The sequence below is a fragment of the Ovis aries genome, chromosome 1 (assembly GCF_016772045.2).
Source record: "Ovis aries strain OAR_USU_Benz2616 breed Rambouillet chromosome 1, ARS-UI_Ramb_v3.0, whole genome shotgun sequence".
NCBI lineage: Eukaryota > Metazoa > Chordata > Mammalia > Artiodactyla > Bovidae > Ovis > Ovis aries.
The window spans coordinates 83,722,548-83,866,726 of NC_056054.1; positions in this window are offsets into that span (position 1 = coordinate 83,722,548).

The following is a 144,179-nucleotide window of genomic DNA, read 5'->3' on the forward strand; positions in this document are numbered from 1 at the left end:
ACTGTCTCCCCCCTTTAAGAAAATAATTCCTAAAATTCCTCTCCACTATGAATATGTATTTTCCATTCTGCCACAAATCTATGGTTTACAAACTTCTAAGGAATGAAAAATACTTTTTCAAGTATTTTCCAAGTTCTAAGAATCTTTTCTTCTCTCTCTTTCTCTCCCTCTCTTTGTCTCCCTCCCTTTTTTGCTTTCAAATATGGAAGCTGTAAAACATTTAGAAATGTATTATATGTGCTTGTTTCACATTTTATTTTTTTAAATTCTGGAACTTTTTCCATTTTCCTGAATGAAAAAGAACTCTGAATAGAAATGAAGAGAATAAAATAGTATATAACATATGGCACCTGGTAGGCAAAACTACTACGTCACTCTGATGCCTTCCAATCCTAAACCACATGTCTTTTTCTGGCTCTGCTCTCTACTGTGTCCAGCACCTCCTATCTTTTCCCTTTTGTCTTAAAGATTTCCATTGCCAATCCACCCAGATAGCTCTCCCAAGGAACATATACATATATACTACAAATGAGTTGGAATGGTCGTTAAATCACCTTAGGTATAAGTTACCAGATTATGACTTTTCATGTAGTTTCTGTGTTGAAGTAAAATAAATGACACATGCAGTATGGACCCAATAGCTGATCTTTGAGTGCTTTAGCCTAAACTTTCTTCTAGCTTTATGGCAGCAATTTTATCCTATGAAGGCAAATATCATAAAAACTGTGCTACTGCTTGCGTGTACCCTGGTTTACCATACTGTATTCTTTGACATATTGTATGTACATATTTAACACTGAACTTAAAATGGCACATCTAACCAAGATATGTAATAATCTCTTACATATATCTTTAAAAGTCAACATGCAGAACTGCTCAACCTTGGCTATGCTTCAGAAGATGTAAAGAAGTCACTGTTAATTCAGATGTTGTCAGCAACAACTGCAAGATTTTGCCTGTAAAATTCTGGGGCATGTGTTTCTATTTTGGAGACAATTGCAAAACTCTATGTATACATTGATTATACTGAATTTCTCACTTAAATTTTCTATCAGACTATTACATTTTATTGACCTAAGATGAACCTGCATTTGAGCTATCGGTGTACAATTACTAGTATTAGTCAATAGGTTTTTCTTGCATATATAATTTCAGTTAGGGAGGTTATCAGCATAATGTAATTTCAATCATTACTAGGTGTTCCATGCATTGGTAGTGTGGCTTTTTTAATCCTGAAAAGTATTTCATTATGTAGCTATAATAGAAGTTAGTTATCCATTCTTCTGTTGATGAAATGATTGTGTCTGGATTTTGGTTTTCGTGATTAAAACTACTATGAACATTCTAAGTATAGGCTTTGAGCAGACATATGTTTTGCTCTAGTAGTGCTTAAGTGCCTTTAACTTTATTTGAAACAATTTCCTTAGATTCTCTTGTGACAGCTGTCATATCAGTGTGGATTTGAAAAAAAAATCAAAATTGGTGAATTTTTCTGTAGCCATTTTAATATTGAAGATTAAAGGAAAAACAACATTTTAGGCATATTATGCCTAAAATAATAAATAATAAATATTTCAAGAAAGGTGATGAATGCAACTGAAGTGCAAAAAAGATTTGTGCAGTGTATGGAGAAGGTGTTGTGACTGATTAAATGTGTCAAAAATAGTTTGTGAAATTTCCTGCTTGAGATTTTTTCACTGGGTGATGTTCCATGGTCAGGTAGACCAATTGAAGATGATAGTGATCAAATTGTGGCATTAATTGAGAACAATCAATGTTATACCATGTGGGAGACAGCCAACATACTAAAATATCCAAATCAAGTACTGAAAATCATTTGCACCAGCATGGTGCTATTAATCCCTTTGATGTTTGGGTTCCACACAAAGGGAGTGAAAAATACATTCTTGACCATATTTCCACATTTCCACATGGGACTTTCTACTTGAAAGTAATGAAAACATTTCATTTTTAAAACAAATTTTGACAGCAATGAAAAGTGTATACTGTACAATTATATGGAATGGAAGAGATCATGGGGCAAGGAAAATAAACCACCAACAACTACACTAAAGACAGGTCTTCATCCAAAGAAAGTGGTGCTGTGTATATGGCGGGATTAGAAGGAAGTCCTCTATTATGAACTTCTTCTGGAAAACAAAACAATCAGTTCCAACAAGTACTGTTCACAGTGAGACCACCTGAAAGCAGCACTAGATGAAAAGTGTCCAGAATTCGTCAACATAAGATACATAATACCCCACTAAAATAACACAAGTCCAGATATCTTTGATGACTAGGCAAAGACTCTTACAACTTAGTTAGAAAATTCCGATTTATTCACCATAGTTGCCAGACACTGAAACTTCAAACTTTTTTTTTTTTTTGGACCTTACAAAATTCTCTTAATGGAAAAAAATTCAATTTCCTGGAAGATTGTAAAAGGCACCTGAAACAGTTCTTTGCTCAAGAAGATAGAAAGTTTTGGGAAAATGGAATTGTGAAATTGCCTGGGAAATGGCAGAAGGTAGTGGGAAAAAACAGTGAATATGTTGTTCAATAAAGTTATTAGTGAAAATGAAAAATGTCTTTTTACATTAAAAACCAAAGGAATTCTTTGGTTGACCCAATATTTCTGTGTTTGCAATTAGTATGTTTATTATCGCTATTTTGAAATGAACTGGTAAGCAAATGAGCTTTAATTTCCTGAATTTTCATTTCCAGTAGGCTCAATTTGGTAGATTTAAACTGCATAAACAAAATCTTGTTCAATTACCTAATAATATTGAAGGGTGTAAGGAAAATCTGAGACCAAACTGTTTGAGAACCATTGGTATAGATAATGAAATAAATATTCTTCACTTATTACAAACCAGAATTATTTTGGACTTACTTCAAGTAAAATGTAGGAAACTTCCATTTTTTCCTATGTTTAGTGCTAATGTTGTCATATATAGTACAGATATAAATGTTATAAACCTAACAATATAATGTTTACATTTTTCTTTAATAGCATACTCTAATAGATATGCTAAAGAATTAAAAAATAATAAGGCAACACTTTATGGATCTTGTATGTGCATGCCAAGTCACATCAGTCATGTCTGACTCTTTGCAATTGTATGGAATATACCGTGAGAGGCCCCTCTGTCCGTGGGGATTCTCAAGGCAAGAATACTGGAGTGGGTTGCTGTGTCCTCTTCCAGGGGATCTTCCCGACCCAGGGATCAAACCTGTGTTTCCTACATTGTCTCCTGCATTGCAAGCGGATTCTTTACTGCTGAACCACCTGGGAATCTCATATAGATACTGTAGACATCTGTTTTTTTGAGATGAAATTCATATAACATAAAATCATTTTTAAAATGAACAATTCAGCGAAATTTAGTAACTTCATAATACTGGGAAACCACCAACTCTATCTATTCCGAGTATTTTCATCATGCCCAAAGGAAATCTCATACCCATTAGGCAGGTGCTCCTCATTCGTTGTCCCCAAAAGCTATTGGCGATCACTAATCTGCATTCTGTCTCTATGGATGTACTTATTCTGGCTATATCATTTAATGGAAACATACATGAAATTTATGACCTTTTGTGCCTGACTTCTTTCATCTAGTATATTTTTGAAGTTCATCCATACTGTATCATGTATCAGTACTACACTCATTTTTATTTATGAATTAGCATCCCATTGTATGTATATACTACAATTTGTTTATCCACTCATACAGTGATGAATATTTGTTTGTTTTTTTTTTTCTACCTTTGGCTATTGTGAGTAGTGCTGCTATGAACATAGGTACATATGTATTTTTATGAGTAATTGTTTTTAATTCTTTGAGGTGCATATCTAGTAGAATACTGGGTTATATGGTAATTCTATGTTTAACTTTCTGAGGAACCATCATTCTTCCTATTTTTTTTTTTGCTCATATATTTAACATTTCTGGTATTTTTTCATTCCTTCCTGGAAATATGGGTTGCTATATGTTCCCAGCTCCCTTGAATCTGAAGAATTCCTTTATCACTTCAAAGGTCCCTCTCCAACACTTATTCACCATTTCTGTTTATCTGAAAATGCCTTATGTCCAGCTTATTTTGAAGAATAATTTTTCTTGATATAGAATTTTGGGATAACAGGCTTTCTCTTCATCACCACTATCTTAAAGATGCTGTTCTAATATCTTCTGATCTCCAATGATTCCAAACAGAAGTCACTTACTAAACATATTATCATCCCCGTGTTATGTAAAATGTTTTTTTTTAATCTTCTTTCAAGAGTGGGTCTCACTATCTTTGCTTTCAGAAGTTTAACTCTGATGTACTTGGGAAAGTTTTGGTTTTATTGATATTGGTAAGGGTTCATTGGATTTCTGGGTACTATAAATTAGTATTTTCAATCTTATTTGTCAAATTTCCATTTATTATCTCTGCTTTTTCTTTTTTTTTTTTCTTTTTTGCCTTATGCTCACTCTCCTCTCTTCTTAGGACCCCTAGTACATGTATATAATACTGTTAATTTTTACTCTTCAGATTTCTGTGGCTCCATCCACTTTTCACCAATCTTTCTCTCTCCATTCTTTGGATTGGGTAATTTTGATTTCTCTAATTTTAACTTCGCTGATTCTGATGACTCCTGTCCACTGCTAAGATCATTCTATACATTTTTATTTAAGTTATTATACTTTTCATCTTTAAAAAATTCATTTTTAAAATTGTTTAAATTCCTCTGTTAAGATTTACTATCTGTTTCATTATTATAGCCACATAAAAATTTTCAAACATAGTAACTGATTTAAAGTAATAGGAATAACAATTTTAGGGTCTTTTGTGGTGGGAGGATTGTCTAATAATTCTTGACAGAAAACTGGATGTTTCAGGTAAATAATAACTATATATCCTGCAGTGTTTTTTAGAGAAGACTTGACTTTTTATTTGTATAATTCCAGTGGTGATTAATTCACATAGACTCAAACTGTAAACTTCCTTGCACAGTGTGTGGTAGCTGATATATCTGCTCAGTTATTCAGCTGCAGATTTATATTATCTACCCTAGGCCCTTGGTAAACTCCCCTTCAGTTCAGTTCAGTTCAGTCGCTCAATCATGTCTGACACTTTGCAACCCTGTGGACTGCAGCACACCAGGTTTCCCTGTCCATCACCAACTCCCAGTGCTTGCTCAAACTCATGTACATCGAGTTGGTGATGCCATCCAAACATCTCATCCTCTATTGTCCCCTTCTTCTTCTGCCTTCAATCTTTCCCAGCCTCAGGGTCTTTTCAAATGAGTCAGTTGTTCGCATCAGGTGGCAAAAGTATTGGAGTTTCAGCTTCAGCATCAGTCCTTCCAATGAATATTCAGGACTGATTTCCTTTAGGATGGACTGATTGGATCTCCTTGCATTTCAAGGGACTCTCAGGAGTCTTTTCCAACACCACAGTTCAAAAGAATCAATTCTTCAGTGCTCAGCTTTCTTTATAGTCCAACTCTCACATCCATATATGACTACTGGAAAAACCAAAGCTTTGTGATGGGCCTTTGTTGGCAAAAACTCCCCTTAGGTGCATAATTTGTGGTCCATGAAGGTTATGGGTAGATTATATATTTAAATTTCAGGTCTCAACATGTCTGTGATTTTTTTACTTCTTGGAAATCTGCTCTAATGGTCTGGTTCCTCTGCTAGCCTTCACTTTTGTCTTCCTGGACTTTAAACCATTTCAACTTCAACTTTCTTCTGACCAAGTTGCAAATAGCTGGGGAATATATTCAGTTAAAAAGAAAAATAGATGAAACAGGAAAATAATGAAACAATTTACTAATTTCAACTGATATCCTTTCAATCTCTTCCTGTTTTGTTGTGTGAGTGTGTGTGTGTGTGTGTGTGTGTGTGTTTTCCTGTTATTGTTGCTCATTTGTTTTTGCTCAATTCCCAGCAGTGTGTGGGAATTATTTCTTGTGTGCATAGTGTATCAGTCATTCAGGTATTTGGGTGGAAGTATTTTCAATTTGGGGTCTCAGCTATTTGGCAGCTCTCATATTCAAAATATCTTTCTTAATTTTCTACCTGTTTTTTCAACCTAAAAATTCATTTCTTCCATTTCAAGTAAATGAATCTGCAGTTTTATCCTCTGTAAACACCAGGGTTGGAGGATGCACTTGAAAAAGAAAGTCACAAACTTGCATTATGTTTCTTGTTATCTTCCTCTTATCCTTTCTTGTTGAAGTTTCAGATGTATACCCTGTTCTGGCTTCTGTATGCTTTCAAATACTTCCTCATATCTATATGCAATTGTCTTAAACATTCTATCTTTCTCAAGATTTTATCTGTTATCTGTGGGAGGGCTGACTTATCCTCTTTATTACAGTACCTTACTATTGCAGGCTACTCGGCTTTGGCTTTTTTTTTTTTTAATATATGAATGAAGTTATTTTCTCTTTTGTTTAACCTACAGTTACTTTGAGTTTCTGTCACTCATAGATGAGAGGATTAAATGAATTGATACTTGTAGCATGTTTAGAACAGTGTCTAATGCATAGTTGGAGAAGGGCATGGCAACCCACTCCAGTATTCTTGCCTGAAGAATCTCATGGACAGAGGAGCTTAGTGGGCTATAGTCATGGGGTCACAAAGAGTCAGACATGACTGAGACACTTAGCATGCACATGAGCATATAGTAACTATTGATTATGTTATCCACTATTATCTTTAATATTATTGTCATTTATCTACTCTCATGTATGACTCCTGCTCTATCTTAACAGGTATTAAGAAAATAAGAAAAGAGAAAATCTGCCTGCCTGCAGTTAGGTTACAGACTGGGTTTCTTTTTTAAAAATCTATAAATGAAAATTATATAAAATCTATATCTTATAAGATAGCTGATAAAATGAAGGTACATTAAAAGGGCAAACAATCTGCCTAGGCTATTATGAGGACGTTTCTTACAAAAGATAACATTTGATCTGAAATGTGAAGGATTAAAGGACTTTCCATTATGGACAGAGACATTGTCAGATTCAGTATCTTCTTTTTATCATACCCATCTACCTCAATGGACAACTAAATATTCAAAGTTTTCTTTTTATACTTTCTAAAAATAATTCCCACTATGGGGGTTATAACTAACTTTGTTAGATTTTTTTCAACTTTAAAACTTTTTCATTTGCCCCAAACACTTTGTTAGGGTTTCAGAAATCCCAAATATACTTGGTTTTTATGGACTGGTGAATTGAACAGTAATACTCTAAAAAGGTGACATGGTTTCTATATTCTGATACTATTTATATATTAAAACCTATCATAATGTTATCTTCCTTCAGTCTAATGTACACTACTTTCTACTCTTTTGATTCCAAAAATCCATACAATAAAAATATTTGTAAAATTAAAATACAACCTTCAAGTGTCTATTCTTCAAATATCACTACCTCTTGTCATTTTGGCTTGATCTTAAGAGTCCTATGCATCTAATTCCAAATAAAGTTTTTTGGGGGCCAAGATTAATTTTTTCCATTCTCCTTCCTCATATTCCACAGTACAATTTAGGCAAACATTTCTGGGTCACACTCAGTGAGTGCATTCCAGTTTTCCTTCAAAGCAAACACAAACCTTAAGAAGTATTTCTCAAGTTACCTTTGACTAAGAATTATTATTCTATTGTAGTCTCCAGACTTATGTAGAATCCTGCGCATTCCAACCCTTCGATTAAATGCTGGAAAATTAGTAGAAAAAAATATGCAGTTATATAGTGTAACAATATCAAACTGTTATGAAGGTTTCTAAATGCTGGCACTAAATGCTAGTATTATATTGGTCTGTGATGCACAGGTTAGGTGTCACTTGTTTTGTATATGCCCACAGAAACTGGGTCCAAAAGAGTAGGAAGAAAACTTTCATTCAGTGAGTGCGCCACACTATGTGCCATGCAGTGAACGCAGTTTCTAAGATAGCTTTTATCTGGTATCCTGTCATATGGTCTCACTGTAATCAGAATTGTCATCATTGAATGTGTTGCTCTCCAACTGACACAGATAATTGCAAATCAATCCAAATTCATCTTATAATTAGACTGACCTTTGAGACTTGTGTTGATTTGAGCATTTGCGGAATCTGTGGGAAATACTCGTATTCTTTTCAAGATCAATATGTAGAGTAGTCTGGATTGGCTAGCCTACTTATTAAGTGCAGAGTGGTATTTTGTGGGGATGTTTTATGATCACAGTATGAGAAACATTTCATTAAGCTATATTTGCATTAATTTAGTGGTTAATGGCATCTAAAATCAAGAGAGCTGGATGGGCTGAGATCTCAGAGGTCTTTTTTTTTCCCCCGTTAGCAATGACATCTCCATTTTCTTGCTATAAAAATTCACTATAGGAAAGCATGTTCTCATTAAAGTAAATATATCTTTCCATTGGTTTCTGAGTTGGGATGCAGAGGCCTATGAAAATAATCAATTTAGAAGAATTCCCATAGTTCCTTTTACCACTGTATACTGTTAAAGGAAATAAAATCCTCTTGTCTGTAATGTGCAACTTCAAGCGAAAATGGGTAGATATTCGCTCCTATGGCCGCCTCATACGTGATAGCGACAAATACCTTATACAAATATCTCTCGTTTTTATTGCCCTTTTCAGATACTGTGGGTTTTTTGCAAATTGAAAATTTGTGGCCTCCCTGCATAAAGTAAACCCATAGATGCCATTTTTTACAACAGCATTATTTTTCAAGTATATACATGGCTTTTTATATATAATGATATTGCACAGTTAATAGACTACAGTACAGTGTAAACATTTATATGCACTGGGAAACCAAAAAGTTTGTATGACTCATATTATAATGATATTCACTTTTTTTTCAGTGGTCTGGAACTGAAACCCAAATATCTCAGTCATGCATGTAGTTAAATTCAAAGTCCAAACACAGCTCAGAAGAAAACAGGGATTTTCAGCTATGACCAACTCACCTGGGCTAAACCCAGAATAAATTTTTCATTTTCAGTCCTGGATTTCCCTGGTGGCTCAGTTGTAAAGATTACACCTGACAATGCAGAAGATGCAGGAAATGTGAATTCAGTCCCTCGGTTGGGAAGACGCCCTGGAGAAGGGAATGGCAACCCACTCCAGTATTCTTGTCTGGAGAATTCTATGGACAGAGGAGTCTGGCAGGCTATAGTCCATGGGATCACAAAGAATCTGGACACAACTGAGCAACTGAGCACAGACACAGCAAACTGTTTAGAGAGGAATTGCTTTTGTCACATCTGAATGCATTTTAAGCATTTGCTTGATGTTTCAGAGACTTGTTATTGTTGTTCAGCCACCCAGTAGTGTCCGACTCTTTGCAGCCATATGGACTGCAGTACACCAGGCCTCCCTATCCCTTACCATCTCCCAGAGTTTGCCTAAGTTCATGTTCATTGCATCAGTGATGCTGTCCAGCCATTTCATCCTCTGATTCACTTTTCTCCTTCTGCCCTCGATCTTCCCCAGCATCAGGGACTTTTCCAATGAGTCCTCTGTTCACAACAGATGACCAAAATACTGGAACGTCAGCTTCACCATCAGTCCTTCCTGTGATTATTCAGGATTAACCTCCTTTAAGATTGACTGGTTTGATCTCCTTCCCATCCAAAGACTTTCGGAACTCTTCTCCAGCAGCACAGTTCAAAGGCATAAATTCTTTGACATTCTGCCTTCTTTATAGTCCAGTTCTCACAGCCCTACATGACCACTGGGAAAACCATAGCCTTGACTACACATACCTTTGTCAGCAGAGACACAGTGTGCTTTCCACACACTGTCTAGGTTTGTCATCACTTTCCTGCCAAGAAGCAATTGTTTTCTGATTTCATGACTGCAGTCACAGTCCGCAGTGATTTTGAAGCCCAAGAAGAGGAAATCTGTCACTACTTCCACCTTTTCCCCTTCTATTTGCATTGCAGTGATGGGGCCAGATGCCATGATCTTAGTTTTTGTAATATCTAATCTTAAGCCAGCTCTTTCACTCTCCTCCTTCACCCTCATCAAGAGGCTCTTTAGTTCCTCTTCACTTTCTGCCATTAAAGTGCTATCATCTCTGTATCTGAGGTTGTTGAAGTTTCTCCCACCTATCTTGATTCTGGCTTGTAATATATCCAGCCTGGCATTTCTCATGATATGTTCAGCATATAGGTTAAACAAACAGGGTGACAGCAGACAGCCCTGTTGTACTCCTTTCATGATCTTGAACTAATCAGTTGTTCCATACAGGCTTCTAACTGTTGTTTCTTGACCCACATACAGGTTTCTCAGGAAACAGGTTAGATGTCTGGTATTCCCATATCTCTGAGCTTTCTATAATTCCTCATGATCTTCCCAGTCAAAGGCTTTAGCACAGTTGGTGAAACATAGGTGCTTCTCTGAAAGCTCCTTTCCTTCTCTATAATCCAGCAAATGTTGGCAATTTGATCTCTAGTTCCTCTTTACTAAATCCAGCTTGGACATCTGGAAGTTCTTGGATCGTGTAATGCTGAAGTCTAGTATGCAAGATTTTAAGCATATCCTTACTAGCATGGGATATGAGTATGATTGTCTGATGGTTAGCACATTATTTGGTACTACTCTTCTTAGGAATTGGGATGAGGATTGACCTTTTCCAGTCTTGTGACCACTGCTTTGTCTTCAAGATTTGCTGACATAATGAATGCAAAATCTTGATTGCATCTGTCTTTAGGGATTTAAATAGTTCTGCTGAAATTTTATCACATCCACTAGCTTCAATAACAACAGTGTTTCTTAAGGCCCACTTGCAAAAAGACTTAGCAAAGTAAAATTTACTTCTGTATCTCTAAGTCCCAAAATATAAGAAATACTCAAAATTTCAGGCCCTAACCAAAAAGGAATGACTTGGGTTCTTTTATGATTTTTCTTTTCCAAGGACTTGTGCTGTGTGAATCCTAAATACTGTCAGAATTGGTAAGTGGACATTAAATTTGAAGATCTGAGAGAGGAGGGCTGTGTTTTGATTGGCTGCCTGGGATTGTTGATCTGACTCTAGTACAGTTCATCTTCATGTGACTTGCTGCTTTGATGTATCCTTTCCAGTATGGACAAGCTCAACTGAATCTCCTAGAGAGTTTCATTCTTTCAATGAATATTTCTTGAGCGCCTAACATCTAACAGGAGGTGGAGAAGTTGCTCAGTAGTATCCAACTCTTTGCAACACTATGAACTGCAGCCCGCCAGGCTCTTCTGTCCATGAGATTCTCCAGGCAAGAATACTGGAGTGGGTTTCTATGCGCTCCTCCAGAGGATCTTCCTGACCCAGGAATCGAACCCGCTTCTCTTATAGTCTCCTGCATTGGCAGGTGGGTTCTTTATCACTAGTGCCACCTGGGAAGCCCACTAAAAGACTGGAGATAGAGAAGTAGAAACAAAAATAGGAACAAACAACACATGGACCTCTACCCATGGCTTGTGGAGCATATGTTCTAGGACAGGCTAGTAGACAACAAACGAAGCAGTATGTGCTATGGAGAAAATAATGCAAGGAGGGAGAATTAGGCGCTCCAAGTGTGATGGACTATTTGGACCCTAAACTTTTGCAACTTTTGAGATTCTCTTTACCTTTCCTTCTTACTAATAGCCTAGCTCCAACTCATCCCTTCTCTTGAGTCTTGGATTGAGCTTCATATCTCAGGACAGGAGTCTGGTTTTCTGAGCAACAACCTAAAGGAATTGTTGGTACCATTCCAAAATGCTGGGGTAGTAGAGAGCTCTTAGAGAATAATTTGACCAGTGGGAAATGGGAAAAAGCTGGGCATATAAACCCCCTCTTTTTTTCATTCTTATAAACTACTCTGATAGATACTTTCTCCCTCAAACCTTTCCAGACGAGCCTTCCAACTCAAATGGATTTGTCTCTTCTACACTTATAGTGAACATATTAGAAACATATTAGAAAGCAAACAGATAAACAAATAAGACCTCTGCATACTCTATGCATTTCTCTATCCCCGTATTTCTAATCTTTTACTTTAGAACAAGTTTACCCAAACATACATTACACATTAAGAATTTGTTATTTCCCTTCTTTTTTTTAAATATAAATTTATTTATTTTAATTGGAGGTTAATTACTATACAATATTGTATTGGTTTTGCCATATATCAACCTGAATCCACCACAGGTATACATGTGTTCCCCATCCTGAACCCCCGCCCTCCTCCCTCCCCATACCACCCCTCTGTGTCGTCCCTTCTGTCCTGAATCCACTCTGATCATAGTTTTACCTCCACAACTCCATGAAACCACCCTTGTCAAAATCACGAGTAGAGCAGAAAAACTGATGATGTAGGAGAGAGAGGAGTTAATTGTTGAGATTCATAGAATCTCCTTCTCTAAACAGCTCTAAAAAATTAGATACATTCTAAACATCATGTGTTAGTTTAGGCATGAGTCTCTGTAAAGACTAATGGTGGAATATGTGAGCTTTTCTATTCTTTTGTATAAAATGGACCATGACACAAATGAAGAAAAACTATTTCCATAATCATTTAATTCACACACCATTTATAGACCCAACTTCAAGGATCATCCAAGCCCCATATTCCATTACTTATAATACTTGTAAAGGAAGGAACATACACCTGAAGTATTAAGCCAGTAAGGCAGTAAAATGTCATTTTCTGAGTTCTAAGCAGATAGTCAAATAAAATGTGTAAAGGAACAAAGGATAATAAATCAGTAATAATAGTAGTAATATTAATAGCAATTATAATAATTATAGTATAATAGTTTTACAGTCAATCTTTATTATGTCATATACATATCCTGGAATATATACTATATTAATATATAATTATGTAGATAATTATATGTATATAATTTATATTCGTGATAAAATCTTTCATGGATGAACACCATTTTACACATCAGGACATTGAGGCCTAGAAAATACACAGCCATTAAGAGACATAATTTGTAAATTTATTGATATGTTTCCTCTCATAAGTTTCCATTTAGATTTAGCAATTCTGAAGTACATAAAAGTATTTTCCAATATTATGCATTAACAGCTATTAAGTGGAATGGAGAACTTCCATCTCTTGCTAATTGAGAACTGTGCAATAGAATAAATTTAATCCATTTCAAAAGAAATGTTGCATGTTAAAATCTAGTTATTATGTGCACATTTAGATTTGTTAATATTTTTATTACAACTTTTATAACTTGGCCTAGCTCTATACTAATTGTTTTAATCATTGCAACTTCAAGTTATATGAACTACTTGGCTGTAATTAAGCAATACCACATGACAAGAAGTCCCTTTCAGGATGATTAGGGGATATTATAATTTCATGATAAACTTCAATGATGTTATATCTTAATTATACATATTAGTAGATTCTGTACACATTGAATTATCTGCTACATTGATATTCTCGTAACTTTTAAACAGTTCTGCTTGAATATATCTAGTGCTTAAACATAGATTCACTAATGGAGCATGACGAACAAGTTATCACTGTACTTTAGGATGGAAACCACCCGTTGGTGTATGTGATTTTTCATAGTTATAAAGGTATAAAATTAAGTAATTATATCTTACAGTTACATAAATACATGCATCTATATATTAAGATTTAAAAGAATGTCTCTTCTCCTTCAGCAGTCTGGCAGATAATGAAGTAAGATTGCAAGCAAAATAACCTTATATAAATATTAAAATATGCTTTTTTTTGCACTTTTCAGAGAATGGACTATTTAATGTATAATAAAGCCTAGTTTTAAGGAGCTCATTAAATAGTAGAAGAGATGTGTCTTAAAAATTTCAACTATGTAAAGTTTAAAAAAATTATGTTACATTCCTTTTTAATTAATGTAAATTCTTCACAGAGACAAATCCCCTCCAAAACATCTCTAGCAATTTGTTTTAGATTCCCAAATTTTCTCTGTTTGGTGTATTAAAAGGTAAACTTTGGTCTTACTAATTTTTTTTTTTCAAAATTTGTATACTAGATCTCTCTCTTTTTAAAATCATTTCCCTACCCTCTCCTATTCCAAGTATTCATGAGTACTATCCACTTTCCTTGTTAATAAGTTGAAAATAATCAGCCTTGTTTTACACCCCCTCTTATTTTTACTGACACATTACTAGTTTGAATTTTTTTAAAATCTTTTTACAGGTAATTGTGTGCATTAGCCTCCTAGAACTAGTGACCCCTTTCTTACAACTTTCAAGTTTATTAGCTCCACTGAAGTCTTTTTGACGCAACCCAGGTTTGTGTTCTATGTATCCCATTCTTCCCCCGACATGTCCCTCCTTACACTCTCTCTCCTATAAACACTAAATATATGTACATATAGGAAATGGCAACCCCCTCCAGTATTCTTGCCTGGAAAATTCCATGGACAAAGGAGCCTGACGGGCTGTACAGTCCATGGGGTCACAAAGAGTCAAACATGACAAAGCAACTGAGCACACATATATTTATTAGTTGACATTGTACTGTAAGGAAAAGCTTTCCTACTTTATTTATTTATGTTTATTGGTTGATTGACTACTACCAGAATGGACTTCCAGATTCCATTCCACAAAGTTTGTACTGATTTTCATGGCTACCAGAAATTATATGAAAATTCCTGCTTTCCCACAGACTTGCCTAACAGAAATGTTGCTATTCTTTTAAATTTGCAGCAATTCGATAGGTTAGACATGATATTACAGTTTTTTTAAAATTTGCATTTCTCTGATTACAAGTGAAGTTTTATGTATTTTCCTATACTTCAGGTACTTTTTCATATCTATTTTTTAAATTGTGTTTTTATCTATTTCTAAACTTTTGATTCTGTTCTAACACAAAGTTTGCCCATTCATATGCTTAGTACCACAATGTTTTAAGTATAGCATTTTTACTGTATTTTAATGCCTGAGAAGAATATATTCCCTCATGGGCTTTTTTTTCCCCTCAATGTTTCCCTATCTTTTCTTGCAAGTTTGCTTTGCTTCATAATTTGTTTAGCTCCACAAAAAATAACTTGTTTATATTTTTGGAGGGTTATTGTGTAAAATTTATGTTAACTTAATCAGAACACAAATGCTTTTGTATTTGCTGTATATAATATTTCAACCTCATTATTTTGTATGTGGATATTCAGTTTTCCCAATACTACTTGTTGTAAGGGTATCCTGTCCCTACTGAATGTCTTTGGCACTTGACTATATGTGAAGGGCTTATTTCAGGGCTGTATATTCTATTTCGTTGGTCTGTGTATCTGTCTTCATGCTGCTACCACACCATTTGCATTACTGGAGCTCTGAGGTGGCCCCAGCGGTAACGGCAATGAAGCCGCCTGCTAGTGCAGGAGGCATAAGAGACACGAGCTCGATCCCTGGGTCAGGAAGATCCCCTGGAGAACAGCGTGGCAACACACTCCAATAATCTTGCCTGGAGAGTCCCCATGGACAGAGGAGCCTGGCAACTACAGTGCATAGGGTCACAAAGAGTCTGACATGACTAGCAGCAACAGCAGTAGTAAGTTTTAAAATTAGAAACTAAGAGACAGCCACTTTTGTTCCTTATCAAGATTATCTTGGCTTTTGGGGTTCCCTTATGATTTCACATGAATTTTAGGAAGGGTTTCTTTTTCTACTAAAAACATTATTAGAGTTTCAATAGGTATTTCATTGAATCTGTTAGACAGCTTTGAGGAGTATCAATAACTTATGTCTTTCACCTCATGAGTATGGGGATATTTCTTATGGTATCTCCTGGATCTTCTATACATAAGATCATGTTATCTGTAAACATAGATAATTTTACTTTTTTCTGCTCAGTTTGAATGCCTGGAATCAATAATGTCTTTTAGCAGATATATTACTTTTTAATCTTTTCATTAATTCTGTAGTAACAACTGTTTAATCATCACAAAAATGGACAATATGGAATGCAAGTTAAAATATGCACATTTTTTAAACCCATTAGACCAGGATGCAAACATTTTAAATGTCTAGTTGGCTATCTCATTAAAATTTAATTACCATTTTAGAGTCAGCAACATCACGCTTCTCACATTAAATAAACTCATTCAGAATCCTGGGTGTATAGTAATGGCAGGAAACATTGATAACAATTGTAACAAGGCATCGTTTCCTTTAAAGCATAGCTTTCATGTTGACTGATATGATAAGAAGAGATGGTCCCCTGCTACTTAAAAAAAAAAAATTCTGGAGAAATTAAAGCAGCAGAGAAAGTTCTTAAATATCAGTTTTTATGTCAAATACACTCTGGCACTAGGTAATATGTTTCCTATTTTAAGAATTTTTTTCCAATGATAGATCTTTCAGAATTTGCAAAATTATGGAAAAACTTCCAAATCTAGTCAGACCCTATGTTTTGTTAGTATTGTGTGGCTAGGTCATGGAGTACCTGAAAGGAAAAACCTTAATCCTGAAACTTAATTGGCATAAGTAAAGTTGTTATTAAATTATAAAGTCTTCATTTTTAGTCCTGTTTTATTTTTTCACAATTCTCACGAATTTGTGCTCTATTATATGCAAACAAAATATTAGATATAAGGGAACCTGACCAAGAGAAATAATAGCACACATAATGGAAATTCATAAGTAAGATATTAAATGTTAGCAGTTTTAAGTAACAGGTCAAAATGCAATACAGTTCTCCACAAATTGAAGGATTGAAGGGCTGAGATGATGAGTTCAAATGGAATAATGAGAGTGGAGGAGATTGATTTCAGAAATGTTTGAAAGGTTATTGAATTATTTGGCTTCACGTAATTTTAAATTCCTGCTATGATAACTATGTACATCATCAACTTAGTTAAGTGCAACTACATTGTCTGGTTTTTCCTTTCCAGGCTTAGGTTTGGCCACAAGAGAGATGTCTGTGAGATACGCAGAGCTGAAATGAAGCAGCAGCCATCACTCTCTCAAGGCAAGTGGGGCTCATGCTCATTGTCACTGATCTTCTGTAAGACAGAAGAGGGTGTGGGGCGACAGCTAGAACTGAAGAGATTCTAGGTCCCAGTGTGTCAGGTGAAGAACATCAGGTAAAACTCCTCAGCTTTCTTCAAACTGTGGGCCAGGTAAGAGCATCAGCCTCTTTTGCATATCAGTACATCATCAAGATGAGAAGCCATGAGCGGATAGTTGGTTTTCATGAGTTACAGTTGTCTTTTTCTTTCCTCTACGTCGTGCCTCACTTTTCGTCTTGACTGCTGATCCTCCTGATCTACAGTAACTTATGTTCTCATCAGATACTTTCCACAGTAGCCACGGCTTCCTACAGTGTTCTCCTTATAACTGATCCTCTGTTGCGTCACTTAGAGTTGTTCTTCTGCCCTAAGTGAACCTTAAATGATAGAGAAATCCATACCAGATAGGGATCTAGGGAGGAAGAACCATATGAAATTACTCTTTGAAATGGCTCTGAGCTTTCTAGAATTGGTCATTTGATCTAATTGTACTTCAAGACATTGAGTAGACATGGCAAAGTGGTTACTTAAAATATCACCTGGGGACATCTGTAATCAAATGTCTGTAGATGGAATTGGGTGATCATGTAATTTTTGAAGCAGAATAGTTTATAAAAATAAAGAGTACAATAAGGTTGGCTGGTTGCTTCTAAGAAGCCTTCTTTAAGAAGGCTTGGGAGAAGTACACATGAGTTCCAAGTTTTAATTTTTCAGTCAAGAATAAGAGAGGTGAACACTTCCAAATCTGTCCTAAATAAATCTTTATCTTCTATAGCTATAGGACTGAAATTCCTGAAAAAAACAGTCCCAAAGTCTAAAACTTTTCTTTGGCTAATTAGAAATCAGATTACATTTATAACTTCAAATAATCTCTCATATTAAAGTTAGGACATTCATTAGGAAGAAGTTTTATCTGAAAATATGGATGGAATTTTATCAAACAGATTCTAATGAAGCTGAGGAGCTTGATACCTAAATACTTCTGAGTCTCCCTTGCCTGTAGAAGCAGATTTTTTTTTCCTTGTTCAAAAAAATTAGTCTCATCCTACCTAAGGAAACCATAATGGAAAATCCTGAAATAGTTGAATTACTGGGAACTGCTAATCCTCTTCATAACATACCCCATAACCTCCCATTGCTCCTAGATTTAAAATCAGACTGTAGCCACAGAGCCCAGGACTTTAGATATGGCTTATAAGAAGGAGGAAGCCACATTGAAATGACTGCTGCTACTGCTGCTCCTGCTAAGTCACTTCAGTCGTGTCCGACTCTTAGCGACCCCATGGACTGCAGCCCACCAGGCTCCTCCATCCATGGGATTTTCCAGGCAAGAGTACTGGAGTGGGGTGCCGTTATTATTTGACATATATTTATTATTTAACATATCACCATTACTTGACATATCTTATTGCATGCTACTTGATTTTGTAGTTATCTCAGTTCTAAAGAATACATGAATAAATGATTTAATACAAGCTTCAATGCCAGTTCTTTAAATTATTTCTATAGATAAATGCATCTAACATGAAGTCATTTTGATACAAAACCCATGTAGGCAGAGGCTAAAGTAAATCTATTTTAAGAGGAATTCTGGTCTATAGAGAATGTGTTACATTGAAGTTACTATGCATTTTTAATTAAAAATAATTTTCAAATTTTATGATATCCTTAGGGTGCTATAAAATCAGGATTTGTAATCACCATGATAGACAATGTACCATATGTTTCCACATAGCATTATGGCTTTGTAAGTAACAGATTTAACTTTAAGTAAATGTTTTTCAAATATACTGAAAGGACATTATGTGCTTTTTCAGGTTTAAAGAAAGGAAAAACATGTTAATCCAACACTGTTACATATCTATATCTGTTTCTTGTAATCTCTGATCCTCATTAATGGAACGCCCTAAGGGACACTTAAGTGCAACTAAGCGTCTCTTGAAAAATGCATTATGAGTTTATTTTCTTCCCAGAAAAAAAAAAAAAAAGACTCCCTCCATTTTCATCCTTATAAATTAAAAACTGCTGCTGCTCGTCACTGAGGTTTTAACTGTACCACCAAAGCAGAGTTCTCAGCTTGCTGGGTATTAGTAATGGCTCTGCCTGTCTGCCCTTCAGCTGAGACATTAAACTGAGCTCTCATAATGCTTGCCTCTAGGGGCTGCTGTAGTGGAGTGAAAGATCTCGTTATGCTTTTCTGAAAGAGGAGGGGCAACCTCAAAATCTTGACTTTCATTTTCAAAACATGTAACACACAAGGCCAGGGGTAAGTCATTGCTTCATAACTGAAGCTGCCAACTTGATTTCCAAGAGCTGTGGAATCTTCAGAATCAGAACAATGAATTCAAATTTCACTTTATAATATTTTGAAATTAAAAGACATCATACAATCTCTTTTTATTCTGTTTTCTAATGCTGTAAGAGGAAGAGGCATATCACTAATTTGATGAGAAAAAACTTTTCCATTACAGCTTGACTTTAATTGTCTACCAGGATGCCTTTCAACTGAAGCATGCATATTACCATATGTGAAATAGATGACCAGTCCAAGTTCAATGCATGAAGCAGGGCATTCAAAGCTGATGCACTGGGGCAACCCAGTGGGATGGGATGGGGAAAGAAATGGGAATGGGATTCAGGACAGGGAGACACATGTACACCTGTGGCTGATTCATGTCAATGTATGGCAAAAACCACCACAATATTGCAAAGTTATTAGTCTCCTATTAAAATAAATAAATTAGAAAAAGAAAAACACAAAAAAGAACCCATTACCTAAGTAACTTAGGATATTATAAGAAAGAGGCATGTAAATTATCATGTGTGAAATGAATCTCCAGTCCAGGTTCAATGCATGATACAGGGTGCACGGGGCTGGTGCGCTGCGATAACCCAGAGGGATGAGATGGGGAAGAAGGTGGGAGGGGGGTTCAGGATGAGGAACACATGTACACCCATGGCAGAGTCAAGTCAATGTATGGCAAAACCAATACAATATTGTAAAGTTAAATAAATAAATAAACAGGAAAAAAAAATTTTTTTTAAAGAAAGAGGCATGGTAGTCCCCACTGGTTAAAGCACCAAGTCTATATTTCTTACACCACATTATATTACAAGCCTTGAAAGAAGATAAAATAGTCCATGATACATTACAAGGAACATTCCTATCTGATTTCAAATGAATTTTGATTATTTGCATACTACTTAAAGCAAGTAAATGTACTGAAATTTTACTTGCGTATATAGCACTGTTCATTATAAGAGTAACTATAGTCTTTCCCATTCTGTTCTTTTCCTCTATTTCTTTGCATTGATCACTGAAGAAGGCTTTCTTATCTCTTCTTGCTATTCTTTGGAACTCTGCATTCAGATGCTTATATCTTTCCTTTGCTCCTTTGCTTTCCACCTCTCTTCTTTTCACAGCTATTTGTAAGGCCTCCCCAGGCAGCCATTTTCCTTTTTTGCTCTTTTTCCTTGGGGATGGTCTTGATCCCTGTCTCCTATACAATGTCACGAACCTCATTCCATAGTTCATCAGGCACTCTATTTATCAGATCTAGGCCCTTAAATCTATTTCTCACTTCCACTGTATAATCATAAGGGATTTGATTTAGGTCATACCTGAATGGTTAGTGGTTTTCCCTACTTTCTTCAATTTGAGTCTGAATTTGATAATAAGGAGTTCATGATCTGAGCCACAGTCAGCTCCTGGTCTTGTTTTTGTTGACTGTATAGAGCTTCTCCATCTTTGGCTGCAAAGAATATAATCAGTCTGATTTTGGTGTTGACCATCTGGTGACGTCCATGTGTAGAGTCTTCTCTTGTGTTGTTGGAAGAGGGTTTTTGCTATGACCAGTGCATTTTCTTGGTAAAACTCTATTAGTCTTTGCCCCACTTCATTCCGCATTCCAAGCCAAATTTGTCTGTTACTCCAGGTGTTTCCTGACTTCCTACTTTTGCATTCCAGTCCCCTATAATGAAAAGGACATCTCTTTTGGGTGTTAGTTCTAAAAGGTCTTGTAGGTCTTCATAAAACCGTTCAACTTCAGTTTCTTCAGTGTTACTGGTTGGGGCACTGACTTGGAATACTGTGATATTGAATGGTTTGCCTTGCAGATGAACACAGATCATTCTGTCGTTTTGAGATTGCATCTAAGTACTGCATTTCGGACTCTTTTGTTGACCATGATGGCTACTCCATTTCTTCTGAGGGATTCCTGCCCACAATAGTAGATATAATAGTAATCTGAGTTAAATTCACACATTCCAGTCCATTTTAGTTCCCTGATTCTTAGAATGTTGACTTTCACTCTTGCCATCTCTTGTTTGACCACTTCCAATTTGCCTTGATTCATGGACCTGACATTTCAAGTTCCTATGCAATATTGCTCTTTACAGCATTGGATCTTACTTCTATCACCAGTCACATCCACAGCTGGGTATTGTTTTTGCTTTGGCTGCATCCCTTCATTCTTTCTGGAGTTATTTCTCCACTGATCTCCAGTAGCATATTGGGTACCTACTGACCTGGGGAGTTCCTCTTTCAGTATCCTATCATTTTGCCTTTTCATACTGTTTATGGGGTTCCCAAGGCAAGAATACTGAAGTGGCTTGCCATTCCCTTCTCCAGTGGACCACATTCTGTCAGACCTCTCCATCATGACCTGCCCATCCTGGGTTGCCCCGCAGGCATGGCTTGGTTTCATTGAGTTAGACAAGGCTGTGGTCCTAGTGTGATTAGATTGACTAGATTTCTCTGAGTATGGTTTCAGTGTGTCTGCCCTCTGATGCCTTCTTGCAACACCTACCATCTTACTTGGGTTTCTCTTACCTTGGGCGTGGGGTATCTCTTCACGCCTGCTCCAGCAAAGCACAGCCGCTGCTCCTTACAAAGCTAGTGGAGGTGATGAATTTCCAGTTGAGCTGTTCCAAATCCTGAAAGATGATGCCGTGAAAGTGCTGCACTTAATATGCCAGCAAGTTTGGAAAACACAGCAGTGGCCACAGGACTGGAAAAGGTCAGTTTTCATTCCAATTCCAAAGAAAGGCAATACCAAAGAATGCTCAAACTACCGCACAATTGCACTCATCTCACACGCTAGTAAAGTAATGCTCAAAATTCTCCAAGCCAGGCTTCAGCAGTATGTGAATGTGACTCCCTGATGTTCAAGCTGGTTTTAGAAAAGGCAGAGGAACCAGAGATCAAATTGCCAACATCTGCTGGATCATGGAAAAAGCAAGAGAGTTCCAGAAAAACATTTATTTCTGCTTTATTGACTATGCCAAAGCCTTTGACTGTGTGGATCACATTAAACTGTGGAAAATTCTGAAAGAGATGGGAATACCAGACCACCTAACTGGCCTCTTGAGAAATCTGTATGCAGGTTAGGAAGCAACAGTTAGAACTGGACATGGAACAACAGACTGGTTCCAAATAGGAAAAGGAGTACATCAAGGCTGTATATTGTCATCCTGCTTATTTAACTTATATGCAGAGTATATCATGAGAAACACTGGACTGGAAGAAACACAAGCTGGAATCAAGATTGCTGGGAGAAATATCAATAACCTCAGATATGCAGATGACACCACCCTTATGGCAGAAAGTGAAGAGAAGCTAAAAGCCTCTTGATGAAAGTGAAAGAGGAGAGCAAAAAAGTTGGCTTAAAGCTCAACATTCAGAAAACAAAGATAATGGCATCCAGTCCCATCACTTCATGGGAAATAGATGGGGAAACAGTAGAAGCAGTGTCAGACTTTATTTTTTTGGGCTCCAAAATCACTGCAGATGGTGATTGCAGCCATGAAATTAAAAGACGCTTACTTCTTGGAAGAAAAGTGATGACCAACCTAGATAGTGTATTCAAAAGCAGAGACATTACTTTGCCGACTAAGGTCCGTCTAGTCAAGGCTATGGTTTTTCCTGTGGTCATGTATGGATATGAGAGTTGGACTGTGAAGAAGACTGAGCACTGAAGAATTGATGCTTTTGAAGTGTGGTATTGGAGAAGACTCTTGAGAGTCCCTTGGACTGCAAGGAGATCCAACCATTCCATTCTGAAGGAGATCAACCCTGGGATTTCTTTGGAAGGAATGATGCTATAGCTGAAGCTCCAGTACTTTGGCCACCTCATGCAAAGAGTTGACTCATTGGAAAAGACCCTAATGCTGGGAGGGATTGGGGGTAGGAGGAGAAGGGGACGACCAAGTGTGAGATGACTGGATGGCATCACGGACTTGATGGACATGAGTCTGAGTGAACTCCGGGGGATGGTGATGGAAAGGGAGGCCTGGCGTGCTGCGATTCATGGGGTCGCACAGAGTCAGTCATGACTGAGCTACTGAACTGAACTGAACTGAACTGAATTAGCAGGCAGATTCTTTACCACTGAGTCACCAAGGAAGGCTGGTAATGGTTGTATAACATTGTAAATATTAAATGGCACTAAATTGTGCCTTTAAAAATGGTTGACGTAGTAAATGTCAAGAGTTTTTTTCACAATAAAAATTTGTTAATGTGGGGTTAAAAAACTAATGAACTGACAATTTGCATTTTAAAACTGGGATGAAAGAAGAATTGCCCAGGTAATGCAAGACATACTCATTTGGATTCCATGAAGAGAACTGTATCTTCCCAGAATATGAATGTGTTAACTTCCTTGAAGATTGAAAGAAAGTAAAAGTTATCACATGACTGTATGACATGACACAGAAAAATGAAAGTGATCACTATCTAGATCTTGCTTGAAACTTAATAGTCGTAGGTAAATACTTTGAAAGCAGGTTCTTTCCATTTCAAGTTATTTCCCCCAGTCCCTGACAAAGTTCCTGCCACATATTGCTTAAGCAAAAAATATTAAATGTACAGAAATGAATGATATAGAAATGTCATCATTTTAAAAAGAACACATCTGTAATTTTAAAGAGGCCTCTTTTAAGTAAAACTCCAAAGATGCAGAATCATAAAATCAAAGAAAGATAGATTTCCTCAAATACTTATTATTTCAGTAAAGGCATCCTGGCTGACTCTTTGAGGTATCTCAGGAGAAAGCCCTGAGGCTATCTCATCAATTGTAGACCACCTCCTTTAGGCATCTATAATAAGAGGAATATCCCTTGTAACTTATCCATATCAAATAATATACTACAGTTTGCCTTGTCATCCAATACAGCAAGAAATGTAAAACATTGTTTTCAACTTTATAGAACAACTCATTTCAGAAACCACTGAAGGAAGTTTATGTTTTAAGAATTACTTCCTTATCACCACTCTCCCTACCATGACTTAATAAAGAAGCCAACCAGTTTAAATTTATGACTCCTATAGACTTGTAGGCCACTTCATTAAACCCTATTATGCTACTACCATGCAAGAAATAGATCTCACTGGAACTTTGGACTTGAAAGGAATGAAAAGTTGGCTGAAATAATTCAAAGACAATAGACACAAGAGGAAGACAGAGATAAAAGTTACTATCTCTAGTTTCCTCTAGATATGTGCAATATTTAATTGGAAACTGTGAATCAGATTGAATTCTTTCAGCTTCTGTGTTAAGATTTTGTAATCATATGTTCAGTAACATGTCCTCTTCTCGAAGGACTAAACCAGGGTGACTCTGAGTTGTGAGGAGGAAACACTTACCAAACATTTTTAGAAAAATTTCCTTTAGGGGAAGGAGGAGAAAAAGGATATGAGAGGACCACCTCTGTGAAATTTGGGTTTAGCTTCTGAAATTGAAGTGATAACTTTGACAGCCAAATAGCTATTTCTAGTACAACACAGTTCTTCATAAAACTCCCTGTGTTCAAGGTGAGAGGCTGAATGAAAAAGCTATAATAGAAATAAAGCTGGAAGAAGGGAAGAAATTTTCTGCACAAACACATTTTAAGTGCAATTATTAGGATAAAATAATTTTTACTGTAAATATTTCATGCTGAGTCAGATCTTTCCAATATATGATATCCTATCTGGAAATAAATTAAGAATTTTTGAAAGCTGCATGAATATTTTCAAAGCACTGTCAGGAAAAAATGTGTTAATGGTACTTCAAGAGGCTGGATGATAAACAATTTCCAAAAATGTCCAACTTGGGCTATTTGAATAAACTGCCAACATCAACCAGTCAACTCAATTATAAGGTTAAAAAAAAATATCAATTATATTTCTGAAGCACAATTCAAAAAATAAAATCAATTACTTGGTATTTTATAGCCAAATGACTGGCAAATTGATGAAATTCCATGTTTTCCTTACTTTAAAAGACTGTGAAAAATATCACAGAAATGTGGCTTTACCCATGTTATATATAAATACAAAAATGTAAATATATATACATTTACACTAATATGGTAAAAATCATCTAAGAGTTATATAGAAATATGAAAACCATGGTGACACAAAGTTAACTAATAAAAGAATAAAGAATAAAGAGTGCCTTTTCTAGAACACTACTATTATGAGATGACATAAGATGCTAAGCACTTTATTTTCTTTGAATATTTGATGGTAAGAGTAATAGCCAGTGTTTTTTGCTTGTGGTCATGCATGTGAGAGTTGGACAGTGAAGAAAGCTGAGGGCCGAAGAATTGATGCTTTTGAACTGTGGTGTTGGAGAAGACTCTTAAGAGTCCTTGGACTACAAGGAGCTCCAACCAGTCTATCCTAAAGGAAATCAGTCCTAGGTGTTCATTGGAAGGACTGATGCTGAAGCTGAAATTCCAATACTTTGCCACCTCATGCAAAGAGTTGACACATTGGAAAAGACTCTGATGCTGAGAGGGATTGGGGGCAGGAGGAGAAGGGGACAACAGAGGATGAGATGGCTGAATGGCACCACCAACTCAATGGACATGAGTTTGGGTAAACTCCAGGAGTTGGTGATGGACAGGGAGGCCTGGCTTGCTGCGATTCATGGGGTTGCAAAGAGTCAGACACGACTGAGCAACTGAGCTTAACTGAACTGAAGACCCAGAGACATCAGTTGTATTGCTGGAAGTCAAAAATCTGCTGCTAAGTCACTTCAGTCGTGTCCGACTCTGTGCGACCCCATAGATGGCAGACCGTCAGGCTCCCCCGTCCCTGGGATTCTCCAGGCAAGAACACTGGAGTGGGTTGCCATTTCCTTCTCCAATGCATGAAAGTGAAAAGTGAAAGTGAAGTCACTCAGTCGTGTCCAACTCTTAGCGACCCCATGGACTGCAGCCTACCAGGCTCCTCCATCCATAGGATTTTCCAGGCAAGAGTACTGGAGTGGGGTGCCATTGCCTTCTCCAGTCAAAAATCTAGTAACTGACAGAACATGGATTTGAACTTTTGTCATCTGAGTGCAGAGCCAGTGCTCTGAGCATTTATTCTGTCCCTATAAGAGAGCTCTAAAAATATGAAGTTTGATGTGTAAAAAACTTGTATTACATTTAACTCACTTTTCTAATTGATCTAAAGTGACGGGACTGCTTATAAAAATATTTTACTTTTCATATTTTCCAGGTCCTTACCTTAAACAGTTGTTAATCTAAATATGCAATGTAGGAAACCAGCTTTCAAATGTTTAGTGGTTGAGGATATTAAGCCTCAGTCTCAGATGAATCAGGAACCATTTCTATTCAAATTCTAAAATGAAGATAAAAACATTTTAGCTCATTTTAAAAGTTACACTAAGAAGTAATATGAGATGAGAATTCTGTGATGCTCCGATGTTTAGGACTCCATGCTTCCATTTCAGGGGGCATGGGTTCAATCCCTGGACCCCTGGCTAGGAATGAAGATAGAGCTTACATGCTTCACAGTGGAGAGGCCAAAAGGAAAACAAACAAACAAAGAAAAAAATAGAAGTAACATGAGAAATGGTCTTGAAGGGAACAAAACCTCTCCTGCTCCCCGGGATGCAGAAATGTCATGTGATTAGAAATTTTATATTATATTCATTCCAGATCAGCTTTCTTTTTGCTCTTCATTTCCTCCCCTCTCCATTGCCTTATTATTTCCCAGGTCCTCCAGCCCAAGGGAAGTCAGTAAAAAAACAGAGTTTGAGGTCTACATCCTGAAGAGTAATATAGTGGGAAGGGAATTGGTTCTAGAAATCAAAACCCTAAGTGTTGTTCTTGATTTCACCACCATCTATCTAGCTTTACTACCTTGGGAAATCATTGAATTTCTCGGAGACTCTCTCTTCATTTGTAAAATGACTGTAATTACACCTGCTCTGAGTTTCTGTGAGGATAAAATGAGAAAATATGTGCAAAAATGCCTTGTGGAGTGTCCAAACACTAAGTCGTTCTTTTGGGTGAACAAGATAATTTTATAATAAAGCTCTTCTCAGTAGGATTATATATCCAAAAGTCATAGAAGTTTTTTTTTTTAAATAATGTATTTTGGCGTCCTTGATCTTATTATCAGCCTAAAAAATTTGTGAACCATAGTGATAGTCATCAAAGAGACAGATGCAGATGCCAGGATTTGGCTCCAGTATTGGGAGAACCATGCCTCAATTCAGAGGAGGATTAGTGAAGACAAAATACCCCATGAATGCTGAGGCAGCAGGTCTGGGTGGCATGCTAGCACTTTTCAAATAGACAGAAATGCCATTTCATCAGGTTTTAAAGAGTTCTTAATTTCTGATATTTGAGATATATACATAATTATGCCATTCAAAGATAAATTTGAATGACTTGAGTAGGTCAACCACTCTTACACTGTTCATATCTATTATAATGAATAAATATCAATGTGCTAAAAAATTTTTCTTCTATAGCAATTGTTCAAATGGGTCATTTTATTTCTCTATGTACATAAATAAACTTCTCAGATACACACTGCTCACATTAACAATAATTTTTTTTAATTCAGAGTTTATTTGACATTGATAACTTGTTGATTCCTCTATAAATTTCTTTGCCTCAAAAAGCTGTATGCCCCTAAAACATATATGTGTAAAAACATGAGAAAACAGAAAACAGTAAAATTATCTCAAACAAAAATTTATCCAGCGACTATATTCAACATTCTTGTAAGAACTGTGAATAAGAAAAATTGGAAAAAGTTCTAACTTTTAAAATGGCTTAAATGTGAATATTTGTTTCCCTCTTAACAACAAGTAATGATCTGACTCCTGTGTTATTATTAGAAAAAGACAAAATACTTCATACCTAGATTTAAGAAAGGAACGAAATGAAGAAAATATATAGCAGTTAAAGAAAGCGCAGGAGAATTGAAACTGTGATTCCATATTTCATTTTCAAAAAAAGATGACCGAGTATCCTTTCAAATTTTGTTCCCCTAGAGCCTCCAAAATAGAACACTGTATTGAAATCAGCAGGTCATGCACAAGAAGATGGTTTAACTGCTAATTAACACTAGATGATATACTGAGAATTACATGCTAATTAATTCTCTGTAGGTCTAAATGCCCTTACTTCTATGTCATTTTCAATGAGCTTATTAATGTGAAGGCTAAGGTAGCATGTTTGCCAAATGAATTAGTAATCAATGAAAATTGTGCATCAAAAATTTGACAGAAATTTTTAAAAAATAAAAATGATTAAAGTGAAGAAAACTACTTACTTGTAAAAACTCACAGATATCCATATAAATGTCAATGTGGATATTTTTGAAAAACACAAAAAGCATTGCCACAAGAGAAGGCAAGAGAGTGAGAAAGAAACTCAAAATCTAAAGGGCACCTTCTTGTAAACCCTTCAACAGTTGGACATATCTACAGTCAAAGAGCACTGTGTCAGTGTGACCCAACTCCATCCTGATAAGTGGTTTCGTAGAATCCCTTTAAGAGTGCTTCTTCCAGCCATCCTTTCAGGAGCCTCTTCAGGTTGCAGACAGTGATGAGCAGAAAATATGTGATTGTTCAAGAACATGATTTCCCTTGGGAGAAGGCATGCCCACAGATAAGTTGGGCTTTGGGGCATGGCCAGATTGAGTAATTTCACTATATGTTCCTTCCAGAAAGCTCAATATTTATAATTGTGGTCACCAGGTCTCACTGGTTTGCTAATACCCTTCATCACTCCTTCCTCTGTACTCTTCTGAGGGCAGAGGTTCATCTGTTTAATAATCTCTCCACCACAAATAAAAACCATCAAACGGATTTTAAAACCTCTGTGGTCGATCCTTTTGTAAAAGCCCCACTATCTGTTGGTCTTTAGATGTGATTTGTCTGCTTATTTATTTATTGCTTTCATGCATTATTCTATTTGGTCTCCAACATTTAAAAAATACCTAAATATTTTACAATCACTAAAGCTGGCTGGAGAGCTTTAAAAAGACATTGTTGCAAAAGAGTTTTTAGCAAAAGACTCCATTTTGGTGCTGGTAAGCTTGAAATGTGACTGAATATAACAATGACAATTTTTCACTTGCAAAATAATTCATCTCTTGAGTAAACATTAGCTGTGCATACATTTTTTAATAAGGAGAAAATATGCATAGAAATCAGAAATGTTAATGTGCACCCAATAAGGCATATCACACAAGGGAACATCATGGTTTTATTTTGTATTGACAAGTTTTTTAATAGCAGTTTCATTTTGAAAGGCCAAAGTAAAGTCCCACGAATGAATGTACATTGTGTTTTAACTAAGAGAATTGGTTCATACTAAAAATCAAAATGAATTTTAATTGGTGATATTTATGAAAAAGGTCAAGGTACATAGTAATAAAGAAACTTAAAGTTTGAAAGAGCAGAGTTTGATGCCTAACACTCCAATGAATTGCTTTGTAATCATGCACACAATTGCAATCATTTCACATGCTCAAGGTCATATTCAAAATCCTCCAAGCTAGGCTTCAACAGTATGTGAACTGAGAACTTCCAGATGGTGAAGCTGGATTTAGAAAAGGCGGAGAAATCAGAAATCAAATTGACAACATCCACTGGATCACAGAAAAAGCCAGAGAATTCCAGAGGGGGTGGGAGCGGAAACTGCTTCGTTGACTACACTAAAGCCTTTGACTGTGTGGATCACAACAAACTGTGGAACATTCTTAAAGAGATGGGACTACAACACCACTTTACCTGCCTCCTGGAAACCTGGATGCAAATCAAGAAGCAGCATTCAGAACCAAATGTGGAATAGACTGGTTCAAAATTGGGTACGTCAAGGCTGTCTACTGTGACTCTGTTTATTTAATTTATATGCAGAGTACATCATGCAAAATGCCAGGCTGGATGAAGCACAAGCTGGAATCAAGATTGCTGGGAGAAATATCAATAACCTCAGATATGGAGATGACACCATCCTTATTGCAGAAAGTGAAGAGGAACTAAAGAGCCTCTTGATGAAGGCAAAAGAGGAGAGTGAAAAAGCTGGCTTAAAACTCAACATGCAAAAAACAAAGATCCAGTCCCATCACTTCATGGCATATAGATGGGGAAACAATGGGGAACAGTAAAAGATTTCATTTTCTTGGGCTCCAAAATCACTGAGGATGGGGATGCCGCCATGAAATTAAAAAACAAACAAACAAACAAACAAACAAACAAAAAAAAAAAACTTGCTCCTTGGAAGAAAAGCTATGACAAACCTAGACGGTGTGTTAAAAATCAGAGGCATCACTTTGCCAACAAAGGACCGTAGAGTCAGAGCTATGGTTTTTCCAGTAATCATGTATGGATGGAAGAGTCAGACCATAAAGAAGGCTGAGCACCTTGACCATGTTTCCTTCTTATCTTGACCACCTCTTTCACTCTCGAATTGGATATTCGTGCCTTAGGGGGAAAAGAGGACAGCTCAGCAAAATCTGGGGACAGATATTAATAAGAGACAAAAGAGCAATGCTTGGGAAAACTTGCCAGTAACATGGTATCAGTAATGGTGAGTATGAATTTAATAAATAGTTAAGCTTTTTCTTAACAGTGACTGCTCAGGTCATGGAATTTTATGTTAGTAGCCATTGGCATCAGGATTCTTATTACATTTTGCACTCCTCTCCACTCACTTCATCCATTCTGATAAGACATCATCTTATTTTCTTACAATTTGTCCTCCTTGGTGGCCCGTTTCTCTTCCTTTGCTCCAGTACATTTTGATATATGTCAGATTATATCACTCACTGTCCCCAGAACAAAGGTCCCAATCCATGCCCCTATGAAATCTTTATCAACTAGTTTATAAAAAGAAGAAAAAATAGTGGAAGATTTTACTATTCTAATCATCTATTACCTAGCAACATGAGCCCAAGATTCTAATTACATGTCTTTTATATACTTTGTTATACACTAAGTCATTTTACCTTCAGGAAGTATACACATTAGCATTAAAAATATACAAACTTTGAAAACATATGTTGATTTTTTAACATTTATCTCTACTCTCTCCTAAAATTCCACTAAGCTAAGAGGAAAGACAATATTAAATTGGTAAACAAATCAATTCATAAAATAAATTAAAGAGAATAGGGACATATACACATTGCTGTATTTTAAATGGATAACCAACAAGGACCTACTGTATTACACAGGGAACTCAGCTCAGAATTGCTTAACAACCTAAATGGGAAAATAATTTGAAAAAGAATAGATTCATATATATGTATAACTGAATCACTATGGTACACCTGGAACTAGCACAACATTGTTAATCAATTATATTCCAGTATAAAATAAAAGTTTTTAAAAAGGAGAGAGAAAAGAGGAATAAAAATGTATAAAGGAGTCCAAAAAAAAAGAAAAAAACACCTTCATGGGTTAGGAAAATGCCTTACTATAGAGGAGGAAGAAGGAAATTGCATCCCATTCCAGTACTCTTGCCTAGAGAATCTCGTGGCCAGAGGAGCCTGATGGGCTGCTGTCCACGGAGTCGCAGAGAGTCGGACATGACTGAAGCGACTTAGAATGCATGCATGCACTGGAGAAGGAAATGGCAACCCACCCCAGTGTTCTTGCCTGGAGAATCCCAGGGACGGCGGTGCCTGGTGGGCTGCCATCTATGGGGTCGCAGAGTCGGACACGACTGAAGCGACTTAGCAGCAGCAGCAGTATTGAACAGGGGAATCTTCAGAATGTCTATCCTTTATCCTAACTACCAGAACATTTGCTTCAAGGTTTAGAACCCCAAACGGGAGACTGAAGAATTCTTACCTTGAAATACTCAATTACTCCAAATAGCAACACTGTAAGTTCCCCCCTTAGGTCATTCATGGTAACAGTCAACAAGCTCTGATCATTTGAGTTAAGATTTCCGCCTAAAAAAAACAAAAGACAAAGCACACAATAGAAAAAAGTAACTATGGGGATACAGAAACAAAGTAGCGAGCAGGAAACCTAAATGTCTACTTTGTATCCTAAAAGAAAGAGGAAGATAATCCATCAATGAAACAAGGTGTTTTTAAATAAAAGGAATAACCAGGAAACAGGAGATAACTCTTACATATTAAAAACAGGATCAATGAAATTAAGTACTACTACTACTAACAATAATGAAAATGGAAATGTTGGATCATTCACTGAATTTCCTGAAAAGCAGTATAAAGCTATTATTTAATGTTTAAAGTAAAATAAAATATTTAAATTGGAGATTTAATTGACAGTATTCAAAATCCAATGAATAGAAAAAAGAAATCAGAGAAAACCAATCATGCAACTGTTTCCCATAACTGAAGGTTTTCTCCAAACTGAAAGTCCAAGTATTCATTTCAGAACACATGAAAAAGAAAGGTAGAGTGCTTATTCATGTGGAGTCTAGAACTAGACGGCCTGGAAGCACCATCCCCCTATTCGTCAGATGTGTGACTTTGGACAGTTCACTTGGTATCTTAGTGCTCCGTTTCCTCATCAGCAAAGTGTGATTGATACTGATAATATGTATCACATATGGCCATTGTGAGGATTAAGTTATTATTAAAAGGCACACAAAGTTCATGAAGTACTATCTTAGAGTAAGTAACCAAAATCAATTATTATTACAATTATCATAAGAGATTTGGTGGTGGGATGGGAAGAGTTTATATATAAAGTGTCAAGAACTGGAATGGCATCAGATTTTATAAACACAGTAGGAAAAAAAAAAGATAAAACAACGCTTTCATAAATTTGAGGGAAAAATATTAACAGAATATTTTAGAAGCCAACTCAATAGACATTACTCATTCAAGGGACATGAATTTGAGAAAGCTCCAGGAGTTGAGTGAGCTCTGAGAGTTGGTGATGGACAGGGAAGCCTGGCATGCTGCAATCCATGGGGTCGCAAAGAGTCCGACATGACTGAGCGACTGAACTGAACTGATTTTAGAAGCTAAACTAACATTTAAGTATGTGGGTAGAATGAAAGTATTTATAGAACTTAAGAATTGTAGCATTTTTATTGTTTGTTTAGCTAAACATCCACACATTCTTATTTAGGAAATTCCAGGAAGACATGCCTGTGTACATGTGTGCTAAGTCCCTTCAGTCATGTTTGACTCTTTGCAACCTCATGAACTGTAGCCAGTCAGGTTTCTCTGCCCATGGAATTCTCTAGGCAAGAATACTGGAGTGGGTTGTCATGCCCTCCTCCAGGAGATCTTCTCAACCCAAGGATCAAACCTTGCCGGTGCTATACTACTAGCCCCACCTGGGAAGCCCTCCTTGAAGACATGCTACCTCGACGCAAGAATATAAGTGAAAGAAGACTTTGGGACCAGAATCAAGAGCGCAAACAGAGGATAGTAGTGAAAGAAGTCTCAGGATAATAGCTGTGCAGCAGGCCTAGAAACCACTGTAAATTCATGAGTCCATCAATGTCTATACAAAAACAAATTGTTAGAAAAATAAAAGGAACTGAAGAATTATTTCATGTATTGGACCATTTGGAAAATATTATCGATATAGGTATAACCCATGAGTCTGAGCATTATGGATGATTCACTGTAAATAAAAAGTAAGTGATTTTTTTAACACAAATATTAGTTGGCAGAAAAAACATGCATAAGAAAATAGAACATACTGTATTACTTGATTCAGAAATGAATTCCATTTACAAAATCATAGTATTTAACTAAATCCCTAGCTATGGGGCAGGTGGTAAGGAAAATCGTTAGTTTCCATAAAAGGCTGTAGTTGGCTAATGTCTAACAAGAGCTAAGAAGGAAGTAAAATTTAGTATTAATATTTAGAAATAGAGTACTAAATAACAGAAGAAAACACGAAACAAGTTAAAATCTGTTGATGGGTAATATGACAGAGGTCAGGGAGAATGGCAATTTATTCTTACTAGGTTTTATAGAATGACTTGAAAATTTTAATTATGTATCTGTATTAAATAAATAAAATTATAGGTTAATTATAAAATAGTATTTCACTGAAACCTTCTCACTCTCTGATGTAAGTCTCCCTCAACTCTGGAACCCTTTCAACTTAGTTAAATTTTTCATATCCTAGTTTTAACACTTATCCTTTGGCCAGCTTTTTAGACTTCATATTCTCTTTTAAATTTCCCTTTTTCTTATTTCAGGACCTGCCAAAGACCCTGTGGGTTATAACAGCAGGTCTTTCCCATTAATGCTACTGGCAGAGATGCCCAAAATATTCCTGATTGATTGAGGCTTGGTTTGCTAGTTCCTCACTTTTGGGAACACTAAATTCCTTTGCAAATTAAAAACAAACACAGCTGAACTATCTTATGTTTAATTTGGCCTAGCCCAGATTAATGAAACTTCAGGCAGTTTAGAACCCTTAGGAACTTTTCTGGGATAATTATAAGAACGTACATATTGGCACCAGATTCCCTCCTTTAAATCATTATTTTAAACACCACAGTTTTTTCATTCTATGATCCTAGATTTTCACAGTGGGTTTAAGTGTTTGTGGGAGACATTAATAGCATAGAAATAAAGAGTAGATGATAAGTAAAATGAATTATTATCATAAAGAAGCCCCTCTTTAAAAATTACATCAGATTTGCTCACAAATTTTTGTCATAAATAATTAGTAATTACTAACAGATAGATCAGTATATGTATATTAGATATGTGTAAATGTATATATTTTTATATCATTTGGTGCAACTGAAGTGACTATCCCTGCCTGCCCTCCCCCCCCCAATTACTGTAATACAAACATATAAAGGCTTTCCTCTGGTTCTAAAGTTACAGCTGCAGTGTTCAATTTGTTTCTTGGTTCTGGCTTAGTATAATCTGACCCCCCTGCCTTTGCACAAAAAGAAAGCAAACAAAAAAATAAAAACAGAGGCAAAAATCCTCACCATGTTTTATCAAGCTTATAGAAACATAGTCTTGGGAGCTATTACAGTTGCAGACAGTTCATGCCTGTGTCACAGAACGCTTTTATAATATTTTGCTGGTTCTATTTTTCAGAGGTTTTTTTTTTTTAATACTAACTCTCTTTGCTGTGGCTATTAGGGTCTCCTGCTGCAACTTATTCCTGAATCCTGCCCAGTGGAAGTGTAACCATAAGTATTTACTCTAAAATTACCGTATTCTAGGTTCTCCATCGTTTCTAAGGTTTCCATCTGTCCTCATTTGTCTAAGATTGTCCAGTATATATATTTTCCAACAAAATGGCCTTCCCTGGTGGCTCAGATGGTAAAGAATCCGCTTGCAATGAAGGCAACTGTGGTTCGATCCCTGAGTCAGGAAGATCCTCTGGAGAAGGAAATGGCAACCCACTCCAGTATTCCTGCCTGGAGAATTCCATGGACAAGGGAGTCTGATGGGCTACAGTCCATAGAATCTCAGAGTTGGGCACAACTGAGCAACTGACACTTTCACTTTTTTCTTTCAGCAAAAGGAAAATTATCAGTTTCGCTAACCAAACCGCCTGATTCAGGTTTTTAGATGTTGCATGTTTAAGGAGGCAATGGATCCAAATTAGGTCCTTAGTTTTTAAAGGGTGAATAATGCAAATATTCTAGATCTCTGCAAAAGAAAACCGTCTAGAGTTGAGAAAAGTAAAAAGAAACAAGCATTTGAGGTGGAAGATAAGTAAACACATTTCTAGAACAGAGTTTAGAGAATCTTTTGAATCAAATGGATCAACGGGAAACATACTAACAAACTGAATCCTGACATCAGATACACACACACACACACACACACACACACACACACACACACACACACACACATGCTTTAGCCTGGTTTGAGATTCTTAGCTTGCAGTGGGAGATATCTTGTGACTGAGAACATCAGACCTACTGTGATGCCTACATTTTGATTAAACAGAGTTAGGAATCTTCCTTCGCGAGGTATCTTATGTAAGAACCACAAAGAGCTGGCAAACTGTAAACACTCAGACCTCGGCTCTGAGCAGTTTACTTGTAGACATTTTGGGACCACATTCCATTTCACCACACACAAAACACTGTATAGAAATAGAGAGGAAGGAGCAGGTCATTCTTACTAGAATGGAACCTAGTCATAAGGAAAAGTTTCTGAGGGAGCAACCATTTTATTTAAAAATCTCAAGATGGGTTGAAGTTTGCCACATCAGGGAAGAAGTAAAAGGCTATTTCAGACTCATCTTAGTCCAGACTGTGGATTAAATGCAGTACCTGCCAGGCTCATCAACCCAGGCCCAGGAAACACAAATATTAGGATCTTAATTTCACAGGCGAAATTTTATTTGTCCCAAAAACCATTACACCACACTTCAGTAACAGAAGCTTCAGGTTATACTCTCTACATACATTTTCTCCTTGTTTTTTCATTAAAAATGATAATAACTATCTAGGCACATGGCTTTCCTGTTTCAATCCCCACCCTCCTTTGTCACTGGTTATAACTCCATGAATTGGTAACATAAATGGGAGGGTTACATTGTTAATGCTTCTGTGAGATGCTTACTTTCAAAGATAAGGTGTATATCCTTTTATCTTCCACTTCCATTTCTGCATCTGCCACATGGAGTGTGGATGGGAGACTGGGGTTCTAGCAGATAATTTGAGCCACAAAAACAGGAGCCGCGAAAGGGATAGTGGAGTAATTGAGCTGGAGATTACTGGGAACCATTCTCTCAGTCTTGAATTTTCTGTCTCTGTGTTTTAATCATCAGGAAGAAAAAAAAAAAGACACATCTCATTCTTCATTAGCCAAACCTAATCTTCACTGATAAGCCTTCTTAAGAATTACCATCAATTTAGGGAGATCATATATGTAAATGTCTGGCCTTACATCATCGCATCAGTTCCAGCCCATCTCTGAAAACTGTACCTGAAAATTGAGTCATATTGAACTAAAAATACTTTAACTATGTTTTCTGCTAAACACTTGAATTTTAAAGCACATCCCTCCCCATTTTTAAGACAAGCTGAATATTCAGCTGTTTATGAGTACATTTTAGGGAAAAATCATTTAAAAGCTTTTGTGTTTAATGATACAAAGAAATAGCAATCACTTTTTAGAGATGTTGTGAGAGCCTAGATTTTAAATCAGAACAATGCCATTTCGAGCTGTGATGGACAAGCCTCAGAAGGATTAGGATTTGGGTTCTAATTTGCAAACGGGGCTTGTGTTTGGATTAGGATTTGACCTCAATTTCTCTTTATGGATTTAGGTAAAGCTTTTATTAATCACTCATCCTAAAGAGTGGCTTGAGTCTGTATGGGATGGGACAATAGATATGTTTTTATTTAATAAACTCAAAACAGATAAAAACTCTATGAGTGATCCTGGTTGTTACACCTGAATTTCTGCTTCTTAGATGCAAGTGGTTTTTTAAGAAAGCATGTTTTCGGCATCCATGATTCAATTATTAGAATTCATTTGGAGTCATTATTGCAAATGTCCATGTTGAAATTATTTGGAAGAATTTTTTTAACACATTTCTTAAATGTGTGTATGTCCACACACACACACATATATATGATTATACTATATATTTTTTATATTTTCATATTTGAATATAGATATGAAATAAGCATTTGAAGAATTTTAGGCAAGCAAAATTCTCTATAGTTATAATAAAACTACAGTGATACTCTAAGATAACACATATGTGTTAATACAAGTTTTCATATAACTGGTAATTCAGATATGAGGTCATAGACAGTTGGTGCCTAATTGCCTCCCAGCCCACTTTCTCAAATGGAGACATATTTAACTTACCTTCTGTGTGTGGTGAGAGGGTAGAGATGGACAGATTAGGCATGAAGGTGGAAAGGGTAGGAAACTCTGTTTTGAGAAGCTGGAATTGGAAAATGGTAGAACCTGGTTTCTCACAAATCCTTCTAGCCTAAATCTTCCTGAGTGAGACTTAAGTTTCCACTCCATGGAAATGTCTAATGTCAGCTAATGACTAGGACTCCCAACCAGCCCAGAACCTGGATCATTCCTACAATTACGGCAACACCCACAAGAAACACTAGAAGGCACTGGATAGCCAGCAATAGAATAAAACTTAAAGTACTATAAATGGAACTCAGGAATTTCAGCAGGCCAGCTTGAGAGCCAATGGCTGACAGTCATTTTATTAACCTCATAATAAGTGTTTGACTCTTTCAACCACATTTATTGTATTATGATGGAGCTGTACTGTACTGAGAAGAAAGGCAAGCCTCTTGTGAGTTATACATCATCCATAATCTTCTGTAAGTTGCTGTAACTTACATACAGATTAGTGTGTCTTAATGGGGTCCATGGTCTTCCCAGGTGCGTTAGTGGTAAAGAATCTACCTGCAGGCAAGAGACAGGGGATGGATCCCTGAGTTGAGAAGATCGCTTTAAAGAGGAAATGGCAACCAGTTCCGTTTTCTCGCCTGAGAAATCCCATGGACAGAGGAGCCTGGCAGGCTGCAGCCCATAGGATTGCAAGAGAGTTGAATATGACTTAGTGACTGAAAAATAACAACAACAATAGGGACCATGTGTGTGCATTTCTGCATTAAGAACCTCCCCAATAATCCTGATGCTTATCCATATTTAGAACCAAAAGTGTAGATTATTGCTCTCTGGCTAATCTTATCTTCTCAATACGATGGAAAATCTCATAAAGTTTTAAGACTTGCCCCTATATTTCTTTTGTTTGCTCAATAGCAACTAAGCGGTGCTAAGCAAACAGCACCACTTTAATAATATGAAATAATAATACTATTTAGTAGCTCTATCTTTATCTTATGAGTATTTCTTTTCCAACACTGTCTTCTATCCCTGAGTACCTCTCTCTCCTGGAATAAAAAAGACTGTGGTAGAATTTAAATATAAATACAATATATTGGTCATATGCTATATTATAGGTATGCTGCTGCGGCTAAGTCACTTCAGTTGTGTCTGACTCTGTGCGACCCTACAGACAGCAGCCCACCAGGTTCCCCAGTCCCTGGGATTCACCAAGCAAGAACACTGGAGTAGGTTGCCATTTCCTTCTTCAATGCATGAAAGTAAAAAGTGAAAGTGAAGTCACTCAGTCATGTCCGACTCTTAGCGACCCCATGGACTGCAGCCTACCAGGCTCCTCTGTCCATGGGATTTTCCAGGCAAGAGTACTAGAGTGAGGTGCCATTGCCTTTTCCTATATTATAGGTATAACTATAATACCTATAGTTATACCTATATAGGTATATATAGGTATTATATATAATAATATATATAATATTATATTTAAGAGTTGGACACAACTGAGCGAACAAGCTCACTAAGCATATATATATATATACATATATATGTATACACACACACACACACACACACACACACACATATACATCTAAGAGAACTGGACACAGAAAAGATGATTTTCTACCAGCAAGGAGGAGAATGAGAGGAATGAGAAGACTTGCTCCCCCAAGGTGTCCTTGCAGAGAAAGCAATGTCTCATGATCCAAATGGTGATGAACATAGAAGGTGGCAAGGAATTCATGGATCATATGGAGAATGGTTGTGCAGATTGCTCAGCAAATTGTAAAAACAGTGTCCTGAAATGAGCAGAAAGATAGCAGCTTATTAAGCAATTGCCACAGCACAAGCACAAGAAATGAAAAGGGCAGGCAAAGGCTCTGAGCAGAAGTGGTGCAACCTCCCTCCTTGGGGACTGCTGGAGAGATGTGGGCTATTAATCTTGTGGTCCTAGAGGAAAACTGAACAGTGACCTTGCCTGTGACCACACAACTGTTGAAGTCTAAGGAATGTCAGACTATATACACAAAAGTAATTGGGGACTCATAAGTATTGACAAAGCATAACTCCTAAAATGATGGGTATTTGCTATTTACCCAAGATGTGTTGCTGAGAATTGAGAAATAGGAAATAATATAAATGTGACTATGAATGTATTCAATAGTTAAAAATATCTCTTACATTTAGTGATATAATTAGTATTGTTTTTTCCTAAACAGAAATGTGGAATAAAATTTGTTTCCTCTTTTTGTTTGGTTGTACCCCGTGGCATGTATGATCCTTGTTCGCTGACCAGGGATCAAACCCAGGCCCCTTGCACTGGAAGCACAAAGTTCTAAACCACTGAACTGCCAAGGAGCTCCCTGTTTGTTTCCTTTTTATCATGCTTTGTATTAAAAAGGAACCATAAGATTAAAAATAATATTACACAGACACAAAGCAACTTTATTTTGTGTAAGAGTATTTGTTCATTGAGCTGTTGTGCTTTGAAATATTAGTCTGTACTGATAAGAAACTAAATACAACATAGTGAGTCACACAGCATCTTTCAGTGCGCTGATTATTTTAACTGAACAAAGGGCCCAATAAGAGTCTATTTAAATATATTCCTTCTCTATCACATGGAACAGATTTCATTCATTGTGTTTTCTTTCCAGTCAACATAAAAAGCTTAGGATACTCCCACTTTCTGTCCTTTCATTATTGTTGAATTACTGAGTCTATCACTAAACAACTGACTCTAAGTTTTTGTTACATGCAAAGCATGTAATAACGTTTATTTTGTAAGAAATAATGTAAGATTCCTATACACCTTCTATTATTCACTTTAATTTCAAATGATATTGAAGGAGGAAACAGAACAGGCTCTATCTTGAAAGCAGGACTCCATCTTGGGCCAGACTGTGGAATTTGAGCTGTATGCCCAGTATCTATGGAAACTACATACCAACTGGAAAACCAGGCCCCCAGAAGGAAAAGCCCCAAGGCTGTCTGTTGCCTAAAAGAATACCCTAATTATCTGTGTAACCAAACAGAATCATACATTATATTATGCTTATTGGGGTATGACCACAGGCCTATTGATAATTGTCCACTGTTAACTACCTAGGCTTAAGGCATATGATCACAGGTTAACTTTGATTGTATCTTTCTTTTTCTTTTGTTCAGACTAGTTTCAGGGATGTATATAAGGTTTTCACAAAAAACTGGTCGGGGGCCTTGGCTAAGAGGAGACTCTGCCTTGGGCCTGCCAGTGTAATAAACTGCACTCCACTATCTGCATTGTCCTTCTGAGTGAGATTGTTTCCTGGAATGCGTGGCTACAACATTTGGTGCATTGGCCGGGAAACTTCTCACTTTGAGGAGACAAGTCCCATTTGGAACTATTCTGAGGCCTTGCAGCTTGAATCTTCTAGAGGGGAGAAGGCGCCTCGCCCTTCTGGAAGGATTCTGCTTCTCGATGCCCGAACCTTTCACATTAGCAGGTAGTGGACGGGAGCACGGGATCTGAGTGCTCAGGTGAGGAGGAACTCACCTGGCAGGGTGGAAGAGGGGGTGTGATCACCCCCCTGGGAGGGACCAGAAGGAGGGGGCACCCACAGGAGCCTAGAATAGGCAGGTGGCAATTGCTTGGTACACAGGTCAATGAGTGTGCTAGGGCTTAAGAAGGAAATTTGTGAAGGTCATTTAGGAGGTGTGTCCACGCCATCTTGGGGAAAATTATTACCAAGCAATCACCAGGGGATTTTTAGGAGAAGAAACTTGGTACCTGTGTGCTTGTATTCTACCCTCCCCTAAAAGGTGTCTTGTCTGCTGTGAAATTCTTGACCCCCTTAGAATTGTCAGGCTAGAAGGAGGGGGATACATCTGCTGCTGCTACTGCTAAGTCGCTTCAGTTGTGTCCGACTCTGTGCGATCCCGTAGATGGCAGCCCACCAGGCTCCCCCATCCCTGGGATTGTCTAGGCAAGAATACTGGAGTGGGTTGCCATTTCCTTCTCCAATGCCGCTGCTGCTGCTGCTGCTGCTGTCGCTTCAGTCGTGTCCGACTCTATGCGACCCCATAGACAGCAGCCCACCAGGCTCCCCCGTCCCTGAGATTCTCCAGGCAAGAACACTGGAGTGGGTTGCCACTTCCTTCTCCAATGCATGAAAGTGAAAAGTCAAAGTGAAGTCGCTCAGTCATGTCCGACTCTTTGAGACCCCATGGACTGCAGCCCACCAGGCTCCTCCGTCCATGGGATTTGTCAGGCAAGAGTACTGGAGTGGGGTGCCGTTGCCTTTTCCGGTGGATACATCAGTGAGTATGAATTGGCTTTTCCAGAGACGGCCTGGGACATGGGATAATTAACCCGTCTGTGTTTTCATCTGCACCTGATCAAGCCCATCAAGGCAGAACAGACTTTAAGGGAGAAACAGTCTTGGACCATGTGGTGTTCTGGTTTGACCGTGCTGACCTGCAGGTGAAGACATGCTGATCCCCCTTCTTTCTCTGGGATCTGGCAGGATTTGGAGAAGGATAACCTGCCCCTCCCCCATACCGGATGATGACGCACGCCCCCCCCCCGCCCCCCGGGTGAAGGTGACTGGAGGCCACCTTAATGCCCAATCCAGGGCCAGGTGAAGTTCCTGCAGCAGCTGCTGCTCCTCCGCCAGCTCTTCCAGAGGTCGTAGAGCTGCCACCCTCACAGGCTCCGATCCTGGTGGCAGAAGCCTCTGGCCAACACTTCCAGAATCCAGCTCCAGCTGAACTGCCCAAGCTATACCCGCCTCTCCCGGTGAGTACTGACAGGAAGGGGAAAGGAGACACCAGAATCAAACAGAGGCCGCGCCCCACTAAGGAGCCAGAGGAACGGGCCCTGGTAAAATGCCCCACAGAGAGTTACAGCAGCCTCCAGTTCAGGGGACAGATGGCCACTACCATCAGCCCCCTGTAGCCTATTATTACCAGATCAGGCTAATGGAGACTATTTTTCAAACCCACTGCCCTACATGGGATAATATAATCCAACTACTAGTCTCCTTCAGCACTGAGGAAAGTCACAGGATCCTAACTGAGGCCAGAAAATGGTTAAGAGAAATGGCACCTGAGGGTACTGCAAACCTGTAGCGGTGGGCAGAACTAGTAGCCACCCCTGATGAGAGGCCCAATTAGGACTGTAACACAGGAAGGGAGGGGCCACCTGGAGAGATATCTGGTAGCTATTTTACAAGACCTCAAAGTGGGGGCCAAACACCTCTGATATGGCAAAACCCTCCAAACCGATTCTAAGGGAAAGTGAATCACCCTCTGAGTTCTACGAAAGACTGTGTGATGCCTATAGACTTTATACATCCATAGATCCAGAGGCTGCTGGGTCTCAGATGGTGATAAATTGAGCCTTTGTGTCTCAAGCCTACCCCAAAAATGTCAGATGTGGGGGGCACCAAGTGACATGAATTTTTTATATATCCCTAAATGCCCAGTACCTTTGTTGGGAAGAGACTTGCTGTCTAAATTGGGGGCACAAGTGACCTTTCCCCCCACGAAAGACCCACTTTTAAAGTGGGCTCAACCACCTATTACTCTTTCTCTCGGTAACTCCTCAAGATGAATGGAGGTTGCATGATCTCCTGCCAGAACTTGCTAAGCTGTTTACTCTTTATGTAACTGAAAAGGACAAGGTGGCTATGGGAGTGTTGTTCCAGACTATGGGTTCATGGGACAGACCCATGGCTTATCTCCCAAAACAGCTGGACAGTGTTGCCACTGGATGGCCAGGATGCTTACGGACAGTTACTGTGGTTGCCTTACTGGTCCAGGAGACAACCAAACTGAATTTGGGCCAAGATTTTATCATAAAAGTCCCACATGAGATCAACACTCTCCTGCAATGGGACCCCCATAAATGGCTGTTGACATCCCAGATTATTCAATGTCAAGGGCTGCTATGTGAGAACCCTAACCTCCGTATTGAGACTTGCCAGGCTTTAAACCCAGGCACGCTCCTGTAGGTGGGAGAGGGTGGACCTTCTCATGCCTGTGGAGAAATCTTGGAAGAGGTCTATGCTAGCAGACCCGACCTCCGAGACCAACTGATTCCAGACCCTGATTGGGTCCTATATACGGGTGGCACTAGCCTATTAAAACAAGGACAACGGCTGTCAGATTATGCCACAGTCACAGAAAAGACTATCATCAAATTTGGCTCCTTGCCACAACACTGGTCTGCTCAACGAACTGAGTTATGGGCCTTGATTCCAGCACTCCAGCTGTCAAAAGGCAAGAGAGTAAACATCCTACACTGACTCCAGGTATGCTTTTGCCACACTACATGTACGCAGGGCTCTGTATAAGGAAAGAGACATTTTGACAGCTAGTGGAAAAGATATTAAAAATAAAGAAGAGATTCTGACCCTATTAGATGCTGTCTGGGAACCAGAAAGGGTTGCAGTCATACACTACCAAAGACATCAAAAGGAGGGTACCCCCTGGGCTCAGGGAAACAGACTGGCAGATAAGACCACTAAACAAGCAGCCGAGGGCTTGGGGGTGACAAGCGAAGCCCCTATTAAAGCTCTCATATTGGCAGAGCTGCCTGAGCTAACGCTGGAGTCTCCAAAATACAATGAAGCCCAAAACCAACTAGCCAAAGCAGAAAGGGCCATCAAGACTGAAAAAGGATGGTGAGAATTGCCAAGTGGCAAATTATTGGTGCTGGAGGAGCTGTCACCCTCTCTGGTAAGCCAAACACACCAAGTGACCCACGTAGGCCATGATAAACTAGAAGAGCTAATTTGAAAATATTTCTTGGTTCCCCGCCTCTCTTCCCTATGCAGGACAGAATCTCAGAACTGCACTGCCTGCTCACAGGTCAATGCTGCCTCCTGGCACAGACAGAAACCTCCAGGAATTTAGCTAAAATGTACACTGCCTTTTGAACACCTGGAAGTGGACTTCACTGAAATGCAGCCTCACAGACACACTGTTACCTGCTGGTCATGGTAGGTGCTTTCTCCAGATGGGTAGAAGCTTTTCTACCCAGACTGAAAGAGCAGCAGAAGTAGCCTGGTGCCTGCTTAGAGAAATAGTTTCCAGATTTGGATTTCCTACCAGCATTGGACCAGAAACTGCAAATGGAAACTGCACACTGCATATTGGCCCCAGAGTTCCGGGATGGTGGAACGAACCGATCAGACGCTTAAAGAGACGCTCTCCAGATGGATCATAGAGACTGACTGTTCCTGGGTGGACTTGGTTCCGACGGCTCTGCTCAGACTCAGGATGACCCCACAGTCCCATGGCTATTCTCTGTACGAAACTGTGTATGGGAGGCACCCTCCCATAATAAAACAGGTGTCAACAAATTTGCCTCAGGTAGAGGGGATGAGATTTCACAGCAGATGGAACAACTGGGTAAGGTAATAAATCAGGTAACTAAGTTTGTACAAGAAAGGGTGCTGTTCCCCCTTGGGGAACAGATTCATGAGTTTACACTTGGTGCCCAAGTATAGGTCAAAGATTGGAAACATGATTTACTAGCCCCTCAGTGGAAGGGCCCTTATAGTGAAGTCTCTCAGTCATGTCCAACTCTTGGCGATCCCATGGACTGTAGTCTACCAGGCTTCTCTGTCCATGGGATTTTCCAGGCAAGAGTATTGGAGTGGGTTGCCATTTCCTTCTCCAGGGGATCTTCCTGACCCAGGGATTGAACCCAGGTCTCCTGCATTGCAGGCAGATGCTTAACCCTCTGAGCCACCAGGGAAGCCCAGAAGGGCCCTTATACTGTTATTCTAACTACCCCTACTGCAGTTAAAGTTGCAGGTAATCCCCCTTGGATCCATCACATAAAGGTGAAGAGAGCAAACTATGCAGATCCAGAAAACCCTGAGTGGACTGTGCAGAGGGACCCCACTGACCCTGGAGAGACTAAAATCATCCTTAAGAAGAAGAAGGAAAAGAAGATCCTGGAAGAACCCCTTTAATATGAAACCACATGATCAACTCCTGCTGTTTGGCCTCATCAACGTGCACATTCCTACATGGACTTCCCCAACACCTCCAACTGTTGGGTATGTGGGGCTCTGCCTCTGTCTGTGATGAATGGAATTTCCTGGTGGGTGTCACTGCTCCACCAAGGAGATTTTGAATTACTCTGCTCTGTTCTGGGATGACAAAAAGATACCTTCCTTTCTCTTGTCAATCATAATATCTCCCTGCTCTCTTGGTGTAAGCCAGACCTATAGTCAATAGACTTGGGTCATGGGGTCACATATTATATAAACACCAGTTTCATAGAAGTAACAAAAGTGGTAATTCAAAATAGAATTGTCTTGGACATGCTCACAGCTATTCAAGGAAGGACGTGTTCTATAATTAAGGTGGAATGTTGTGTATATATTCCTGATTTATCTGGCAATGTATCAGCTGCTTTCAGTTCAGTTCAGTTCAGTTGCTGAGTCATGTCTGACTCTTTGCAACCCCATGAATTGCAGCATGCCAGGCCTCCCTGTCCATCACCATCTCCTGGAGTTCACTCAGACTCACGTCCATCGAGTCCATGATGCCATCCTGCCATCTCATCCTCCGTCATCCCCTTCTCCTCCTGCCCTCAATCCCTCCCAGCATCAGAGTCTTTTCCAATGAGTCAATTCTTAGCATGAGGTGGCCAAAGTACTAGAGCTTCAGCTTTAGAATCATTCCTTCCAAAGAAATCCCAGGGTTGATCTCCTTCAGAATGGACTGGTTGGATCTCCTTCAGAATGGACTGGTTGGATCTCCTTGCAGTCCAAGGGACTCTCAACAGTCTTCTCCAACACCACAGTTCAAAAGCATCAATTCTTTGGCTCTCAGCCTTCTTCACAGTCCAACTCTCACATCCATACATGACCACAGGAAATACCATAGCCTTGACTAGACGGACCTTAGTCAGCAAAGTAATGTCTCTGCTTTTGAATATGCTATCTAGGTTGGTCATAACTTTTCTTCCAAGGAGTAAGCATCTTTTAATTTCATGGCTGCAGTCACCATCTGCAGTGATTTTGGACCCCAAAACAATAAAGTCTGACACCGTTTCCACTGTTTCCCCATCTATTTCCCATAACGTGATGGGACCAGATGCCATAATCTTTGTTTTCTGAATGCTGAGCTTTAGGCCAACTTTTTCGCTCTCCTCTTTCACTTTCATCAAGAGGCTTTTTAGTTCCTCTTAATTTTCTGCCATAAGGGTGGTGTCATCTGCATATCTGAGGTTCTTGATATTTCTCCTGGCAACCTTGATTCCAGCTAGTGTTTCTTCTAGTCCAGCGTTTCTCATGATGTACTCTGTATATAAGTTAAATAAGCAGGGTGACAATATACAGCCTTGACATACTCCTTTTCCTATTTGGAACCAGTCTGTTGTTCCATGTCCAGTTCTAACTGTTGCTTCCTGACCTGCATACAGATTTCTCAAGAGGCAGGTCAGGTGGTCTGTATTCCCATCTCTTTCAGAATTTTCCACAGTTGATTGTGATCCACACAGTCAAAGGCTTTGGCATAGTCAATAAAGCAGAAATAGATGATTTTTCTGGGATTCTCTTGTTTTTTCCATGATCCAGTGGATGTTGGCAATTTGATATCTGGTTCCTCTGCCTTTTCTAAAACCAGCTTGAACATAAGGGAGTTCACAGTTCACATATTGCTGAAGCCTGGCTTGGAGAATTTTGAGCATTACTTTACTAGCATGTGAGATGAGCGCAATTGTGTGGTAGTTTGAGCATTCTTTGGCATTGCCTTTCTTTGGAATTGGAATGAAAACTGACCTTTATCAGTTGCTTTAGATGTCATGAAAAACCATGTAAAAGCAATGTGAAATGAAAACATCCCTTTTTGGACTTTGGTACTCTCTTGAGTGAAGGGTAATTAGTGGAAAACTATATTTACCATTGTTACAGTTGCCTTGATAGTTCTTTGTGGACCCTGCATTTTACAATGTAGTATGAACTTTGTAACCCAAAGGTTGGTGTCACTGTCCCAAATTGGTGGTTGGAGAGCCAGGGTGCAATATATCCCTATGAATTATGCTCATACTATGAGTTAAGAGCATCAAGAGGAGGGAATGAAGGAGGAAACAAAACTGGCTCTATCTTAAAAGCAGGACTCCATCTTGGGCCAGACTGTGGACTTTGAGCTATATGCCCAGTATCTATGGAAACTACATACCTACTGGAAAACCAGGCCCCTGAAAGGAAGAGCCCCAGGGCTCTCCATTGCCTAAAAAAATATCCTAATCATCTGTGTAACCAAATAGAATCATATATTCTATTATGCTTATTGGGGTATGACCACAGGCCTGTTGCTAATTATCCACTGTTAACTCCCTAGGCTTAAAGCATATGATCACGGGTTAACTTTGATTGTATCTTTCTTTTTCCTTTATTCAGACTAGTTTCAGGGAACCTTATACACTTAGGGTATATAAGGTTTTCACAAAAACTGTTGGGGTCCTTGGTTAAGAGGAGACGCTCCATTGGGCCCACCAGTGTAATAAACTGCACTCCAGTATCTGCATTGTCTTGAGTGAGTTTGTTTCCCAGAACACGTGGCTGCAACAATATCACCAATGGATCATCTCTTTTTCCCCCTTTTGAAAATTTTAACCCAAGTACATATTGTAAAAACTTCCAAAAAGAGTAGAGTTGCTGTCTTAGTAGGTGGTTTTAGAGTAAAAGTGGCAATGCTGATTCTCATTTAAAATATCTACAGCCCTGTTTTCTTTGCCAGATCATGTAATCGTAGTGTACAACTTATTTTCTTCCCACTTGATAGTTGGTGAAGAAAGTTAGTGTAGTTGTTAAAAGTGTGGACTTCAGAGCCAAACTGGATTCAAATCCTAGCTTTGCCACTCAAGCTGTATGACCTTGAACAATTTGTTTTAATTTCTCTGGCCTCAGCTTTGTCATCTCTGAAGTGAAACTTTTAACGATACTCATCTTACTGGGCTGTCAGGGGGCTAAACCAAATTTGTATAGTGGTTATCGCAGTGACTGAAATAAAATGTGATCTAAATGTTTAAATAAAGCATTAAATGTTTAAATAAGGCATAAATGTGAAATAATAGAAAATAGATATATTAATCTCTGTCCCTAATTCCTGGCAAAGAGCTCCTAAACCTCCTGAAATCACGTGACTGATAGGAGTGTCTGCTGTTCTAATGAGAGCTGCAGGATAGGAGATGGTCACCAGAAAGACAGAACCATGGTTAATAGTTTGGAAGTTTCAGCCCTACCTTGTATCTTCTAAAGAGACAAGAGTAGCTGGAAATTGAGTTCATGATCTCTCATGCCTACATGATGAAAGCTCCATAAAAATCCCCAAAGTTTGGGGTTGCAAAAGCTGCCAGACTGCTGAGCACATGGACGTACTAAGAGGGTGACACACTCATGAGGGTATGAAAGCCCTGAGCCTCTTAGCCCATACTTTGCCCACTGTATTACTTCCACATGGATGTTCACCTGGATCCTTATTATGTGTGTGTGCATGTTAATTGCTTAGTCGTGTCCAATTCTTTGCAACCCCATAGACAGTAGCCCACCAGGCCCCTCTGTCCACGGGATTCTCCAGGCAAGAACGCTGGAGTGGGTTGCCATTTCCTTCTCCAAAAGGAACTATAGAAAGAAATAAAGTGAAGTCGCTCAGTTGTGTCCTACTCTTTGTGACCCCATGAACTGTAGCCTACCAGCTTCCTCAATGCATGGACTTTTCCAGGCAAGAGTACTGGAGTGGGTTGCCACTTCCTTCGCCAGGATCCTTATTATAGCCTTTTATAATAAACTGATAAAGTTATGTGTTTCCCTGAGTCATGTGAGCCATTCTAGCAAATTATCACCCCCAGGAGGAGGTTACAGAAACCCCAGTTTATAGCTGGTCAATTAGAAGTACAGGTGGCAACCTGAGACTTGTGATGGACATCTAAAGTAGAGGGGACAGTCACGTAGGATTGAGTCCTTAACCTAGGGGACAAGATTTCAGGTAGATGGTATCAAATTGAGTTAAATTGTGGGATACTCGGCTAGAGAATTACTTGGTATCTGATGTTAGAAGTATTGTGAATAAGTGAAGGAAGGAGAAACACAGAGAGTGGATTTTTCCAACACAAATATTATTCATTTTTAAATAAATGTACTTTACACAAGTTTTTCATAACACTATTTGAAACAATACATTATTTCATAGCTATAATTACTAATTTAATTCCCTAAGACTAAGGATTTCCAACATTTTGATATTGTAAGCAACAGTAGAATAATAATCAGGTCTTAAAACTTGCTCCCAAACCTCAAAGAATCCCTAGAAACATTACAAGGAACATTGTGCAACTGTAGAAAATCCAGTTTTCAGGCAACAGAGTGGAATTCAAAGACACTTATATGATCCTATTTGTAATGTTGTGTTCAGTTCTGGGATGTACACTATAAAGGAAATACTGAAATCTCAAAGAAGACACATGGGTGAAAAATGATGCAAAAGGAAGAAGAAATGGGAATGTTTATAGGCTAAAAGGAAAAACTGGGGGGATATGATACTTGTTCTCAACAATTATCATAAGTGATATCATTGGGAGAGGGATTACAGTACCTCTTCATAAAGAGTTACAACCAATGTGTAAGTCATTCTGGGCATATTGCTAGTTCATATAAAAAAGAAATTCTCCATGGTTATTTTGCATAAAATAAAAATATTTTATTGAATAGAGGTGTGTAGGGGAATAATGATAGTGTGCATGTACGTTTCTCTGTCCATGTGATTCTCCAGACAAGAATATTGGAGTGGGCTGCCATTCCCTTCTCCAGGGGATCTTCCCTACACAGGGACTGGACTTGCATCTCTTACATCTCCTGCATTACCTAGGTTCTGCGTAAATAACCTAGTAGGTTCTTTATCACTACTAGTGCCACCTGGGAAGTCCATACATCTACCTCATAAAAGTTATGCTCATCACCTAATCCAGTATCTAGTATGCAATTAATACTCAGTAAATAGCAGGTATATTATTTTATCATCTTATTTTCATCATTAACATTATTATTATTAGAGTGATGGATTTACTGCTTTGGGAAACATTAGACTTGAGAACTTTTTAAAAAGTGTTGATTGAAGAGAGAATGAGAATATTAGGTGGGAGTTTAGGCTATGTCAACATACTTCCTTCTAGATCTTGGATTCAATTATAATTACATTTCAGCTTCTATTCAATTTGATATCTTAGAAAAGTCTCATAAATTCAGCCTTTCCTAGGTCTACCTGAGGGAAATTTCTGATATGGCCCTATCACTGTTTTTTGCCACTCTTCAGAGGAAATGCTAACCCAAAGAGAAATGAAAACAAAAAGAGGAAAGAGATGAAGGAAGAAACAAAGAGATAGGATAATCCATAAACCAGTGGACTGCTTCCTGGGAAATCCAGAAATAATTCTGCTTTAGGATAGGAAAAAACAAAGATCATGTGTTACTTTGATATTTTGATATGGCTGTGAAGATATCATACTACTCCAAAAGTGTGATAATGTGTTTCTGACTATGCCAAAGCCTTTGACTGTGTGGATCACAATAAACTGTGGAAAATTCTGAAAGAGATGGGAATACCAGACCACCTGACCTGCCTCTTGAGAAATCTGTATGCAGGTCAGGAAGCAACAGTTAGAACTGGACATGGAACAACAGACTGGTTCCAAATAGGAAAAGGAGTACGTCAAGGCTGTATATGTCACCCTGCTTATTTAACTTATATGCAGAGTACATCATGAGAAACACTGGACTGGAAGAAACACTGGACTGGAAGAAACACAAGCGGGAATCAAGGTTGCCGGGAGAAATATCAAGAACCTCAGATATGCAGATGACACCACCCTTATGGCAGAAAGTGAAGAGGAACTAAAAAGCCTCTTGATGAAAGTGAAACAGGAGAGCGAAAAAGTTGGCTTAAAGCTCAGCATTCAGAAAACGAAGATCATGGCATCTTGTCCCATCACTTCATGGGAAATAGATGGGGAAACAGTGGAAACAGTGTCAGACTTTACTTTTGGGGGCTCCAAAATCATTGCAGATGGTGATTGCAGCCATGAAATTAAAAGACACTTAATCCTTGGAAGAAAAGTCATGACCAACCTAGATAGTATATTCAAAAGCAGAGACATTACTTTGTCGACTAAGGTCCGTCTAGTCAAGGCTATGGTTTTTCCTGTGGTCATATATGGATGTGAGAGTTGGACTGTGAAAGAAGGCTGAGCACCAAAGAATTGATGCTTTTGAACTGTGGTGTTGGAGAATACTGTTGAGAGTCCCTTGGACTGCAAGGAGATCCAACCCGTCCATTCTGAAGATCAGCCCTGGGATTTCTTTGGAAGGATTGATGCTAAAGCTGAAGCTCTAGTACTTTGGCCACCTCATGCAAAGAGTTGACTCATTGGAAAAGACTCTGATGCTGGGAGGTGTTGGAGGCAGGAGGAGAAGGGGACCACAGAGGATGAGATGGCTGGATGGCATCACGGACTCGATGGACATGAGTCTGAGTGAACTCTGGGAGTTGGTGATGGACAGGGAGTCCTGGCATGCTGCAATTCATGGGGTCGCAAAGAGTCGGACATGACTGAGCAACTGAACTGAACCGAATAGTCTTTCTTCAACTTTATGAAATCATCTTTCATACTTTTCAACTTCCACATTGGTGGGAAGTCACCCTAACAGCTGAGACTTGACTCTAATCAACACCTCTTGGCCCTCAATGCAATAATAAAGTCTTGAACCTTTTTCTCATCTCCTGTGATAAATACCCTGCATTTGATGGTGTACTAAAATGTAATAACCATTCTAATAAGCTCTTGTGATGCCAATCAAGTTTAATACCTTGCAACTCAAGGATCAGAGAGTTCATTTTAATAAGTCCTTTAGGTTCAGTGGTGGAATTCTTGCTTGCCACCCGGGAGGCTGCGATTCTCTTCCCAGCCAATGTAGCGCACTGTGTGTTTGGACTTCCCTGGTGGCTCAGCTGGTAAAAAATCCACCTGCAATGCAGGAGACTCCAGTTCAACTCCTGGGTTGTAGATCCCGTGGAGAAGGGATAGGCTACCACCTCCAATATTCTTGGGCTTCCTTGGTGGCTCAGATCGTAGAGAATCTGCCTGCAATGTGGGAGACCTGGGTTCGATCCCTAGATAGGGAAGATCCCCTGAAGGAGGATGTGGCAACCCATTCCATTACTCTTGCCTGGAGAATCCCCATGGGCTACAGCATGGGGTCACAAAGAGTCAGACATGACTGAACAACCAACATTTTCACTTTTTTCAATTATATATTAAAATAATTCTCAATAATGGAAACTCCAAACAAGAATGAAGACTGGTAGATAATATTGGAGGTGTGTCTTAATTATAAACATAAAATTCTTTATTAGAGGAAAGAAAATTGACTTGGGAGGCATGGCAAGTTATAAGTTAAGAATGAAACTAAATACGGTGCTCTTGGTGGACTTATGATATTGGGGAACCTCAAGATAGGTATATTTAGCATGGTATTGGCATAGGTCAGGTCTGCAGTCAGAATTTGTTTTGCTTCTCAGTGGGTGCTGGGTGTTTTTTGGTTCGTTTGTTTGTTTGTTTGTTTGTTTCCCCCAACTGTTCTAGTTCTTGTGTGGATCTTTAGCAATTCACATATTGATGCTTTTCACTTGAGGCCAAATTTGTATCAATGAGAGAATGTCATGAAGGGTCAATTCTCAACCTCATCAGTTTGACAGAGACTTTATATGACATTTGAATAATGGGAACATGTCTGGAAAAGCATTGACCCCTGAACTTTGCAGAAATCAAGACCTCAGGGCTTGGATCTTCTCAAGTGTGCCCTCTCTGGAAGTCATCTTATGTAAAGTCAAAAACTGAGGTCCAGTCAATATTTCTTTATAAAGATAGCAGATGTCTATGCTTAATTTAATGCTTTGGGGGTCAGCAAAGGATAAAGCTGTTACACATAATTGCTCACCATTTTCTGACTTAATTAATTTTACTCTAATACTAAATTCAGTACTGAGTCCCTCTCCATCAGTGATATAAATATCTCTTTTTAAACTAATTTTCTAATGCTTTAATACAGAAGTAACAATGTAGAAATGTACAACCAATTACCTAAAGTTATTCCAAAATATAATTTCACCCAAGAACAATGAAATGAGAAAAGCCTGACTAATGAATAAATATACTAGAACAAAAGATCACCATACTGAGAATTAAGTTTAATAAATTATTCCAAAAGAAAAGCCCAGGAGAATTACTAGAATAAAGCTAATTTCTTCTTAGATTGTAAAAATGAGTTACCCTAATTTTTATGCAATCAGTTGCTAAGCGTGAAAAAAAAAAGAGAAAAAAAATCAAAGGTTATTGTGTTTATAACAGAGCCCATATTCAACAGACTGATGAGCATAAGAATTTTAAGCAATTAAAGAATGTGATGGGGGAGGGTCTTTCTCTGAAAATATCAAAGCTATCTTTTTAACAGGTAATTATAATTTCTTCACAGCTGGGTAAGTTGGCAGGTGGGTTGGAAGAGTTACCATAAATTTCTTATACTGAATAGAGCAACTGCAGTCAGGTGGGGCTGAAGCACCCACTGCCACCATCCAGTCTCAGCTACATAGCTCATAACTAATCAGGACTCAAATTTTACTGAGTTTTGTGAAATAAGGATGAACTACTGAATAATTGTTATAAGATTATCTCCAAGATAAGTAGAAAAAAGAAAAAAAAAAAAAAAAACCTTTTAGTATGTGCCCTAGGATTTGTTGCCTTTTAGCCATCCCCATCCTATGGTCTGGTCTATGGTCAGATTCCTTTTCATTTTCTTTCTTTCTTCCTTCCTCCCTCCCTCCCTCTCCCTTTCTTTCTTTTTCCTTTCTTTTTAATAAATATTTAAAGCCACATCTCTGAAGTAGTATAGCAGTATGTGATTTGGCTAATTGCCCTAATTTCCTTGAGAACGTCATGCCCACCCCGCCCCCCATTTCAATCAGTTAGTGAAGCAAAGCAGACATTTAGACTCTTGCTGCATACTCTGACTGTCCTCACTCAAAAGTTCTTGTCAGAAAAAATAAGCTGCTGCACCCTATGGCTCACCTCTGATGAGGAAACTCCATGACTGCCTGAAGAATGTAAAACCCTCTTGTATCTCTGAGTTAGTGTTCAATGTTTCTATGACAAAGTAGAATGGTGGCAAGAATCACTTGATATTTTTAATAAATTACTGAAACTTGCAAATTAATTCTTTTACGATGTTGAAAGAATTCATCAGTTGGAGAGAAACACCTATCAACATTATTCAGTTGTTCTTTTACATTTAAGAACTGCTTTTTTGCCATATGTTTGACTAGAGAGATTAAGGGTAAAACATCTATTAAAGATATACTGTTATATTTACTGAAAATGTTGCCAAATATATCACACATATCCTTCTTATTTATCCAACTACTTTAAGGCATCAGTATCAAGAAAACATGTACTTTTCCTGATTTTACGATTTGTTTTATTAAGATTATGATAATTATGCTGACTTTGCCTTGGGTGGAAAATTTGAATTAAGGTTGTGGCCTCTTAAGGAAAACTTTAAAGACATGCAAGATAAACTTAATAGGGCATCACACTTCCACATATGTATCATCAAACTTCAATAATCATCCTCTTTAGTTTTTGTTTCACCTACCCCCATAGTTATCATTATAATCAAAGTTATTTTATATAAAATTTATATACTTTAAACTGCACAAACATTAAGTATGCAATTTTATTTTTTTCAGCTTTATTGAAGTAAAATTGAAAAAACTGTATATACTTAAGGTGGACAATGTGATTGGTTTCCTATAAACATACATTGTGAAATAATGACCACAATCAAACTAATTAGTATTCATTACCTCAACTTTTTGTTTCATCCCCCACCCCAGCCTTCTCCCCTCCCACAACCACCTGTTTTTTCTCTGGCTCTAGGAGTCTATTTCTGTTTTGTTATGTTTATTCATTTGTTTTGTTTTTTAGATTATACCTATAAGTGAAAATATAGCATTTGTCTCTCTCTGACTTACTTCACTTAGCATAATACCCTGTACATCCATCCATGTTGTCACAGATGGCAAATGGTCATTCATTTTAATGACTGAGTAATACTCTAAAGTGGTGTTCTTGTGTGTGTGGTATACCATGTGCTCAGTCACTCAGTTGTGTCCAACTCTGTGGCCCCATGGACTGTAGCCTGCCAGGCTCCTCTGCCCATGGAATTTTCCAGGCAAGAATACTGGAGTGGATTGCTATTTCCTGTTCCAGGGGATCTTCTTGATCCAGGGATCAAACCTGTGTTGCTTCCATCACCTACATTGTGGGCAGATTCCTTCCTGCTGAGCCACTGGGAAAGCCCATATATATGTGTAACTACTTGGTTTTTTTTGAGGAAAGTATATAAATAAATTAAAGAAAGGGGGATTTTCATTGGGTTATTTCCAAATGGATTTAAAGCTGATATATCTTTGTCAGGCGAGCATATGTTCCTCGGTTTTTTCTCGTCACAACAAAGATTTGGAGCGACAGACATTAAAGCCCTCGGCGTGTCACAGCTCTCGGGTCTTGGACTGACCGTGTTACAGCTCTCAGGTCACGGACAGACAGTGTTATAGCTCTTAGACAAGTCAGTGTTACAGCTCCCTGTTACAGCTCTATCTTATTTAGAACATAGCAGGAAAACCCATCCTTGAGGCGTGAGAGCATGCCAACCCAAAGACGCTAAGAGAAGAGCACCCCAGCTTGCGGGAGGGAGAGAGAGACCCCAGCCCTTTGGCTCCTCTTTCATATGTTTTTCTTTTCCCCCTGGGCCTGCCCTGTGTAAACTGGTCTAGCCAGGAGTGTTGTTTGTTCTACCTGAGGTCCTCACTCCAGTCCTCAGACCTTCCTTTGTTCTATTTGTGCAGGCTTTTCTCTTCCTTGTCTTTCAGCCACTGCCATTCTCGCTCAGACCTAATTTAAAAATTCTACAACCCTTATTTGTACACTGTTAATCAAGTCATTAATACAGCATAAGTTATCTGTGAAATGAGTCTTTGATCTTTCATAGAGAGAATTCTTTTTTCATTTAAAACAAATTCACATTTTTTTGTAAAAGTCACTCTTTTGAGCACATTTCTTTGAAAAATGTTGATGGTTTTGTAATTATATATTTTGTGAGATTTGTTTTGCACTGCAGTTTTTAGGATCCTTTTGGAAATAGTGTGACTACTGCATTTTGCAGCATGAATGGTAGTAAATGGTCTTACGTTTTTAACAACAAATGAATTTCTCTAAAGAGACCAAAATGGTGACTTATCCGTTTTTCTTATGCCCCCTAAAAAGTAGCTCTGCTTCAGCAGATACTTGCCAGTTTTTAATTTCTCCATGACTTCTCACCCTACCCCTCTCCCATATACCTCCTAACGTCAGCTGTCTTGTTTCATCACTTCTCTGGGGCTCAGTGTGCAGTGAGCAAGTTTCGTGTCAGGAGTCCCCTGTCATAACAAATAGACTTAACAAACTCAACTTACGTAAAGCTACCTGTGTTCTCTTCGTATATCTGTAAAAAGATGTCTCTAATTGATTACGTAGTGTAAGAATAGTTGAAGATAGACCAGAAAGACTATCTGTGAATTGGGCTTCAAAATCAGTGCAGATGGTGACTGCAGCCAAGAAATTAAAAGACGCTTACTCCTTGGAAGAAAAGTCATAACCAACCTAGATAGTATATTCAAAAGCAGAGACATTACTTTGTCGACTAAGGTCCGTCTAGTCAAGGCTATGCTTTTTCCAGTGGTCATGTATGGATGTGAGAGTTGGACTGTGAAGAAGGCTGAGCACTGAAGAATTGATGCTTTTGAAGTGTGGTGTTGGAGAAGACTCTTGAGAGTCCCTTGGACTGCAAGGAGATCCAAGCAGTCCATTCTGAAGGAGATCAGCCCTGGGTGTTCTTTGGAAGAAATGATGCTAAAGCTGAAACTCCAGTACTTTGGCCACCTCATGTGAAGAGTTGACTCGTTGGAAAAATCTCTGATGCTGGGAGGGATTGTGGGCAGGAGGAGAAGGGGACAACAGAGGATGAGATGGCTGGATGGCATCACTGACTCGATGGACATGAGTCTGAGCGAACTCCGGGAGTTAGTGATGGACAGGGAGGCCTTGCGTGCTGCGATTCATGGGGTCGCAAAGAGTTGGACACGACTGAGTGACTGAACTGAACTGAACTGAACTGATGTAGAACAGTAATTACTGAAGAAAACTGATTAGTTGTTACTAGCCAGTTTAACTTATTCAAAACCTCTGTTACTTTATTGCATACTAAACTAGTGAATTAGTTGGAGAAGGCAATGGCACCCCACTCCAGCACTCTTGCCTGGAAAATCCCTTCGACGGAGGAGCCTGGTAGGCTGCAGTCCATGGGGTTGCTAAGAGTCAGACATAACTGAACATCTTCACTTCATTTTATTCTGGGACTCCTCGGAGAAGGCAATGGCAACCCACTCCAGTACTCTTGCCTGGCAAATCCCATGGATGGAGGAGCCTGGTGGGCTGTGGTCCATGGGGTCACGAAGAGTTGGACACGACTGAGCGACTTCGCTTTCACTTTTCACTTTCATGCATTGGAGAAGGAAATGGCAACCCACTCTAGTGTTCTTGCCTGGAGAATCTCAGGGACAGGGGAGCCTTGTGGGCTGCAGTCTCTGGGGTTGCGCAGAGTTGGACACGACTGAAGTGACTTAGCAGTAGCAGCATTCTGGACTCCTGTTTCCTATTCTAACTACCTAACATCTTTAAAGAAAAAAATTTCTGAAACTACTATTAAAATTCTAAAACATAGATGAATATGTAGGAGGAATGTGGGCACATATTTTTCCAGGAAAGCTGTTAAGAATTTATCAAATTATGATGTAAAGCATATCATTACCTTCAAAATAAATTTAAACTTAATTGAATAAGCAGTTAGACCTAATTTAATGTCATTTAGAAGAAAACACATTTCTAAAATTATGTCCTTTAAGTAACCAGCATATGTTGGAATCATTTACTCTCATTTTTAGTGGTTTGCCCTTTGATCTCAAAATCTATACTTGGCATAATAGGCTCCATACTTTCATGATAAGGCTTTTTGCTTATGATTAGTTAATTTTGGCTCATTACTTTAAGATGATATGTTCATAATATAACTTTAAACAAATCTAGGTCAGAATAAAAATTACTTCTTAAAATTTGTTTTTTTGTATTATTTGCTTAATTGATTAACAAAAATCAGAGTAACCTATACGATCATTTCTATGTATCAGGCTCTAGTCTAAATGCTTCAAATATATAACTTATTAAATACTTATAGTAACTTGATCAGATATATACAATTATTAACTCCATTTTGTAGTTGAGAAACTTTTCTGTACAGCCTGGAAGTGAAGCATTTAATGGCATAGTTTTGAGCCTCAGTGCCAATACTTAAATACCCATCCATATGATTTTAGTCAGGTGACTTTGCTGTCCATGTTGTCTATGTAACTGTCAAACCTAAGTAACTTACATGAACTCTCTCGCTTTCTTTCCCCTTTTCTGTCTCTATTGTTTCTCCAGGGATTTTCCATGCAGCTTGGGCTTCGTAAAACAAGGTGATCTCAGGCTACTCACGTTTTTGTCCTTTGACAGAGATTTACATAAGCCACACAATACAACCTGTCTTTCCTGGTCATCAATATTTGGCATGATTACTATGCATCTATCATTGTCTAATCACCTTAGTTTTTGTATTTTTTAATCCACTATTTTAAGAAATCATTATTTTCTGATGAATAAACTTTCTGTTTTATTCTTTGAATGAAGATGACCTGATATTTTAATGTTCAAATGCCCAAAGTTAATATCTTTTTATATTTCCCTGATGTGTACATTTTTTGTTTTTCAGTTGCTCAGTAGTATCTGACTCTGTGACCCCATGAACTGCAGCATATTCTCTATTATTGTGTATATGTGAAAAACATGCCCAGTCACTTTAATAGTGTCTGACTGTTTACAACTCTACAGACCATAGTTCTCCAGGCTCCTCTGTCCATGGGATTCTCCAGGCAAAAATACTGGGTGGGTTGCCATGCTCTTCTCCAGGGAATCTTCCTAACCCAGGGATCAAACCTGAATTGCAGGCAGATTCTTTACTGCTGAGCTACCTGAGAAGGCCCGTAGAAATGTGTTAACTTAGAAGAAAACAAACCAGTACGTGTAAACAGCTGAAAATATGACAGCAAAATATAAAACAAATGGAAGATAAAACAACTACAGTAAAATACTAGGAAAACAATTTTATGGCGTTTTCTAAAGTAGTAAGGAACTGATCTCAGGACTGAAAAAAAAATTCAGGTTAGGTGTAGTCACCTCCATCTGGACCACAAGAAAATTATATCAGGGACTACAGAGCAGTTTTCTGGGAATCAAATATTTCCTGGACATTAAAGAGAAAAAGAAAAAATATGAAGGAGAAAACTTTTGCAGAAGCTGTAAAGAAAATGTGGGGTTATTATGATGCCCCAACAGGCCACAAGGAGACTCAGTGGATGAGTGGGGCCACCAGCCCCTAAAGGAACACTGTGTTATCACCAGGAAAAGGAAGGGTTGTCCAACTTGTGTTGGTTAACTGCACCCCACCACCACCACCAGACACATGTTTATTTTTCATTTTATAAATGCTTTTATTCCATATCTGCAAAGTCTTCTGGACTTTAGGATGAGTGGTATGGGAACCATTTTTTTTTTAAGAATTTACATTCTTTTCTCTCTCTTTTTTTATTTTTGATTGGAGGAGAATTGCTTTACAACATTGTGTTGGTTTCTGCCATACATCAACATGAATCAGCCACAGGTATACATATGTCCCCTCTTTCCTGAACCCCTCTCCCATCTCCCATCCCATCCAACCCCTCTAGGTTGTCACAGAGCACTGGGTTGAGCTCCCTGTGTCACACAATAATTCACACAATAATTTCCCACTTACTATCTGCTTTTGTACAGCAAAATAAACAATAAACAAGATTGAAATACAACCCTCAGAATGGGAGAAAATAATTGCAAATGAAATAACTGACAAAGGATTAATCTCCCAAATACATAAGCAACTCATGTATCTCAATATCAGAAAAATAAACAACCCAATCAAAAAATGGGCAAAAGACAGGAACAATTAATTTTTAAAAAACAATTTAAATGGTATATGACAGCCCTCAGCTTCTGCCTCTGGTTTACTCAAGGAAGACCTAAAAAGGCATTTGCCATCCTTTTTTTTATCTCCTTTATTCATACTGCGAAAGTCATGGCCAACTAAACTCCTCTCCTCATTTCTTTTTCTTTCTGAGAAATATTAAAGATTTGAAGAGTTTATTTAACCAAAAATCTATTTAAATTGGGCAGCACCAAACCAAAAGTGGTTAGGAGTGCTCCACAGACAGGAGCTAAGGGAAAGACTTAGATAGGGAAAGTGCAAAAGCTCAGAAAGAAAATTATGTGACTGGTTATGATCTAACCAATAACCAGTGGCTGCTTGTGATTGGTTGTCCTTGAGTTTTGATTTCATAACCTTGAGGCATTTGTAAGGCTTGGGTTCAGTTTGCTTATGTCAGTCACTACAGCTCTAGAACCATCTCAGCGTTAATGGCCTCCTTGCCTAACTAATTTAACACTGCTATATTTCTTAGATAGAAATATATAACTTTGAAGTTCCTAAAGAAATCAGTGCAATCTCACCAGAAATTTCTCATTAAAGTGTCATTTGTTTGCTGGGACTATGGAAGAAAAAGTGTGAATTTTAAGATCTTTTCAAATTTGTTAGTGCAAAAAAGTTTATTTTTTAATAGATTAACAAAAAAAGTTTCTGCTTTGGGAGTGCATAGTGAAAATGAGATACATAAAATGTAACTGCAGTGTTGTCTAATCTGCAGATGCAAATTAGGTCACAAAATGTCTAATGGCCAAACTATAGGGCTCCAAGCTCCCAAGTGTATGGTGACAAACCTCAATGTATTCTTCACCAATATACCACAAAGGGGTGTCTTCTAGGCTATCACATAAGAGTTTAAGCTGGTACTCATCACTGGCTTCTGCCACTCTGTAACCTGACCAGCATTCTTCTAAATCTCTACTTCACTCAGCTGTCTTTCGCATGCCATCTAGTCTTGTATCACTGAGTTGTATATTTCTATAGTTCCGCTGCGTTACTAAAGGCCCGCAGCATTTTGGTGGGTTCTCAGATTGTGGCAAACAGAAGATGCGTCCGTCTTTTATGTGCCCACACTCAGAGTGGGCTTGCTAGAACTAGAGCTTTCTTACTTTAGAGAGAGAGCCATATTATCTCTCCTCTGTGTCTTGTATGTAGTTAAATTTATGAGGAATTGGAGGAATTCTTGAATTAGTTGTCCTTCAGATCTCAGAACCACCCTAACTCTGTTTTGCTTGGCTTTTCTTCTTCCTTTGCAGCAAATTTTAACTTGCAGACACTATGCTGCTGCTGCTGCGGCTGCTGCTGCCTCTAAGTCGCTTCGGTCGTGTCCGACTCTGTGCGACCCCATAAACGGCAGCCCACCAGGCTCCCCCGTCCCTGGGATTCTCCAGGCAAGAACACTGGGGTGGGTTGCCATTTCCTTCTCCAGTGCATGAAAGTGAAAAGTGAAAGTGAAGTCGCTCAGTCGTGTCTGACTCCTAGCGACCCCATGGACTGCAGCCCACCAGGCTCCTCCATCCATGGGATTTACCAGGCAAGAGTACTGGAGTGGGTTGCCATTACCTTGCAAAACTTCAAATTTCATTTGATGATAGACTTTTCCCATTCCAAGTTCCCAGACAAATTTAATGTATCTAATCTTGTATTGAATAGATGGTACTACTAATATTCTCCCTTTGAAAACCATATAAAACAGTGCATGTGAACAGACACTTGGTTTTGAAAGGAGAGGTGGTAGCTAACTTCACATGCCTTTCTCAGACCCAGCTGGCCTCATTTCCATAACTACTGAAATTGTCTTTAGACATGCAGCCTTACAGATAAAAAACATGATACCTGCAGTGGACAAATGTTTAATCTTATACATATCAGTTTAATCTCATACATATCAGTTAATGACAGAGTACAGTGTCATCTTCACTTTGCTTGATCTCACTGAATTGGTAAATTCACATGAAAAATAAAGAAAGGACAAGATAGAATTGAGAAGGAGTATGTGAAAGGCCAGCAATTGATTATGAGGTTAACTTCATCTCTGCCTTAGAACATTTAAAAAGATGCCCATTAATATACAAACATCAAGGATACAAAATAGAAATCCTTAGTCTTCTTTAAACATTTTATCAGTAAATATTTGTAAGTATAAGAAAGGGGCTTCCCAGGTGGCTCAGTGGTAAAGAACCTGCCTGTCAAACAGGAGAGGCAGGAGAAGTGGGTTTGATCCCTGGATTGGAAAGATCTCCTGGAGAAGGAAATGGCAACCCACTCCAGTATTTTTGCCTGGAAAATCCTACAGTCCATGGGATCACAAAGACTCAGACATGACTTAGTGACCAAACCATCACCACAAGAAAAGAATCACTGCTACTCCAAAACATATTTTACATCAGATGATATGTAATCAAAGTATTAGTAGGGTTAAGGTCTAGGTCCCATGGTACATATGTCAAAATTTCAAGATAGAATTGAGAAGAGGGGGATAGTCCTCCGAGAATGAAAAAGGTATTCTAGACAATGCTTGATTTTGCAACATTGTTATCATGTATACCTTCTACTTTTCTCTGAGTCGGTGTCAGTTTACCAACTAAATAAGCAAATATGCTTTCAATGGTATTTCAAACTATTTCTATAGATCCATGCAAAGGAACTGACAAAAAGCATAAGATCATGGTCTCCATGCTTACCTTGATGGGAAGGTAGAAACATTACTCAAAAAATAATTTCACAGTAAATATGAGGAAAAGCAAGGCCCTGACCGACCGCATGTAACATAATCCACATTCCTGCCAATAGCAGTTGTTGAGCTCAACAGGAAAGGGATTAAGTGAGCCCTTGCTTCAAAGTGTTTTTATATAAAATTAGTGCCATCTGAGTGAAAATAGCTTTGTCACTGCCATAAAATATGAATTTGTATGGTCACTTGAAATTGTATTACTTCAAACTATTACTGGTAGGCAATATGTTCCTGTGTTATGGAGCAAAAACTAACAACAACTCATACATAAAGGTGAAGTTCTAATTTTTTTACTCCCTAATTAAACTAATTATATATTACAATTTTATGGAGTTATTATTCTTCCATCCCTCCTTTTATAATCCATAAGTAACTCATAATTCATGAAATATCTGATTTTAAAATCAACTGAAATCATTAAAGAAGGTAAAATAAATGTATAAGTCCTTATTCAGACATTATTTGCATGGATATCTATAAACATGACTGTTTATATACAGTATGCTAAATGTCTATGTACAAATATAAATGCAATAATGGATACAATTATATGGCTATCAACCAGTATAACATTCAGTGAACATTATATTTTGTGGAATATATTTTGCCTGGATGAGTTGAGACAGATTGTATAATAAAATGAACATGGCAAAAGTGGGTTTTAAGTCAGGAAACAGAACAGTAAGGCAATTTCCTGAGTTATGTAAATGCTTTCAAAGAGAAATGTCATTACATACTTGAGTTACAGTGGCATATAATTACATGAGCATCACAAATAACAGTGTCTTGAAAGAAAAACAGAAGTTATTATAGAAAAATTATTTCCCATCATAACTCTTCATTTCAAGCCCAGATAATTACACAAAAGGGGATTTGCATGTTTTGAAAACCTATTCTAGTCATTAAATCATCAATTATTGTAATTTTTTAAAGTTTGTTTCTAATTACATTTAAAAATATTTCTTAGTTTCAGTAATATTATTAAATTATTAAGCATAAAATCATACTGATTGTTTAGTGTTAAGTGTTAGTCACTCAGTTGTGCCCTACTTTTGCAACCCCACGAATGGACTGTAGCCTGCCAGGCAGGAGTCCATGGAATTCTTAGGCAAGAATACTGGAATGGGTTGCTATTTCCTCCTCCAAAGAATCTTTTTGATCTAGGCATCAAGCATCAAACTCAAACCCAGATCTCCTGTTTTGGAGGCAGATTCTTTATTGTCTGAACCATCAGGGAAGCCCCAACTAGTTGTTTACATGCAGTTAAATTAAATTCATATTTTATTTTAACATAATTATAAAGAAGGTACTAAAACTATAGATTACATTTTTAAAATTATCTACTGTTCAGTTCAGTTCAGTTGCTCAGTTGTGTCTGACTCTTTGCGACCCCATGGACTATAGCATGCCAGGCTTCCCTGTCCATCACCAACTCCCAGAGCTTTCCAAACTTATGTCCATCGCATTGGTGATGCCATCCAATCATCTCATCCTCTGTCATCCCCTTCTCCTCCTGCCTTCAATCTTTCTCAACATCAGGGTTTTTTCCAATGAGTCAGTTCGTCACATGAGGTGGCCAAAGTATTGGAGTTTCAGTTTCAACATCAGTCCTTCCAATGAATATTCAGGACTGATTTCCTTTAGGATGGACTGGTTGGATCTCGTTGCAGTCCAAAGGACTCCCAAATGTCTTCTCTAACACCACAGTTCAAAATCATCAATTCTTCAGCACTCAGCTTTCTTTCTAGTCCAACTCTCACATCCATACATGACTACTGGAAAAACCATAGCTTTAACTAGACAGACCTTTGTTGGCAAAGTAATGTTTCTGCTTTTTAATATGCTGTCTAGGTTGGTCAAGCTTTTCTTCCAAGAAGCAAGCATCTTTTAATTTAATGGCTGCAGTCACCATCTGCAGTGATTTTGGAGCCCCCAAAAATAAAATTTCTCACTGTTTCCATTGTTTCCTCATCTATTTCCCATGAAATGATGGTACTGGATGCCATGATCTTAGTTTTGTAAATGTTGAGCTTTAAGCCAACTTTTTCACTCTCCTCTTTCACTTTCATCAAGAGGCTCTTTAGTTCTTCGTTTTTGCCATAAGGGTGGTGTCATCTGCGTATCTGAGGTTATTCATATTTCTCCCAGCAATCTTGATTTCAGCTCGTGCTTCATCCAGCCCGACATTTCTCATGATGTACTCTGCATATAAGTTAAATAAGCTGGGTGACAATATACAGCCTTGACGTGCTTCTTTCCTGATTTGGAACCAGTCTGTTGTTCCATATCTGGTTATAACTGCTGCTTCTTGACCTGCATACAGATTTCTCAGGAGGCAGGTCAAGTGGTCTGGTATTCCCATCTCTTAAAGAATTTTCCACAGTTTATTGTGATCCACACAGTCAAAGGATTTGGCATAGTCAACAAAGCAAAAGTAGATGTTTTTCTGGAATCTCTTGCTTTTTCGATGATCCAGCAGATATTGGCATTTTGATCTCTGGTTCCTCTGCCTTTTTAAAATCCAGCTTGAACATCTGGAAGTTCACAGTTCACATATTATTAAAGTCTGGCTTGGGCTTCAAATTAAATATTTGCTGGAATTTTAAAAAGTCTGTTTTATAGATACAAATGAATTAGAATGTAAAAAATCACAAGTTAATATCTCTGCCCTCTCTAATGATGATTAAGACAAGATACTCTAAAAAATCATAGCTTTAAATACAAAGGGAGCTGAAGTCACAAGATAATCAGATGAAGTGACTTCTTAAGTGTAACAAGACCATCTTAGTAGAGGCAAGTAGAGACAGTCATCTTAGTATATGAACTGTTTTACCCCTTAGCAGAATATGGGAAGAATGACAAGGAGTCATAAAAGTGGATAGCATGAAAATAAATGAAACTTTACTGAATTCTTTAAGCCCACCAAAGGCCAAAGTAGCCGTTTGGAATCACTGGGAGTTCCATATTCAAAAGGAGTCAGTTACACTGAGAATAGACTTCTGGTTGCCAAAGCAGTGGGGGTTAAATAAGGATGGAGTGGGAGGTTGAGGTTAGCAGATGTAAGCTTTTATATATAGAATGGATAAACAACTATATCCTACAATATAGCACTGGGAACTATATTAAATGTCTTATGGTAAACACATAATGGAAAATAATATTAAGAAAGAATGTGTGTATTTATATATATATACATATACACACACACACATATGTATAACTGGATTACTTTGCTGTACAGCATACAGCATACAGCTTTTGACTCCCACTCTGACCATTAACCTTAGTACAGAGCTACAGGTAACAGCAACAGATAACCTTAAAAAGTCAGAGAAAGCTAAGAATGGAGAACCTCTCAAAGGAACTTGTGTACAATGCCAGCCAAAAGCTGAGAGTGGAGCACAGAGCAGATCAAGAGAGAAAGCCCTTTTTGTATAGACTATGAACAAGATAGCACAAGCTAACCACTGAAACTCCCTGTCAATAACTGAGAAACACTTAAATACAGCTAAGCTACTGATTAGATTGGTTTTGAGTTTCCCCACCCCCCACTCCCTGAAAAAAAGAAAAATGGCCTGAAATAATAAGACTCATTTACCTTTTCTGAACATAAATACTATTTACTCCTGCCTCTAATGTTTTGTCATACCCAACATGAAACATATAAAACAATAACAATAAAAACAATAATCTATTGTCAAGAGAGGAAGTAGTGAACAGAAAGAGAAACAGATATGGCTCAGAAGTTGGAGCAATCAAAAAGACACTCTAAAATGACTATGAAAAATTTGTTAAAGATTCTAATGGGAAAGGTGACCAACATGTGTGAGAAGTGGTGAATTTCAATACAGAGATGAAACAAAAAGGCTAAAAAAAAAAAAAAGAGAGAGAGAGAGAGAGAAAATAGAATGAGAAAAAGAACCACTCATGTTATTGGAGATGAAAAATCCCTGCAAGAAGCTTAAGAGTAGGTGATGTATAATAGAAAACAAGTAAAACTGAAAATAGGTCAATCTGGACTATACAAACTAAGCCAGAAGAAAGAAAAGATGAAGAAAAAAAAAAAACAAACAAACCACTAAACCCAGAAACTGGCTTTCAATATCTGTGAGATAATATCAAAGGGTCTAAAATACAAGTAGTTGGTCTCCCAGTCAGACAATAAATATGTGTGCTCAGTCGCATCTGACTTTTTGCAATCCCAAGGACTGTAGCCTGCCAGCTCCTCTGTCCATGGCATTTTCCAGATAAGAATACTGGAGTGGGTTGCCATTTCCTACTTTAGGGGATCTTCCTGACCCAGGAGTCAAACTTGTGTCTCTTGTGTTTCCTTCATTGGCAGGTGGATTCTATGCCACCTGGGGAGCCCCTAGAAGAAATACAGAACAGGCCTAAAGAAATTTTTTTAATAGATAGTGACTGAGAATTTTCCAAAATTAATTTAAAGAGAAAAGAAAAAGCCTAAATCCAAGATTCTCAGAGAAACTTGAGCAGTAAAAATACAAATAAAAACACAAATATGCTAAAACCCAATGGAAATTAAAAACCTTGAAGAGAAAAACTATTATTTGTAATGAAGTAAAGTTAACACCAACAGACATCTCATAAAGATCTAGGCGACACCTTGAATGTTGTAAAAAAAAAAAAAAGAAAAAGTAAAATCTCTAAATAATTAAAGATAAAACTATCAACCTATAACTATGTACTCAAAATAAACTTGTCAGAAATCAAGAAAAAATTAAAACTTTTTCAGAAAATGAGAAATTGAGATAGTGTGTAATAATCAGATAGGAATTACAAGAATATTTTGAGTGTTTTTCTAGCAAAAGGAATATGGTATATGGAAATATGAATCTAAACAAAGAAATTTAAAAACCTAAGGAACAATTAAAAATGTGGACAAATATAAAAAATTTTTTTCTTATTTAATATCTTTAAAAGAAAACCATATAAAGAAAAATATAACAACATACTTATGAATAACTGAAATAAGCTAAAGATGGGTGTTGAAATAGAAAGTAGTTTTTCAATGGTATAACTGAAAGGTTAGTAGTGATACTGAAAAGGAAACTGAATTTACTAAGTTGATCTCCAGTTTCAGCTCTGATATTCAGGAGCCTGGAAGTCATCACCTTTATCTTTATGACAAAATATGATGCTGGACCAACTGAAATTTAGTAACTTTACTTGTCCTCCACAGAGAACTGAGATGTCAGGGCAAACTGCCACCCCACAATCTGGAGATAAACGGTAATCCATAGAGTCACCATCAAGCTTTGCTTGTCTAGAGCAGAGTGCACTAAGACACATACATTGTAATTTTGATGAATTACTGATGGCTGAGTGTGCACTGATGGGAGAATGAGAAACTCCTGCGCTACAACCTTGGGGTCCCCACAGTTTTGTAGGTTTTATTTTCAGGATCCTCACAAGTTCTTATTGTGAAGAGCTGAGAAATATTCCCTGAGTGCTCCGATAGATGTAAGGGAAGAGCAATACTTGTGAAATAAGTCAGACAAGGAGAAAAATACTATCAATATCTAGTATTAGGAAAATAGAACTACACCTTGATGGAAAAGGAAAGAAAGGAATGTTATGAACAATTTGAATTAATACCTTTGATCTAAGTTAAATGCACAAATGTCCGGAAATTAAAAACCTATTAAAGCTCACTGAAAAAAAGAAATAGACAACCTGAGAAAATCAGTATCAGTTAAAGCACTTGAATTAACCAATTGAATTTTTAACATAAAAACTTTCCCAAAAAGAAAACCCCAATTCTAGGGCTTCCCTGATAGCTCAGTTAGTAAAGACTGTGCCTGCAGTACAAGAGGCCTGGGTTCTATTCCTAGGTCAGGAAGATCCCTGAAGAAGAGATAGGCTACCCACTTCAGTATTCTTGGTCTTCCCTTGTAGGTCAACTGGTAAAGAATCAACCTGCAATGTGGGAGACCTGGGTTAGATTTCTGGGTTGGGAAAATCCCCTGGAGTAGGGAAAGGCTACCCACTCCAGTATTCTGGCCTAGAGAATTCCATGGTCTGTATAGTCCATGGGGTTGCAAAGAGATGGACAAGACTGACCGACTTTCACTTTCATTTTTCACAGTGTATTCCACAAAATACTTAAGAAAAAAAATCTACAAAGACTATTCCAGAAAATAGAGGGATAGATAACACCTCCCAACACATTTTATGAAGCTAGTTACACCTTGAAATCAAACCCCAGGTATTACAAGAAAACATCTCTTATGAACATTGAAACAAAACTCCTAAACAAAATATTAACAAATTAATCTAGCAAGTGGAACTTATGCTAAGAATGACTGATTCAAAATTCATAAATTAATCAATGTAAATTATAATAAATAACTATGAAAAATAATCAATATAAATCATCATAATAAATAATTATGAATAATGTAACTATCAGTTCAGTTCAGTTGCTCAGTCGTGTCTAACTTTTTGTGACCCCATGAATTGCAGCACACCAGACCTCCCTGTCCATCACCAACTCCCGGAGTTCACACAAACTCATGTCCATCGAGTTGGTAATGCCATCCAGCCATCTCATCCTCTGTCGTCCCCTTCTCCCCCTGTCCCCAATCCCTCCCAGGATCAGAGTCTTTTCCAATGAATCAACTCTTCGCATGAGGTGGCCAAAGTACTGGAGTTTCAGCTTTAGCATCATTCCTTCCAAAGAACACCCAGGACTGATCTTCTTTAGAATGGACTGGTTGCATCTCCTTGCAGTCCAAGGGACTCTCAAGAGTCTTCTCCAACACCATAGTTCAAAAGCATCAATTCTTCAGTGCTCAGCTTTCTTCACAGTCCAACTCTCACATCCATATATGACCACTGGAAAAACCATAGCCTTGACTAGACAGACCTTTGTTGGCAAAGTAATGTCTCTGCTTTTCAATACACTATCTAGGTTGGTCATAACTTTCCTTCCAAGGACTAAGAGTCTTTTAATTTCATGAATGCAATCACCATCTGTAGTGATTTTGGAGCCCAAAAAAATAAAGTCTGACGCTGTTTCCACTGTTTCCACATCTATTTCCCATGAAGTGATGGGACCAGATGCCATGATCTTCGTTTTCTGAATGTTGAGCTTTAAGCCAACTTTTTCACTCTCTTCTCTCACTTTCATCAAGAGGCTTTTTAGTTCCTCTTCACTTTCTGCCATAAGGGTGGTGTCATCTGCATATCTGAGCTTATTGATATTTCTCCCGGCAATCTTGATTCCAGCTTGTGCTTCCTCCAGCCCACCATTTCTCATGATGTACTCTGCATATACATTAGATAAGCAGGGTGACAATATACAGCCTTGACGTACTCCTTTTCCTATTTGGAACCAGTCTGTTGTTCCATGTCCAGTTCTAACTCTTGCTTCCTGACCTGCATACAGGTTTCTCAAGAGGCAGGTCAGGTGTTCTGGTACTCCCATCTCTTTCGAAATTTTCCACAGTTGATTGTGATCCACAGAGTCAAAGGCTTTGGCATAGCCAATAAAGCAGAAATAGATGTTTTTCTGGAACTCTCTTGCTTTTTCCATGATCCAGCAGATGTTGGCAATTTGATCTCTGATTACTCTGCTTTTTCTAAAACCAGCTTGAACATCTGGAAGTTCATGGTTCATGTATTGTAGAAGCTTGGCTTGGAGAATTTTGAACATTACTTTCCTAGCATGTGAGATGAGTGCAATTGTGCAGTAGTTTGAGTATTCTTTGGCATTGCCTTTCTTTGGGATTGGAATGAAAACTGACCTTTTCCAGTCCTGTGGCCACTGCTGAGTTTGCCAAATTTGCTGGCATATTGAGTGCAGCACTTTCACAGCATCATCTTTCAGGATTTGAAATAGCTCAACTGGAATTTCATCACCTCCACTAGCTTTGTTCATAGTGATACTTTCTAAGCCCCACTTGACTTCACATTCCAGGATGTCAAATAACTATAATAAATAAGTATAGAATGCTTTTTATATTAAAAAGCATTTGAAAAAATTAAGCAGTCACAATAAAAAATAAAATCTCTCAGTACACTAGAAATAAGTAAAACATTTCCTGAACTTGGTACAAAACCTATAACTAACATCACAGTTGGGCTTCCCTGGTGACTCAGTAGTAAAGAATCCTCCTGCCAATGCAAGAGATGAGGGTTCGATTCCTGGGTTGGAAAGAGTCTCTAGATGAGAAAATGACAACCCAGTCCAGTATTCTTGCCTGGGAAATCCCATGCATAGAGCCTGTCATGCTATAGTCCATGAGGTCGCAAAAGAGTCAGACACAGCTTAGTGACTAAACAAGTCTCATACTTGATAGGAGATGGCTAAATTATTTCCCCCTAAGATCAGAAACAGGCTACGAATATCTTATTTTACCATACCTACTCAACATTTTACTGTAAGTCTCAGAAAGTACTATAAAGCAAGAAAAGGGGGAGCAATTTAAAAGATTAAAATAGTAGTAAAATTATCATTATTTGAAGACAACATGGTCATAACAGTAAATGATCTCAGGGAGTCTACATATAAACTACTAGAACTAATAAGTGAGTTTAGTAAGATTTTAGCATACAGTATCAATTTAAAAACTCAATTGTATTTTTATATATTAGCAATAGGCAAATTTAAATTTTACTTTTTGTGTTTTAATTTTATTTATTTTTAATTAATTGATTTATTTTAATTGGAAGATAGTTACTTAAAATCCCATTTATGACAACATCAACAATTAAGAAGTGATTTGGTATAACATTAACTAAACAGGTGCAAAATCAATACATGAAAATTTAAAATGTTGATGAGAGAAATTAATAAGGATTTAATTAAATGGGGGAGATATATCATGCTCCTGGGTTAAAAGATTCAATAGTGCTAAGATCCCAATATCCTCTGAGTTGACCTAAAGATTGGATGTAATTTAAATCACATTTGATGACCGCATTTATATAAATAGTCAAATCAATCTATATTTTTAGAAGTTTGGGTTATAAGTCAGAGTAGCAGCTATTCTGGTTATAGTGACTAAAATAGCACAGAAGGCAGACATCAAGTTTCTGGTAATTTTCTTATCTTTTTTTTTTTTCAGTCTGTTGCTCTTTTTGTGACTATATTTGTTTCATGAAAACACATCAAGTTTGTTACTTGAGATTTGCATATATTTTTCTATATATATTATACTTTTAAAAAGTCTTTCTTTAACAGTAAATGAAAAAGTGAAAGGATGTAGAAAGAGCCTGGTGGTAATTATTTCCTAAGATACTTGATTATTAATGGCAGATTGTGAAACAGAAACATTAGAGCTGAAACAGACTTTAGGCAAGACATGTTCCATCCACCTAATTCAATCTATGAGACATCAGAAATCTGCAGTGTTCAGGTAAAATCAATTAGCGGCAGATCAAAACTAAAATCTTACCTTACCAAATCCAAGTTCTTGCCATGACCGTTTTAAAAATAATATGTGATGTATCAGTGATTAGCACAAGCACATATTTGAAATTATTATAACTCTGAATATGACACAGACACATGAGCAACCTAGACAATCCTTTAAATCACTCTTTTCCTCAAGATGATGCCCCTGCGGTTGACATGTCAGAAGCATTTGAGAGGAGGGGGATCTTTTGAGACTTGATCATGTTTACAATTTTTTAGTAATCTATACATACAGTTAATGGCAGGCAGAACTTTAGTCTTTCGACATCTACACATTTGGGCAAGGATTAATGTCATGTGAAGACTGCCTTAATGCTGAAATCTGTAATAGTTAAAAATTCTGTCCCCTTCTTGTAACTTGTAACCATTATCAGCATGAGGTTTTGTTAGTTTCTTAAAATGAGTAGCTATTTTTATTTATACTTATTAAAATTAGAAGTAAGAATCTAAAAAGGAATACAAGTCCTCCAGAACTCAGAGTTCAAAACTTGGCGATGAAAGAATCCATATGAACTTCACCCTTAGTTTCAGAATCGGGAAATAATTTCCAAACATATCTTCACCTGGAGACACCATGCAATCCATTCTTGTGCCCTATCTACAGTGCGTGATGAAACTAAGATAAAGCACTGATCTTGCAGAGCTCCTCTCACACAAAGCGCACTAGAAGCTGAACCTTCAGACACTCATAGGATGTCTCAGAGAGAAGGTGTTTAGAGATGCACTCTGACTTTCCTTACACAAACACACATAGTTGTGTTTTAACTCCCATAAAATAATTATGTTAATTAACACACAGTGGCTACACAGTAAATATTTAGTGAATGTATAAATGAGTGAATGAAGAATGAATGATTTTTTAAAGATACTCTGATAATGAGTCAAATTCACATTTCCCTTCAAGTTATCTGAGGTATAATAAATTTTTAGTTGTTTCAACATGGCTTTAAGACTTTTCCTGTATTTTGGTGATTTATAACATATAAGAACAACAAATTAATTATCACTGGGATATCTATAATTAAAGTTCCACTTGAATGTTCTTGAGATAGAAGAATACTGTTTTTCAGTGTTATTTCCTTGGTGATCAAACTTATCTATCATATTGGTTGCTGCTTCTTTAGTAGAAACAAAGTTAATTCAAATTAAATGTGCATGTATCCTTGTCCATAAGGATTTTTTGTTTCTTTAGGATCATTTCCTGGAAGCACGTTATAAACAGGATAATAAAAATTTTAACTATGTTTGAAGACAGTACTTGCTAGGACTTTGAGTTTCTAATAAACTGTATGGATTTTCAGGACAGAGATTTATCTTGAACATAGCTCATCCAATGAAAAATCATCTTGGAGGACGTACTCCATTTCAAATACGGGTTGAGGCATAACAGAAAACAAGGCAAACTCTGCCTCTGACCTTATGGAACTTAAAGTCAAATTCTGAGACTCTCTTTGCACCCTCTTATTCAGAACTCTGCATCCTAACTGACTTGGACATCTGAATTTTTGACCACAGACCATATATTTCTTCTATACTTTTAAAGATTTTTTGGGTCATAGTGATTGAAACAAATTCTAAGTAAGAAAGTCTAAAAAGTCTCCCAAAATCTGTTAAAATAAAGCTGTCCACATTTTGGAAACACAAACTGGAAATAAGAGAATTCTTGATTTCTTTTTTCTGTATTCCAGTGAAGGCCACCAATCTATTATACTTAAATTCATGATATATATTTTAAAATTCAAAAACTCAGAATGAATACTATGACTATGTTTTTTTTTTACAAATGCATATCTGAATGGCTTTCAGAAATGTTTATTTACCTATATTTACTGTATTTGTTTTCAAAGTGGAAGTGTTAATATATTTTCAAATGTATATTTGAGCCCATTTACTGTTATTCTCTTTGTTTCCAAATACATATTAATTGTTTTTCATATATATTATGTCACTTGTAGATTATATTATATGCTTGTTAATATGATGGCCTCTCTTACTTGAGGATTCCAAAACAACTTCTGGAAGATTATGTGTATGTGTATAGGAATGGGTAGTTGATACCATATGTGGAAAAGAAAACATAAAACTGATATATGAGAAATTGTCATAGTTAGGTTCACTTTCTGCATAAAGAATGAGCAAAAGTCATGTTTGAAAAAGATTGTATTTTTATTTCTATAATACTCATTTTAGTCTCAGATCTCCAGAAAAACACAGAATCAAATATATGTATATAACTTGGCCTATGTGATTAATGGGACTGAGAAGTCTCATGATCTGTCACCTGCAAGCTGTAGACTGAGGAAAGTCAGTGGTATAGTTCTAGTCCAAATGCAAAGGTCTGAGAACTGGGAAAGTCAATGGTATAAGTTCCAGTCAGTTGGAAGGCAGGAGAAGACTGGCACCTCAGCTCAAGCAGACAGGCAGAGAGAACAAATTCTCCCTCTTCTGCCTTTCGGTCCTATTCTGGCCCTCAAGTTGCCTACACATGTTGGAGAGGGCAATCTCCTTAACTCAGTCTACTGATTAAAGTGCTAATCTCATCAGGAGACAGTCACAGGCACATCTAGATTATACAATGATTAGTCAAACATACGGACACTTTTTGACCCAGTCAAATTACAAGCAAAATTAACCATTACAGCACTCCTCTCCAAATCATTCAGTTCAGTTCAGTTCAGTCGCTCAGTCGTGTCCGACTCTTTGCGACCTCATGAATTGCAGCACGCCAGGCCTCCCTGTCCATCACCAACTCCGGGAGTTCACTCAAACTCACGTCCATCGAGTCCATGATGCCACCCAGCCATCTCATTCTCTGTCGTCCCCTTCTCTTCCTGCCCCCAATCCCTCCCAGCATCAGAGTCTTTTCCAATGAGTCAACTCTTCGCACGAGGTGGCCAAAGGACTGGAGTTTCAGTTTTAGCATCATTCCTTCCAAAGGACACCCAGGACTGACTTCCTTTAGAATGGACTGGTTGGATCTCCTTGCAGTCCTAGGGACTCTCACGAGTCTTCTCCAGCACCACAGTTCAAAAGCATCAATTCTTCGGTGCTCAGCTTTCTTCACAGTCCAACTCTCACATCCATACATGACCTCAGGAAAAACCATAGCTGTGACTAGACAAACCTTAGTCGGCAAAGTAATGTCTCTGCTTTCAAATATGCTCTCTAGGTTGGTCATAACTTTCCTTCCAAGGAGTAAGCATCTTTCAATTTCGTGGCTGCAATCACCATCTGCAGTGATTTTAGAGCCCCCAAAAATAAAGTATGACACTGTTTCCACTGTTTCCCTATCTATTTCCCATGAAGTGATGGGACCAGATGCCATGATCTTCATTTTCTCAATGTTGAGTTTTGTCAAGAGAATGCACTGGTCATAGCAAACACCCTCTTCCAACAACACAAGAGAAGACTCTACACATGGCCATCACCAGATGGTCAACACCAAAATCAGATTGATTATATTCTTTGCAGCCAAAAATAGAGAAGCTCTATACAGTCAGCAAAAACAAGACTGGGAGCTGACTGTGGCTCAGATCATGAACACCTTATTGCCGAATTCAGACTTAAATTGAAGAAAGTAGGAAAACAACTAGACCATTCTGGTATGACCTAAATCAAATCCTAATCATTATCTTTTTTTCATATTGCAGACAAGTTCTCATGGAGAAAGATGCGGCTACCACAAATCCAGGTGTGTATGTAGCTATGTGGAAAAGACTTTTACTTGAGTTCCTTAGTCTCCCATCCAAATATTTCAAAAAGAAACTAATTCATCCACTTTAAGTAAAGTGCTCAAAACTTACATGATCTACTGTCACCAAAATCAATCACCTTTAAAAGGATGTGAATATTCCCATAGTAACTTTGTGTGGTTCTGGTTTATTGTACATATATTTTAAAAATTATTTTATATTGGAATATAATTGATTAACAATGTTGTGTTAATTTCAGGTATACAGCAAAGTGATTCAGTTATATGTAGTAACTTTTGAAAATGGATATCTCAAATAATAAAGATAGTTAACATAAAAGGGGATATAATGTGTTAGACCTAAAATGGGTGAGAGATACCTCACATTTCTCTGGTTACATTTTCTATCTTTAGCCATAAATTAGTATTCTGTTTCCTTCCTTGCTTATATGTAAAATTAAGTCTTGCCTTCCTTTTTATTGCTCCAACCCAAACCAATCCCTTCTAAATCCCCAAGTATAACTGGAGTAACCTGAAGAACTCTCCTGAAGAACAGAGCCATCACCCATTTCTTCTCCTCTATTCTAGCTCTTCATGGTATTGTCTTCTAGTGCTTCCGCTGCTAAGATATGTTTTGTTGGTTCCATTTGAGAGAAAAAAAAATCTGCTTATTACCTGCATAAACAGATGCACTGTTTGTGATAAGGCATCAAATATTAGAGTCTGTCTTTTCATACAAACTCTCCTTAGGACCATAGGTTCTGGTTCCCACGTGGTTTTGCCACTTCATCCCTTCACCTCTTAGAACCCACCCCTGGCTCCTCCTATCCCATTTGGATTTATGGGTAGACATAATTCAAGATTCATTTTACTTAACCTTGGATCAGATTAATAAATTATTATCGTTTACTATCTGAACTTTCAAATGAAACATCTCCTAATTTCAATTCATTTATTAAAAGGCTTTTTCTTTTCTGATTCATTAGGCATTATGTAATAATTTTTAATATTATCCATATACAACATAATAGCATACAAGGGGTCCTCCAATAAAATAAGGTCAGAAAAATAAGTTTATAAAATGAGAACACATAAATAACTATAGGTGATTCATAATGATTTATGGTAAAAACCAACACAATTTTGTAAAGCAATTATCATTCAATTAAAAATACATTAAAAAAAAAGAAAACATAAAAAACAAACCAAAAAACTGTATATCAGTAAACCAGCAATTGAACTAAGAAGTTGAAAATGTCAAAAATTTAAAATTAATTATGCACCTATATAGCATGTTACAGAGGCAGATAAAATAAAGCCATGTTGTTTTAGATTTTTTTAAGAAGAAGTTGTTTTTAAATTGTAAATTAGAATCACCTAAAGAGGATTTTTAAAAGTCAAATAACCAACCATTTTATAGTCATATAACTGATGGAGGAGCCTGGTAGGCTGCAGTCCATGGGGTTGCTAAGAGTCGGACACGACTAAGCGACTTCACTTTCACGCATTGGAGAGGGAAATGGCAACCCACTCCAGTGTTCTTGCCTGGAGAATCCCAGGGACGGGACGGGGGAGCCTGGTAGGCTGCTGTCTATGGGGTCACGCAGAGTCGGACACGACTGAAGCGACTTGGCAGCAGCAGCAGCAGCAACCTTATAAGTTAAATCCCAACCCACCCTCCACCCCCCCCCATAAAAAAAAGTATTTTTAGGTGACTAAATTCCAACATCAGAATAAAGATCATCTTGTATACTTTTTTCTTTAACTTCTTTACTGGAAGTAGTCAGTTTCCTCCTGTAATCTTTAAATGAGTTCTCCTTTGAATTGTATCATGACACTTCCTGGGGAAGACACTTAGAAGATAGTTATTATTAACAAATAAAATGTAGGCCCATTATTCTCAAACAGTGTATTGTCACCTGGGAATCTTGTTAAAATGCAGATTCTGGTTCACTAGGTCTGGGTAGAACCAGAAATTCCACATGTTCAACAAACTATCAGGAGGTGCTCATGCTTCCTGCCCTTGATTACACTTTGAGTAACAAGGATAGAGAGTATAATTCACATATATATGCTTCAAAGCTTGCTTATGATATAAGCTTATTCCACTCACTGATACTAGGGTAAAACTTGCATGCTCCGTCACTTAGCTGTGTCTGACTCTTTGTGAACCTATGGACTGTAGCCCACCAAGCTTCTCTGGGCATGAGATTATCCCAACAAGAATACAGGAGTGTATTGCCATTTTCTTCTGCAGGGAATCTTCCTGGTCCAGGAATCAAACCTGTGTCTCCTGCATTGGCAGGTAGATTCTTTACCACTGAGACTCCTGGGGGGCCCAGACATGATTGTACTCTATTAAATATTTCTCACAATCTTTAAAAAATTTAATCAAATTTATATAAGGATAGATTAAAGGCATTTGCTCATCTCTTTCCCATCCAATGTATTTCAACATATTAAACTGAGTTTTTGAATATAATCTTTGGCTGGGGTTTTAATGCATTTAAGGTCTCTGAAGCTATCACAGCTTTCTTTCGATTCTTATCTACATAATATCCATGATCACCAATGTTTTCTGAGGCTTTATAATAGAAGTCAATAATAACTGACCTAGCATTTTACTGTTTATATACTTTCAACATATTGTATAATTGTATATTTATAATAGTAAGATGGAATTGGTATAATAATTTAAGGATAAGAAAACCAGACTCAGAAATGAAGTGAAATAACTATATACGATATCATTCCATGATCTGAGCTGACTGTGGCTCAGATCATGAACTCCTTATTGCCAAATTCAGACTTAAATTGAAAATAGTAGGGAAAACCGCTAGACCATTCAGGTATGACCTAAATCAAATCCCTTATGAATATACAGTGTAAGTGAGAAATAGATTTAAGGGTCTAGATCTGATAGATAGAGTGCCTGATGAACTATGGAATGAGGTTCGTGACATTGTACAGGAGACAGGGATCAAGACTATCTCCATAGAAAAGAAATGCAAAAAAGCAAAATGGCTGTCTGGGAAGGCCTTACAAATAGCTGTGAAAAGAAGAGAAGCAAAAAGCAAAAGAGAAAAGGAAAGATATACGCATCTGAATGCAGAGATACAAAGAATAGCAAGAAGAGATAAGAAGGCCTTCTTCAGTGATCAATGCAAAGAAATAGAGGAAAAGAACAAATGGGAAAGACTAGAGATCTCTTCAAGAAAATTAGAGATACCAAGGAAACATTTCATGCAAAGATGTGCTCGATAAAGGACAGAAATGGTTTGGACCTAAGAGAAGCAGAAGATATTAAGAAGAGGTGTCAAGAATACACGGAAGAACTGTACAAAAAAGATCTTCACGACCCAGATAATCATGAAGATGTGATCACTAATCTAGAGCCAGACATCCTGGAATGTGAAGTCAAGTGGGATTTATTTTTTTATTTTTTGACTTTATTTTTTTCTTTTCTATTTTTTTTAATTTTTTTTTTAACTTTCCAATACTGTATTGGTTTTGCCATACATTGACATGAATCCACCACGGGTGTACATGCAATCCAAAACATGAACCCCCCTCCCACCTCCATCCCCACAACATCCCTCTGGGTCATCCCCGTGCACCAGCCCCAAGCATGCTGTATCCTGCATTGGACATAGACTGGCGATTCGATTCTTACATGATAGTATACATGTTTCAATGCCATTCTCCAAAATCACCCCACCCTCTCCCTCTCCCTCTGAGTCCAAATGTCCGCTATACACATCTGTGTCTTTTTTGCTGTCTTGCATACAGGGTCATCATTGCCATCTTTCTAAATTCCATATATATGTATTAGTATACTGTATTGGTGTTTTTCTTTCTGGCTTACTTCACTCTGTATAATCTGCTCCAGTTTCATCCATCTCATCAGAACTGATTCAAATGTATTCTTTTTAACAGCTGAGTAATACTCCATTGTGTATATGTACCATGGCTTTCTTATCCATTCATCTGCTGATGGACATCTAGGTTGTTTCCATGTCCTGGCTATTATAAACAGTGCTGCAATGAACATTGGGGTACATGTGTCTCTTTCAATTCTGGTTTCCTCGGTGTGTATGCCCAGCAGTGGGATTGCTGGGTCATATGGCAGTTCTATTTGCAATTTTTAAAGGAATATCCACACTGTTTTCCATAGTGGTTGTACTAGTTTGCATTCCCACCAACAGTGTAGGAGGGTTCCCTTTTCTCCACACCCTCTCCAGCATTTATTGCTTGCAGATTTTTGGATCGCAGCCATTCTGACTGGTGTGAAGTGGTACCTCATTGTGGTTTTGATTTGCATTTCTCTAATAATAAGTGATGTTGAGCATCTTCTCACGTGTTTGTTAGCCATCCATATGTCTTCTTTGGAGAAATGTCTATTTAGTTCTTTGGCCCATTTTTTGATTGGGTCGTTTATTTTTCTGGAATTGAGTTGCATAACTTGCTTGTATATTTTTGAGATTAGTTGTTTGTCAGTTGTTTCATTTGCTATTATTTTCTCCCATTCAGAAGGCTGTCTTTTCACCTTGCTTATATTTTCCTTTGTTGTGCAGAAGCTTTTCATTTTAATTAGACCCCATTTGTTTGTTTTTGCTTTTATTTCCAGAATTCTGGGAGGTGGATCATAGAGGATCCTGCTGTGATTTATGTTGGAGAGTGTTTTGCCTATGTTCTCTTCTAGGAGTTTTATAGTTTCTGGTCTTACATTTAGATCTTTAATCAATTTTGAGTTTATTTTTGTGTGCGGTGTTAGAAAGTGATCTAGTTTCGTTCTTTTACAAGTGGTTGACCAGTTTTCCCAGCACCACTTGTTAAAGAGATTGTCTTTACTCCATTGTGTATTCTTGCCTCCTTTGTCAAAGATAAGGTGTGCATATGTGAGTGGATTTATCTCTGGGCTTTCTATTTTGTTCCATTGATCTATATTTCTGTCTCTATGCCAGTACCATACTGTCTTGATGACTGTGGCTTTGTAGTAGAGCCTGAAGTCAGGCAAGTTGATTCTTCCAGTTCCATTCTTCTTTCTCAAGATTGCTTTGGCTAGTCGAGGCTTTTTGTATTTCCATATAAATCTTGAAATTATTTGTTCTAGTTCTGTGAAAAATATCGCTGGTAGCTTGATAGGGATTGCATTGAATTTGTAAATTGCTTTGGGTAGTATACTCATTTTCACTATATTGATTCTTCCAGTCCATGAACATGGTATATTTCTCCATCTATTAGTGTCCTCTTTGATTTCTTTCATCAGTGTTTTATAGTTTTCTATATATAGGTCTTTAGTTTCTTTAGGTAGGTATATTCCTAAGTATTTTATTCTTTTCGTTGCAATGGTGAATGGAATTGTTTCCTTAATTTCTTTTTCTACTTTCTCATTATTCGTGTATAGGAATGCAAGGGATTTCTGTGTGTTGATTTTATATCCTGCAACTTTACTATATTCCCTGATTAGCTCTAGTAGTTTTCTGTTGGAGTCTTTAGGGTTTTCTATGTAGAGGATCGTGTCATCTGCAAACAATGAGAGTTTTACTTCTTCTTTTCCAATTTGGATTTCTTTTATTTCTTTTTCTGCTCTGATTGCTGTGGCCAAAACTTCCAGAACTATGTTGAATAGTAGTGGTGAAAGTGGGCACCCTTGTCTTGTTCCTGACTTTAGGGGAAATGCTTTCAATTTTTCACCATTGCGGATAATGTTTGCTGTGGGTTTGTCATATATAGCTTTTATTATGTTGAGGTATGTTCCTTCTATTCCTGCTTTCTGGAGAGTTTTTATCATAAATGGATGTTGAATTTTGTCAAAGGCCTTATCTGCATCTATTGAGATAATCATATGGCTTTTATTTTTCAATTTGTTAGTGTGGTGAATTACATTGATTGATTTGCGGATATTGAAGAATCCTTGCGTCCCTGGGATAAAGCCCACTTGGTTATGGTGTATGATCTTTTTAATGTGTTGTTGGATTCTGATTGCTAGAATTTTATTGAGGATTTTTGCATCTATGTTCATCAGTAATATTGGCCTGTACTTTTCCTTTTTTATAGTATCTTTGTCAGGTTTTGGTATTAGGGTGATGGTGGCCTCATAGAATGAGTTTGGAAGTTTACCTTTCTCTGCTATTTTCTAGAAGAGTTTGAGTAGAATAGGTGTTAGCTCTTCTCGAAATTTTTGGTAGAATTCAGCTGTGAAGCCATCTGGACCTGGGCTTTTGTTTGCTGGAAGATTTCTGATTACAGTATCAATTTCCGTGCTTGTGATGGGTCTGTTAAGATTTTCTATTTCTTCCTGGTTCATTTTTGGAATATTGCACTTTTCTAAGAATTTGTCCATTTCTTCCACGTTGTCCATTTAATTGGCATATAATTGCTGATAGTAGTCTCTTATGATCCTTTGTATTTCTGTGTTGTCTGTTGTGATCTCTCCATTTTCATTTCTAATTTTATTGATTTGATTTTTCTCTCTTTGCTCCTTGATGAGTCTGGCTAATGGTTTGTCAATTTTATTTATCCTTTCAAAAAACCAGCTTTTGGCTTTGTTGATTTTTGCTATGGTCTCTTTTGTTTCTTTTGCATTTATTTCTGCCCTAATTTTTAAGATTTCTTTCCTTCTACTAACTCTGGGGTTCTCCAATTCTTCCTTTTCTAGTTACTTTAGGTGTAGAGTTAGATTATTTATTTGACTTTTTTCTTGTTTCTTGAGGTACACCTGTAGTGCTATGAACTTTCCTCTTAGCACTGCTTTTATAGTGTCCCACAGGTTTTGGGTTGTTGTGTTTTCATTTTCATTAGTTTCTATAGAAAGCATCACTATGAACAAAGCTAGTGGAGGTGATGGAATTCTAGTTGAGCTGTTTCAAATCCTGAAAGATGATGCTGTGAAAGTGCTGCACTCAATATGCCACCAAATTTGGAAAACTCAGCAGTGGCCACAGGACTGGAAAAGGTCAGTTTTCATTCCAATTCCAAAGAAAGGCAATGCAAAAGAATGCTCAAACTACTGCACAATTGCACTCATCTCACATGCTAGTAAAGTGATGCTCAAAATTCTCCAAGCCAGACTTTAGCAATACGTGAACCGTGAACTTCCTGATGTTCAAGCTGGTTTCAGAAAAGGCAGAGGAACCAGAGGTCAAATCGCCAACATCTGCTGGATCATGGAAAAAGCAAGAGAGTTTCAGAAAAACATCTATTTCTGCTTTATTGACTACACCAAAGCCTTTGACTGTGTGGATCACAATAATCTGTGGGAAATTCTGAAAGAGATGGGAATACCAGACTACCTGACCTACCTCTTGAGAAATCTGTATGCAGGTCAGGAAGCAACAGTTAGAACTGGACATGGAACAACAGACTGGTTCCAAATAGGAAAAGGAGGACGTCAAGGCTGTATATTGTCACCCTGCTTATTTAACTTATATGCAGAGTACATCATGAGAAATGCTGGTCTGGAAGAAACACAAGCTGGAGTCCGGATTGCCGGGAGAAATATCAATAACCTCAGATATGCAGATGACACCACCCTTATGGAAGAAAGTGAAGAAGAGCTAAAAAGCCTCTTGATGAAAGTGAAACAGGAGAGTGAAAAAGTTGGCTTAAAGCTCAACATTCAGAAAACGAAGATCATGGCATCTGGTCCCATCACTTCATGGGAAATAAATGGGGAAACAGTAGAAACAGGGTCAGACTTTATTTTGGGGGGCTCCAAAATCACTGCAGATGGTGACTGGAGCCATGAAATTAAAAGACGCTTACTCCTTGGAAGAAAAGTAATGACCAACCTAGACAGCATATTCAAAAGCAGAGACATTACTTTGCCGACTAAGATCCATCTTGTTAAGGCTACGGTTTTTCCTGTGGTCATGTATGGATGTGAGAGTTGGACTGTGAAGAAGGCTGAGCACCGAAGAATTGATGCTTTTGAACTGTGGTGTTGGAGAAGACTCATGAGAGTCCCTTGAACTGCAAGGTGATGTAACCAGTCCATTCTGAAGGAGATCTGCCCTGGGATTTCTTTGGAAGGAATGATGCTAAAGCTGAAGCTCCAGTACTTTGGCTACCTCAAGCAAAGAGTTGACTCATTGGAAAAGACTCTGATGCTGGGAGAGATTGGGGGCAGGAGGAGAAGGGGAAGACCCAGGATGAGATGGCTGGATCGCATCACAGACTCGATGGACGTGAGTCTGAGTGAACTCCAGGAGATGATGATGGACAGGGAGGCCTGGCCTGCTGCGATTCATTGTGTCACAAAGAGTTGGACACGACTGAGCAACTGAATTAACTAACTAACTATATCATTCCGGAATAGTAAATGATGACAAAACCCAGTAACCTAAGTCTAATTTCTACTTCCAAGATTCAGCTGCTGCTGCTGCTGCTAAGTCACTTCAGTCGTGTCCGACTCTGTGCAACCCCATAGACGGCAGCACACCAGGCTCCTCCATCCCTGGGATTCTCCAGGCAAGAACACTGGAGTGGGTTTCCATTGCCTTCTCTGTCTCCAGGTTCAGCAGGACCTATCAACCCATAAAAATAAGTTAGAAGGATTGTATCATCAGATTTAACAGCTAGAATCATTAATGCAATGGTTAAAGATGCCCCAGACTAGAGGGAAATTTAAAGTAACAGAATATGGCTGAAAAGGTAGAGGGTATCTGTGTATGTCTGGCTAATGCTAATGCTGTACAGTAGAAACTAATACAGCATTGTAATGCAACTATACCCCAATAAATATTAGTTTTAAAAGATAGAATAAAGGTTAACAAAAAAAAAAAAAAGAAAATGGCCCAGGAAGAATAAAGCACAATACATGATGATAACCTAGACAAGTGCTATGAAAAGGTAATGTTACAGATGACACATGGATGGATGGTTTAAAAACTTGGCAAGCAGCATAATTAGGGGTAACTATAAAAGGTCAAATAAAAAGGTGATTATTATACACACTGGGAAAAATACTGTTGTGATATATTGTTTTGCAAAAGAGTTTCTAGAAAAATATAGTTTTCATTTACTGTAAATAAGGTAAAGAAGTGGTATAGCATAAATGCAATAAAAGAACAGTTTTTTAAAAAGAGAAAAGGAATAAAAAATAAATGTTGGTATTTATCCTAATTGTATAAATATATAAATGATATATATTGGTATTTTATAATTTTAGCTATATACCCATAGTTTCATTTACTATAAATAACAATGTTATATATTCATAGCACCATCAAAAATATAAAAATGAAAATACATGAATTATTTATTGTACAAATGATTTTCTAAAGCACAAAGCCCACAGTTAAACCTAATAAACTAGATCTATACAATTTTATGCCTGTTATTAAAAATTTTACCTTTTTTCTCATTGCTGATGGTTTAGCTTGGGTTTTTATTTTATGGATTTCTTTTTAGCATTACTATTTAATATATAAAACAGATTTAAACCAACAAGTGCATAATTTCCCAGCTAAGAACAGGACATAGCAAAATACAGTACTATTTACTGTAAAGAATATAATATTACAGTGGCAATTTATAAGAATAAAATTAAACTTCAGTAACCCTACCAGAAGGCATGTTACATGTCTGCATTTCTAAATTAGGTTTTTTAAACTTAAGCCAAATTCAAACATTGATTTCCTCTGCTAACATAGAGATGATTTTAGTGGAAGATGATCAATAAGAATACAATGGAAATATATTTAAAGTTGGTTTTTCCCTAGTGTCTCAGAGAGTAAAGAATCTACCTGCCAGTGCAGAAGACCTGGGTTGGATCCCTGGATCAAGAAAATCCCCTGGAGAAGACAATGGCTACCCATTCCACTATTCTTGCCTGGAAAATTTCATGGACAGAGGAGCCTGATAGGGTACAGTCCATGGGGTCACAAAGAGTTGGACAGGACTGAGTGACTTTCACTTTCATATTTAACGTAGTAAGTAAAGTAGTAAGATTTGCAGCAGCAGCAGCAGCAGGATAAACAATATTAGAGAAAACTGATGGGTATGACAGTCAGATAAAGATAAATGGAAGAACCAGAATTAGTATCTGTACAAAAGAGAAATGTCTTCTGCCCCATTATATGCCCTGGGCTTCTCTCTCCCATCATTCAGATTCCTGCTCAAATGCCACCTCATCACAGAGGGCTTCCTCTGCCACTCAAAAACCATACTCACCTACCAGCTCTAGCCCTCTGATTGTTGAATTACTCATGGGACTCCCTAACACTTTAAATATCTATTCAGTTCTCTCTTCCCACCAGAAGAGAAGCTCAACAACATAATATCTTCATTTCTGCTTCTCCCTGTTGTCTTTGCACTTAATACTTACTCAGTAATACTTGCTGAAGAATTCAATGAGAAGACCACTGCTTGGAAATTGATTAAAATTAAGGAAAAGCTGATCAAATGCAACAGAGTAAAACAGTTATTATAATAATTTATTATTACAAAGAATAAAGGCAAAGATGATACATAAGTTATTTTAGTCTGTTTTTTGTGTTGCTAAATATTACATTAATGGCTTTAATTTGTTTTGATAAATTTTAAACAAATTAATTGATCATGAGTTAAAATTAATAATCAACAATTTATTGCTTATTTATTATAAATGTATTTATTGATGCAGTTTTAAATAACAAATGTTTTAATGACTAAAAACTTTATATTAAATTTTTTACAGAGAAAGATAACTTCATCTTTAGAATTCTAAAACTTTCAGCTTCATATCAAGTTTTTCCAATTAAATAGTGATTTTTTATGGTATCAGTTCAGTTCAGTTCAGTCATTCAGTCATGTCCGACTTTGCAATCCCATGAACCACAGCATGCCAGGCCTCCCTGTCCATCACCAACTCCTGGAGTCCACCCAAACCCATGTTCATCAAGTCAGTGATGCCATCCAACCATCTCATCCTCTGTCATCCCCTTCTCCTCCTGCCCTCAATCTTTCCCAGCATCAGGGCCTTTTCAAATGAGTCAGCTCTTTGCATCAGGTGGCCAAAGTATTGGAGTTTCAGCTTCAACATCAGTCCTTCCAATGAACACCTGGGACTGACCTCCTTTAGGATGGACAAGTTGGATCTCCTTGCAGTCCAAGGGACTCTCAAGAATCTTCTCCAACACCACACTTCAAAAGCATCAATTCTTTGGTACTCAGCTTTCTTTATAGTCCAACTCTCACATCCATACATAACCGCTGGAAAAACCATAGCCTTGACTAAATGGACCTTTGTCAGCAAAGTAATGTCTCCATTATTTAATATGCTGTTTAGCTGAAGAAGCACAAGCTGGAATCAAGATTGCCAGGAGAAATATCAATAACCTCAGATATGCAGATGACACCACCCTTATGGCAGAAAGTGAAGAGGAACTAAAAGCCTCTTGATGAATGTGAAAGAGGAGAGTGAAAAAGTTGGCTTAAAGCTCAACATTCAGAAGGCGAAGATCATGGCATCTGGTCCTATCACTTCATGGGAAATAGATGGGGAAACAGTGGAAACAGTGTCAGACTTTATATTTTGGGGCTCCAAAATCACTGCAGATGGTGATTACAGCCATGCAATTAAAAGACACTTACTCCTTGGAAGGAAAGTTATGACCAACCTAGATAGCATATTCAAAAGCAGAGACATTACTTTGCTGACTAAGGTCCGTCTAGTCAAGGCTAAGGTTTTTCCAGTGGTCATATATGGATGTGAGAGTTGGACTGTGAAGAAAGCTGAGCACCAAAGAATTGATGCTTTTGAAGTGTGGTGTTGGGGAAGACTCTTGAGAGTCCCTGGACTGCAAGGAGATCCAACCAGTCCATTCTAAAGGAGGTCAGTACTGGGTGTTCTTTGGAAGAAATGATGCTAAAGCTGAACTTCCAGTACTTTGGCCACCTCATGCGAAGAGCTGATTCATTGGAAAAGACTCTGATGCTGGGAGGGATTGGGGGCAGGAGGAGAAGGGGACGACAGAGGATGAGATGGCTGGATGGGATCACTGACTCAATGGACATGAGTTTGAGTGAACTCCAGGAGTTGGTGATGGGCTAGGAGGCCTGGCATGCTGCAATTCATGGGGTCACAAAGAGTCGGACATGACTGAACGACTGAACTGAACTGAACTGAACTGAACTAGCATTTTCTTAAAGTGAAATATCACTTTGGGGTATAATATACTTTCAGATAAAATATAGTATTATTACAAAAATATGAACAGGTTACTGAATAAACTGGACTTTCTAGTGTAAAATTACAAAATAATAACTACTTTTTTCTATACCTTTGGCTCCACTAAGTCATTCCTCGCTGACCCTGGATAAAACCTTAGGTAAATAGCATAGTTTTTCAGTCACTGATGATCACTGAATATTTGTGATGCTGTAGAGAACCTCTAATCCTCATATATTGTTGATAAATATACAAAGTGATACAAATTTTAGGGAAAAATTTCCAACACTTTCATAGAAAATTAAATACATACTTATTCCTATCCAATAATCCCTATTTACCCAAAAGAAGTAAAAGCTAATGTCAACAAAGAAGCTTACATAAGAATGTGTACAGAATTTTTATTCATGATATGAAATAGTCCTGACACTAGAAATAATGCTCGTTTCTATTAACAGAATGAAGAAACAATATGGTACATTCATACAGTGAAACACAACTCATCAATAAAAAAGAACAAACTACTGATACATACAACATGATTGAATCTCAAAATCTTTACTCTGAGTGAAAGAAGACTTATACAAAAGAGAATATGATTTCACTTATATGAAGCTGGAAAACAAACAAACAAACAAAGTTATGGTTAAAAGTGTTAGGTAGCTGAAATAGGAAAAAGGAGTCCAAAATAGCTGTGGCTAAAAGACAAAGAAAGGAAAAAGCTTTTGAAAATAGAACAAAGGAAGATCTGAGGACCAGAGTGAGAACCTAGGTGAAACAAATAGCCCTCCTGGCTAGCCCAATTTACATAGGGCAGGCTCAGCAGAGGAGAAAAGAAAAGAAAAAAAAAAAAAAACATAGAAAAAGAGGACCCCAAATTGAGCAGCTGGACTCTCTTCTCTTCTTGTCTTTTGGGTCGGTCCACCCTATGCTTCGAGGATGTATTTCCTTTGCTTTCTAAATAAAACTGAGTTGTAACACTGGTCCGTCTGTTGCTACAAAGTTTTGCTGCAGCAAGACAGAACTAGAGAAATGACACACTCCCTGGACATAAACTGAGTTATAACACTGGTCTGCCCATCGCTTCAAATTTTTGCTGTGGTGAGACAGAACTGAGTAAATTACAAACTCCTCCAACATATATGGTGCCATTTCTAGGATTTAACCTGGCTGAAACAACCTCAGCTTGACCCCCATGAGATGGAGGCCAAGCACAGCAGAAGCCCAACTCGAGGAAAGCTCCTGCATGAACATGGAAGCTGAACATGAAGAAAACCCAGCAAAGTGGAAGTGACAAGAAGCCCAGCATGCTGGAAACTGGGACAGCAAAAACAAACTCGGCAGAAAGCTCACACGGCTCAGTCTCAGATTTCAGAAGACCTCCAGTTAAGGTAGAAGGTCCTCGCTCCTATGGCTGGAAGGGAATATGGCTAACAAAATCTTAATTCCTTTACAATCTGTCATTTCTTATTTCCTTGAGCCCCCCACAAACAGGCGAGCAGCAGTGGGTGCAATTGAGGGACTCTGGCAGGGGCTACTTAGTAGTTGTTGCCCAAGTGAGTGGGGATTTTTCTGTCCTTAATCTTTGTGCAAAGATCAGGCCAATGAAAACTGTGAGCACAGGTCAGGTATTTAGCAGATTTTCTGGCAGGTTATGAAAAGGATTCCTCTGCACATTTTTCCCACTGCTTTTTCCTCCCGTCCTTCAGCTTCTCTCTCCCGGAATTTGAGCCCAGGCAAAACCCACAGTGTCTGGCTTCAGGACCTAATGAAGCTCAGGCTCTTGATGGCTCATTGCAAAAATTCAGTGAGAGACACACCATAGGTAAGAGGTGGATTTGTGCAGATTCAGAGAGAAGCACAGACCACAGAATGTGGGCCATCACAGAGGGGAGTGCAGTGGCCATGGAATATGGTGGGTTAATTTTTGCAAGCTGGGTGATTTCACACGCTAATAAGTAGGAGGATCATTCTAAAAATTGGGGAACTACCCACTCCTCAGTCTTTTGACAGTGCCTTGGAACTGTCCTGGCACCTCTGGGTGTGTAATTTAGCTTGCAGATTGAGGATCAAGGTTTAGTTGAATTTGACTAGTCATATTGGATTCATTTGATTTTAATTGGTCCATGTTATTCCCTTGGGCTATGTCATTCTTTCAAAAGCTCTGTCCTGTCCTCTTCCCTTCTGTTTCATGCTCTCTTCCTGAGCCCCGTCTGGGCCCACAATGTTGCCTCTACAATCTTCTGGAGAGACAACCAGAAGATAGCTGGCCCTTCAGAGGGAAATACTGTATAATTTCCAATCCCTCTAGATACTCAGGCCTTCATCCACCATGTTTCCCACAACATGTGCAATAAGAGCATCTCTTAGTGAACTCGCTAAGGTGAGTGACAGGCACACAATGCCTGCTAGAAGTCCATCTATTGGTGGCATCCCTTCAAGGGCAATTGGGCTTCCAGAGATAATGTTTGTAACTTTGGGAGTTAACCCTGCAGACCATTTGGACCCAAACCCTTAGCACCCTTCTCCTAAAATTACAAACATACCCCTGGATCAAATCTCCACTCCACTTTTATGGAACATCTGGTTTATTGCCTCATCAATTTGTTCTTTGGAGAAGGCAATGGCACCCCATTCTGGTGCTCTTGCCTGGAAAATCTCATGGACGGAGGAGCCTGGTGGGCTGAAGTCCATGGGGTCGGGAAGAGTCAGACACGACTGAGTGACTTCACTTTCACTTTTCACTTTCATGCATTGGAGAAGGAAAAGGCAACCCATTCCAGTGTTCTTGCCTGGAGAATTCCAGGGACAGTGGAGCCTGGTGGGCTGCTGTCTATGGGGTTGCACAGAGTCGGACACGACTGAAGCGATTTAGCAGCAGCAATTTGTTCTTAAGCCATGTACTAACTCCCACAACCAGGACTCCGCCCTCTTGCAGGCAATTTAGCTCCACGCTGCTTATTATTATAATACTCTTAATGCCCCTAACAGGACCAGATAACCCACTCTTTTGTCATTACTTCTGTTGTTACCCAAAGTGGGTTTATGACAATGAAATGCTTACCAATGGAAACATCCTAAACTGCTCTTATGGAGGACTAGGGGAGGAAATCAGTGACTTACATTCCCTCAGAGCTATAAGAGAATAAGGCTTATAGATGTTTCACCCTGTACCCAGCCTCAGGGCATAGGCTTGGATTTCTTTATAGCATAATATCTATTCCCATCCATAGTGGACAATCCAGCAATGAGTTAAGATTACAACCCCTTAATCCTACCCAGCATTGGTCATGCTGGAGACCTTGGGGATGCCCAACTCCAGTCCGGGGGTCCCAGGACATTGACCTGCCTCAACCTGCCTAGAGATCTGACCTCAAAAGGTTGTCATGCCTCAACCTTCTCAGGGATCTGCCAGTCCAGGGGTCCCAGGAGGTCAGCATGCCTTAACCTGCCTAGAGACCCAATTCTTGGGATGCTGACCTGCCTTGACCTGCCCAGGGATTTGATCTCCAGGAGGCTGTCACATCTCAGCCTGGCTGGCTGGGGATATGCAACCTGATCCAGGGATGCCTGACTCTCAGGTTGCAACAGTACTGGGCAGAATAAGCTTCAAAAAGTCTCATCCCTAAGGAAGTCCACCAATGGAAATAGAAGGAGGCCTATTAATTTTTTTTCTTTTTTCTTTTCCTTGCTGTCATTGCTGTTTTTCAGATGAGAAATAACCAATCCACTCCCCAACAGATGCCCATGAGATGCAAGGATATATGTCCTTGATAACTGGAAGCAGTTTGATCCTCTAACCCTAAGGAGAAGTCACTTAAAATTATTTTGTGCCACTGCATGACCATGGTACCCTCTGGGGGACAGGAAACACTGGCCAGAAGAATGAGAGTTTAAATTACAATACCACCCTACAGCCAGACTTATTCTGCAAAAGACAAGAGAAATGGACATAGATCCCCTATGTCCAAATTTTCTTCTAAGAGATACCAAGGGAATATTTCATGCAAAGATGGGCTCAATAAAGGACAGAAATGGTATGGGCCTAACAGAAGCAGAAGATATTAAGAAGAGGTGGCAAGAATACAGAGAACTGTACAAAAAAGTTCTTCATGACCCAGATAATCATGATGGTGTGATCACTCATGAAGAGGCAGACATCCCGGAATGTGAAGTCAAGTGGGCTTTAGAAAGCATCATTATGAACAAAGCTAGTGGAGGGATGGAATTCCAGCTGAGCTATTTCAAATCCTGAAAGATGCTACTGTGAAAGTGCTACACTCAATATGCCAGCACATTTGGAAAACTCAGTAGTGGCCACAGAACTGGAAAAGGTCAGTTTTCATTCCAATCCCAAAGAAAGGCAATGCCAAAGAATGCTCAAACTACCACACAATTCCACTCATCTCACACACTAGTAAAGTAATGCTCAAAATTCTCCAAGCCAGGCTTCAGCAATACATGAGCCTTGAACTTCTAGATGTTCAAGCTTGTTTTAGAAAAGGCAGAGGAACCAGAGATCAAATTGCTGACATCCACTGGATCATGGAAAAAGCAAGAGAGTTCCAGAAAAACATTCATTTCTGCTTTATTGACTGGCAAAGCGTTTGACTGTGTGGATCACAATAAACTGTGGAAAATTCTGAAAGAGATGGGAATACCAGACCACCTGACCTGCCTCTTGAGAAACCTATATGTAGGTCAGGAAGCAACAGTTAGAACTGGACATGGAACAAAAGGAGTACGTCAAGGCTGTATATTGTCACCCTGCTTATTTAACTTATATGCAGAGTACATCATGAGAAATGCTGGGCTGGAGGAAGCACAGGCTGGAATCAAGATTGCTGGGAGAAATATCAATAAGCTCAGATGCAGATGACACCACCCTTATGGCAGAAATTGAAGAAGAACTAAAAAGCCTCTTGATGAAAGTGAAAGAAGACAGTGAAAAAGTTGGCTTAAAGCCCAACATTCAGAAAATGAAGATCATGGCATCTGGTCCCATCACCTCATGGGAAATAGGTGGGGAAACAGTGGAAACTGTGTCAGACTTTATTTTGGGGGGCTCCAAAATCACTGCGGTTGGTGATTGCAGCCACGAAATTAAAAGATGCTTACTCCTTGGAATGAAAGTTATGACCAACCTAGATAGCATATTGAAAAGCAGAGACATTGCTTTGCCAGCAAAGGTCGGTCTAGTCAAAGCTATGGATTTTACAGTGGTCATGTAGGGATGTGAGAGTTGGAAGGTGAAGAAAGCTGAGCCCCGAAGAATTGATGCTTTTGAACTGTGGTGTTGGAGAAGACTCTTGAGAGTCCCTGGACTGCAAGGAGATGCAACCAGTTTATCCTAAGAGAGATAAGTCCTGGGTGTTCTTTGGAAGGAATGATGCTAAAGCTGAACCTCCAGTACTTTGGCCACCTCATGTGAAGAGTTGACTCATTGGAAAAAACTCTGATACTGGGAGGGATTGAGGGCAGGAGGGAAAGGGGACGACAGAGGATGAGATGGCTGGATGACATCACCAATTCAATGACATGAGTTTGAGTGAACTCCAGAAGTTGGTGATGGACAGGGAGGCTTGGTGTCCTTCAGTTCATGGGGTCGCAAAGAGTTGAACACGACAGATCGACTTCACTGAACTGAACTGAAGAGACATGAAGGAACTCTTTCTTAAGTATGGGATTGCTGTATGCCCTTAAAGTGGGCCTACTAGGCAAATGGTGTTAGGCGCAAACAACCAAGAGAAGGAAGCCCACCTGAACGCTCACCTCCCATGGCTCCCCAATAGCCCTGGTATTCCTTCCTTGTATCCAAATGTATGCCCGTGTCTGTGAACACCCCCTTCACAAAAGCCAACTCGAGTATGTCCTTTAGTCGAAACTGGAGGAGAATTCAGACCAACTCGGGCCCATAAGCCCTTCTCCCTCTTAAAACTAAGATCAAACTAGACTCGGGAAGCTACACAGATGACCTAGGCAGATATATAGATAGGTTCCAACACATTACCTTGGCCTTTGACTTGACATGGAGGGACATCATGTTTATATTTAGTCAAACTTTATCTGACCCTGAGCATCCTCGGGTCTTAAAGGAAACCCAAAGTTATGCTGCAGGGCTTCACATGTCAAGTGATAAATACCCAGTAGGGGAAACTTCAGTCCCCTCCTCAGATTCTAATTGGAATTATAATGACCTGAGCACATGTGGAAAAGGAATCATTTTCTGATCTCTGCAAAGGCTGGACTAAAATTGGGCCAGCAAAAAGTAATCAGTTATATCCAAGTCTCAGCAATAACTCAGGAGCCCAGTGAGAAACACATTGCCTTTCTGAAAAGGCTAAAACAGGCCCTCTAAAAGTTTACCAATCTGGACTTAGACTCTTACGAGTGACAGGTGATTTTAAAGGACAAATTCCTGTCCCAATGCACATCAGACGTCAGGATAAAGTTACAACAGTTACAGCAGCAGAACCCTACTGCCTCTTTAGATGAGATGGTTCAGAGAACCGCCAATACCTTTCAAAACAGAGAACAGGAGAGGGAAGCCAAGCCCAGGAGAGGGAGAAAAGGAAAGAGACAAGGCATGCCCAGATGCTGGCCACCCTCCAGGGAAGCCCTATGGCAAACCCCGAGTCCTTGGAGGACAAGGCATGAGGCAAATGCTTTATCTATAGACAGGCAGGGCACTGGACCAAAGAGTGTCCAAACATGACAAGTCTCCTAAAAAGGCTTTGCTCCTAAAATGCCATCAATTGGGACACTGGCCAGCATTCTGCCCTCCAGACCCAAGAGCTACAAGGTCAAGTGCCAAGCCTTCCCTCACAATGGTTCAACATGACTGAAGTGGCCCACTCCAGCCTGCCCACCTGTCACAGATAACCATCATGGGGCTGGAGCCCAGGGTGCAACTGGATGTGGCAGGTAAGTCTGAGAATTTCTTGGTTGACACAGGGGCTACCTACTCTGTCCTGATCTGAGCCTTCTCCTCCCAAAACTGTGCCATTTTCAGTCCTACAGGAAAAACAATTACAGAAAATTCACCTGAGCACTTTGTTGCTGGGACAGACAAATATTTTCCCACCAGTTTCTGATGGTCCCTGAGTGTCCTACTCTCTTATAGAGAAGAGATCTTCCCCTGCCTTTGAAATCTTGCAGCTATTGCAGTCCTAATAGAAGATGCTTTAAAGCTCTCTCTTGGGGACAAACTAACTATCTTTACCAGCCATCAAGTGAATCAACTACTGAATGGGAGAGGCCATTTATGGATGTCTGATCAAAGGATCCTCAGATATCAAGTAGCGCTGACAGAAAATTCAGGCCTGACTATATCCCTTTGTGAGGGTCTTAACCCATCTACCTCCTGCCTACCCCCAAGGGCTCTCTCCCCTTTCACTCTTGCCTAGAAATCTTGGACCACTGGACAATATCCAAAGAGGGATTGACAGAAGATCCTCTAACCAATTCTGAGGAAATCTGGTACACTGATGGAGGCAGCTTTGTCTTGGATGGAAAAAGAAGAGCCAGAAATGAAATAGTCTCCAATTTTGAGACCATAGAGGCAAAACCTTTGCCACTAGGTACTTCAGCCCAGTTGGCTGAGCTCATAGCCCTGACTTGAGCTTTAGAGCTGAGAAAAGGAAAAAGAATAGCTATTTATACTGATTCCAAGTATGCCTTTCTGGTGCTACATGCATGTGCTGCTATTTGGAAAGAAAGAGGCCACTTGACTACCTGAGGGTCCCCAATCAAACATGGTGATCAAAGCCTTAGGGTCTTGGAGGCACTTCATCTGCCCACTGAGGTTTTAGTCTCCCCTTGTAAAGTATACAAAAAGGGAGCACAGAAGTGGCACAAGGGAACCAAACAGCCCATCAGGCAGCTAAGAGATAGCATTACAGAACAATGATCTAATAGGGGTTGCCACCCTAGTTCCACGGACTAATTTGCCAGAAACTCCTTCATATACTGAAGATGAGACTCTTAAACTTAAGAGGGAGGACTTCGAAGATCATATGGGGTGGTTCCACAAGGAGGGACTCCTTTACCTGGGAACCTCCAGTGGCAGTTAGTTAACTCCTTACATGCCACCACTCATTTAGGTGAAAAGACCCTTCAACTATTACTAGAAAGGTCCTTCAGAGGAACAGGCCTCCAAATGACTATAAAGCAAGTGGTCCCCTCTTTTCCCACTTGCCAATTAAACAATGCCCAAGGAGCTCGAAGACCCCAGCTGGTCCAGCCTGTCCAAAAATGTGAGACCTACCAAGAAGAGGACTGGCAGATAAACTTCACCCAGATGCCAGTTTCTCAAGGATATAAATACCTATTAGTCATGATAGATACATTGACAGGACGGATTGAAGTATTTCCCACCCTGACTGAGAAGGCTTGCTGCTGCTGCTGCTGCTGCTGCTGCTGCTGCTGCTGCTGCTGCTGCTGCTGCTGCTAAGCTGCTTCAGTTGTGTCTGACTCTGTGTGACTCCATAGACGGCAGCCCACCAGGCTCCCCTGTCCCTGGGATTCTCCAGGCAAGAGTACTAGAGTGGGGTGCCATGGCCTTCTCCATGAGAAGGCTTAGGAGGTTGTAAAAGACTGCTCTATGAAATTATTCTGAGATTTGGTCTGCCCAGATCATTACAAAGTAAAAATGGAACATCATTTACTTCTAAAGTTACCCAAAGGGTCTCTAAAACATTAGGCATTACTTATTATCTCCATTGTGCCTGGAGGCCTCAGTCTTAAGGAAAAGTAGAAAGAGCCAAGCAATTCTTATAATCAGCAATAGAAAAAAAAAATAATAATAATCCAGGAGACTTCTCTGGGATGGAAGGAGGCTTTACCAGTAGCTCTCCTCTGCACCCATATTGCCCCTAAGAAACAGGTCAGTCTTAGTCCTTATGAGATGCTATATGGAAGAGCTTTTTTTTTTTTTATGTCAATGACCTCTTCCTAGATCCAGAGGCTCAAACCCTCCAGTCTTATACCATGGCCACTGGGCAATTCCAACAAGATACACACTTGTGGGGTGTCAACCAGGACCCCAAAAATTCTAACAACCTCCAGGGATGCAAGTCCTAATTAAATTCTGGAAAGATTGGTCCCAAAGGCTCAACTCCAGCCCACATGGAATGGCCCCTACCCTGTAATACTTTCTACCCCCACAGCAGTCAAGGTACCAGGACATGACTCCTGGATTCACTATTCATGAGTCAAGCCATGGAAGAAAATTGAAGAAGATGCTCGATACACCTGTGAGCCACTGGGGGATCTCAGATACCTATTCAGAAATACAAATGAGTGTCATTCTAATAACACCCCCAAAATTAAGTTTGTGGGTATAAGATTTCTCAGGACAGCTCTAAAGAGCCAACACAGCTTTGCAGGGACAACACAAAATAGATAGGATATAGATCTCCTGATTCCTGAACAAGGAAAGACTTGAGCCATCTTGAATGAGACATGTTTCTGGGTAAATATCTCAGGCCAAGTTGAAAAGTCTTACTGTCCTCAAGAAAAACATTCAGATCCTACAGAATATCAAAGAATGAGCTGGAGAGTTCTCAGGGTGGCCACAGGCTCTCTTTTGGGGATACTTCCCCTGGCGAGAGGGAATTTGGAGTTAGAAAATGCCCCTACGAATCCTTGTTATCACCATATTGATTCTGCTTATGATATCTCCACGTATTACTAATTGTCTAACCCATTTTTTTTCTCTGCCCAGGTCAACAAGCTAAAATATGCAGTGCCAGTTCAACAAAGATATATAAAACTACAGCTCACCATGGAAATTATCAATCACCCTTAGATACACACCAATATAAGGACTCTGAGGCTTGAGACTAGCAACAGGGGGAGGCCAATGCCCCTTTCTGTTCCAGTTCAGCAGGAAGTAGACAGAGAGGCATTGATGCCCCTCTTCCCAAAGACTTGGGCCTCTCATCTCTTGAGGGGAGAATGTTAGGTAGTTAGAATAGGAAAAAAGAGTCCAAATTAGTGGTGGCTAAAAGACAAAGAAAGGAAAAAGCCCGCAAAAGTGGAACAAAGGAAGGTCTGAGGACCAGAATGAGAGCCTCAGGTGAAACAAATAGCCCTCCTGGCTAGCCCAATTTACAAAGGGCAGGCTCGGGGAAGGAGAAAAAAGTACATAAAAAGAGAAGCCAAAATTGAACCACTGGCCTCTCTTCTCTTTGTATCTTTTGGAACAGCCCACCCTCATGCCCTGAGGATGCATTTTCCTTTGCTTACAAAATAAAACTGAGCTGTAACTCTGGTCCGTCTGTCGCTTCAATTTTTTGTTGCAGCGAGACAGAACTAGGGAAATTACACACTCCCCCGACCTATACTGAGCTGTAACACTGGTCCATCCATCCCTTCAAATTTTTGCTGCAGTGAGACAGAACTGAGGAAATTACAAACTTCCCTGACAAAAGAAATAAAATAGAATGGTAATTGTAGCTAAAAGGGGAGAAGGCTGGGATTGATTGAGAAGAGACCTGAGAGAAAAATGTGGGCTGGTATCTTCATAATTTTAAATTACACAGATGTGTGTATTCACCAATATTTATTGAATAGTAACAATAAGGTCCTATACTGCCCAGGAAATTATATTCAATATCCTATGATAAACCATAATGGAAAAAATATGAAAAGTAATATATATTTATATATGTAAAACTGAGTCACTTTGCTGTACAGCAGGAATTAAACACAACATTATAAATCAACTGTACTTCAATAAATTTTTTTTAATTTAGTAATAGCACACTTTATTGATCAATAGAAAATATTTGCTGAACAGAAAGTTAATTTTTAAAAGCAGATAAACACTTAGCAAAGATCATTAAACTGATTTATTTTTAAACTCCCTTCTTAGAGTAGGTTCTGTTTAGTTTAGTTCAGTCGCTCAGTCGTGTCTGCCTCTTTGCAACTCTATGAATTGCAGTACGCCAGGCCTCCCTGTCCATCACCAACTCCCAGAGTTGACTCAGAATCATGTCCATCGAGTCAGTGATGCCATCCAGCCATCTCATCCTCTGTCATCCCCTTCTCCTCCTGCCCCCAATCCCTCCCAGCATCAGAGTCTTTGCCAGTGAGTCAACTCTTCGCATAAGGTGGCCAAAGTACTGGAGTTTCAGCTTTAGCATCATTCCTTCCAAAGAACACCCAGGACTGATCTCCTTCAGAATGGACTGGTTGGATCTCCCTGCAGTCCAAGGGACTCTCAAGAGTCTTCTCCAACACCACAGTTCAAAAGCATCAATTCTTCGGTGCTCAGCTTTCTTCACAGTCCAACTCTCACATCCATACATGACCACAGGAAAAACCATAGCCTTGACTAGACGGACCTTTGCTGGCAAAGTTATGTCTCTGCTTTTGTTTTTTTTTTTTTTTTTATTTTTAGTTTTTTATTTTTTACATTTTAAAATCTTTAATTCTTACATGCATTCCCAAACATGAACCCCCCTCCCACCTCCCTCCCCATAACATCTTTCTGGGTCAAGATTTTTGCTTTTTCCTCTGTATTAATTTTATGTAAAAGGAAAAAAAAAAAAACATAACCACAAATATTTAGCTTGGAAGCATGCTGAAGAATTTAGAGATAAAATATAGTGATAGTCATTATTTACCTTGAAATAGTTAAAAATAAATGCACTCATGGGGGTAGGTAGATGAATAGATATGTGGTACAAAACACATTATTGATTGTGAAACCTAAGCGAGAGGTAATATGAGTGTTCAATGATATTTCTTACAATTTTCCTGTATGTTTTTGATAATTTTCATAATAAAACATGAAGATAAAGTAGGAAAAAGAGAAACAGAAGGACATGTTACATGAAAGCTGGGTGCCATTGGAGCATACCACTTGCAGAAAGACTAATCAGAAACATGCCTGAGAAGCAATAATAATTTTACTTTACAGGAAGTTTGAGGTTTTACTTTGAACGTTTTACTATATTCTGTCATCTACGGAAAAATACTAATGAAATATGTTCATTTCAGTTCCCTCAGTCATGTCCAACTCTTTGTGACCCCATGGGCTGCAGCACACCAGGCCTCCCTGTCTATGACCAACGTTCAGGTCAGGTCAATTGATTTATTTAATCATTTAAAAACTCTATTTTCCATATGCCTTGCTATGCACTGTACATCATACCTGCTAAATTCTAACTACATAACTGGAAAAGAGAAATATGTAGTGGAGGCGTTTTAATAAATAGAAAACTAAAAGATAACGTAGGATGGTGGATGAAGGACAAAGAAATTTGGAAACATCTAGAGTGGATGTCCTGCATGGGTAGCTTTAGGGGAAAGAGTTCTGCCATCGGTGTACAAGATAGACTGAAAGTCATTGCAATAGTCCAGGTAGGGAGAAAGTTCATGAAGGATATTGATAGAAAATTAAAGAATTAGGTACATCCTAAATTGCAAGTCCACTTACCTTTAAATAATTATTTACCTGCTGTTTTGAAAGACTTGATAGAGCTGAGAGGTGTCAAGGACAAAATGAGTCCAGGCAAGATGAAAACAGTGTTACAGTTAACAAAAGCACTTAGTAAGATAAAAGAGAAGATTGCTTGTGAGTACTATTTATTGCCTGATGTTGAGGCCGTATTGTTGAAAATTCCATGAAACTTAATCCAAGGCTTAAAATCACCACGGTTATCCTCAGTCTCATTCCTGATAGCTGCCCAAGGTAATCTTTTTTGCTATCGTCTTTCTGAATGAATCAAATAATTCAGACCACCCTAGTGAAGTCTAATTAGGATGAGCTTTTAAATTTATCTAGGGAAAAATGTGTTCAGAGTTAATGAGGCATTGCAGGGAAAATAGACCTAGCCCTAAGCAATCTCCGTAAGAAGAGAACATTCTAGCAGCTTAATTCAAAGACTGCATTGTGCTTTTTGTTTGTTTGTTTGTTTTTTCCTCTTCAACTTCTCACCCTTAAACAAAATTTCACTTGAAAGAAGCAAAAGTATTAAGATGACACTTTAAATTTTAATTTTAAGAAAAGGACAGGGAACATTCTTCTACAAAAAGCCAATAGTATCCTTTTCTTCAAAAATAAAACTCCACAAAAAGTTTAATATTCAATTACATCTTACAGTGACTGAAAATAAAATAATGTTGAAAACTTTCTTTGTATATGTATTTTGCATACTTACTTTGTATAGAAGAAAAGCAGGGTTGTTTTTCCTTTCTTAGATGTTATCTGAAAGAATGATATGTTTTGAATTATATTAACTGATTCAGACTATTTCAGGTAATATTTAAGGCTGCAAAATGCTGATTTATTTGGTAATGACTTAATTACAGAGAGTAGCTCTCAATCAGTGAATGATGAAGACTCATTTACAAAGGACCAAACTGACACATTTTGCAGATGAGATTGATCTCCATCAGGTGGGTCCTAAGGTTTCCTTGCTGAAATAATGCCAGGAGCCCACAGAGATGACTTGCTCTCTAATGAGATTTTATTGCCAGCTTTCACTTCCTTGAATCACTTTCTCACTTTCCTACCAACGTTTCCTGGCCTCACCTCCTAAATATCCTGCTATCATGTGAACTCAGTTGCTTCAGCCAAGTCCCACCCCGTGGACTATAGCCCACCAAGTTCCTCCGTGCGTGGGATTCCCCAGGCTAGAATGCTGGAGTGGATTGCCGTGCCCTCCAGTCTCCAAACCTGGAGGTCAAACCTGCATCTGCCTGTCTCCCGCATTGCAGGTGGATTCTTTACTCACTGAGCCATCTGGGAAGCCCCTTAAAGGTCCTATTTTTAAGTGAATCTTTGTCTTAAGTGCCTTCTTCTGAGGCAACTCAAGGAAGACAATCATGGAATGCTAATTCTTAAGGCACAGCTGGATTCCCTTAGCTAATATGTTATCTAGAACTTTTCTTGTTTTAATAGATAAAATGTATCTTTACTTTTCTTGTTATATTTATCTGGTTTTTGAAATCAAATTATATTAAGCTTATAAAATTTAAATTATTATTATGTAGTTATTGATAACATGGTTTGCTTTTAAATATTTGGTGTCAGGGTTTTGTTTATCTGCACCTATTCTATTTTTTCTTTAGTTTTGTCAGAGATATGCTTATCTTTACAAAGAACCAGTTTTTAATTAATTTTTTCTGATCTTTGTCCATTTTATTGATTTCTGTTTTATCTTTACTCTTTTCTCTTGTTTCCTTGTTCTTCTCAATTTCTTTTGCTAAATGCTTTAACATATTTTTAAACATTTTTACATATTTTAAAATACATGTTAAACATATTTAAAGGTATGTTTTCACATAAAGACCACTTTAGCTGTGTCTCACAGAATTTGACATAACTTTTTTAATATCAAAGAATTCCACATATTTCTAATTTTTAAAGCCTTTGCATGGAATCTTTTCCAAGCTAAGCATTATTTAGTAGGATAGTTTGTTTCCAAAACTAACCTGTTTAATGCTATCATTTAAATATTAATTTCTAATTTTATTGTAACTTAAAGGATATTGACTTCAGAAATCTGATGAAGTACTGCCTTTTTATGACCAAAGCACTGCCTTTTTATGACTCTATTTTTATAATTTCCTAATATAGGTATTTCTTTGTCTTTCCTTTTTGCTGTTCTATAAGTTCTTTCAATCGAAGAATTTTTATATTTAACTGTGAAGATTTTTCTCTATTATTTTAGAAATATTTCCTACTTTTACAAATATTTTCTATCCTTCTTCCCTTTACCTTCCTCTTGGATTTCCAGTTTCAAGATGTTAATATTTCTACCTCAACCCTGGATAAATCTGTGTTTGTTTCCTATAGCTCCTCTAACAAATTATCACAGACTTGGTGGCTTAAAACAACACAGACTAATTATCTTATAGGTCTGGAGGTCAGAAGTCTGTGATATATTTCATGGGCCAAAACCACAGAGGTAGGCAGGGCTGTGCTCCTTATGAGGGCTGTTGGGGAAAATCTGCTTCCTTATTCCAGCCTCTGGAACTTCATTTCTTGCATCCTTGGCTCTTGGTTCTTTCCTCCATTTTCAAGGTCAGCAGCATGGCCTCTTCAAATCTCTTTCTGCTTCCTCCCTCATATTTTGACTCACCCTGATAATCCAGGATGAACTTCTCATCTCAAAATTCTTAAACACAGCATCAAAACCTCTTTTGCCTGCTACAGTTGCTTAGCCTCCCCCCCCACCCCCCCACCTTGTCTGTCCTGTCTTTCGGGAAAGTTCCTCAGTCTTCAAGTTTACTAAATTTATTTTTTTTTTTACTACCTCCATTCTACTCTTTGGGGCTTCCCAGGTGGCACTAGTGGCAAAGAACCTGTCTGCCAATGCAAGGAAACATAAGAGACACAGGTTCGATCCCTGGGTCAGGAATCCCCTAGAGGAGACCACAGCAACCCACCCCAGTATTCTTGCCTGAAGAATCCCATGGACAGAGGACCCTGGTGGCATTCTATAGGGTCACAAAGAGTCGGTCATGACTGAAGCATGCAGTGACTTACATGCATGCATGCATTCTTCTCACTACTCGATCAATTATTTTAATGTTTATATTTATTATTTCTAATATTCGCCTGTCATCCTTTATATGACTTCAGATTCTTTCCCCATTTGGCTTTGTCTTTGAGTACATTATTATCAGAGAAGGCAATGGCAATCCACTCCAGTACTCTTGTCTGGAAAATCCCATGGAGGGAGGAGCCTGGTAGGCTGCAGTCCATGGGGTTGCAAAGAGTCAAAAATGACTGAACGACTTCACTTTCACTTTTCACTTTCATGCATTGGAGAAGGAAATGGCAACCCATTCCAGTGTTCTTGCCTGGAGAATCTCAGGGATGGAGGAGCCTGGTGGGCTGCTGTCTATGGGGTCGCACAGAGTCGGACACAACTGAAGTGACTTAGCAGCAGCAGCACATTTATTATACTTATTTAAAATTGTTGTTTTGTGTGCTCTAATAACTCAGCTTTATGTCACATGTATTGCTCAGTTTGTTGTTTTCCAACCAGAGATATCTAGTTATTTTAACCTATGAACTCATGACCTCCTGGGAGTTGTAGCTACTCTTTTGGGTAAAACATGCCTGGTAATTTCTAAAGGCCAAATCTTACCTTGTGTTCTTCCTAGTAACTTTTAAAAGATTGAACAGATTTAAATCCAGACTGGAAGGTTCTAGAGAAAAGTACTAACTCCTATGTGATCTTGCAGTATTAACTTGTAGAAAAATGCAACACTGGGAGAGTCAGTTTCCTTAGCCTACAATTGGAGTACCTTTGATTTTAAAGAAAGGGGAAGAAGGTATACCTGCTTTCCCCACCCAGCCAGACTTTTGCTTCTCTGGCATTACTCATCCAAAACCTGCTGTCGCTACTGGTTTGTCTCACTAAGGAGGACCATGATAATCCAAGGAAGTGCTGAGAAGGGGGAAAAGTGGAAATGGAAGTTCTTCTTCCTTATCCTCTTGCATGTGTGCTAAGTTTCTTGGTCAGGTCTGACTCTTTGTAACCCTGTGGACTGTAGCCCACCAGAGGCCTCTGTTCATGGGATTCTTCAGGCAAGAACACTGGAGTTCACCAGGGATCTTCCTGACCTGGGGACTAAACCTGTGTTTCTTATGTTTCCTGCATTGGCAGGTGGGTTCTTTACCACTAGTGCCATCTGGGAAGTGTACACCTTGGTTACCATCTTTGACTGCAGCTATCTCTCCACAAAGAACTAAATAGGCTCACATCAGTTTAGGATAACTTTCAGTTTTCTAAAATATTTTTCAATTTTTTGTTAGTTTCTAACATCCATGTTTTATTTTTGTAGTCTTTATATATTTGTGTTGTTGAGAAAGGTCCAAAAGGTTCTCTACAGTAGTTTTCCATCCTAACAGAAAGAAGCCTATTTCCAGAACAGTTTGCCTTGTTAGCCCCAGAGTTTGGCTAATTATTGGTTTGATTCTAATATGACATCCTGTTCTTTACCTCCCAGCCTCCCTTATGGTTAGATCTGGCCATGTAACCCAGTCTAACCAATGAAGTTAAGGGGGAATCTGCTTTGGGACTTTACAAATTTTTATATTTTCTTAAGGATGTCCCACCATTTTCTCCTTCTCATCTAGAATATAAATGCCCAGAAAAGTTGCAGCCATTCTGTAATCAGGAGGAGAAAGCAAAAAACCTACACAGTCTAACCCTGATATTATTGAGCTCCTGAACCTATGCCAGTTCCTTTGTTTTGTTTGTTTTGTTCAGACACTAAGTTGTGTCCGACTCTTTGAGACTCCATGGACTGCAGTATGCCAGCTTTCCCTGTCCTTCACCGTCTCCTGGAGTTTGCTTGAACTCACATCCATTAAGTCAGTGACACCATCCAACACGCTCATCCTCTGTTGTCCCCTTCTCTTCCTGAACTCAATCTTTCCCAGAATCAGGGTCTTGTCCAATGAGTTGGCTCTTCACATCAGGTGGCCAAATCTCCTAGCACTCTGATTTTTTGTGACATAAGAAAATCTGCTATGCTGTTGTTCATTGTGGCCACTACTACTTGAAACATGACAATGACCAGCTTCTTACTTTATATAATAGTTTTCTAAGAGAACAAAAATGAATATTTAGTAAATACCATGTGAATAGCGTGACAATTTTCCCAAGGATTCTAAATAAATCATTTCAGTGAAATCTAATGGAAAGTCCATATGGGGTTATATAATTTCCTTTTTTTCTTTTTTTTAAATTAGAAAACTTAGGCTCAAGGAAGTGAAAAAAAAATCTTGCTGAGGGCTAAACTTTTAAGTGTGGTTCTGTTTTTCTCAATGTTATATTACCTACCCAATCTATCTATATATATTACCTAAATGAAGCTATATGTAAGGATATATATATATATATATATATATATCCATGTGTGTGGGGGTGTATTAGTCACTCAGTAGTGTTCAGCTCTTTGTGACCCCATGAACTGTAGCTCACTAGTCTACTCTGGCCATGGACTTCTCTAGGCAAGAATGCTTGAGTGGGTTGCCATTTCCTTCTCCACATATATTCATAGTGACTTTTACTTTACTTCCCTACCCTGAAGAGACTCTTCTTTTTTGGAAATGGCCTTCATTTCTGGTAAAATTATACCCTTTAATTCCTTTGGTTTTCAAGGCTTGTTTTTCTTTTCTTTCTTTCTTTCTTTCTTTTTTTTTTTTTTTTTAGAACAGAGAACACACTACCAGAAGGCTAACTCTCTTGAGTGGGCACCATCTTAAATACTTGCCAGGTAACAGATAATACAGTATCCAAATCCAGCCCTGAGAGAGTGGTGCACAAGCTAGGCAGTTGGTGATGGTTCTGAAAATGAAGGTTAAAATGTCCCCAAGATAGCCTTTGTCTCTTGTGCTATTCTGTCTGAGACAGGCTCTGGGGATATTATTAGTCTCTTTAACATCTGTGAGGGAATTAAAGTTGGAACACAGGCCAGTGGCCTCACACTAGGGAAGTGAGATATAATGTGAGACCAAAGAAATCTAAGCAACAGAAAAAATGCTGTCATGCCTTTCTTTTAAATCCACTCTCTGTGTTAAAAAAAAAAAAAAAAAAAAAAAGGAAAAAAAAAGCAGGCTTTGTCACTGGTACTGACAAGGAACAGAGACAGATCCAAAGACTGTGTCAGACTACAGCAAAGGCATTAACCAAAGCACACACTGTGTTATGTAGCTTTGAGCTATAGGGAATAATGAGTCTCAGTCTTAATTTGTTTTTGAACAAGGGAAACACTTAAGGAGATGGTAAATAAGCTTTGTTTTGAATTTTTCAGCTTTGAGCCTAGATCAAATGATGCAATCATTATTCTCCTTAGAATATTTGCATCTATTTCTAGTAAGTTACAGAATATTCTAATTTTAGAGCAGAGGTCATTCTTGTTTATTGCTGCCAGAAAAAAAAAAAAAATGAAGGATGCAAACTTGACCACAGAAGACCTCAATAATTAACTCGCAGAGAATCATAAAACTTTACCTCTCATAAGGACCTTAGAGATCACAGAGTTCAACTCCAGTGCTTTACAGATGAATAAACCGAGATCCAGGGAGGCTAAATGACTTTATCCAAGGTCACAGTGCTCATCTACGACTGCCCTGGGAGTAGAACCAAGAACTCCTGCAACTGCTTCACTGCAATTCTACCACTCTCATGAAGCTCTCATGACAGACTACAAATAGACACAAAGTCCCCAAACTGGAAGAAACCTCCATGTTCACTCAGGTCATAAAATTTCCGAATCTTCCTCCATTTTAAAAGACTCATAGAGTGATCAGCACTGCAGTACACATGTCCGCATGTGTGCATACAAGCACACACACAGACACACATACATGAACCTGTGTTATGCCTCACAGACATACCAAGGCATTTTTGATGGAGTTATATACGTGCCAGTACAGATCATAAGGAAAGGGTATTTCAATAAATTGGTTTAGGCCAGGATTTTATTCTTCTCAAATACATGGCTTCTCTTTGGAGACTACAAACTATAAGGCTTTGTATACATTATAAATAACATATGCATATTTTAATACTTCCATTAAGGGACAATAGTAAATCATAACTGCTTTGCTACTGGACTCTAATATCTATGCCAAAGAAATGCCCTTATTGTCCTGCTGTTTTTTAGGTTGCCCTTTATCATTTTCTTTGCTGGCATAATCACCTAAAATATAACCTTGGAAAAGCACTTTGCTGTTCTTAGTTCTAACCATTGAAAAACATCTTTGGATAAGTACATTTATAAAACATTATCCTCATTTCTTTATTCTTACAATCCTATTCTCAGTCTACAAAGACATGCTTCTAATTCAGTCTCTTTTTTTTTGGTCAAAATTCTCATTTTCTAGAGTAGAAGCAATAAAGTAGGTGACTAGCTGAACTCCTCTTTCTGTTGGTATTTTGGACAAAAGATACACTGTGCTGAGCCTTTGAGACATGATCAAAGCTCAGTCAGTTCACCCCTCTGACTTGAGAGAACTGATTGACAAAGGAGCAAGTCTATTTCTGTTAATAACAGTAATAAGAATTGGCATTTAGAAGTGTGCCAGAGATTACAAAGAATTTTCTGTTTTTTTCTCATCTGATATTCACAATAGTACTATAAGGAATATATTATTTTGGGGTTCAGATTAAGAAAATATGGTCATATTTTAATTTCTTACTATTTATACAAATAAATAGTTCATATTAATTATTTATGAATTAGTTACTCTGAAAAACTTCTAAGAAGCAATAATTGCAGCTAAGATTTATTGAGTTACTCCTATGTCTTCATGAAAAACTATTAAGACATACTAAAGAAACCATGCATGGGACCTTACATTCTCAAGGCCCAAAAGATAGAAACAAAATGATTCACTGAGACTCCCTCCCCGCCCAGGCTACTCTTGCAGAGTATTAGGGAAGCAACTTGCGGACAGCCCCTTTGGCTGGGCATTGCACGGAAGCATTGAGGAATTAGAATGGCTGACTGAATTTTAGATGTTACAGACCAAAAATCCACCATATGTAACACACTCTGGATGCGTGCTAAGTCACTTCAGTCCTGCGTGACTCTTTGTGTGTATGTGAAGTCGTTCAGTCGTGTCTGACTCTTTGCGACCCCATGGACTGTAGCCTATCAGGCTCCTCCCTCCATGGGATTCTCCAGGCAAGAGTACTGGAGTGGGTTGCCATATCCATTTCCAGGGGATCTTCCCGACCCAGGGATCGAACCCCTGTCTCCTGCATTCCAGGCAGATGTTTCAACCTTTGAGCAACCAGGCATGTCTCTTTGAAACCTTATGAACTGTAGCCTGCAAGACTCCTATGTCCATGGGATTCTCCAGGAAAGAATACTGGAGTTGGTTGCCCTGCCCTCCTCCAGGGAATCTTCCTGACCCAGGGATCCAGCTGCATCTCTTATGTCTCCTGCACTGGCAGGCATGTTCTTTACCACTAGCACCACCTGGGAAGCCCATGTGACATACTAAATGCCCCTAAATTTGCACATGACTCACAAAGAGGTATGAAGAACAGGAGCACCTCCAACGAGAACTCTCCAAATTTTCCATTATTTTCTACCAATCACTTTGTAGACTCCTCTCCCTCCTGCTCCCCATTTTCCAATAAGTATCCAGCTCAAGGGGCTTCCCTGGTGGCTCATATAGTAAAGAATCAGCTAGCAATGCAGGAGACCCGACTTTGATCCCTGCATCAGGAAGATCCCCTGGAGAAGAAAATGGCAACCCACTCCAGTATTCTCGCCTGGGAAATCTCATGGACAGAGGAGCCTGGTGGGCTATAGTCTATGGGGTCATAAGAGTCAGACACAACTTACTGACTTAACAGCAGCATCCCACTCAAGAACCTATGGGGGAGACAGATGTCAGCATCGCCTCCTGTCACCTTACTTGAACATCCTGCCTCTCTACAACAAAACATTGCCTCATTACTTGGTGTTCTCATTGCCCAGTGGGCAAGGCACTTCAGTTAAATCAAGATAGCTTTATTTTTCATATAAGCAGACTAAGACTTCATGGCAAATTCAGTTCAGTTTAGTTGCTCAATCGTGTCTGACTCTTTGTGACACCATGGACTGCAGCATGTCAGGCTTCCCTGTCCATCACCAATTCCCAGAGCTTGCTCAAACTCATGTCCATCGAGTTGGTGATGCCATCCAACCATCTCATCCTTTGTCATCCCCTTCTCCTCCTGCCTTCAATCTTTCCCAGCATTAGGGTCTTTTCCAGTGAGTCACTTCTTTGCATCAGGTGGCCAAAGTACTGGAGTTGCAGCTTCAGCATCAGTCCTTCCAATGAATATTCAGGACTGATTTCCTTTAGGATTGACTGTTTGGATCTCTTTGCAGGCTCCAAAATCACTGTGAACTGGGACTACAGCATGAAAGAACTTGAACAGCATACAACTTTGCTCCTTGGAAGAAAAGTTATGACAAACCTAGACAGCATATTAAAAAGCAGAGACATCACTTTGCTGACCAAAGTCTGTTAGTCAAAGCTATGGTTTTTCCAGTGGTCATATAGGGATGTGAGAGTTGGACTATAAACAAGGCTGAATGCCGAATTGATGCTTTCAAAATGCACTGCTGGAGAAGACTCTTGAGAGCCCCTTGGGCTGCAAGCAGATCAAACCTGTCAATCCTAAAGCCAATCAACCCTGAATATTCACTGAAAGGACTGATGCTAAAGCTCAAGCCCCAATACTTTGGCCACCTGATGTGAAGAGCTGACTCATTGGAAAAGACCTTCATGCTGGGAGAGATTGAGAGCAGGAGGAGAAGAGGATGACAGAAGATGAGATGGTTGGATGGCATCACCTACTCAATGGACATGAGTTTGAGCAAACTTCTGAGAGATAGTAAAACAGGGAAGCCCGGCATGCTGCAGTCCATGGGTTTGCAAAGAGTCAGACACGGCTGAGCAACTGAACAACAAGACTAAGACTTAGAAAGCACGTCATTTGTCTAGGATCACATAGCTAAGAGGCGCTGGAGCTGTGAGTGATTTCAGTCAGTATGAATATAGAGCCACTGGTTACAAGTGTAATTAAGCTGTGGAAATTGTTTTAAAAAGTCACAAGCATGAAGAGGAACAGGAAACAAGTAAGTCAGTTAGATTTGTTGCTGATATAGTTACTATTATTGTATTATGATTACCCAGGGTTTCCTGATGGCAACCAAGCTGAAATGAAAATCATGGTAGATCTGGTAATTTCCTTTTTCTGACTTTGTCAAGATGGAGATGAATTCTAAAATATAGATATACTTGTGACTAGAACTGAATGATGAAGAATTTCTCTTTGGTGATTTAATGTTCACAGATGCAGGTATGGCTACTGGATTTATGCCATTGTCTTCCCTGGTCCCTTGGCTGTGCTCCTCCTCCATCTTACTGAGCAGCTGACTTTTAACAACTTGCTTTGATGTGTTTCTTTGCCCTCTGCCTTCTGTAAGGTTTGTCCAATGGAGAACTGGCAGGAGATGTGAGGGCTAGCTGTAGAAAAGTGAGGTCACGGTATTTATTTTCCATGCACCCCTCCCTGCTGAGTCACTGTGGGTCTCCTCTGTCACTCTATTGTAGGGCTTTTGTCAGGCAGCCCTCAGAATTCTTCCAAGCGCTCCTTTCCCATACCTTCAGGCATAAGATAATAACTCCTACCTGTCGTGAGCCCGAGTACTAAGCTATCCTTGGTTTCCTAAACTCTGTCCACCTCTTCGTGAATGTGTTCTCTGTTGCTCCATCATATCTGACTCTTTGTGATCCCATGGACAGTAGCCCTCCAGGTTCCTCTGTCCTTTGGATTTCCCAGGCAAGAATACTGGAGTGAGTAGCCATTGTCTTCTCTAGGGGAACTTCCCAGCACAGGGATTGAACCCTTGTCTCTTGCATCTCCAAATAGTTTCTTTAAATGATTCTCCTCAGCTCCTCTATCGTCCAGGTCACACAGCTCAGAAGTGAGATCCTGGCCAAACTTCAATTGTAACTAGTCTGCCTCCAGAATCTACAGCCTTTACATTACCACATGAACGTTATATCACACTACAAATATTACTGACCGATAAGAAAGGACTCTCCACTTGCCTATTACATGTGTCAAATGAAATCAGTCTGTAGCAGAAGAGTAGCCTCACATTCTGCTTTCCTAATACCTTGTAATTAAATACTTGCTGCATCAATCACTGTGCTGGACACTTGGTGTTACTGCATTTAATTTTGGAATGTTGCACTTCGATAGCTGTCTAAAAAAAACCAGCCACACTCTTCCTAGCATTTCCCACTTACCCCATGCATATTTATGTTCTACCTGTGGCAAAAGCACTTAATAGTCACCAGTAGCAATAAGGTGCATTGCATACTTTTTATGAGGCTTCTCTAGTGGTTTGGATGGTAAAGAATCCACCGGCAGTGCAGGAGATGTGGGTTTGATCTCTGGGTCAGGAAGATTCCCTGCAGGAGGAAATGGGAACCCACTCCAGTATTCCAGCCTGGGAAATTCCATGGACAGAGGAGACTGGCAGGCTATAGTCCATGTGCTCACAAAGAGTTGGATAGGAAGAGTGACTAAGCAGGATTGTTTTATCTCTCTGTATTTATAGTTCCTCAACCTCAGTTTTGCTTCTCCTAAGCACTTGATACATAGGCACGTTCATTAGAAGTAGAAACTAAATGCAGGATATTAAGTAATCAATCTTGATAATTTAAAAATATTGTGTGGTTGCGGAATTAATGAAATTTTTTCCTGAGATATTATTTTATGCTACTTAATAAATGAATCCTATTGGACTGCAAGGAGATCCAACCAGTCCATTCTGAAGGAGATCAGCCCTGGGATTTCTTTGGAAGGAATGATGCTGAAGCTGAAGCTCCAGTACTTTGGCCACTTCATGCGAAGAGTGGATGGATGGCATCACGGACTTGATGGACGTGAGTCTGCGTGAACTCCGGGAGATGGTGATGGACAGGGATGCCTGGCATACTGCAATTCATGGGGTCGCAAAGAGTCGGACATGACTGAGCGACCGATCTGAACTGAATATCATTGTTTTTAATGTTATTGTCACTTTTAACAAGAGATTTTTTTCTATCTGCCATTGTAAAAAGGTCACTAAAAAGTTATATGCATGTGTGCTCAGTTCAGTTCAGTCCCTGAGTTGTGTCCGACTCTTTGCGATCCCATGAACCAGCGCACGCCAGGCCTCACTGTCCATCACCAACTCCTAGAATACACACAAACCCATGTCCACTGACTTGGGATGCCATCCAACCATCTCATGCTCTGCCATCCCCTTCTCCTCCTGCCCTCAATCCCTCCCACCATCAGGGTCTTTTCAAATGAGTCAGCTCTTTGCATCAGGTGGCCAAAGTATTGGAGTTTCAGCTTCAACATCAGTCCTTCCAATGAACACCCAGGAATGATCTCCTTTAGGATGGACTGGTTGGATCTCTTTGCAGTCCAAGGACCTCTCAAAAGTCTTCTCCAACACCACAGTTCAAAAGCATCAATTGTTTGGTGCTCAGCTTTCTTTATATTCCAACTCTCACATCCATACATGACCACTGGAAAAACCATAGTCTTGACTAGACAGACCTTTGTTTACAAAGTACTGTCTCTGCTTTTTAATATGCTGTCTAGGTTGGATATAACTTTCCTTCCAAGGAGTAAGTGTCTTTTAATTTCATGGCTGCAATCACCATCTGCAGTGATTTTTGAAGCCCTCAAAAATAAAGTCAGCCACTGTTTCCACTGTTTCCCCATCTATTTCCCATGAAGTGATGGGACCAGATGCCATGATCTTAGTTTTCTGAATGTTGAGGTTTAAGACAACATTTTCACTCTCCTCCTTTCAAGAGGCTTTTTAGCTCCTCTTCATTTTCTGTCATAAGGGTGGTGTCATCTGTATATCTGAGGTTATTGATATTTCTTCCAGCAATCTTGATTTCAGCTTGTGCTTCCTCCAGCCCACCATTTCTCATGATGTACTCTGCATATAAGTTAAATAAGCAGGGTGACAATATGCAGCTTTGACGTACTCTTTTTCCTTTTTGGAACCAGTCTGTTGTTCCATGTCCAGTTCTAACTGCTGCTTCCTGACCTGCATACAGATTTCTCAAGAGGCAGGTCAAGTGGTCTGGTATTCCCATCTCTTTCAGAATTTTCCAAAGTGTATTGTGATCCACACAGTCAAAGGTTTTGGCATAGTCAATAAAGCAGAAATAGATGTTTTTCTGGGATTCTCTTGCTTTTGTGATGATCCAGTGTGTGTTGGCAATTTGATCTTTGGTTCCTCTGCCTTTTCTAAAACCAGCTTGAACATCTGGAAGTTCACCGTTCACGTATTGCTGAAGCCTGGCTTGGAGAATTTTGAGCATTACTTTGCTAGTGTGTGAGATGAGTGCAATTGTGAGGTAGTTTGAGCATTCTTTGGCATTGCCTTTCTTTAGGATTGGAATGAAACCTGACCTCTTTCAATCCTGTGGCCACTGCTGAGTTTTCCAAATTTGCTGACATATTGAGTTCAGCACTTTCACAGCATTGTTTTTCAGAATTTGAAAGAGCTCAACTGGAATTCCATCACCTCCACTAGCTTTGTCCATAGTAATACTTCCTAAGGCCTGCTTGACTTCACATTCCACAACGTCTGGTCTAGGTGAATGCGAGTGATCATACCATCATGATTATCTGGATCATGAAGATCTTTTTTGTACAGTTCTTCCATGTATTCTTGCCACCTCATCTTAATATCTTCTGCTCCTGTTAAGTTCATACCATTTCTGTCCTTTATCTAGCCCATCTTTGCATGAAATGTTCCCTTGGTGTCTCTAATTTTCTTGAAGAGATCTCTAGTCTTTCTATTCTATTGTTTTCCTCTACTTTTTTGCATTGATCACTGAGGAAGGCTTTCTTATCTCTCCTTGCTATTCTCTGAACTCTGCATTCAAATGGGTATATCTTTCCTTTTCTCCTTTGCTTTTCACTTCTCTTCTTTTCACAGCTATTTGTAAGGCCTCCTTAGACAGCCATTTTGCTTTTGCATTTCTTTTTCTTGGGAATGGTCTTTGAGGCGCAGGAGTGGTGGCTGCAATGGCACAGGAGCGGCCAAGAGGTGCTACCCCTCATCTAAGGTCAGGGGCAGCAGCCAATAGGAGCTCCCCCATGTCCAAAGTAAGGAGCAGTGGCAGCACTTTGCTGGAGCAGCCATGAAGAGATACCCCACACCCAAGATAAAAGAAACCCAAGTAAGACAGCAGGCGCTGAGAAAGGGTATCAGAGGACAGACACACTGAAACCACAATCACAGACAGCTAGCCAATCTGATCACACAGACCACAACCTTGTCTAACTCAATGAAACTAAGCCATGCCGTGTGGGGCCACCAAAGATGGACAGGTCATGGTAGAGAAGTCTGACAGAATGTGGTCCACTGGAGAAGGGAATGGCAAACCACTTCATTATTCTTGCCTTGAGAACCCCATGAACAGCATGAAAAGGCAAAAAGATAAGGCACTGAAAGATGAACTCCCCAGATGGATAGGTGCCCAATAACTCCAGAAAGAATGAAGGGATGGAGCCAAAGCAAAAACAACACCCAGTTGTGGATACGACTGGAGATAGAAGCAAGGTTTGATGCTGTAAAGAGCAATATTGCATAGGAACCTAGAATGTCAGGTCCATGAATCAAGGCAAATTGGAAGTGGTCAAACAGGAGATGCCAAGAGTAAACATCGACATTCTAGGAATCAGCGAACTAAGAAGAACTGGAATGGGTGAATTGAACTCAGATGACCATTATATCTACTACTTCAGGCAGGAATCCCTTAGAAGAAATGGAGTAGCCATCACAGTCAACAAAAGAGTCCAAAATGCAGTACTTGGATGCAATCTCAAAAATGACAGAATGATCTCTGTTCATTTCCAAGGCAAACCATTCAATATCATGGTAATCCAAGTCAATGCCCTGACCAATAACACTGAAGAAGCTGAAGTTGAATGGTTCTATTCAAACCTACAAGACCTTCTAGAACTAACACCCAAAAAAGATGTCCTTTTAATTATAGGGGCCTGGAATGCAAAAGTAGGAAGTCAAGAAACACATGGAGTAACAAGCAAATTTGGCCTTAGACAACAGAATGAAGCAGGGCCAAGGCTAATAGAGTTCTGCCAAGAGAACACACTGTCATAGCAAACACCCTCTTCCAACAACACAAGAGTAGACTCTACACATGGACATCACCAGATGGTCAACACCGAAATCAGATTGATTATACTCTTTGCCACCAAAGATGGAGAAGCTCTATACAGTCAGCAAAAACAAGACCAGGAGTGGACTGTGGCTTGGATCATGAACTCCTTATTGCCAAATTCAGGCTGAAATTGAAGAAAGTGGAGAAAACCACCAGATCATTCAGGTATGACATAAATCAAATCCCTTATGACTATACAGTGGAAGTGAGAAATAGATTTAAGGGACTAGATCTGATAGACAAGAGTGCACATGTGCTCAGTCATGTCCAACTCTTTGAGACTCTATGGACTGTAGCCTGCCAGGCTCCTCTGTCCATGAGATTTCCCAGACAAGAATACTGGAGTGGGTTGCCATTTCCTCCTCCATGGGATCTTCCTGATCCAGGGACTGAACTCACGTCTCCTACATCTTCTGCATTGGCAGGCAGGTTCCTTATAACTGAGCCATCTAGAAAGTTAAGTTCTTTTAAATAAAAAGTTATGTCCTTTTAGTACAAAGAACCATGTATGAGGCTTCTTAATAACAGTGAAAGAATCAAAGATTAAATAGGGTTGGCATTACCACACATTTTATTAGACTCTAGTTCCCTTTCGGCAGCACAGACATAGAAGTATGGAATCTATGTTCTCAGAGGGTAACCAGTAAAATAGATGTCATTGGCAATTGACTAGATTCTACAGCAGCCATCTCAAACAGTACTTTAAAATCAAATCAGTAGTAAGTCAAGAAGCCCAATGGAAGACTCAAACTAAAGCATTACTAGATACATCCCTGCCTTCTAAAAGTGGGCCATTAAGGAAAGCCAGATCTATTTAATTCACCATAAATCAGATTAAAATATATCATATTTAGGATGACTCAATCTTTGATCTCTAAAAGAAATTCCAATTGCAAAAATTGTTAATGTTTTAGTTACATCTTCCCTTACTTATAACTGGTGTAAGTATTTTATAGAACAATGAATTGAATTAGGTTACTAGGTATTCAAAGGCACTTAATGTCAATCAGAATTGGAAGAACTTTTGACATATTCACCATTAAGGAAATATTACAACAACCAGTCCTGTGCAAGCCAACTCAGAGCTTTCTTTTTGCCCTGCAATTACACAGTGTTTACTTGATTTGCCTTTCTTTTGAGCTCCTGCTGCACTATTTCATATCTTACTCAAGGTTTTTCTTAGGTTAAAGGAACAATTGATGCAAAGTTGCTGAGGAAACCTCAAGAGTGTTTGTGTATGTGTTTCTGTGTGTGAAACTGTGTGTGCCTCTTAGTAGCTTTGTGAAAGCCAAATTTTCATCTTCTAAGTTCAAAGTAAGATAGAGCACTTCAATGAAAAACATAGAAAACTTTTTATTGGTTCTCAGTGACAACACAACAACTTAAAGCTTTTCTTATTTAGTTACTACTGTTCAAACACCCTAGTTCCGGGTTATAATGGTCATAACCATTATGTTCCTCTTAATGTATAATAATGCAGTTGTTTTCAAGGAAGATATTGAAATCAAAGAGCCAGACTTGAATCCCAGATTTTCCACCTTCAAATTATGTATATGTCTTGAGAAAATTACTGGCTCATTGTTCTAAGTCTTTAAAGCGTCAGTAAAGTATAAAATTCAGTTTAATTCTACCTCCACAAAAGATTAGTGCTTTAAATGAATATAAAGGAGAAATGGCTATAGGATACTCATTATTTTAGTTTCTGATACATGGTGGGAGCTTAATAATTGGTATTTTAAAATAACAATTGTCAATAAACCTATTTTCTTATATAGTTGCCATCTCTGAAACTACTGAATTTTGTGGGGGTGTTTTCCAAATCCTTTCTAAATGTAAGAGGTCACTTTATAGCAATTAATATAGTGTCCCTTCAGTATGAGTTATTAGAAATTATTTAGAGAAAATTATGCAGTGAGTCATGTTTGCTTTCATCTTCCCTTACTTCCCATGTAGGTACTGTTTTCAGCAATCTTATAGTCCATTACAAACCACCCCCTCCCCAAAATTTACACTACTATTATGATACTACTTATGCAAAACAAACAATAAGAAATCAAACACACCACCCTAGGGGTCTCCATTATGACCTCTTTTAGAATGCTCTCTCTCTCTCCATTAATTATAGTTGCTATAACATATAACTATATTAATTTGGATGACTATTCATATTCTAGTGATCTTTTGTTGCCTAACATAATGTTCAAAAATTTAATAGCTGGAAGCAACAAAAATATGACTGCGTTTCATTATTTTCTGGGTCAAAAATTTAGAGTTTATTGGATGGCTCTATTTTTCCATGTGCCATATACTGAGGTCACTTAGTAGTACTGAATCAGGGTCTCAGCTAGTCTAGAGGGGATAAGATAGTCCCTCACATAAGCAGTATCTTGGAAGCAAGGTATGGAAGGCTGAGCTCAGCTGAACCTATTTCTACACCATGTAGACTGATGGCCTCTCAACAAGGTTTATCCTGGAAAACTAGAGGACTTCTTTCACTGCAACTCAGGGCACCGAAAACAAAGTAGAAGTAATCTAACATATTATCTTAGGTATTTTAAGAAATAAATAAGTACTTGTGACTAAGTAAATGCATCTCCTAGAAATATTTGCATTATATTAGAAGTTGAAAGAAACTCCATAACTCAAGATTTGATTAATTAATTTTTAGCACCAAAGACATACATTAAGTCACATTCAATGAATATGTGCTTATGGATGATACTGTGGTTTCACTTAAATTTACTATAGAAGACCTTACTTTTGAGCCCTGATAGTAAAAGTGCTGTACTGCAAGGAGACCAAACCAGTCAATCCCAAAGGAAATCAACCCTGAATATTTTTTGGAAGGACTCATGCTGAGAAATATCAATAACCTCAGATATGCAGATGACACCACCCTATGGCAGAAAGTGAAGAAGAACTAAAGGGTCTCTTGATGAAAGTGAAAGAGGAGGGTGAAAAAGTTGGCTTAAGGCTCAACATTCGGAAAACTAAGATCATGGCATCCAGTCCCATCACTTCATGCCAAATAGATCGGGAAACAGTGAAAACAGTGGCTGACTTTATTTTTCTGGGCTCCAAAATCACTGCAGATGGTGATTGCAGCCATGAAATTAAAAGACACTTACTCCTTGGAAGGAAAGTTATATCCAACCTAGACAGCATATTAAAAAGCAGAGACATTACTTTGTCAACAGAGGTCCATCTAGTCAAGGCTATGGTTTTTCCAGTGGTCATGTATCGATGTGAGAGTCGGACTATAAAGAAAGCTGAGCACCGAAGAATTTATGCTTTTAAACTGCGGTGTTGGAGAAGACTCTTGAGAATCCCTTGGACTGCAAGGAGATCCAACCAGTCCATCCTAAAGGAGATCATTCCTGGGTGTTCATTGGAAGGACTGATGTTGAAGCTGAAATTCCAATACTTTGGCCACCTGATGCAAAGAGCTGACTCACTGGAAAAGCCCTTGCTGCTGGGAAAGATTGAAGGCGGAAAGAGAAGAGGTTGGCAGACAATGAGATGATTAGATAGCATCACCAAATCAGTGGACATGAATTTGAGCAAACTCTCAGAGAGATAGTAAAGGACAGAGGAGCCTGGAGTGTTGCAGTCCACTGGGTCACAAAGAGCTGGACACAACTTAGTGACTGAACAACAACAAGTGAAAGTGTTTGGGTACCAATTATATACATTGCTCGGATCTGCAGATAACATAAGAGTGAAAAGGGTCTCAGAGATTCCTATACCATAAGCTCTATGGGGACAAGGACCTGCTACACTGAAGTGTATGCAGTTTGTGTGGGATGCTGCTGCTGCTGCTGCTAAGTCACTTCACTTGTGTCCGACTCTGTGCAACCCCATAGACGGCAGCCCACCAGGCTCCCCCGTCCCTGGGATTCTCCAGGCGAGAACACTGGAGTGGGTTGCCATTTCCTTCTCCAATGTGTGGGATAAATAAGTAAAATTTCCAATGAGCAGAGATTTTTCTTATGGTTAAAGAGTCCATGACATTATGTATAGATTTGTAGATTTGTTGTCATTCTTCTTTTAAAATAAAAATATTTTTTATTGTTATGGAAAAATATAGATGTTCTAGCATTTAAACTATGCATTTATTCACACAACTAATATGCATGTTTCTAGGTGATGGAGATAAATTTAGATGGTAATTCATCTGATCAATGAGAACAGATTAAACATGAAATTAGTTCAAAACCAGTATACTCAATTCTCCAGTCTCATTATAAGATTATTTAATTTTACTTGATTCTTATCAAAAGAAAAATAAAGTATAACAACATGATTTGCAACTCTGAATTATAGTCATAAAGAGTAAAAAGGAAAATGTATTTCATTAATCATTCAAAAAATGAAATTAAAAGCAAAACCAAGCAAAACAACAGTTTATGTTGGGGAAAATTAGAGGGAAAAAACAGCAAATCACATTCTGAGCATTCACAAAGTTATCATTTAAATAACAATGTTGTTCTTATTGTTTAGTTGCCATGTCAGACTCCTTTGTGACCCCATAGACTGTAGCCTGCAAGCCTCTTCTGTGCATGGGATTTTCCAGGCAAGAATATTGGAATGGGTTGCCATTTATTTCTCCAAGGGATCTTTCCTGACCCAGGTATCAAACCCACATCTTCTGCATGGCAGGTAGATTCTTTATCCCTGTACCACCTGGGAAGTCCAAAAGAAATGATAAAAATGAACTTATTTACAGAACAGAAATAAACTCACAGACATAGAAAATAAACATGTGGTTACCGAAGGAGAAAAGGACACAAATTAGCAGTTTGTGATTAACAGACACACAGTACTATAAATAAAATAGATCAATAATAAGCACCTACTTTATGGCACTGGGAACTATATTCAAGATCTTGTAAATTCTATAATGGAAAAAAATCTGAAAAAGTATATGTGTGTGTGTGTGTGTGTGTGTGTGTGCGCGCGTGCACGTGCGTGCACATACACGTACAAATGTGGGTTTCCCTGCCCTCCTCCAGGGCATCTTCCTGACCCAGGGATCAAACCCACATATCTTATGTCTCTTGCATTGGTAGGTGGGCTCTTTACCACTAGCACCACCTGGGAAGCCCATATATATGTTCTCTGTGCTCAGTCACTTCAGCCATGGCCAACTCTTTTGCAACCCAATGGACTGTAGCCCACCAGGCTTCTTAGTCCATGGGATTCCTCAGGTAAGAATACCAGAGTAGATTGCCATGCTCTCTTCTAGGGGATCTTCCTGACCAGGGATCACACCTGTGCCTCCTGCATCTCCTGCAAGGCAGGTGGATTCTTTACCCATTGAACCACCAGAAAAGCTCATATATATGTATGTAAATATATATGTATATATTTATATATGTGTGTGTGTGTGTGTATATGTTCAGCTATACATGTATATAGGTGTGAGTATATGAAAAAATGCATATATAGGCCTCACAGTTGGCACAATGGTAAAGAATCCACCTTCCAATGCCTGAGATGCTGGAGACATGGGTTGCTTCCTGTGTTGGGAAGATCCCCTGGGGGAGAAAATAGCAACCTACTTCCAGCCTGGAAAATTCCATGGAGAGAGGAGCCTGATAGCTGCAGTCCATTGGGTTGCAGGAGTCAGACGTGACTGAGCACACACACACACACATACACACACACATATACATACATTCATATATATGTGTGTGTGTATATGTATATATATATGTAACTGAATCACTTTGCTGTATGTCAGAAATTGACACAACATTTAAATCAACTATACTTCAATAAAACAAACAGATAATGATTGTGTGGTTAAGAAGTATAAGGCATAGTTCAGATGCTGGTGATAAAAATAGAAGCAAACCAAAGCCCCTTTTCCTCTGCAGCTATCTAGTTTTGGAAGAAATATAATAAGAAAGATATGCATAGAAATCATATTTTAATTGGTGCTATGAAGAAAAAGAGTAGATGAGGGTGATATAGAATACTATATTGAGGTTGATAATAACCTAAGGAGGAGGAAATGGCAAACCACTCCAGTATCCTTGCCTGGAAAATCCCAGGGACTGAGGAGCCTGGTGGGCTGCAGTTCATGGGGTCGCAAAGAGTCATGCCCGACTGAGTAACTGATAGACAGAAGGTCAATGTGCTCAAATATTTAAGGCATTTTTTTTCCTACTTGTATTTCTTTCAAGAAGATACCAAGTTCCTAATTATAATGAAAATGAAGTCACTGTAAAGAGCTTTGTACTCATTTACCCCTCCAGGTACTGGACCTGGGTTTTAATTCACAAAGACAGTACTCTTCCTGATATATACAGTATTAGTCAGGCTCACAATCTCCTTTGAGGCCTAGGACATTACCACAAACATATAAGATACTGAGTGCTAAAAATAGAGGAAGTGAGAAAATATTTTTAAATTTTCACTATCATAAAGAGCGAATGTAATCAAATTAAATTTATTTAACTCATAAATTAGAAGTTGTATATTCAAGATTTTGATTTATTAGTTAATATAGTCTACCTTTTTGCCTTTTTATACTGTTCATGGGGTTCTTGTGGCAAGAATATTGCAATGGTTGCATTCCCTTCTCCAGCTGACCGCATTTTGTCAGAACTTTCCACTATGACCTCTCCGTCTTGGATAGCCCTGCATGGGATGGCTCATAACTTCATTGAGCTATGCAAGCCCCTTTGCCATGACAAGGCTGTGATCCTTGAAGGGGATGAGATGGTTAGGTACTATCACCAACTCAATGGACATGAACTCAAGAAAACACCAGGAGATACTGAAGGATAAGGAAGCCTGGGTGCTGCAGTCAAGGGGTTCACAAAGAGTCAGACATGACTTAGTGGCTAAACAGCATATTCTACCTTATTGACTATATTGATCAGTATAGTAATATGTGATATTATGTACTGACCAACATACTCTATTGACCAATATACTACTGGTATAGTATATTTTGTGGAGAAAAGGCATCACAAGAAACTGCTTGCTCTAAGTCAGTTTAAATATGAGTGGATCTAATGGAAGTAGACTAGTTTAGCTCAGCAAAATGGAAAGAAGATTTTACCTCCAGGTATCTTCCTGGATCAACCTGTGGTCCTCCATGGGTGACATGAATATGACTCAATCTGAACAAACCCCAAATTTTGATGCCTCTTATAAGATTTTCAACTTTTCAAATATGCCATAAATAGCCAAATATTCACCTGGTTTCTTGACCTCTGGCCCAGTTAATAATATTAGTGCTACACAAACCCCTGGCTGGTCTCTGCTTAAGTGGATACCACAATATCTTTTTTCATGCCATATAACTTCTGCAGTGCCCAGCAGAGTTCCTGGCACATGATAGGTAATTAATAAACATTAGTTAAAAGACCATTTTTCATGTATCAATGTAACAGCATACCATTATAGCTTGTTATGCATAATGCCACATAAAAGATTATAATATTCTCTTTTTTAAAAGTTTCATTGAAATGGGCAGTCCTAGGAAAATTGACTAAAAGCAAGCCAGAATCCTCTTTTCATTGCTACACAATTCATCTGTCAAACTGTTTCAATATTTAACATTACATAAAAACCCTTAAGATTCTAGAGGCTTTTGTCTATTTATTAGATGTTATCAATAAAATTATTAATGTGCTAAATACAATAATGATTACTCATTATTCAGTTTTGCTATATAGAAACCAATAGTGAAGAAGGGTTTCTGAGAGTACATAGGCGAAGGATGCCTAAACAGAGGAACACGTACGTGTTTCAGTGCTTTGGCTACTTTGTGGAGATCAGCCTTAGGATTTTATTCTCCACGTGCATTGAGCAATGAAAACAGCAATCTGCTACACTGCTTACTGTGATAACCCAGACTTGTAAGAACTGCCATTATCTATCAGTATAAGAATCACTAAAGAATTAAAATGATAATTATGTAAAGGATTATAATAAACATTTAAATATTTTCTTTATAACTATTTTGATATTTACTTTGTAAATCTGAATAAAACCTAGGGATTGAAATTCTTACCTCTATTTACAAATGAAGAAACTCAGGACCAGAAAAGATAACTGAATCCCCAAAATAAATATAAATAGTCATCTATAGAACAAGTCCAAAATCTCATCTGTCTGCTTCTGAACCCATGTTCCTTTACATTAATCGTGTCTCAAACACATTTTAAAATATCTGGTCTTGAGATGTTAATATATATCTTTGTAAGAGAACCAGGAGAGGCACCATAAAATCAACTTGCCAACAGCTGGAAAAGAGGAGGCTACTGAATAACCAGAAACCAGATCATTTGCTTGAGGAACAAATCCTAAGAGAAGAACAATAACATCTATTCTATATTATATTAATAGACACTTCTGGTAAACCAAAAGAAATTATTTTCACCAATGGAAAAATGAAAATTGCCCTAATGCTTACAAAAGACATCATCTTGTTAAACTGTAACTTTAAATAAAATGTTCTTCTGACACCTGCAGACTAAATTTGAATTTTTGTGACAAGTATTTTAGGTGATAAGCAATCTAATAATAACATCAACCACTATGACTTCATCTAGCAAACTCACTCTTCAGAAATTTGTCATGAGACATTTCCTAATTCTTGTAAACTTATGTTTTCTTCTTTATACAGAAATGTAATTAAACTTTTGTGTGGTTGACAATTTGATTTAGAACACACTACTTTATGTTGTATAAAACAAAGGCAACATCTGACACTGTACCTGGCATACAGCAAATACTTATTAAGTATTTGGAACACTTTTCCAACTCTTTTCCATTATATAGGGTGGATTTGGGCTGATGGAGTCACACTATTTTACCCTGTCACTGATGAAACTGAAGAACTCACTGCGTAAGATGCTGTGTAGGCAGTGTTTATGGAGCCACCAGAGGTTAATAGGCTACTCTCCCTTGTCATGGAGAAGGCAATGGCACCCCACTCCAGTACTCTTGCCTGGAAAATCCCATGGATGGAGGAGCCTGGTGGGCTGCAGTCCATAGGGTCGCTAAGAGTCAGACACGACTGAGCGACTTCACTTTCACTTTCCAATTTCATGCATTGAAGAAGAAAATGGCAACCCACGCCAGTACTCTTCCCTGGAGAATCCCACGGATGGGGGAGCCTGGTGGGCTGCCATCTATGGGGTCACACAGAGACGGACACGACTGAAGCGACTTAGCAGCAGCAGCTCCCTTGTGATGTGCAGGCTTCTGATTGCAGTGATTTCTCTTGTTGCAGAGCACAGGTTCTAGGCATGTGAGCTCCAATAATTGCAGCACGTGGGCTCAGTAGTTGCAGTAAAATATTATTCTGAACACCAGGTCACCATTTTGATATTGTTTCTGACATTGATGGCAGAATCTTAGATGGCTGTGTATTTCTACCATAACACTTAGATCTTATGGATACCGGCTTATGTGTCTCTTCTCTCTAGCACAGGTAGTGTGGCTTAATATTTTTAGGGTTTCTGTAAATGTTTCTATTAACTTGCATCAGTCTTTCAACAAGTATTACCATGTGCCATAATGAAGTGAAAGTTATGCAAGGGGATGGGAGTATGACGGTGAGCTAGCTGCCCAACCCCTAGTCCTCACGCAACAAATAAACCATCAAAACATTGCAGAGTCATTCTTTACTACTCAGTGCCTCTCCATGAGGCCAAGTGTTTGCAAAATGAGAAAACTGCAATTAGAGTTGAAGAGAAGTTGCGTAAAACCTAATACCTCTAGACTCGGGGAATCTCTCCTTCCCAGAGCTATTGTCTCAACTTTTGTACCTGCTCATTTTGATGAGATAAAAATAGGCAGAACATCCAGGTTGACCGAGTTCTTACTCAGATAGCCTACATTATGAGAACAGTATTTCTGACAGCACCTGAATTTTGTAATTATCATTAAATATCCAAAATTAAATGGTCTAATATCATACAATGGAACACATTTGAACCCACAAAGGAGAAAGAAAAAGGATGAACTGTGAAAGTTCATGTTAAAATAATTAGTCTTTCATTTATTCATAGCCAAAGATGTGTGATTACATGTATATGCCCCAAAGCCTTGGTTTCAAAGAATGATGAAAATTCCTTCAACTCACCTTGATGGAGAAACAAACAAATCTGCTAGAAATGTCATTCTCCCTGGAATTTGAAGGGCACTGATGACATTAATGACACTCTATTCTATGTCAGACTGATATAAAAGCTGCAAACATCTGACAAAAGACTCCCATCCCTAAATGGCAGAAATTATTGAAACCACAGGGCCTATAGCACTCTCTCTGGGAACCTTTATCAGGGAGCAGTTGGAGGTGGGCTTTTTGGAGCAGCCTGTAGTTACCCCTCAATTCATGCTGGTCAGGTCTTTTACCAAGAGAGTTTTGCTTTCAGTGTTTATATAGTGCAGCAGGCAACTGTTTACCTCCGGGCAAGGGAGTCAGTCCTGCGCTTTAGAATCAGTGTGCTACAGGCAGCCTGTTGCCTATGGAAACAAAGGGATCTTTGTGGGGAGGGAACTCTGCAAAGGGTAAGACAGAAAATAACCCCATCCATTTTGGCCAGTGCCCTACTTGAAAATGTTTTTGCTGCATGAGTCACGGTCACAAAAAAATTGTACAGTATTACAATATTTTATGATCATTTAGGAACTTGTTTCTTTAATCTCTAGATCATGCCCAATAATATTTTTTTTAATTTTTAAATAAACTTAAACAAATTGATCTTAAATAATCATTTAACTGGGAATGACTTACACACTTCTACCTCAGCAAAGAGAGGGAAATGTGATCCTAATTCTTGTTTAACATACAGTCAGAGGTTCTGAGATTGTGTCCTTAAGAAGAAAGCTTTGGATGTAGATTAAGACAGGGCCACAATGCATGTTTTAAAATGTCATGAAAATGGCTTGGACTAGAGTTTCACAAATGTCTTTTATCTTTCTTCTAACATTCAACGTATAAATTAAATCTCATGCTAGATTTCATTATTAATAAACATTTCTCGGGATTAGCAGCCTGACCTTTCCAGTTGCCTTATAATTAGTTCAATTTGTGCCAAGACAGCACAGAGGAAGATGAATTGCAAAAGAGTTAGAGAGTGAGAATCCATCGAGGACATTATGGCAATAATCTAGTGAGTAATGTAGAAGCCAAAAAGACAGGGATGGAAAAGAGGACGTGAATGAGGGAGAGGGAGAAATACGCATGTATTGAGCACCTCATTTGTTCCAAGTTATGGGCCAGAAACCATATAAAAGTGAGCTCATGTACCTATCCTAATACAACTAAAAGACATATATCATTGTCCCCATTTTATACACTGAGGGGTGGCAGAGAGGACTGTGCAGATGGACATAGTAGGTGTCTGAATAAATATACAAGGGAAAGAAGGAAATTTTCAAAACTGTTTCTGAATATCCCAGCTGAGTCAAATTATACTTATCTTTTTATATTACTGTGCCTGCAATACTGAGGGGATGGATAATGCTTAGGGAAATACAACTATGCTTAAGGAAGAGTCCTATTTTTTTGAATGAATTATGTCATCCACCAAAATTGGAATATGACCACCTACAATATGGAATATATTCTGGGCATAATGTCAAACCCAGCAGAGACTAGTTTGTGAGAATTTTGACTCACTGTTATTTCTTGAGCATGCTTCTAATCTGATTTCAGTTTACCCGGGATTCAGTTTTGATATTCTCAAGAGAATAGAGGAAATCCGTCTAGATTCTACACCAAAGGAATATCTATGAGAACAAATATGATTTAGAAAGCCCTCTTGATTTTCTTGAGATATATAAAGTATACGAAAAGCCTATTTATTTTCTTGTATGGATCTGGTTTTGAGCCAGGCAGACTCTCTGGGTACAAATTGAAGCTCTTCCACTTACTAGCTGTGTAACTTTGAAAATACTTGTTAATATTTCTTCTACTCACTTTCCTCACTTCCAACCTGGAAGCTCTATTACCTCCCCCACAGAATTGTACTGAACAAGCTATATTAGGCAAGACTGTTTTAATCACCATCCTAGTTACATGTTGTCAGAAAAATTTTCAAAAGTCTCCGAAGCCCTGAAGGTGAGAGAATCAATTCCTAGGTAAGTTGATAAGAAGTCCAAGGTCCCCAAGGAGGAGAAAGGGATCTGGAGTCCTTGAGGAGAAAGGAGTCTGGGGCTCTTAAGGAGAAAAAGACATTTTCTACTTTGTTTTAGTCAATATAATGATGTATTTTGCTCGAGGACATGTTCCTTCTTAACAAGAAGGTTTTCTGACTAATCTTGTTATCTTAAGAAGCAGAGTGGGTCTGGTAAGATCTTTCTATTGTTACTTCTAATCTTGTTAATTTAAGATCTATGTTGTGGGAGTGGGTCTGGTAAAAGTATATAAGGTCATGATAAGACTACTGAGTGGGGGCACTCTCTATTCCTCTTCTGATGCTTCTGTCTCTTTCTCTGTCCCTTTTCATACTTTAATAAAAATTTGCTGTACAAAAGCCCTTGAGTGATCAAGCCTGGTTCCTGGTCTCAAAGGTAAATCTTCTTCTTTGGAGATCATGAATTCAAGAACATTCACTGTAAGTTATCAAAGGATATGAATAATAACTGAATAACATACATAATAAATGCCAATTCAGTTCACAGTGCATTTATTGGTACCTATTCTGTGAAGTATGTGATACACAGAAACACAAAGACAAGCCAGACATTATCTCTGGCCTTGAGGAGTTCATCATCTAGTGGGGAGAAATATTTCTATTATTTAGAAATAATCTAACTGATTTTCATAAGGAGTAGAACAGCTATTAGGGAGATCTAAACGTAAGATGTTACAACATGGCAAGATAGAGATAGTTATAATGAGCCACAGGCTTCCTGAAGATTTTAAAACTAACCTGAAACTTAAAGGATGAACACAATTGAGAAAAGTAAAAATTTTGATAAATGCATTATAGATAGAGAAGCTGAAGTACCAACCTTAAGGATAAACCAATCAGCAAAAACAGTGAAATATAAACAACATGGCTTATATAAATCTTTAATATCAAGCCAAAGAGATGGGACTTCATCCTGAAGGCGGTAAGGAGCCTCTTAAGAGCTTTCAAAAGGAAAGTGATATGGACAAATTTCTTTTTGGAAATCTCACTCTGGCTATAAGATGAAGTATAGGCTGTTGAGGAGGAAAGGAAGGGGCATATTGAAAGTTAAGAGTTATGTTAGTTGGCTATTTTATTATACCATTCTTTGGGGGAGAATGAGAATGAGAGCCTGCTTGAGCTTGATATTAGATGGGCGTGGTCAGTTTTCATTCCAATCCCAAAGCAAGGCAATGCCAAAGAATGCTCAAACTACTGCACAGTTGCACTCAGCTCACATGCTAGTAAAGTAATGCTCAAAATTCTCCAAGCCAGGCTTCAGCAATACGTGAACTGTGAACTTCCTGATGTTCAAGCTGGTTTTAGAAAAGGCAGAGGAACCAGAGATCAAATTGCCAACATCTGCTGGATCATGGAAAAAGCAAGAGAGTCCCAGAAAAACATCTATTTCTGCTTTATTGACTATGCCAAAGCCTTTGACTGTGTGGATCACAATAAACTTTGGAAAATTCTGAAAGAGATGGGAATACAGACCACCTGACCTGCCTCTTGAGAAATCTGTATGCAGGTCAGGAAGCAACAGTTAGAACTGGACATGGAACAACAGACTGGTTCCAAATAGGAAAAGGAGTACGTCAAGGCTGTATATCGTCACCCTGCTTATTATATTACATGCAGAGTACATCATGAGAAACGCTGGACTGGAAGAAACACAAGCTGGAATCATGATTGACGGGAGAAATATCAATAACCTCAAATATGCAGATGACACCACCCTTATGGTAGAAAGTGAAGAGGAACTAAAGAGCCTCTTGATGAAAGTGAAAGAGGAGAGTAAAAAAGTTGGCTTAAGGCTCAACATTCAGAAAACTAAGATCATGGCATCCGGTCCCATCACTTCATGGGAAATAGATGGGGAAACAGTGGAAACAGTGTCAGACTTTATTTTTTGGGCTCCAAAATCACTGCAGATGGTAAGTGCACCCATGAAATTAAAAGACAGTTACTCCTTGAAAGAAAAGTTATGACCAACCTAGATAGCATATTCAAAAGCAGAGACATTACTTTGCCAACTAAGGTCCGTCTAGTCAAGGCTATGGTTTTTCCTGTGGTCATGTATGGATGTGAGAGTTGGACTGTGAAGAAGGTTGAGCACTGAAGAATTGATGCTTTTGAAGTGTGGTGTTGGAGAAGACTCTTGAGAGTCCCTTGGACTGCAAGGAGATCCAACCAGTCCATTCTGAAGGAGATCTGCCCTGGGATTTCTTTGGAAGGAATGATGCTAAAGCTGAAACTCCAGTACTTTGGCCACCTCATGAGAAGAGTTGACTCATTGGAAAAGACTCTGATGCTGAGATGGTTTGGGGGGAGGAGAAGAAGGGGATGACAGAGGCTGAGATGGCTGGATGGCATCACTGACTCAATGGACGTGATTCTGAGTGAACTCTGGGAGTTGGTGATGGACAGGGAGGCCTGGTGTGCTGTAATTCATGGGGTCCCAAAGAGTCAGACACGACTGAGCAACTGAACTGAACTGAGTGCAAAGTAGGAAATAAATTTCAGAACAATTTAGAGAAGAGTTCAAATAAACTTGGGAATTGATCTGATGTTGTGGATAAGGAACAGATTCAATGATAACTCCAACATAGGAAGACCGGTGAGATGGTAATACTTTTTACAAAACTTTGCAATATGAGAGTCAGGGAAGAGAATATGGAAGATAAAAATCATAATTTTTTTCAAGAAGAACCTGTTAAATATTATTTCTACAATGTTTGGGTGGAAATGTGCAGGAAGAAGTTAAATTGCCTTACGGAAAATTGGAACTCTAGACATACATTTGTCTCTCACATGCATAAAAGGTGAGGGTTCCATCTAAAGGAGAAGAGCATGGTGTCCAAGGACACTAAGATTCAAAGTGCGCAGAGTAATAGACTGTGAGAACAGAATACAAAAATATTACCACAGTTTAAGTGGTATGCAGAAGAGATGCTCATGGAAGAAACTCAGAAGTAGAGGTCAGAGCCAGTGAGAGGATAACTCATCTCACAGAGGGAAACTAGGAGTTTCAAGAAAGTCAAAGAGCTTATACATCCATCCAATAAAAGTTACTGCTGTAGGCCTTTATTCCGGGAACATAAAAGTTGAAACATGTCCATTGATTGTTGACCCTTGCCAGAGTAATTTCAGTTTGTTTGGCACAAAAGCTAACTGCTGTGAGTTGCATTGTAAATGGGGAATGAGGAAGTGGGGACAAAGAATATAGACTATGTTTTCATGAAGGAGAAGAGGGCACTGAGGCTGAAACCACAAGGAATTACAAGGTCAAGACTGGCAAATTTAGGATAGAGGAGATCTGAGAACTTAGAGGAAAAAAAAAAAAACACAAAACACTAGGATGGGGATATTTTGAAAGGAAGTGATAGTGGTGAATGACAGAACAAGGTCAGCTGGTGGAAAAGGAATTGTTTGAGAGCAGCAGAGGCGAAGGAGGAGGAGGAGAGAGAACTCATTGATGAGAATAACAAGGGCAAAGACAGCATGTCCAATTCTACTATCTACCACTTAGAATTCAGACATTAGACAATTTACTAAATCAAGTTCCTGATCACTTTCCCACATAAGATTGTATTTTCCCACATATTTTAAATAAATTGAAAGTGTTAATGGCTCAATTCAGTTCAGCTCAGTCGCTCAGTCGTGTCCGACTTTTTGCAACCCCATTAATCGCAGCACGCCAGGCCACCCTGTCCATCACCAACACCCAGGGTTCACTCAGACTCACGTCCATCGAGTCCGTGATGCCATCCAGCCATTTCATCCTCTGTCGTCCCCTTCTCCTCCTGCCCCCAAACTCTCCCAGCATCAGAGTCTTTTCCAATGAGTCAAAGTACTGGAGTTTCAGCTTTAGCATCTTTCTTTCCAAAGAAATCCCAGGACAGTTCTCCTTCAGAATGGACTGGTTGGATCTCCTTGCAGTCCAAGGGACTCTCAAGAGTCTTCTCCGACACCACACTTCAAAAGCATCAATTTTTCAGCGCTCAACCTTTTTCACAGTCCAACTCTCACATCCATACATGACCACAAGGAAAACCATAGCCTTGACTAGACGGACCTTAGTCGGCAAAGTAATGTCTCTGCTTTTGAATATGCTATCTAGGTTGGTCATAACTTTTCTTCAAAGGAGTAAGCATCTTTTAATTTCATGCCTGCAAAAAATAAAAATAATAATAATAATAATAATAATAATAATTTCATGGCTGTAATCACCATCTGCAGTGATTTTGGAGCCCAAAAACGTAAAGTCTGACACTGTTTCTCCACTGTTTCCCCATCTATTCCCCATGAAGTGATGGGACCAGATGCCATGATCTTAGTTTTCTGAATGTTAAGCTTTAAGCCAACTTTTTCACTGTCTTCTTTCACTTTCATCAAGAGTCTCTTTAGTTCCTCTTCACTTTCTGCCATAAGGGTGGTGTCATCTGCATATCTGAGCTTATTGATATTTCCCCTGGGAATCATGATTCCAGCTAGTGTTTCTTCCAGTCCAGCGTTTCTCATGATGTATTCTGCATAGAAGTTAAATAAGCAGGGTGACAATATACAGCCTTGAAGTACTCCTTTTCCTATTTGGAACCAGTCTGTTGTTCCATGTCCAGTTCTAACTGTTGCTTCCTGACCTGCATACAGATTTCTCAAGAGGCAGGTCAGGTGGTCTGGTATTCCCATCTCTTTCAGAATTTTCCACAGTTTATTGTGATCCACACAGTCAAAGGCTTTGGCATAGTCAATAAAGCAGAAATAGATGTTTTCTGGGACTCTCTTGCTTTTCCATGATCCAGCAGATGTTGGTAATTTGATATCTGGTTCCTCTGCCTTTTCTAAAACCACCTTGAACATCTGGAAGGTCACGGTTCATGTATTGCTGAAGCCTGGCTTGGAGAATTTTGAGCATTACTTTACTAGCATGTGAGATGAGCGCAACTGTGCAGTAGTTTGAGCATTCTTTGGCATTGCCTTTCTTTGGGATTGGAATGAAAACTGACCTTTTCCAGTCCTGTGGCCACTGCTGAGTTTGCCAAATTTGCTGGCATATTGAGGGCAGCACTTTCACAGCATCATCTTTCAGGATTTGAAACAGCTCAACTGGAATTCCATCACCTCCACTAGCTTTGTTCGTAGTGATGCTTTCTAAGGCCCACTTGACTTCACATTCCAGGATGTCTGGCTCTAGATGAGTGATCACACCATCATGATCATCTGGGTCGAGAAGATCTTTTTTGTACAGTTCTGTGTATTCTTGCCACCTCTTCTTAATATCTTCTGCTTCTGTTAGGTCCATACCATTTCTGTCCTTTATCGAGCACATCTTAGCATGAAATGTTCCCTTGGTATCTCTAATTTTCTTGAAGAGATCTCTAGTCTTTCCCATTTTGTTGTTTTCCTCTATTTCTTTGCATTGATCACTGAAGAAGGCCTTCTTATCTCTTATTCAGATGCTTATATCTTTCTTTCTCTCCTTTGTTTTTCACCTCTTTTCTTCTCATAGCTATTTGTACGGCCTCCTCAGACAGCCATTTTGCTTTTTTGCATTTCTTTTCCATGGGGATGGTCTTGATCCTTGTCTCCTGTACAATGTCATGAACCTCGTTCCATAGTTCATCAGGCACTCTATCTATCAGATTTAGACCCTTAAATCTATTTCTCACTTCTATTGCATAATCATAAGGGAGTTGATTTAGGTCATGCCTGAATGGTCTAGCGGTTTTCCCTACTTTCTTCAATTTAAGTCTGAATTTGATAATAAGGAGTTCATGATCTGAGCCACAGTCAGCTCCTGGTCTTTTTTTTTTTTTTTTTTTGACTGTATAGAGCTTCTCCATGTTTGGCTGCAAAGAATATAATCAATCTGAGTTCGGTATTGACCATCTGGTGATGTCCGTGTGTAAAGTCTTCTCTTGTGTTGTTGGAAGAGGGTGTTTGCTATGACAGTGCATTTTCTTGGTAAAACTCTATTAATCTTTGCCCTGCTTCATTCTGCATTCCAAGGCCAAATTTGCCTGTTACTCCAGGTGTTTCCTGACTTCCTACTTTTGCATTCCAGTCCCCTATAATGAAAAGGACATCTTTTTCAGGTGTTAGTTCTACAAGATCTTGTAGGTCTTCATAGAACCATTCAAATTCAGCTTCTTCAGCATTCCTGGTTGGGGCTTAGACTTGGATTACTGTGATATTGAATGGTTTGCCTTGGAAACGAACAGAGATCATTCTGTCTTTTTTGAGATTGCATCCAAGCACTGCATTCCGGACTCTTTTGTTGACCATGATGGCTACTCCATTTCTTCTGAGGGATTCCTGCCCGCAGTAGTTGATATAATGGTCATCTGAGTTCAATTCACCCATTCCAGTCCATTGTAGTTCCCTGATTTCTCGTATGTCAATGTTCACTCTTGCCATCTCTTGTTTGACCACTTCCAATTTGTCTTGATTCATGGACCTGACATTCCAGGTTCCTATGCAACATTGCTCTTTACAGCATTGGACCTTGCTTCTATCACCAGTCACATCCACAGCTGGGTATTGTTTTTGCTTTGGCTCCATCTCTTCATTCTTTCTGAAGTTATTTCTCCACTGATTTCCAGTAGCATGTTGGGCGACTACTGACCTGGGGAGTTCCTCTTTCAGTATCCTATCATTTTACCTTTTCATACTGTTCATGGGGTTCTCAAGGCAAGAATACTGAAGTGGCTTGCCATTTGCTTCTCCAGTGGACTGCATTCTGTCAAACCTCTCCACCATGACCCGCCCATCTTGCGTTGCCCCACGGGCATGGCTTGGTTTCACTGAGTTAGACAAGGCTGTGCTCCTAGTGATTAGATTGACTAGTTTTCTGTGAGTATGGTTTCAGTGTGTCTGCCCTCTGATGCCCTCTTGCAATACCTACCATCTTACTTGGGCTTCTCTTACCTTGGGCGTGGGGTAGCTCTTCATGGCTGCTCTAGCAAAGTGTAGTCACTGCTCCTTACCTTGGAAGAGGGGTATCTCCTCACTGCCACCTTCCTGACCTTTAGCGTGGGATGGTTCCTCTTGGCCCTCCTGCGCCCATACTGACTGGCACACTACGCGTGACCGAGAGGAGCTGCTTCACGTCTGAGGTTTGGGGCAGAAGCCAGGTGGACCCCATGCCCGAAGGGTGGCGGCCAAGACGAGTTACCCCACGTCTGAGGTCAGGGGCAGAGGCCGAGAGTGCCAGGCTGCGATGGTGTAGGAATGGCCAAAGGAGCTACCCCACGTCCAAGGTCAGGGGTGGCGGCCCGGAGGAGCTACCTTGCGTCGGAGGGCAGGGGCGGCCCAGTCATGTCCAATTCTTTGCAACTCCATGGAATGTAGCCCACCAGGCTCCTCTAGCAATGGAATTCTCCAGGCAAGAATACTGGGGTAGTTAGCCATTTCCTTCTCTAGGGGATCTTCCTGACCCAGGAATCAAACCTGGGCCTCTTGCATTGCAGGCAGATTCTTTATCATCTGAGCCACCAGGGAAGCCCTAAATAAAGTAAATCAAGTATCAATAAAGCACAGAACTTTCAACTAATATTACTATTAGATTATAAGTGAAAATGAACATGGTAATGCTGAGTGTGTGTGTGCGCGTGCACATGTGTTTGTATGTGTGCGTGATGGAGAGAAGAGAGCTGAGGCAAACCAAAACTGTTTCCTTACATTTCATAATATTGTGGGTGAGATCTTCTTTTCTTATGCTTCTCCTTTTGTCCATATTCTTTGGGATAGAATGGGGCTGAGAGTTAGACAAAACGTGTGTCAAAGTTCAACTCAAAATTTGTTGATCATCTGTTCCGTTCAAAACCCTCTACCAAGGGAGGATGTTTAAAAGTAAATTAAGGCTCATAAAAGTAAATTAGCTCATAATATAGTAAGGGAGAGAGGTAAAAACACCCAAAGTGTGTATATTGTGACCTAAAGTTGTATCCTTTTCCTTTTGAAAAACAAAATAGAATCCAACTATTTTAGAACACCATTCTGCTTTTAGGCCTGAGATATGTGGAACTCTTGAAATGTCATTTGATGCATAGATACATTTGACATACATTAAAGAAGAAGTCACCTAAAAGGTTTGTCAGACCAGAGAAAGTGACTTTCTGGCCTGAGAGGGGGTGACGGAAGCCATTGGGATGATTTACTGGTAAGTGATGATGTTCGGCTGTAGTTCAAAGAAGGGCAAAGTCGACTCTTAATAATAAAAATTCCATTCCAAGGGTATCCTGCATTTTTTTAAAATTTATTTCAGAGATAAAAATATGATGTAGGCAGGGAGAATTGCTTTCCTTGAAACAAGAACTTTTACAAAGTGAAAAGCTTGAAATTAGATCATGCATCAGCATGTATAAGACAGCCTCACATGTTCCTGACTTGCAACTTTGGTGCTTCGGTAATATGCCTGGCCTTGACAGAACTGTTTGTGGAAAACTGTGGTGTTGGAGAAGACTCTTGAGAGTTCCCTGGACTGCAGGGAGATCCAACCAGTCCATCCTAAAAGAAATCAGTCCTGAATATTCATTGGAAGGACTAATGTTGAAGCTGAAACTCCAATACTTTGGCCACCTGATGTGAAGAACCAACTTATTGGAAAAGACCCTGATGCTGGGAAAGATTGAAGGCGGGAGAAGGGGATAACAGAGGATGAGATGGTTGGATGGCATCATCTACGAGATGGACATGAGTTTGAGTAAGCTCCTGGAATTGGTGAGGGACAGGGAAGCCTGGCATGCTGTAGTCCATGGGGTCACAAAGAGTCGGACACGACTGAGCAACTGAAATGAACTGAACTGAACTGAACTGAAAGATCATCTCCTCATACAGCCATCTCTCCTGCTTAAATCTACATGGGTCAGGGAGGGGGAGTTTTCATTTCCAACTCCAAGATTATTTTATGTTTAGTAAATAGTGAGTCTACACACTAAGTTCTACAGCCCAGTTGTGGAAAATGTAGGAACAATAATTATGTGTATGAGAGAATTTTCTTTTAATATGCCTTGATGATATGATTTATTTCTTCTAAGAAGTGATTTCTAAATGTATAATTTAATTTGAATGCTTACATTTACCACACTTATCCCCATGAAAATGCCACCAAATATCTACTAAACAGTTCAAGCTTCAAAATTCTTTCACAGATAAGGTAGTTTCTGTGATTTTCAGTGGATCATGCAATCAAATAATCAAAACAGTAGAAGGCAGAAAATACTAAAATAAAGTCAAAGATATTAAAAGATATAACAGAAAAATTATGGCTGTGTAAAATATTCATATAAAATTACCTATGTAGATCTAATTTATAATTTGCTGCTAAAGGTTTGAATTCAGCTTTTTAGTCAATCCATGAGAATAATATTTTCTGAATAGAAATGCATTTTGTGGGGAGCATCCTCCCCTCCAAATAGATCTCTCTGGTGTCTACTAAATCTAGTTGACCTACAAATCGAAGAGAAAATGAGAGCAATAGCAACTCTCTGTCTTCTACAGAATGAGCTAGTCAGACTGAACTTATTGGAGAAATACCTCACCAACTGCTTTGCAGTGATATCCAAAATGCCAAGGTTGATGGTTTGTCACAGATAGAAGACAACATAATAAAATATTTGGGAGAGGGAAGAGTGGCAACCCAGGGTCATGTAAAATACTGAGTCAGATGTGTACCTGGAAATTTTACGTTTCCTTGGGTCCTCAAAATGTCTTTGTGGTACCCCAGACGTAACTTGATTTTTTTTTCACAGTTTCTCTTCCTGCAGTGCACTGAATATTTGTGTTACCCAAAAGTCATATCTTGAAACTCTACCTTCTGATTGTATCAGGAGGTGGGGCCTTTGGTATACAATTAGGATTAGATGAGGTCACAAGGGGAAATCCTCATGAATGAAATTAGTCCCGTGATGAGCTTCCTGGAGAGCTTTCTTCCGGTCTCTACTCTCCACCATGTGAGAATACAAACAGTCTACAGTCTCCATCCTACAAGAGGGTTTTCCCAGAACTAAACTATGCTGGCACCCTAATTTCAGGCTTCTAACCCCCAAAACTATGAGAAATAAGTTTCAGCTGTTTATAAGCCATCCAGTCTGTGGTTTTCTAGATAGCACCCTGAATTGACTAAGACCCAATTCTACTTTTCTTTCTTTAGAATTTTTGCATTATTTAGACTTTGGGAGACTGTATTTATACACACACACACACACACACACACACACACACATATATATTGAACTCCAGATCCTCTTGCAATAAAATTGTTGTTTTTATTTTTTTAGAGCTGTCTGAAGTTAATTTAATTGGTGTAAATACATTTGTATGGTATATAAGATTTGTGGATAAAGTGTCTCTGATAAAAGGATATAGTGTATCTTTTTCTGAAATTATTTCAGATACAAGTACTAGACAAAGCTTCATTCTCTGTCTTCATCCCACTGCTCTGTACCTCAACAGATTTAAATTCTGATAGAATCCATATTTAAATATCAAAGATAAATATTTACATGGAGAAGAGCTGGCATGCCAAAGTTTCTAATGTTTAAGGTAAAGATGGGGTTTCCAGAATATTCAAGTATAAGTTCAAATGAGAAAAGAAACAAAACAAAACAAAAAACCCTACATCATTTTGTAATTATCATTGATATTTTTAATCCCTAAGAAAATTGTAGTAACAAATGAATGTGAGTGTGCATGTGTTTGTGTGTGTGTGTGTATGTGTTGAAAGGCAGGTAGGATTTAGTTGATCCATCAGGAAGCATGGTAAGAAAGACGAGTATCAATAGTTTTTCAAATGATTCCATCTATAGATTCTTTTAACTAGTGGAATAGATTTTAATTCATAAATCATAATGACTGCTTACTACAGATCATTCCTTAAAAGTAGATCTACTTAACTGATTCTGTTTACTATTTCTGGTTCCTTTCCTAGGGAAACATCATTGCCCAGGACTCTCATGTCACAGCCACTTCCTTCTAGACAAGGCTAAACACAGAAATGATTCTGCCTCTTATGTCAGAAAATAAGAAACATAGGCTTACATGCTACAGGAAAACAAGCGTCCTTCACAGTTAAAACCTAAATCACTCTGAAAATCAATGAAATCCTGGTATGTTTTTCTAACATTCCCTATGACACTAAATACATGAGTCTGAAGAGTAGGGAGGCTTGTGAACTTGCAGAGGACCTAGAGCCATAATACCAAAAGGCAGTCAGTAATATACTGAGGAATTTTTGTATTACAGCTAGTGTTGAATTCCACACAGGAGGTGGTAGAATATGATACAGAGGAGAAGGCCCAGGAAACAAAGGCTAAGATAGGAAAAGACTTGACAAGGGATGCTGGAAAATGACATACCAGGCAACACTGGTTTTCACACACACACACACACACTCACTCTGATTTCCAAAACAGAGATTCAAGAATGACTATTTCAAGATGTACGTGTATATTCCTACTCCATCCCCCTACACTGTCCTTTCCTATCTGGATATCAGTCTCCTCCTTTCTTAATTCTTCTTTAGATTATAGTCCTTTCCTCATTGTGAAGTGAAGTGAAGTGAAGTCGCTCAGTCATGTCCAACTCCTTGCCGACCCCATGGACAGTAGCCTACAAGGCTCCTCCGTCCATGGAATTTTCCAGGCAAGAGTACTGGAGTGGGTTGCCATTTCACCACCACTGACACAGATTACATTAGCATATCCATCTAGAATTCTAAGAGCGTAGCACTTATGGCCCCACATGCTTCACAATAGAAAGGCAAGTGAGATCCCATTAACTTATCAGGGATCTCTGTGATATGGCCAAAAAGGGCTCTGGAGTTAGGAGCTAGAAGGCTGGATTGGGTTAGGATCTCACATGGCACCTCAGCTTGCTTCCCTTCAGAATCAACTTCACTTCCCACTTTGACATCAAGTAGCTGAAAGCCTTAAGCCAGTTTTTCTGTTCTGGTTGCTGAGCCCAAAGGACAGGAAATCATTACAGGAGAAACATTTCTAGCAAAGGTCACTTTAATAGAAGATTACATCAATCTCCTTGAAGAAAAAGATACATTTCAATTGCTGTCATCCGTTCATGGGATAACATCCATTTTAGTTTCTGACTTAGGTTTTTAAAAGTTAGCCCAACTTTTGGAGAAAACACATTAAAAATTAACCATGCCTTCAACAGTGATTTCAATCTTTTTAACAGGAAGCAATGGTTATTAGCTATTTCATGTCAGAAGTTAAATGGTTACCTACTTAGAAGGGGAAAGATTTTTTTTTTTTTTTTTTGGATGTACTCCTAATGGAATTGTAAGAGGAACATCCCAGACCTTTCAGAGTTAGAAGATCAAGGATTCATTTTTTAGCATACTTTCTTACATGATTGAAATTTGGCAGATATACATCTAAGATAGTTATAATTTTTCCATGTATTTTAGGTAAATGTCATTTATTACCTAAAAATGTGTTATAGTCCTGCCTCAATATCCATGGGGTATCCATTTCAGGACCCTAAGCAGCTACCAAATCTACAGATGTAAAAGTCCCTTACTGTCCCCTCTGTGATCATAGATTTGAGCACCCAGGTGGTGCTAGTGATAAAATACCTGCCTGCCAATGCAAGAGATGTAAGAGACATGGGTTTGATCCCTGGGTGGGGAAGAGCCCCTGGGGAAGGGCACAGCAACCCACTCCAATATTCTTACCTAGAGAATCCCATGGTCAGAGAAGCCTGGAAGGCTACAGTCCTTATGGTCCAAAAGAGGCGGACATGACTGAAGCAATTTAGCACGCACACACTTAGAGTGATCTGGAAGCACAGTAATCACTTTAATTTCACAGGATGTAATCTGAACTGGGTGGGCGGTTGGAGCATAATACCCCACAATGATTCTTCAGAGCCTTACCTGGGTCCAATATACACTTGACCCTTGAACAACAGGGGCTTGAATTGTGCTAGCCCATTTATAGGCATTTTTTTTTTTTCCAATGGTAAATACTATTGGACTACCCAATCTGTGACTAGTTGAATCCAAGGATGAGAAACCATCAAGAGGGAGTAACTGGGTATGAAGGGTCATCTATAAGTTATACTTGAGATTTCAAGGTGATGCTAGTGGTAAAGAATCTGCCCAGTGCAGAAGACACATGAGACATTAGCTCAGTCCCTAGGTCGGGGAGATCCCCTGGAGAAAGAAATGGCAGTCTACTCCAGTATTCCTGATTGGATAATCCCATGGATAGAGGAGCCTGTTGGGCTACAGTCCAAATTGTTGCAAAAAGTCAGACACAACTCAGTGACTAGCATGCAAGCATATAAGTGATACTTAGACTCTTGACTGCCAGGAGGGTCAGTATTCCTAAGCCCATGTTGTTCAAATGTCAGCTGCTGCATTCAGCAAAGAAGTAAATGAAGCAACTTGCAAAGCATTGTCCCGAGGATGATCTGGCTCTCCATATGCTTACCACAATGTTTTTCTCCTAGTGTCTGTGGCCAGGGGAATTAAGCCAGAATGAATGAGTTCATATTTCTATTATCACGGGGGGATGAAGGCACTGAAGAACAACAATCTCTTGGAATTTACTAGAAATCTTCCTCAAGTGGGGAAGCTTTCTGAAAATTTCTCTTTTCTCTGCAAACTTGCATATTCTTATTACAAATTTCACTCCCACTTCACCCCCAGTTATAGAGACCCTTTCATATAAAAACCTGTTATTTGATCACTTATTAGAGATTCTACTCAAAATATCTCCTCATAGGTTAGATTTATTTCTCTTATCCATATTTTTATGCTTTGACTAGATTTTGTAAATATTTTCTCTTGTGGTATTATGTTAGGTCAAAAAACTAACAGCAAAATGTCTTAGCATTATAGCATACTTACCAAAAGGTAAACTTTGGTTTTAGTATTTTTTCCACATTAAATGCGGCTGAAAAATCTCAGTGCCAAACAGGTGCTGTAATACATGCTATGGTGGGTTTGTATTGATTTTTCTGGGAATTTAGAATAAGTTTCAGCTTCTCATATAAGCAATATCATACTCAAAACTAACAAATTAGCTAACCAACTAGTGGAATAAAACATTTGCATTCCAAACAAAAGGGGCATTCCATTTTGAGAGCCAAGGGAGACGCAGATCCTTCAGTTCCTCTTCTCTTGGATCTGATCTAATACCACTTTTAATTCTACCACAGGGGAGTTGGGGAGAAGGGAATGATGAGTAATAGACTATGCCTTTGTTAGAGAGGAAAAACAATTTATCTACCCTTCTGAGCTCTTAGCTGAGACCCCTATAGTAAAAGATAAACAAGAGAAAAATAAACAGAAGTTATTAACACATATACCTCATGTATGCATGGGAGATACAAAGGGAAGAATGCTTAGCTCAGCAAGTAGCTTAGAATTCAGAGTAAAATACTATCTGCCACTGAGAGTAGAGGAGGGATACAAGCTTCTTAGAAGAAACTAAAGGATTTTTAGGAAAGATGAAAGGGCCTTTAGAAGAAGAGATGGGAGGAATGGCAATGCGTGACAAAGCCTGTCGTGTGTGTGGTGTTGACTTCTAGTCTCCTCTCATGTGATGAGTAAATCTTTCCTGGTTGATGAAACTCCCAGGCAAAGGATTTATGACAATTCATTTCTTTTTAGAGGATTTGTCTTTAGGCAGACAAAGGGAGTTCAGTGAGAGCCTCTCCTTGAATTTACTGTATTTCAAGTACCTACAGCTCAACATAATCAATATACCCAAGTGGCATATTTTGTAATGGTATATTCTGACCTCATATATTGTGGTGATATATCCTGTTACCCTTCACCTTCCTATCTTGACTTCTCTTCAACTGGCAGAAATCTCAACATGTTGCCAAGACAATTCTTTCTAGTTCTCTGAACTTGATGTGGGAAGATTCATGCTCTTTGGTCCTACGGCAGGATCATTTATCCTTAGAGTGAGGTGTCACTTTCCAAATTCCCTCCAA